Source organism: Hydractinia symbiolongicarpus, chromosome 1, assembly GCF_029227915.1.
Source record: "Hydractinia symbiolongicarpus strain clone_291-10 chromosome 1, HSymV2.1, whole genome shotgun sequence".
Taxonomy (NCBI): domain Eukaryota; kingdom Metazoa; phylum Cnidaria; class Hydrozoa; order Anthoathecata; family Hydractiniidae; genus Hydractinia; species Hydractinia symbiolongicarpus.
Genome location: NC_079875.1, coordinates 14,249,361 through 14,393,539, shown reverse-complemented (window position 1 = coordinate 14,393,539; position 144,179 = coordinate 14,249,361). Strand labels below are relative to the sequence as shown.

The 144,179-nt window shown below is 35.2% G+C and overlaps 9 protein-coding genes across 12 annotated transcripts in view; 4 read left to right on the top strand and 5 right to left on the bottom strand.

The window, feature by feature from the left end:
* Positions 1–26,708: 26,708 nt before the first annotated feature.
* Positions 26,709–28,910, bottom strand: LOC130654274 (uncharacterized). Its single transcript, XM_057456860.1, has 4 exons — positions 28,677–28,910; positions 27,088–28,575; positions 26,947–27,025; positions 26,709–26,806 (listed from the first exon to the last, which is right to left on the bottom strand). The coding sequence occupies exons 1-4, from the start codon at positions 28,908–28,910 to the stop codon at positions 26,709–26,711; spliced, it is 1,899 nt and encodes a 632-aa protein (XP_057312843.1).
* A 9,722-nt stretch (positions 28,911–38,632) lies between these two features.
* On the bottom strand, positions 38,633–50,443 carry LOC130641565 (phenylalanine--tRNA ligase, mitochondrial-like). Its single transcript, XM_057448418.1, has 5 exons — positions 50,280–50,443; positions 42,200–42,854; positions 41,568–41,844; positions 40,612–40,880; positions 38,633–39,411 (listed from the first exon to the last, which is right to left on the bottom strand). Exons 2-5 carry the CDS (start codon positions 42,794–42,796, stop codon positions 39,244–39,246), a joined length of 1,311 nt encoding a protein of 436 aa, XP_057304401.1. The 5' UTR covers positions 42,797–42,854; positions 50,280–50,443; the 3' UTR covers positions 38,633–39,243.
* Positions 50,444–54,499: 4,056 nt separating this feature from the next.
* Positions 54,500–54,994, bottom strand: LOC130654179 (uncharacterized). Its single transcript, XM_057456752.1, has one exon. The coding sequence runs from the start codon at positions 54,992–54,994 to the stop codon at positions 54,500–54,502; it is 495 nt and encodes a 164-aa protein (XP_057312735.1).
* Positions 54,995–60,806: 5,812 nt separating this feature from the next.
* LOC130641556 (T-complex protein 1 subunit gamma-like) lies at positions 60,807–68,075 on the bottom strand. The gene is made up of 10 exons (XM_057448407.1): positions 67,914–68,075; positions 64,809–64,870; positions 63,844–64,256; positions 63,015–63,403; positions 62,818–62,899; positions 62,642–62,740; positions 62,134–62,320; positions 61,738–61,878; positions 61,214–61,345; positions 60,807–61,025 (listed from the first exon to the last, which is right to left on the bottom strand). The coding sequence occupies exons 1-10, from the start codon at positions 67,939–67,941 to the stop codon at positions 60,918–60,920; spliced, it is 1,641 nt and encodes a 546-aa protein (XP_057304390.1). The 5' UTR covers positions 67,942–68,075; the 3' UTR covers positions 60,807–60,917.
* A 4,288-nt stretch (positions 68,076–72,363) lies between these two features.
* LOC130641551 (importin-11-like) lies at positions 72,364–87,509 on the top strand. Its single transcript, XM_057448397.1, has 11 exons — positions 72,364–72,536; positions 76,726–76,826; positions 78,543–78,615; positions 80,304–80,390; positions 80,485–81,975; positions 82,167–82,241; positions 83,137–83,334; positions 83,604–84,013; positions 84,541–84,645; positions 85,177–85,261; positions 85,985–87,509. Exons 1-11 carry the CDS (start codon positions 72,411–72,413, stop codon positions 86,141–86,143), a joined length of 2,910 nt encoding a protein of 969 aa, XP_057304380.1. The 5' UTR covers positions 72,364–72,410; the 3' UTR covers positions 86,144–87,509.
* Positions 87,510–89,156: 1,647 nt separating this feature from the next.
* Positions 89,157–90,992, top strand: LOC130631862 (uncharacterized). Its single transcript, XM_057444434.1, has 3 exons — positions 89,157–89,255; positions 89,814–89,967; positions 90,481–90,992. Exons 2-3 carry the CDS (start codon positions 89,830–89,832, stop codon positions 90,676–90,678), a joined length of 336 nt encoding a protein of 111 aa, XP_057300417.1. The 5' UTR covers positions 89,157–89,255; positions 89,814–89,829; the 3' UTR covers positions 90,679–90,992.
* Positions 90,993–100,049: 9,057 nt separating this feature from the next.
* LOC130641541 (E3 ubiquitin-protein ligase Midline-1-like) lies at positions 100,050–105,430 on the bottom strand. Its single transcript, XM_057448383.1, has 5 exons — positions 105,001–105,430; positions 103,792–104,717; positions 103,648–103,702; positions 103,518–103,570; positions 100,050–101,380 (listed from the first exon to the last, which is right to left on the bottom strand). Exons 1-5 carry the CDS (start codon positions 105,255–105,257, stop codon positions 100,908–100,910), a joined length of 1,764 nt encoding a protein of 587 aa, XP_057304366.1. The 5' UTR covers positions 105,258–105,430; the 3' UTR covers positions 100,050–100,907.
* Positions 105,431–116,449: 11,019 nt separating this feature from the next.
* On the top strand, positions 116,450–117,046 carry LOC130654088 (uncharacterized). Its single transcript, XM_057456653.1, has one exon. The coding sequence runs from the start codon at positions 116,450–116,452 to the stop codon at positions 117,044–117,046; it is 597 nt and encodes a 198-aa protein (XP_057312636.1).
* Positions 117,047–124,851: 7,805 nt separating this feature from the next.
* LOC130641518 (E3 ubiquitin-protein ligase Midline-1-like) overlaps positions 124,852–144,179 on the top strand; it is a 21,702-nt gene continuing 2,374 nt past the window's right edge. The window contains exons 1-7 of one of the 4 annotated variants that reach the window (XM_057448347.1): positions 124,853–125,043; positions 125,444–125,864; positions 135,062–135,987; positions 136,375–136,417; positions 141,640–141,668; positions 142,432–142,474; positions 143,990–144,042. In XM_057448347.1, coding sequence (XP_057304330.1) covers positions 125,590–125,864; positions 135,062–135,987; positions 136,375–136,417; positions 141,640–141,668; positions 142,432–142,474; positions 143,990–144,042 — 1,369 coding nt within the window. In that variant the 5' untranslated portion in view covers positions 124,853–125,043; positions 125,444–125,589. Of the gene's footprint in view, positions 125,044–125,443; positions 125,865–130,323; positions 132,815–135,061; positions 135,988–136,374; positions 136,418–141,639; positions 141,669–142,431; positions 142,475–143,989; positions 144,043–144,179 lie in introns of those variants that run through there. The other 3 variants (XM_057448373.1, XM_057448365.1, XM_057448356.1) reach the window with 3 other exon arrangements.

The window sequence follows — 144,179 nt, the reverse complement described above, 5'->3', positions numbered from 1 at the left end:
CTGGATATTAACCAATGTCATAAAAAAACCCTTTACAGTCTGGATGTTTATCTATGTCATGGAAATCTGTTAAAGTCTGGATATTAATCTGTGTCATTGAAAAATTTGTTACAGTCTGGATATTTATTTATGTCATGGAAAATCTGTTAAAGTCTCGATCTCAGTGTTTGTCATGTAAAGCCTATCAAAGTGTGGATATTACTCGTATGGTGGAAAACCTGTTAAGGTCTGGAAATTTATCTGTCAGGGAAATCCTCTACCGTCTGGATATTATTCTTTAGAATACCTCTTAAAGTCCGGATATTTATCTATGTCATGAAAAATCTGCTAAAGTCTGGATATTTCTCTCTGTCATGAAAAAACACTTTACAGTCTGGATGTTTATCTATGTCATGGAAATCTGTTAAAGTCTGGATATTAATCTATGTTATGCAAAACCCCGTTAAATTTAGATATTAATCTACCAGGTGAGAAATCATTTAACGTCTGAATATTAATCTCTGGAAAAACCTGTTAAAGTCTGAATGTTCATCTATGTCATGGAAAAACCTGTTACAGTCAGGATGTTAATCTATGTCATGGAAAAATCTGTTAAAGTCAGGACATCAATCTGTGTCGTTGAAAAATTTGTTGCAGTCTGGATATTTATCTATGTCATGGTAAATCTGTTAAGGTCTGGATCTCAGTGTTTGTCATGTAAAGCCTATCGAAGTGTGGATATTAATCGTATGGTGGAAAATCTGTTAAGGTCTGGAAATTTATCTGTCAGGGAAATCCTCTACCGTCTGGATATTATTCTTTGGAATACCTCTTAAAGTCCGGATATTTATCTATGTCGTGAAAAATCTGCTAAAGTCTGGATATTTCTCTATGTCATGAAAAACCTGTCAAAGTCTGGATATTTATCTATGTCATGGGAAATCTGTTAAAGTCTGGATATTTATCTATGTCATGGGAAATCTGTTAAAGTTTGGATATTAATCTATTTCATGGAAAAATCTGTTAAAGTCAGGACATCAATCTGTGTCATTGAAAAATTTGTTGCAGTCTGGATATTTATCTATGTCATGGAAAATCTGTTAAGGTCTGGATCTCAGTGTTTGTCATGTAAAGCCTATCAAAGTGTGGATATTAATCGTATGGTGGAAAATCTGTTAAGGTCTGAAAATTTATCTGTCAGGGAAATCCTCTAACGTCTGGATATTATTCTTTGGAATACCTCTTAAAGTCCGGATATTTATCTATGTCGTGAAAAATCTGCTAAAGTCTGGATATTTCTCTATCTCATGAAAAACCTGTCAAAGTCTGGATATTTATCTATGTCATGGGAAATCTGTTAAAGTCTGGATATTTATCTATGTCATAGGAAATCTGTTAAAGTTTGGATATTAATCTATTTCATGGAAATCTGTTAAAGTCTGCATATTAATCTGTGTCATTGAAAAATTTGTTACAGTCTGGATATTTATTTATGTCATGGAAAATCTGTTAAAGTCTCGATCTCAGTGTTTGTCATGTAAAGCCTATCAAAGTGTGGATATTACTCGTATGGTGGAAAACCTGTTAAGGTCTGGAAATTTATCTGTCAGGGAAATCCTCTACCGTCTGGATATTATTCTTTGGAATACCTCTTAAAGTCCGGATATTTATCTATGTCATGAAAAATCTGCTAAAGTCTGGATATTTCTCTCTGTCATGAAAAAACACTTTACAGTCTGGATGTTTATCTATGTCATGGAAATCTGTTAAAGTCTGGATATTAATCTATGTTATGCAAAACCCCGTTAAATTTAGATATTAATCTACCGGGTGAGAAATCATTTAACGTCTGAATATTAATCTCTGGAAAAACCTGTTAAAGTCTGAATGTTCATCTATGTCATGGAAAAACCTGTTACAGTCAGGATGTTAATCTATGTCATGGAAAAATCTGTTAAAGTCAGGACATCAATCTGTGTCGTTGAAAAATTTGTTGCAGTCTGGATATTTATCTATGTCATGGTAAATCTGTTAAGGTCTGGATCTCAGTGTTTGTCATGTAAAGCCTATCAAAGTGTGGATATTAATCGTATGGTGGAAAATCTGTTAAGGTCTGGAAATTTATCTGTCAGGGAAATCCTCTACCGTCTGGATATTATTCTTTGGAATACCTCTTAAAGTCCGGATATTTATCTATGTCGTGAAAAATCTGCTAAAGTCTGGATATTTCTCTATGTCATGAAAAACCTGTCAAAGTCTGGATATTTATCTATGTCATGGGAAATCTGTTAAAGTCTGGATATTTATCTATGTCATGGGAAATCTGTTAAAGTTTGGATATTAATCTATTTCATGGAAAAATCTGTTAAAGTCAGGACATCAATCTGTGTCATTGAAAAATTTGTTGCAGTCTGGATATTTATCTATGTCATGGAAAATCTGTTAAGGTCTGGATCTCAGTGTTTGTCATGTAAAGCCTATCAAAGTGTGGATATTAATCGTATGGTGGAAAATCTGTTAAGGTCTGGAAATTTATCTGTCAGGGAAATCCTCTAACGTCTGGATATTATTCTTTGGAATACCTCTTAAAGTCCGGATATTTATCTATGTCGTGAAAAATCTGCTAAAGTCTGGATATTTCTCTATCTCATGAAAAACCTGTCAAAGTCTGGATATTTATCTATGTCATGGGAAATCTGTTAAAGTCTGGATATTTATCTATGTCATAGGAAATCTGTTAAAGTTTGGATATTAATCTATGTCATGGAAATCTGTTAAAGTTTGTATATCAATTTGTGTCACGGAAAACGTATCAAAGTATGAATATTAATCTATGGAAAAACCTGTTAAAGTCTGGATGTTCATCTATGTCATGGAAAAACCTGTTACAGTCTGGATGTTAATCTATGTCATGGAAAAATCTGTTAAAGTCACGACATCAATCTGTGTCATTGAAAAATTTGTTGCAGTCTGGATATTTATTTATGTCATGGAAAATCTGTTAAAGTCTGGATCTCAGTGTTTGTCATGTAAAGCCTATCAAAGTGTGGATATTAATCGTGTGGTGGAAAATCTATTAAGGTCTGGAAATTTATCTGTCAGGGAAATCCTCTACCGTCTGGATATTATTCTTTGGAATACCTCTTAAAGTCCGGATATTTATCTATGTCGTGAAAAATCTGCTAAAGTCTGGATATTTCTCTATCTCATGAAAAACCTGTCAAAGTCTGGATATTTATCTATGTCATGGGAAATCTGTTAAAGTCTGGATATTTATCTATGTCATAGGAAATCTGTTAAAGTTTGGATATTAATCTATGTCATGGAAATCTGTTAAAGTTTGTATATCAATTTGTGTCACGGAAAACGTATCAAAGTATGAATATTAATCTATGGAAAAACCTGTTAAAGTCTGGATGTTCATCTATGTCATGGAAAAACCTGTTACAGTCTGGATGTTAATCTATGTCATGGAAAAATCTGTTAAAGTCAGGACAACAATCTGTGTCATTGAAAAATTTGTTGCAGTCTGGATATTTATTTATGTCATGGAAAATCTGTTAAAGTCTGGATCTCAGTGTTTGTCATGTAAAGCCTATCAAAGTGTGGATATTAATCGTGTGGTGGAAAATCCATTAAGGTCTGGAAATTTATCTGTCAGGGAAATCCTCTACCGTCTGGATATTATTCTTTGGAATACCTCTTAAAGTCCGGACATTTATCTATGTCATGAAAAATCTGCTAAAGTCTGGATATTTATCTATGTCATGGGAAATCTGTTAAAGTTTGCATATCTATCTGTGTCACGGAAATCTGTTAAAGTTTGTATATCAATTTGTGTCACGGAAAACATATCGAAGTGTGAATATTAATCTCTGGAAAAACCTGTTAAAATCTGAATATTAATCAATGTCATGGCAAAACCTGTTACAGTCTGGATGTTTATCTATGTCATGGAAATCTGTTAAAGTCTGGATATTAATCTGTGTCATTGAAAAATTTGTTGCAGTCTGGATATTTATTTATGTCATGGAAAATCTGTTAAAGTCTGGATCTCAGTGTTTGTCATGTAAAGCCTATCAAAGTGTGGATATTAATCGTATGGTGGAAAACCTGTTAAGGTCTGGAAATTTATCTGTCAGGGAAATCCTCTACCGTCTGGATATTATTCTTTGGAATACCTCTTAAAGTCCGGATATTTATCTATGTCATGAAAAATCTGCTAAAGTCTGGATATTTCTCTCTGTCATGAAAAAACACTTTACAGTCTGGATGTTTATCTATGTCATGGAAATCTGTTAAAGTCTGGATATTAATCTATGTTTTGCAAAACCCCGTTAAATTTAGATATTAATCTACCAGGTGAGAAATCATTTAACGTCTGAATATTAATCTCTGGAAAAACCTGTTAAAGTCTGGATATTTATCTATGTCATGGGAAATCTGTTAAAGTTTGGATATTAATCTATTTCATGGAAAAATCTGTTAAAGTCAGGACATCAATCTGTGTCATTGAAAAATTTGTTGCAGTCTGGATATTTATCTATGTCATGGAAAATCTGTTAAGGTCTGGATCTCAGTGTTTGTCATGTAAAGCCTATCAAAGTGTGGATATTAATCGTATGGTGGAAAATCTGTTAAGGTCTGGAAATTTATCTGTCAGGGAAATCCTCTACCGTCTGGATATTATTCTTTGGAATACCTCTTAAAGTCCGGATATTTATCTATGTCGTGAAAAATCTGCTAAAATCTGGATATTTCTCTATCTCATGAAAAACCTGTCAAAGTCTGGATATTTATCTATGTCATGGGAAATCTGTTAAAGTCTGGATATTTATCTATGTCATAGGAAATCTGTTAAAGTTTGGATATTAATCTATGTCATGGAAATCTGTTAAAGTTTGTATATCAATTTGTGTCACGGAAAACGTATCAAAGTATGAATATTAATCTATGGAAAAACCTGTTAAAGTCTGGATGTTCATCTATGTCATGGAAAAACCTGTTACAGTCTGGATGTTAATCTATGTCATGGAAAAATATTTTAAAGTCAGGACATCAATCTGTGTCATTGAAAAATTTGTTGCAGTCTGGATATTTATTTATGTCATGGAAAATCTGTTAAAGTCTGGATCTCAGTGTTTGTCATGTAAAGCCTATCAAAGTGTGGATATTAATCGTGTGGTGGAAAATCTATTAAGGTCTGGAAATTTATCTGTCAGGGAAATCCTCTACCGTCTGGATATTATTCTTTGGAATACCTCTTAAAGTCCGGATATTTATCTATGTCGTGAAAAATCTGCTAAAGTCTGGATATTTCTCTATCTCATGAAAAACCTGTCAAAGTCTGGATATTTATCTATGTCATGGGAAATCTGTTAAAGTCTGGATATTTATCTATGTCATAGGAAATCTGTTAAAGTTTGGATATTAATCTATGTCATTGAAAAATTTGTTGCAGTCTGGATATTTATTTATGTCATGGAAAATCTGTTAAAGTCTGGATCTCAGTGTTTGTCATGTAAAGCCTATCAAAGTGTGGATATTAATCGTATGGTGGAAAATCTGTTAAGGTCTGGAAATTTATCTGTCAGGGAAATCCTCTACCGTCTGGATATTATTCTTTGGAATACCTCTTAAAGTCCGGATATTTATCTATGTCGTGAAAAATCTGCTAAAGTCTGGATATTTCTCTATCTCATGAAAAACCTGTCAAATTCTGGATATTTATCTATGTCATGGGAAATCTGTTAAAGTCTGGATATTTATCTATGTCATAGGAAATCTGTTAAAGTTTGGATATTAATCTATGTCATGGAAATCTGTTAAAGTTTGTATATCAATTTGTGTCACGGAAAACCTATCAAAGTATGAATATTAATCTCTGGAAAAACCTGTTAAAACCTGGATATTAACCAATGTCATGGAAAAACCTGTTACAGTCTGGGTGTTTATCTATGTCATGGAAATCTGTTAAAGTCTGGATATTAATCTATGTTATGCAAAACTCCGTTAAATTTAGATATTAATCTACCCGGTGGGAAATCCTTTAACGTCTGAATATTAATCTATGGAAAAACCTGTTAAAGTCTGGATGTTCATCTATGTCATGGAAAAACCTGTTACAGTCTGGATGTTAATCTATCTCATGGAAAAATCTGTTAAAGTCAGGACATCAATCTGTGTCATTGAAAAATTTGTTGCAGTCTGGATATTTATTTATGTCATGGAAAATCTGTTAAAGTCTGGATCTCAGTGTTTGTCATGTAAAGCCTATCAAAGTGTGGATATTAATCGTGTGGTGGAAAATCTATTAAGGTCTGGAAATTTATCTGTCAGGGAAATCCTCTACCGTCTGGATATTATTCTTTGGAATACCTCTTAAAGTCCGGACATTTATCTATGTCATGAAAAATCTGCTAAAGTCTGGATATTTATCTATGTCATGGGAAATCTGTTAAAGTTTGCATATCAATCTGTGTCACGGAAATCTGTTAAAGTTTGTATATCAATTTGTGTCACGGAAAACATATCGAAGTGTGAATATTAATCTCTGGAAAAACCTGTTAAAATCTGAATATTAAACAATGTCATGGAAAAACCTGTTACAGTCTGGATGTTTATCTATGTCATGGAAATCTGTTAAAGTCTGGATATTAATCTATGTCATTGAAAAATTTGTTGCAGTCTGGATATTTATTTATGTCATGGAAAATCTGTTAAAGTCTGGATCTCAGTGTTTGTCATGTAAAGCCTATCAAAGTGTGGATATTAATCGTGTGGTGGAAAATCTATTAAGGTCTGGAAATTTATCTGTCAGGGAAATCCTCTACCGTCTGGATATTATTCTTTGGAATACCTCTTAAAGTCCGGATATTTATCTATGTCGTGAAAAATCTGCTAAAGTCTGGATATTTCTCTATCTCATGAAAAACCTGTCAAAGTCTGGATATTTATCTATGTCATGGGAAATCTGTTAAAGTCTGGATATTTATCTATGTCATAGGAAATCTGTTAAAGTTTGGATATTAATCTATGTCATTGAAAAATTTGTTGCAGTCTGGATATTTATTTATGTCATGGAAAATCTGTTAAAGTCTGGATCTCAGTGTTTGTCATGTAAAGCCTATCAAAGTGTGGATATTAATCGTATGGTGGAAAATCTGTTAAGGTCTGGAAATTTATCTGTCAGGGAAATCCTCTACCGTCTGGATATTATTCTTTGGAATACCTCTTAAAGTCCGGATATTTATCTATGTCGTGAAAAATCTGCTAAAGTCTGGATATTTCTCTATCTCATGAAAAACCTGTCAAATTCTGGATATTTATCTATGTCATGGGAAATCTGTTAAAGTCTGGATATTTATCTATGTCATAGGAAATCTGTTAAAGTTTGGATATTAATCTATGTCATGGAAATCTGTTAAAGTTTGTATATCAATTTGTGTCACGGAAAACCTATCAAAGTATGAATATTAATCTCTGGAAAAACCTGTTAAAATCTGGATATTAACCAATGTCATGGAAAAACCTGTTACAGTCTGGGTGTTTATCTATGTCATGGAAATCTGTTAAAGTCTGGATATTAATCTATGTTATGCAAAACTCCGTTAAATTTAGATATTAATCTACCCGGTGGGAAATCCTTTAACGTCTGAATATTAATCTATGGAAAAACCTGTTAAAGTCTGGATGTTCATCTATGTCATGGAAAAACCTGTTACAGTCTGGATGTTAATCTATCTCATGGAAAAATCTGTTAAAGTCAGGACATCAATCTGTGTCATTGAAAAATTTGTTGCAGTCTGGATATTTATTTATGTCATGGAAAATCTGTTAAAGTCTGGATCTCAGTGTTTGTCATGTAAAGCCTATCAAAGTGTGGATATTAATCGTGTGGTGGAAAATCTATTAAGGTCTGGAAATTTATCTGTCAGGGAAATCCTCTACCGTCTGGATATTATTCTTTGGAATACCTCTTAAAGTCCGGACATTTATCTATGTCATGAAAAATCTGCTAAAGTCTGGATATTTATCTATGTCATGGGAAATCTGTTAAAGTTTGCATATCAATCTGTGTCACGGAAATCTGTTAAAGTTTGTATATCAATTTGTGTCACGGAAAACATATCGAAGTGTGAATATTAATCTCTGGAAAAACCTGTTAAAATCTGAATATTAAACAATGTCATGGAAAAACCTGTTACAGTCTGGATGTTTATCTATGTCATGGAAATCTGTTAAAGTCTGGATATTAATCTATGTCATTGAAAAATTTGTTACAGTCTGGATATTTATTTATGTCATGGAAAATCTGTTAAAGTCTCGATCTCAGTGTTTGTCATGTAAAGCCTATCAAAGTGTGGATATTAATCGTATGGTGGAAAACCTGTTAAGGTCTGGAAATTTATCTGTCAGGGAAATCCTCTACCGTCTGGATATTATTCTTTGGAATACCTCTTAAAGTCCGGATATTTATCTATGTCATGAAAAATCTGCTAAAGTCTGGATATTTCTCTCTGTCATGAAAAAACACTTTACAATCTGGATGTTTATCTATGTCATGGAAATCTGTTAAAGTCTGGATATTAATCTATGTTATGCAAAACCCCGTTAAATTTAGATATTAATCTACCAGGTGAGAAATCATTTAACGTCTGAATATTAATCTCTGGAAAAACCTGTTAAAGTCTGAATGTTCATCTATGTCATGGAAAAACCTGTTACAGTCAGGATGTTAATCTATGTCATGGAAAAATCTGTTAAAGTCAGGACATCAATCTGTGTCGTTGAAAAATTTGTTGCAGTCTGGATATTTATCTATGTCATGGAAAATCTGTTAAGGTCTGGATCTCAGTGTTTGTCATGTAAAGCCTATCAAAGTGTGGATATTAATCGTATGGTGAAAAACCTGTTAAGGTCTGGAAATTTATCTGTCAGGGAAATCCTCTACCGTCTGGATATTATTCTTTGGAATACCTCTTAAAGTCCGGATATTTATCTATGTCATGAAAAATCTGCTAAAGTCCGGATATTTATCTATGTCATGGAAAAATCTGTTAAAGTCTGAATGTTCATCTATGTCATGGAAAAACCTGTTACAGTCTGGATGTTAATCTATGTCATGGAAAAATCTGTTAAAGTCAGGACGTCAATCTGTGTCATTGAAAAATTTGTTGCAGTCTGGATATTTATTTATGTCATGGAAAATCTGTTAAAGTCTGTATATCAATTTGTGTCACCGCAAACGTATCAAAGTGTGAATATTAATCTCTGGAAAAACCTGTTAAGATCTGGATATTAACCAATGTCATGGAAAAACCCTTTACAGTCTGGATGTTTATCTATGTCATGGAAATCTGTTAAAGTCTGGATATTAATCTATGTTATGCAAAACCCCGTTAACTTTAGATATTAATCCACGTCGTGGGAAATCCTTTACCGTCTGGACATTATTCTCTGGAATGCCTGGTAAAGTCTGTTAAATACCTGTTATTTCTCTATGTCACCGAAAAACCTGTTACAGTCTGGATGTTAATCTATGTCATGAAAAAATCTGTTAAGTCAGGACATCAATCTGTGTCATGGAAAATTTGTTTGAGTGTGGATATTAATCTACATCGTAGGAAATCCTTTACCATCTGGATATTATTCTCTGGGATACCTTTTAAAGTTGGGATATTTCTGTATGTCATGGAAAACCTGTTACAGTCTGGATATTTATCAATGTCATGGAAAAACCTGTTACAGTCTGGATATTATTCTATGTGATGGAAAACCTGGTAAATTTTGATATTAATCTATGTCATCGGAAACCCTGTTAAATGAAAGATTGGATATGTATCTATTCCATGGGAAAATATGTAAAGTCTGGATATTTATGTATGTTGTGGAGAAACCATGAACTATTATCCTTTGTTATTAAGAAAAGCAAAACGTCTGAATGCTTGCTATTCCAAGGAAAATGAGAAGATAGAGAATGTGGACCTATGTCATGTTAAAAACGAAAGGACTGGAGAGTTACCCATGTCGCGGGATAGCATATAAAAATCGGTGCCTTTTATAAAAGCAAGTCACTATAATATAATTGTGTTGTATTTTAAGATTAGACTGCAAGACTACATAGTTAAACGGCAACAGAAAAAGTTTTATTATTTAAAAGATTAAGTAAAGCATTAAAAATAAAGTAGATTTTGCAAAACCTCATATTAAGGTTCAGCTATTTTTTAAGAAGAACTTCATATATTTGGATCAAAACCCACAGTTTTTAGTACGGTAAATGACTGAATAAGTGTTCGAGGATTCTTGTTAGAAATTCCAACTGTAATGTGGCAGGCAGGCCATTTATTTGTCAAAGATTAAAACAATACAAATTAATGAAATAAACGACGAATGTGTGTTTTGCGATGGAAACGACGAACTTGTGTTTTGCGATGAAAACGATGAACGTGTGTTTTGCGATGGAAACGACGAATGTTTGTTTTTCCGATGGAAACGACAAATATGTTTGTCGTTTGTGATGGAATTACTAGGGAACTGATTGTTATAGCAAATAGAACACTTATTCACTCATCTAATACGCGACAAGCATTTTCTCTTTTTATTGAACTCTATCGTACTTTAATGTTGGATGCTTTTGTGCAAAAAAGAAAATTCTAAGCTTTGTGCGTTACGAGAAATCTTAAAATTGTAAATGAGGTAAAACTGTAGCTGCGAAACTTTGCAAATATCTGTGGTTTCTTGTTTGTTGTTGTTGTTGTTGATTATTTTGTTGCCTTTCTGTCTTTGTTGTGTCAACCAAACTCTGATTTTGTAAATAGAAACATTCCGTCAAATAAATTAGTTTTCTAACATTAAAGTACTATTTATTTAAAGAAGCTGAATACACAATATATTTTTGTCATAGTGTACAAAAGGCAAATGTTAGTTATATTTGAGGAAAGTTCGAATTATGTTCGTTAAAGATTAAAATGCTAATGGTCGTCAGAATGTGCTAAACCGCTGAGATTTGTTCCCATGAGACAATTAGCAGAAGGTCAGGTTTCAAACTTTCTCCTATTTAGTGTCTCACTTAACGTCAGCATCTTACTTAAGCTTTTTATTTTTATTCTTTTTGTTAATTATTTGTCTAGTTAGATTTAGTTTTTTATTATTGTTTTGTAAAGCAATGGTAACCTAGTGGGGAATAGGGAAGAGTTCGCATCACACAGGTTGGCTAGAGGAATGCAATTTTAAACATAGGAAAACATCATAGGTAAGTATCTAAGGTAAGTATATAGCCATTTTGTATCTCTCCATGAGAAAGGTAATGCCAGCTGTTGCTTGGTTAAGGCCTTTAAATAACTGTGCATGCCAGGGATGGATGTGAGTGTACATACAGTTAGGTTAGGACGAAGATTAACTGGCGATAGTTAAACTGATAGGTGCTCAATAGTTGCACCTATTTTTAGGCCTTCATCTTTAAACTGTCTCTTGAAATTGCAATAGCAAATCCAGGGCCTGGGCTGGAATAGACTTCATAATGCTAACTAATGAAGGTGGCAGTAACCTTTTTTCACTCTTCAAGCAGATGAAATTTTTACTCAGTGTATTATCAATTCGAACTTTCTTTATTATTTCCTGAAAATATTCAGGCTTTTTTAGAAGAAATCTCATTACCATATCATGCTGCATCTAGTCATTGTCAAAGGAAAAATTTATATATATTTATATATATTTATAAACAATAAACCACACACCTTTTCAAAGCTGTATGATTTACAAAGCTTGTGTTAAAATTTTAAAGAGAAACGAAAATGCTAAAAGGTAAAGCTCTTGGGTGAGACGCTATGGAGGTTGAAGTCGTACTAGCAACATATCAGAAATAAATGTTGCCTTTCTGTTTTTAATATACCTATAATATAAACTTTGCAAAACTCTTTCAATATTCTTGAATGCGCCTTTTGTCTGTAAACTTGTAAAGTGGTGAAACCTTTTTTTTTTAATGTCTAAATATGCATAATAAATGTCTTTCTTTACATTGTGTTTAAAACTAAAAATTCGTTTAATTCTCGTTTATGATTATTTCCTATCTTTAAGGCGCCTTTAGATACGAAAAGGCTTCTTGTCGATGATTCCTGTCTTTAAATATGCAAATATTTCCTCTCCTTGCATCGTCTTTAAATTCAAAAATTCTTCTTGTTAGTGATCCCGTCTTTAAAGATGCAAATGTTTCCTGTCGTTGCATCGTCTTTAACTACATAAATTCTTTTTGTCTGTGTTTCCTTTCTATATATATGAAAATTGTTCTGCCGTTGCGTCGTCTTAAATTGCAGAAATTCTTTTTGTCTGTGTTTTCTTTCTATATGTATGAAAGTTTTTTTGCCGTTGCGTCGTCTTAAATTGCAGAAATTCTTTTTGTCTGTGTTTCCTTTCTATATATATGAAAATTTTTCTGCCGTTGCGTCGTCTTAAATTGCAGAAATTCTTTTTGTCTGTGTTTTCTTTCTATATATATGAAAATTTTTCTGCCGTTGCGTCGTCTTAAATTGCAGAAATTCTTTTTGTCTGTGTTTCCTTTCTATATATATGAAAATTTTTCTGCCGTTGCGTCGTCTTAAATTGCAGAAATTCTTTTTGTCTGTGTTTCCTTTCTATATATATGAAAATTTTTCTGCCGTTGCGTCGTCTTAAATTGCAGAAATTCTTTTTGTCTGTGTTTTCTTTCTATATATATGAAAATTTTTCTGCCGTTGCGTCGTCTTAAATTGCAGAAATTCTTTTTGTCTGTGTTTCCTTTCTATATATATGAAAAATTTTCCTGTCGTTGCGTCGTCTCTAACTACAGAAATTCTTTTTGTCAGTGATTCCTTTCTATATATATGAAAATTTTTCTGCCGTTGCGGCGTCTTAAACAGCAGAAATTCTTTTTGTCAGTGATTCCTTTCTATATATATAAACAATTTTCCTGTCGTTGCGTCGTCTTAAATTGCAGAAATTCTTTTTATCTGTGTTGCCTTTCTATATATATGAAAAATTTTCCTGTCGTTGCGTCGTCTCTAACTACAGAAATATTTTTCTGCCGTTGCGGCGTCTTAAACAGCAGAAATTCTTCTTGTCAGTGATTCCTTTCTATATATATATGAGAAAATTTTTTGCCGTTGCGTCGTCTTAAACTGCAGAAATTCTTTTTGTCAGTGATTCCTTTCTATATATATAAACAATTTTCCTGTCGTTGCATCGTCTCTAACTACAGAAATTTTTCTTGTCAGTGATTCTTTTCTGTCGTTGCATCGTGTTGAAATTCAAACAATCTTTTTTTAGTGATTCCTCTTTAAAAATACCAATAATTTCAATTGTTTTACAGCCTTCGTATTGAATTCTTCTTGTGAGTGATTCCTCTCGTTAAATATGTAAATATGTCTGGGTTTGTACCGTCTTGAATATGCAAAAGTTTCGTTGGTAATTATGGCAGACTTGTTATTAGCGATATTGTGTAAAAAAAGCATGTGAGCCTTGTTTTATCGAAAAGCTTGTTTATATAATATTGATTTTTTCATCTAACAATGTGGCATTTTTTGAACATGGATAAGGATGCCAGATAAAGTTAGGTAAGGTTTTCAAATACCATGTTGAGCTAAGTTTTAGAACATAAATACTTAAAGCGCTAACCGGTTAGACCACATTTTTAAAGCTATATCAAGACACGTATTTTTTTATATTTTTTGGTCTATTGTTGTATTAATATCGCTTGTTGCGTACAAGTTGTGTTTCGATATATATTGTTGTATTATTTTTACGTACAACTTTTTGTTTGATGAAGCTTTTTACTTCTATTTTTTTATACGTCTCTTTTTCTACATTTTACTGGCATGTCATCAGACTGGACCTTTTGACAACAAAATTTGCTTTGTTCGTTTGGAGATGGTACTCGCCGTAAATGCTTGAGTGAACGTTGTTGAGAAGGTTGAACATTAAGTTCCACTTTCTCCTCGTGTGTTTACGGAAAGTCTTATAATATAGCTTATTGAACATTTCTTAATGCCGTAAAGCTTTTTTATTGTACATTATTTATGCCGTAAAAGTTTGAGCAAACACCGTAAGTTTTTATTTGTATGTCCATGGGACGAAAACTATAAGCAATGGTGTTTGTTCGAACTTTTACGTTATGATAACGAAAAGTCTTTTTTTATTGTACATTGTTAATGCCGTAAAAGTTCGAGCAAACACCGTAAGTTTTTATTTGTGTGTCCATGGGACAAAAACTTTAAGCATTGGTGTTTGTTCGAATTTTTACGGCATTATAACGAAAAAAGTCTGTCTTTTTTTATTGTACATTGTTAATGCCGTAAAAGTTTGAGCAAACACCGTAAGTTTTTATTTGTATGTCCATGGGATGAAAACTATAAGCAATGGTGTTTGTTCGAATTTTTACGGTATTAATGTATTTATAAATACACGTTTGTAAATATTGTAAATATTCTTTCTTGATACGCATACTATGTTCTACTCCTTTGTATCCCGAATCCTAGTCCTGATAATTTTTCTTTGTTAAACTGTTTAACAGCTCACATCTTTTCCTGTTATGCGGAATCGAGGGCGAAAATATGCTGATATCAGCAGCAAAAATCTGTGAATCATAACGCAGAACCAGATTTTTTCGAAATTAACCAGGGCTTGGGGATGTTTTCCATAGTATTTGGTAGCGCTGAAACTTGTGAAAGCGACAAGAGATAGAAGAACACTGTTTAAAAACCCAATACCGTCAGCAAAAAAGAAAGCCAAGAAAATTGATGATCGAGTAACCTTGGTGTAACTGAAGCTTTTTAGATTTTTTCATTTCATCTCTGTTTGAAACTATATCTATCATTTTCTGTGGTCTGACTCCTTTTCGGTTAGGTAGCTATTCACAAGCTTTGGCTGTACATGATGGATTTGTCAGCCCACGTGTTACTGCAGCATCTACTCGAAACAAAAGTGCAGCAACATGGTTGCACGTCTCGGACATTCCTCCCATGCAGGTGCAGTCTGCTGACATAATCCGATTACTGTCTCCTTTCAGAACGCATACCCATAGTTTATGAGGTGGATCATTTAATCGTTCTGAAGGCCTACAATCTCCTTTTGAAAAGCAGTACTTTGAATCTTCGTCAATTTGATGGTACATTATTGTACGTTATCCTAGACAACCATTGTAAAATAGATTTATGCTTTGCTTGTTTTGTTATTGTTTAGGTCGTCACTCCCCAGTGTGCTATTATATACGAACTTACCAGGTGTTATAGAACAAGCAAGCACAATCATGATTTTAAGTATACAATAGCCACAGTACGTGCTTATTTAGAAAAAGAGACTTTCGATGAAGAATTTCGATAGGAATATTATTAGTTAACGAGGTTCTTCTTGTGTTTCCTTATTTTATTATATGTATCTCCTTGTAAAAATGAATTTGTTTTTCTGGTTTTCCCAACATCAGTTCACCATCCACGAGTTTACAAAAACATGCGCCGAAATAAGTCCCCAACAAATGTATATAATGTGTTGGTTCTAGGTCGTTGTAGATGGTTGTAGACGGTTTTTAGATCGTTGTAGATCGCTGTAGGTCCTTTTAGATCGTTGTAGATCGTTGTAGGTGGTAAGTATGAAAATAAAATATGCATGTGTTTTATTTCAAAGGACTTTTTATTTGAGACACAAGTTGTGCATGATTTTTATTTCGAAGGACTTTTATTTGAGACGCCGGTTGTGAGAGTTACTCATTATTCAGCATGTCACACATTTGTGTATGGTTTTTGTTTCAAAATGATGTATTTTGAAAGGCAAATAAAATATCAAGGTGTGACTATAAGCCCATAAAAAGTTATGGAAAAACGTTAAAGAAGGGAGAGGGTGCTGCATGGGTGATTCAGCACCCCTCCAGCACGAATAGGATTAAGGGCGGTAACAACCCTTGTAATTTGATACGGATTGATCAGAATTTGTCGAGGTAATTACCGACATATTTTCAAAACAAGTACCTTCACGTTGGCAATTATTTGACGTGGTAAAATCGCACATAAAAAGTCCCCTGCAATTGTACGATTGGACGTGTAAAAAATAGCCGAAGATATAACAGCGGAAAAAAGTATTTGTTTTTCCAGAGCATAGTTCAGTTGCCTCCTACTGTAATGCACGAACAACAAACTTAGCAAAAATACAGTTAGTTTATGCGATTCAACTGCATCATTAAAAACAGTTTGTCACCAATGTAGTTTGATTAAATCATTGCAGAAAACGCTAAAATATATTTAATAAAATGTCGTTTTTTCTGCGTTGAACATTAATATTTACGCAATTAACCATTATTTTATTTCTTATTTTTCTTTGCTTTTCTCCGGCAAAAATAATATTCTTTATTTAGGAGCTAGCTAAAACATTTTTTGTGTTTTGTTAAGTTTAAAAATGTATGTTTTTTTTTTAATATGTTTTTGTGTTTTATGGATCATTTAATATTTTCACATTAGAGATAGGAAAATGTTCGTTCTAGCGCATTCGACGACGACGACAAGGGAAATTCCCCGAAATCCCAATTCCGACAAATCCGAAAACAAATCCGATTCCAATAAAATCCAACGCATGCGCAATAGCGACTAGCGGGAGTAATGCTGACATCAAAAAAAATAGAGATTGCGCAATTGAGTAGGGGAAAGTCCATAGAGTTGTGACTGCTAGTTGAGGCCGGGATATAATATAAATATGAGTCGACATCATAAGAATCCCTTCAGGACCCAAGAAATGTGTATCGGGGTAGTTCAAGAATACCCCTGGCTGCAGTATATTCCAGACCATTACATTACCAGGAAATGTGTACCAGGGCAGTCGGAGTAAATCCTGTACTGCTCGAGTATATTCCGGACCATTTCAAGACCGAGGAAATGTGTACCAGGGTGGTTCAAGATAATCCCTTCCTGTTAAAATATGTTCCGGACCATTTCAAAACACAAGAAATGTGCATCGTGGCAATTGACATATATTCCCGGCTGCTCAAGCATGTCCCGGAGCATTTCAGATCCTAGGACGTGTTTCCCCGGGGATCCTCGTAAGAGTTAGTATAAGGTATGGAGATCATTGACTATCTTACAACCCAGGGTTGTAAGATAAATGGAACAATGCGATGGGTGTGAACGAGTACTCGACACCTATGACAGATGCTCCTGTGGACGGAGATTCTTCATAAAAGGTAAACTGCTTTGCTGGTACTGCTACCAGGAGTATATCACGTATAATGGTGGTAGCTGTTCATGTGATGCTAGTTGAGGTTTTTTTTTTCTCTAATAAAATAGACATGTCTGACAAAATGAACAAAACACTAAACTTTTCCGGAATCGAAGTACCAACCACGAACATCTTGTTCAATGTGGACTCGAAAATCATGAAACCTTCCGAAGTCGATGTGAACAAGGTCGTGATCTCGTCGATGGTCGACTTTTCAGTCAAGTTCAAGCGCATCTATGTGGGATATAGGGTGTCGGAAGACAAGATCACATCCCTCTGCATCCAGGCTCCTAAGCAGAACAGCTATGGTATCCAAAAATATAACGAGACCGCCAAGTGGAAAGTGTGCTTTATCATCGACCCAGAAAATACGAAGCAGGCCGCTCATATCAAGTGCATGCAAATGATCGACGCCCGGATCTGTGAGCTCGCCAAGAACTACAAGCACCCAATGATCAAGCACATCTAGGATAACGCCCCGATCAAGGAGAGATCAATTCCCACCTTTTGTCTGCAGAGCACAAAGTACGAGGATGGCAAACCCATCAGGAAGATAACCACGCCATTTTTCAACAGGCACCGACAGCAAGTAAATCCGGCGAATTATGAAGAAAAGAGGCTTTCCATGGTGGCAGCCATAACATACAGAGATGTGTACCTTTCGTCCAACACCATCCCAGAAAGGAGCTTTGAGATTCGACAAGCGATAATCACTGGGGCTCACGACATACCAAAGCAATCGCTGATGATTGATGTGGATGAAAGAGATTTTTCGGACGATGAAGCCGACAACTTTGACTCTCTACCATCCGATAACTCTGTAGACCTCGAGTAAGAAACGACAGTCAATCAGGTGAACCTTCGGGTTTACCTGATCAGCGCTCAGAGCCTCACTGAGTTGTAGTGGATGCAAAGGTTTATATGGTTGGTATTCAGCCATAGAAACAAACATGAGCGACGTTAAGGCACTGAAAAAGGAAGCGAAAGCATTAAAGATCCGTCAGTATTCAACTATGAAAAAAGCTGAACTCCTCGAAGCAATCCGTAAGGTCAAGTACAAGGACGCTTCTACACGGACAGACGGTCCCTATTGCGAACCTTGGTGTACTATCGCTTGGCAGAAAAATCTCTCGAGACAGCTCTCCGAAAAGCAGCGACGTGTTGCATATGATGCTGAGTTGGTGATCGATCGAGACACCGGAGAAGTGCTCGAGATCGAGTAAGCGGTGTGTTGTTCAACACATTAGACCTATGAATAAGCTGGTGGCTCCTCTAAGTACCGCTGACATACTGTACAGACTGAAAGTTTTTTATCAACTCCTGTTTACCCTCTTTACGCCCTTGTGCGATCAGCTGCTGTCGCTCCCGTTCATTATTAGAATCCACGTTTTTGCGTGTTTGTTGTCGGGCTTGTTCCTTCAGCGTCATGTAATTTTGCTTCTCTTGTATAATTAATCTGAACTCGTGATCGCTAATCACACCATCCTCCACGGCTTTCGAGATCAAGGGCGCGATAGAGTTCAACTTGGTCTCCGCCAGTAGTGTGATGCTCTCATGCTTCTTACTCTTGACATCTAGCCTCTTCCCAGCGTTCTGCAGACCAGACCCTACGGGAATCGTAATTCCACCCATAGCCACGGCTAATGGTACACCAATCCCGGATAGCATGCTGCCAACGCCAACGCCGGAAGTTATCACAATTACCGATAGTAACCCGTGATCCGTGTATCTAACCCACGTACCATGCGTCTTGAATTTTTTAGCGAGCTTGTCCCGCTCTTTAATCTCAGCCCGTAAATATTGTTTCACTTCTTCGATCTAATTAAGTCTGCGGACTTGTGAACTATCCTCCTCCATACCCTCCGGGGGTGCACTCGGTAAGCTCGGATAAAGCTTAGCAATGTCATTTATTCTATTCTATCAGTAGGTGCATAGTTATTCCCACGAACGAAACATTCTTATCGTGGTGATGCTCATCCGTGAGCATAAACTCCAGCCTGTCTGTTAAATCTTTAAGAGAGCAGGCAATCATCCTCATCTAACTGAGGGCAAACAAGTCTCAGCCGCTGGTATACGTCAGTCCTATAGAATGAATCGTAGTCACCCTTCTTATAGTATTTTTTACTGGGATCGTAGGGTAGGCCCAAGAGCTCTTGCAGTTGTCGATGAATCACCACCGTGTACCCGTCATTGACACGGAGCCTGCAGAGTCCGTTCCCGAGTACGAGAAGCTCAATCTTACATTCCGCCTGCTTGTTGACGATACTTGCTAAATCCTCGATCTTGCACAACCCATTCATGATCTCAGTTCGGGTAACCGTCTGATCGGGTCCTGCCTTGCGGATGGCAAACTCGTTGTTACTGAAGAGGTTCAGCCACGTAGGTCGAATGCTGATCGACTTCAGAGCTATCCTCGTGTCCTGGCCTAGGTAGTCCTCAAATATCGTAGGGTTCTCTATATCTGTGACATACAGCTGCTTCATGTTTCTTTAAGAAAAGATGAGCATTTACTCGTATAACCCTAGAGCAAAGTATGTCCCTACACATGGGCGCTATCTCGAGAGACTCAAGGGTGATGATCTCTCAATGCAAGATATCGTTATTGATGCGAAGGGGTCCTCGTTCAAGGTGAAATTCCCCAACATCTTTGTCGACTACGAGTTCCACTCTGGTGCGGTGTTAAATACCTGGCAAAGCCACCCCTTCAGTCTCTGGTCCACTCAGCTAAATTTTGCTACTACCTCTTGTTCGCTCCGTTTGCCGTTTCCACGTGTACTTCCAGATTCGTAAAATACTTCAAGATCTCGAAGTGTCTCTACCGGGTTTCGATAGGTTTCGACGCCTCAACAACCCATTCAATAGGCAGAAGTTCTTGCAATTAGCACGTGAATTTGGGGTAAGTAGTAGCGAGCAAAAGTGGAGGAACGAGACTCTCTTCAGTAGCTGGCAAGCTATTCGTAAAGACTATCCCGGCAGCGGGTCTAGTTATTTCGATGAAGATTCTTGGAGTCGATGGATCATTGAGAAAAGTCAAGGCCTTACTCGTATAGGTATTGAACGCCTATCCCAAAGCGCAAGATTTTATGCTTACCTCATACTTCAGAGCCAAGCTAACGCGAGTTCCAACATCATTGGCAATCAAGGTAGTTCGATCGATGTGCAGCGTCTATACTTGACAAAATTTGAGGACTTGATCACAAGGCCTAGTGATACATGTGAGGAAATAAGGCGATTCCAAAATGTGCTAAAGTACGCGCGCAGCAAGGTCGATTTCTCGGTTGCTCATGGAGTCTACATGATTCCGAGCAACATGGGCCTTGATATCGGGAGTGTCGTGAATTTCACGAATAAAATTCTCATCAGCAAGGAGTACTTCTTGATTGGTGTTAACCCGCAGATTAACGCTGCCAGACCACAGAGTTCCAAACATCAAGCACCAAGGGAAGAAATTAAAGGGGAGGGTGCCACCCTCCCCCGATTAGAGTCGCACACTGCGTCAGGAGTCGATGCAACTCAGAATACCAAGAATGAGAATACCAAGGCCACAGTTATCACGTTGGGAGTAGGGCTAATCCTCGCTTTCATCTGGATGAAGAAATAGGTCCAATGTGTTGATCAACATACTAGACTCTCATCGATCCTTACCACCCCTCTTGCTCCTGTTACCCACATACGCAACAACAATACCCAAAACACCTGCGATGGCCAGGTAGAGCTGCTTTGCTACATATTCGACGACTCTTGCAGCAACTCTGAAGAATAACAAGACCACGCTGCCAATGATACCAGGAAGAGCTGCACCTGCTTTGCCTGCCAGGTACTTCAAAAATCTCCCGAGTCTTTCAAGCTGTTTCCGTACAAAACCTTTCCCGCCTGTACTTCCACCAGCAGCTACCCCTGGTGATATTGATATCTAGCCGGGTTTTATTCAGAGGTCCCAGGTCTTGATTATTTATATGTGTGTAGAAAGCACTTACCTCTTCCTCCAGTACAGATTTCGTTATTCTGTCAAGTGTATCCCCTGCTGTTCCGTCGTGGTATCTCCCGCTGGGCTGGATCCCTGCACGTCTTCGAGCCCACGGAACCCCTGCGGCACAAGGAGTTCACTAGGGACATTCTGGGGCCCGAGATCATCCATCTGAATACCTTTAAAGTCTCCTTCGTATCTTGAAATATCAGCCATTTATTCAAGCTTTATAACTCTACTAATAAATGCACGGAACGAAGTTAGATCCTAACAAGGAATTAAAGACAATGCGGGCCATGAAAGGCAAGAAACAGCGTGTCAAGGTCTCACATAACCCTAACACGATCAACCAAAGATTTGTACGTGGATATTCCTAATTTAGGTAAAGATGATGTAATTTTCCCGGGCTCTCTCAAGCTCCTATTTGACCTGGAGCTTACTGGCACCAACACAAAACGCACCATTATCAGCAACACGGCAAAGGCCTGGTTCGAAACCTTCGCATAAGCCTGAACGGCCATGAAGTGCAAAACATCAGCGATTACAATGTCTTCGCCCTGTATAGGGACTTGTGGCTCCCAAAATTTGAGTGTGAGAACAATCTAATTCTAGAAGGCATCAATCCCAATGACGGCACCATCAGAGCTCTGCAAGTCAAAGCCAGTAACCATGTTGGAAATGATGAAGAAAAAGTGATCGTGGCAGCCTATGGGAACACTTTCGCCATCCCTATAGGTAAGATGTTCGAACTTACCAGAAACTTGCCTTTCTATCAAGCAAGCGTACATGACAGGTTATGGTTTGTACTGCACTTCGCACCATCTGACCAAGTCATCAAAGATGAAGGTACGGCAGCTTCTGGAAGCACGGCAGCTAAGCTCGCTGATGGCACTTATAAAATTACCAACATCTGCTTGATAAGGTAACGAACGAGGAGCTCGCGAGTGCTATTACGTCAAGATACAGACAGTTTGCGATGCCTTATGAACGAGTACTTCGAAGCAAAGTTATAACAATGAAAAAAGCTGATACCAGCTATAATCTTCAAATCGACACTCCTGCCAAGTCTCTGAAGGGCGTTTTACTGTTGTTCGTAGACCCTGGAAAAGTGAAGGCGTACAGTGGAGCCAACGAGACCTTCTACAACCCAAAGATAGAGAAAATCGCGATCACGGTGGAAGGTGAGCCCAATGAGCTCTACTCGCATGCTATGCTCCCCAAAGATCATCTCGAGCAAATTGTTGAACTCTTCGGATCCCACGATAGCAAAGTGACCATCGGTCAGTTCTTCACTGAACGCTACGCCCTTTTCATTGATTTCCGCAGTAGTCCAGATCACAGTCTCCATGGTTCTGGCAGACCCTTTCAAATGCTTAGCGATGGCATCACTCTTCACATGACCAAGAAAGATACCAAGAAATCTGACGATACAAGTGAGGATATCCGCTGCTATGTGTACTTGCTCCAGGATGCGCGATTGAAGATCTTGAATGGGCGCTTCCACTCTGTAGAATATTAGAATAAAGATGGCAACTATTGGTGTACTCGTAGCGGGCGCAGCGATTAACGCAATCGCGTTTAGCGGGTCTAATTTCCTTTTTAGCAAGCTATCTTGGCATGGTGAAAAGGAGCGCAAACAACACGATAAATCTATCGAACAATTACAAGAAGCTCAAGCAGCTTGGGTACGTGAGAGGAAAGCGAAGATCGATGTATATAACAAGAGACGTGAGGAACAGCGTGCTGCGGGGCAGAGTCTGAAGGAGTTTGATGAGGGGATGCGGGACTACTACATAGCGACGATCGAAAAAGCCCCGAAGTTATCCGACTTTTATACCCCCAGCAAGCAGCAACAAGACGGCGAGCTTACGTTCATCGTAGGATCCTTGGCTCTTTTGGGTTTCGCAGTGTACAAGTACATGTAAGGGACGTTTTTGACATTTAATAAATGTCTAAAGCACATATCGTTACCCCTGAAGAGGAGGAAAAACTAAGCAGTATCTACTACTCTCCAGAACATCTCTGGACTGGTCGAAAAGCGATCAAATTACTCGCTGGCCTTTTTAAAGAGTTATTCACTGGCTCTCTCGCCAACTGCTCCGGCTCAGGAATATTCGAGAGCCCAAGCGTATCAATTACCCTCATTTCACAATTACAAAGCCGAATGAAATGCACCAATTTGACTTGCTCTACATGCCCCATGACAAAGTCTATGGAAACACCTATAAATACATCCTCATAGGTATAAGGTGGCTAGACCCTGAGAACGAAAAAGGCTAGTGAGGTCGCCGACATGCTCAAGGATATTTACAAGGCAGGACCTCTCCGATATCCAAAGATTTTTCAGTGCGACAATGGTTCGGAATTCAAGTCGGACGTGACAAATCTGTTAGAGGCTAAGGCTGTCGAGATAAAGAGTATGAAACCTTCGAAAGCGATCAAACTTGAGGAGGTGCCGCAAGGTGAGGAAAAGCATGAAGAAAAGCCTCTACCTGATGACGGTCTCTATCTTTACCTCCTCCGGTCAGGGGAAGAGCACGGTGATTCGAAAAGACGTGCAACGGACGCTTGGTGGAGTAAAAAGACGTATAGACTCGATCGTATTGTGACGGGTACACGTCTCCTGTACTATCTAGCAGATGGGCCTGATCGAAGCTTTGTGTCAGAGGAGTTGATGCTAATACCAGAGCATGTTAAAGAATGGTAAATTTCTCGAGCCAGATGGCCATTTAACCGGTTCACCCGCCGCGGGCGAACCGCTCAGTTTATAGCGTCGCCAAGCCACATTTTATACTTCCCCAATATCATGAGTGTCTCTGCCCCTTTTCCAACAGGTCGTTATTAACGACCTCTATTTTATGACTTAAAACGGTCTTAATATTTCATCATATAGTGGATCATGGTAAGAGCCAGCGACGAGACGCAGGCGATTAAAGCGATCCGATCGTCGTGTTTATCCCTCTTCCACATCTTATACAGCGACTGATCGATTTCCTCATGTCTCACTTCCAAGTCCTCGATTGTTTCCTCCAGGTCCTCGATTGTTTCCTCCAATTTCCGGATCTCCCCTTCAAACTCATCCCGTAATTTTTCGACACAAGACATATTTATTTAGTTGAAGTCAAGGCAAAAAAATGCTCCTATTTCAGTTGTACCCGGCGGGTACAACTGATGTCCGCGTGACTCCAAAATTTTCCAGGCCCGGGGCTGTTCCAATCACATACAAGCAGGCATGCTTGGACTTTTTGAGCTGAGCCTTAATAATGGAAATTTCTTCCCTACTCGAAATTACATCGTTCTCTTCATGAATGAGCTCGAGCTCCTTTCGATTCTTCAGATACCAAACAAAAAACTGTTTCATTTGGTCTCTTACCGTTATTGGGATCTTCTTATATCTTTGTGTTAGCAGCCACAAGCTATGCCCTCGATGCCTGCCCGAAACAGCTAGTTCCAGCAATACCCACGAGTTTTATCGAGAGATTCATCGGCCATCATATCATCAACGATAAACAGAGTGTCATTCCCTGCTAGGAGCTTTGGTAATTTGATTATCCGGTCGAACAACTGGTCTTCGGGGTCTATCAAAAACACGTAATCATCTTCTCACAGCGAGGCTCTCTCCAAGTATGTCTTCTTCCACCAGATCGTTGGACAGAGTATGATGATATTGTGGAAATGGTGCCTGTACTCGTTCTCCAGTAGGTCGAGCACTCGTTGGTTCTTGCCGCACGAGGTAGGTCCTGTAAAAATCGCGGTATAAAGGTGAAGAGCAATATACAGAGTCATTTATTTGTGTTTGCCCATTAGGCAGTCACAAACCTTGCATGCCTTATTTGGGTTTTGGTACTATGGATGCGGGAATCCAGCCTTTGCTCACAGCCATCTCTCTTGAACCTCTACCTGCTGAAAAATAAGCGATCATCTTCATCACATCGCTGGTATCAAGCTTGGCACTGGGGCTCGAGATCCCAAGGAACCTCTTGCCAACCATGGCATATACAAATGTGAACCCAAGGTCCACGACTGTCTCATACAGAACGTCAATTATCTCTTTTGCAGGGGCGTAACATGAGAACTCATGTTTATATTATAGATTATCTCATACGAAAAATGTCGTCAATATCGGGCTGTGCTGTGGGCTCTTGCTGGGGCGCACGTGCCCCTCCAGAACCGCCAGGCGATGGCTCTGCACCAACAGGTTGCTCTTTTCCATCCTGCAGCTTACGGAAGATATAGACCCCAACTGCCGCCACGCAAGCAAGTACAACAAGACCTCCAGCGCTATAGAGATATACGTCGTTTGACTTGTGTGGGACTTGACCACTTGATGCAGGAACCTGGCCACTTGATGCAGGAATCTGGCCACCACTTGATGAAGAACTTTCTAATTTTCTAAGCTTGTCCTTGCGGTTCCATTCAGCAAGTTTCTTGCCATCAGCAACACGACCTTCATTCTTCTTGGTTATTACTTGAGTAGTAGACTCCCCACTCATTTGTTATAAGCTGCAAAACTTGTAACAAATCACTTTAGCTAGCCTTCAAACCTTCTCTGCCAGCGTATCTTATCGCATTCATTCATGGAACCCTCACTAAATTAAATGCCGCGGTGAGAAATCTATCAGCCGCTGGTGTCAAAATCATTAGACCGCGTGCGTAGCAGTCTCCGTAAACACTACACCAGTCCGTATACCGCGCTCGTATTCTGCGTTTGCACAGGACCTCATTGTTTGATGTATCGACTATTTCACGATTGCCCATGTGTATCTTCGATAAACTATTGTTCATTGTTTTCTTGATCCTCATCAACCTCCCTCTCGACTACCTTGGACGTTGAGAGCTGTGTATGATTAATGGTATGTGCAGCAATAAGCAGAGGTGTTAAAAGCTTTCCGAAAGCTGAGTACAAAAGGATGCCTAAGTCGGCCATAGAGTCTTTGATGATGGGGCAGTTTCGATATCTTGTCTCAGACCCTCAGTGCTATCGAGAGGTACCACGTTGCCTATAGCCTTCGTGTGCATGGTGATAGCATGACAGGAGAAGGCTTTGGCAGTTTTTTCACCTTTATCTTGGATTTCACGTTGGGTGTAGTCAGCATGCATCTTCTCGACTGCTTCATCTGATGTCTTGTCGATGAAGGCCTCGGTACATTTTTTCGGCAAACGATGGGCCTTGCCTTTACGTATGGCATCTTTCAGGACTTGGCGTTTGTCTATAAGTTTTTCACGTTGATCAAGGGCTTCTGCTGGTGTATCGACTACATCCAATATCACTGCAATATCTTGAAACATGTTTATTAGATGTCGATAACGAAAGAAGCAAGCTAGGATCAAGACATATAGCAGTAATATAGCAATAAGTAACACAACGTCCATTTGTCTTGTGTACTCGATCAAATAACTAGGCTATATATCGATGGCACTTTTTTTGATTTTCGCTTACCCATATGGGCTTAATCCTGGCCTTAATGTGGTTATACTGACAACCGGGGAAATCGCATATGTCCCATATGCGATTTTCCCGGTTGTCGTTTTACTTTTTGATGTTGGCATTTTGTTCGTTCATAAGACGCCTTCTGAGTATCGATGCATTTGATACACCTTTTCGTCCATTGTCCGTCCTCCTTAATGCTAAAATTATATTATTAGGGTGTTTACATTTCATTGCTTAAACTCCATTTTGTTGTTGCTTTTGTGAAGCACTACTTCACAAAACTTTGGAAATGGAAACCTCAGTCATCATGTTTCCTTAGCCGCTAAGCGATAATGACCCCTGGCAAGTGTTGTGATATGATCAGGCTGCACTATCCATTTGTCATCTGCCCTATTGAGTTTCGGCTTGTTCACTTCCTGCGTAAGAATTTGATGCCCCTTGTTCTGGATACAGACCCAGGTTTTGTATATGTCAACACCATCCTCCAAGCAGCGCTGATAGTCTTCAAAGCCACTTTAGCTTTGCGATCACCGCCCTCTTTCGTGAGACTCTTGTATGCATACAGCTTAGCTCTCAGTGTAATGAAGTCTGTCATGATCTTACCATTAAGCTCATCTGTCATGAGACCTACCACCTTCTTGTTTTTGCCAATGGAGAGAGGTCTGTTATCATCCTTGCTATAGGCACTGGTATCGAAACGTGTCTCTAAATCATCGGAAATGTCACGATAAAAATCCTCTGTTCTGATGTGGTACACGAAGGAATCGGTGGCCATATAGCAGATCCGCAACTTTCTACCGTATTTGGGCTGCATATAGTCATAGTGAAAGTCGTGCATTACGATTTTCGAGTTGTCTAAAATAGCTTGACCAATATACACCGGCTTGTTCATCTTTACCTCTGTTTTACACATTTCCACGCCCATGAGGCGGCTGCTGAAGTAGTTCCCGCCCTTGAAGTTTGGCTTCATGACAAGTTTCGTATACTTCTCTTCGTTGGTAACCAACTGGATGTTGTGATGGTTCCTCAGGTTCTCCATAGTTTTACCAAACACCGGGAGGTTCATAAGCTTATAGAAGTCCTTCTCGAACTCGTTTTTGGCGGCCGTTCTCAGACTCGTGTTGTGGTCGATATAACCTCTCAGCCAGGGCTTCTGGCTAAACTGGATGACTCTATATACCTTCTTGAGCTCAAGCCCATGCTTTAAAGCTTGATGAAGGGCTCTGATGTGCACCACGTACTTCCGCTTGTGCTCGAGATTTGGTATTAGTTTCTCGACCTTGTGAATCACCTTGCGCTCCGGTAGGAAGGGCAGCTCGTTGTGCTTGTCGTGCAGGCTCTTTGGATAATTTATATCAACCTCCAAGATATAACCATGCTTGTTGTCAGCAACGAGCTTCCCGATCCTCTTCTCTGTAAAGGTCTCAACCTTCGACAGCCATTTGAACCCATGCGTGGGCAGATCTTGACATATGGCCAAGCCGTACAAATTGTTGGCATCAAGGTACTGCAAGTATGACGACTCAACCTCCGGATCGTATTGCTCCCCCATGTACTGGTTGTTGGCTTTGACATATCTGTGTACAGCTTGAGTGATACCATCCCGGATACCTTTTTCAAACATCAGGAGCATGTCGGGATCCGTAAGGAGCTCCAGCTTGATCCCCGTGTACTTCAATGCTGCTTTCCAAGCGAGACCAGGTGCACTGTAGAAAGGGGTGGGATCGAGCTTGTAGTTCTCCTGACACACTCCTCGAAAGCCCTGGAAGATGTCGGTTAGTAGCAAGACGTCTGCGACGAGATACACATTGTGATAGTCACCGATGTTGACCTCAGCACCCTCTGGAGTGATGCACTTCCATACTTTTTGACCATGCTTGTAGTCGTTGTCGCTAATCTTCTTCATATTCAGTTTGCTATAGAAAGCCTCCTTTGGGGTAGTTCCGTTTCCTTGAATCGCTGTCAGCTATCCATGTACTCATAGGGATAGACTCCCTTTCGAAGCATCAGCCTGAAGATATTATCTTTGTCAATGAATTTGGCCATGGATGGTCCGTTTGTCTTTACCTGCTCCTTGTCTAGCTGCTTCGTGGTATTCGACTCGCAATTTTTACACCAAACGCTTGCCACATACTTGGCGTCAATGCTCTGAAAATCCGCGCATTGCTGACATTTCATACCTGCCGTGTTTAAACCAATGAGGTTGCTTGCCAATTTGTCCAACGAGGATGCCATAAAGCGACAGCTGTCGATGAATCTGATCTCTATGGTCTTGTACATATCACCATCATCGTGCCCCATGCCTGCAATTGGCACCCTGATTTTAACGTTGAAGGAGATGTACTTTTCCGGGTTTTCAGCGATGCAACCAATATCCTGGGTATCATACTTCTTCCCAAGTTCAGAGAGGTTGTGGAAGATAACGGGTACGTGGCTAGGTATCTTGTATCTAAGGTTGCAAATCGCGTGCGCTGCACCTCTATACAACCCCGTGTGGTGACAATGGTCTCGAACTTTACGACTATACTCGTCGTTGTCAAATGGTTTCATGCAGATGTGACAAATCGTGGCGGAGTCGTGCTCCCTCTTTAGTACCTCCGTTAGTGGTAACATGTCTTGTTGAGGGTAGGTGCCATAGAGTCGCTTTACCTCATCCTCTAGGTGGTCGACGAACCTCTTCACACAGTGCTCACCCCTGTAGACTGCTAGTGGGTCTGGCACTGACTCGTAGGCGAAGGTACTCTACGTGCACTAGCCACATGGTACGTGCTTGTTCAGCTTTTTCGTCTTGGTCTCCCTCTTATCTTACGTCATGGGAACGAGCAGGGATTCGAAATCCGCATAGATGGCGAAGGGTGCTTTGAACTGCTGCTGACCATCCTTGTAGTATAGCCTCTTTTCCTTTTCGGTTGACATCATGATCTTGACCGCTTCGTTATCCTTGCAATAGGTATAGTGCTTGTCTCTCGATTCGATTGTTGGAAAGGCTTGCAAGCAGTTCATACAGAAGTGTATCTTTGCATGATTCTTTGATGTCTCGGTACTCAGGAGCCGTGAGAGATTCTTGATGGCTATATAATGACTCTTTTTATCGTCCGTGAGGAGTAGCAGATTAACCTGTTTCTTGCGTCCGTTGTGTGCAGATCGACGCAGGATATTGAAAGTCTTCCTAGTCACGTACAAGAGTTCACCGCGATGTTAGGGTTGTTCTTTTCGAACTTGGAGATATCCTTGATGCTCGTGGGAAACTTCTGTCCTGCCAGTTATAGCGCTCTGCATAAGGTCTCAGCTTGCTGATTCTCTGTGGATCTCTAGCTATCTCTTCATGATGCAGAGCAGCGATGATGCTCCATTTGAAGCACTCCTCATCCTTGTTCGCGGGGTTAATGATAGCTTTTTTGGTGGCTATCCACTTGGGTGCTTTGATATATGAGGAACCCCTTGTTAGCCGTAGCTTATGGAAATCTATGTCAAGATGCATGATTCGACTAATTGTAAAGCCACTTTTGGGTAACGCTGGGTTCTCCACATACGTTCTGACTTGGGCAAACATCGTATCCAACAGCTCGTCCACGACTGTACCCTGGAATACTGATGTCATGTTGCTATGGAAGACGTTATCGACTTCGATAAACTTGCTAGTGCCCTGCACTGGCTTCTTCCATAAAATCCAGAGGGAGCACTGCACCTTGGCAGACCCCATGTCTTTAGCCTGCTTCTCGACCAGGGTTTTCACGTGTGATCGCACCATCTCCAAGTACCCATCTACATCCGTACCGTCTATGCCAGGGATGCGGAAACTCCTGAAGGTCCTATGATGAGCATACTTATGTTCCTGGGGTGTGAAATCTTGGTTCGGTTGCTCGTCTTCAGCATGATCCTCCCTTGCCTCTTCTTCAACTTCACCCATCAGGGTCTTTCTTGCCCCATCATAAAGAGCAAGGATGCGATTTTTTACCGATGTTAATATGTCTTGCACAGGCTTTCTAATAACCTCTGGTACATAGTTCACAAGCCAGTGAGACCACGCTCGCAGTTTACTCTTGACTACTGGATGAGTCCTCGCCATTTTTTGGCGTTCAAAACATTCATAGCTTCGGGTGTGGGGAGTCGAGGCTCGATCTTACTCTTAATAGGACGGGTTTTTGCCATTTCTTGACGCTCGAATATATCTAAGACATCTGGTGTAAATCCTTGTGGCCTTGATTCTGGAGCAGAAACAGGTCTTGCATGTGCCTCTAATAAAGCAACAATGTCGGCTTTGCGTAGCTTGGAATAGCCCGTAAGCCCATGGGATTTCGCTATAGCGTGTAACTGTTTCAAAGTATATGTATTCATCTTTATTGTATAGATTTTTGATGTCAATCAATAAAATTTCTAGTGCGGTCGTACTTTGAGTAAGGGACATTCCCCTACTCAATTGCGCAATCTCTATTTTTGTTGATGTCAGCGTTATTCCCGCTAGTCGCTATTGCGCATGCGTTGGATTTTATCGGAATCGGATTTGTTTTCGGATTTGTTGGAATTGGAATTTTGGATTTCGGGGAATTTCCCTTGTCGTCGTCGTCGACTGCGCTAGAACGAACATTTTCCTATCTAATAAAAAGAAACATCGGTTAGCATATTAAGGCCACCAGGACGCCCTTGACTTTTTCCTAGTACGCCTTCAAATGGGCTACAATAGAAATGATCACGCATGAGGTCTCGCCAAAATATAAAATTAAATCAGTAGCCGTTATATTAAATGTATAATATTTCAAAAGCCGGCTTTTAGGCACCGTTTATACTCAACGCTAGGTCAGACCGCGTATATAGCTAGAGTTACACTAGATCGAGCGGTGAATAATAAAAAAGTGACTCTTGACTTAAATCCGAAATTCAAATACCTGCTGATTTGCACCAGATAAACAGTAATATTTTAACGGTTGAAAGTTCTCTTAGCACATATTCAAACACTAGATGCACAAACATAACCATTAACTACTTTGGAGTCGTTTCTAGAAGTAATTTCTTATGTAACACGAATAAAAAATAATAATTTTGATGAAATATTAGTGTTTTGCTAATAAGCAACCATTATGGTTTTGCTCCTCCAAACATTGTTCACTCGTGCGCTCGTGTTCACTGGGGAGGGCCAAGTCCTAAGACAAATTTTGTAACCATTAAGCTCCTCAAACGAACACTACCAATAAAATAACAAAAAAAGTATATTTAGTATAAAAAATAATTAAAGCAAAAATGCTCACAAAGAGTTAGTTTTCTTTAAAACTAACTCTTTTGTTCTTTTCCGCCACCCCTATTAAAATGTCTGCAACATGTGATTTCTTAGATCTTCTTCTGAAACCACTTTTCTTTTTCGTTAACATCTTTCAGTCCACACAAGCCATTGTATATAAACACATTCATGTTGGATCTCTGCTGTTGAAATATCACGTCATTATTATCTATATTATAATACACGTCTGTCTGTCTGTCTGTCTGTCTGTCTGTTTGTCTGTCTGTCTGTCTGTCTGTCTGTCTGTCTGTCTGTCTGTCTGTCTGTCTGTCTGTCTGTCTGTCTGTCTGTCTGTCTGTCTGTCTGTCTGTCTGTCTGTCTGTCTGTCTGTCTGTCTGTCTGTCTGTCTGCCTGTCTGTCAAAATGGTAGGTTAGCTGTGCAGTAGTGAGAAGCACGTAATGCGGTATAAAAAGGACGGGCAAATTCGTGGATTTTCCACGGGCTAATGACTAGTTATCATTATTATTCCAAATATTTATACAGGATTAGCCACTACAGTATGTGGTTCCTGTGTTCGGAATGTATACAAGTATACACTGGTAATACCTATCCAATTTCCCTTGCATGGCATGGGTTGACCCGTAGCTGTGGTAAATGCACTTGCTAAACATGCCGCGCTGTGGACCGAACCAGGGCCCTTATGATTGCGAAGCGAACTTCATAACCACAAGGCCACGCGTCGTTGAGACGACTTTTGATTACGTTCAATCTTTCTCTGCCATTCTTTAGCAAGCATAAAAAACGTGATTTTTAACTTTTTAGATTTCACTACCAGTTCGTTGTTGATATTCGCACATTCTTGTTTGCAAGAGAATCCTCCACTACCAATCTTTTACTCCATCAATGCAAATATCATCCTCGAATCTTCCGTCGTGGAAATCTCTACCAGATAATCCTTGCGTCACTTTACCCTTTATCTCTTTCAAACTGACATCCAGAACTCTTTCTGCTGATTCACCAGTTATCATATCATCTAGCTTGTTACATGATATCCTGGAGCTCTGTTTTGTTACATTAGACGAACCTGCTTTCCAATCTCTTGTTTGAGTCAGCAAGTTTATCCTTAAGTTAAACAATTTCTTTCTCCCAAATTTTTTTTGATGCTTAGTGCTGAAACATTGGAAGCAGTAAGAACTAGATCTTCGTTTTTCGCCTTTTTCTCTTCATTTTTCATTAAGCGGCAAACGTTCTCCTGGAGAGTTCTTTAAAGCAGCATTTACCAGATTGCTAGCTATTTGAGAAATAATATTCTCTTGCGCTTCCTCGATCATTAAATCAAGGTTAGCACATTTTGTTTCTAATTTTCTCACTTTTTCCACTTATCTCTGTCAGTATCCTTAGATTGAAGTTTTTCTTCTAATTCCTCTATCTTTGGATCTCTTTCTTTTACTTCTACGACCATGTCATCAATTCTTCGATTTGTTCTCTTCAATTTGTCATCTTTCTTATGATTATCGCTCAGACAACTCACCTGGTTTTTAAGCTTTTGTTCTCTCTTTTGTGATTCAAGGAATCTCCAAAGCGAATTATTTTTTTTAGTATTTAATGCAGCTAACATTGTACATAAAAGTCAATTCATAATATTCAGTCATTAATAGTAAAGGTCAAAAGAGAAATTGTTGTGAAACTAGATATTATACTCGAAGAAGTTGATATGCTTGGCTACTTGGGTGGTTGGTTAACTTTTTAAAAAAATCACGAATACATATATGACGGAGATGCTGAATAGCTGAACGTCAGACTATTCAACATCTCCGTCATCACAACCAGACATAGAGTAAAAACCCGTTTATTACGCGTACGGTCAAGAATGAATGGTATGTCTTCGTATGTCATTCTAAACGTTAGATGTTTCAAGCACTCTCAAAGGTTCTCGCTTAACAGACATCAAAATAGAATTGATTCAAGTGGCTTCTGAAGTGTGTTTTGAATGTCTTTCAGGTGCATTTTCAAACTTTAGCAGCAAGAGAAGAGTGGAAATAATAATTTTCCCTGACTAAATTTATACCAGATTAAAAATCTTTCTGAGAACGTTACTGGTCCTATTTATCATTGAAATGTTTCATTTTTGTTTTTTCTGCAAGGAAGTCAACTATTTTTCATTAACGGAATTCGATTTTCATATGATTGAGAAAGATAAGAGAATTTGCTGCAATATTTTTGTTATAAACAAGTGGATATTTTTCTTTAACTGAAGCCCAACTTTAATCAGGGAAAGCGACTAATTCTTTATATTGGTTCATTATAGTTTTCCCCGACTAAACTCTGTCTTCCCCGAAGACATATTTCCGAAGTAACTTTCAGAATTTGTAGAATATGAAAATGAACTAAAGAGCTACACTTGCATGGGAAACTACAACTGCATTTCAAGGATTCTGAGGATTGATGCTGAAGCAAAATAAACTGGGAACAAGGTTTAATATCTACTTTGTTTTTTTTACGCGCCAAACGACATTTTTTGTATTCATTTATCTAATGATACTTTTGAAGTTATTGATATTGGCAACATAGAAAGCTGACTTCGATTTAACGATTCTAATATATTTACAAAGGGGTTATTTTCGGAATTTTTTTAGACTACCAACTCAAGATATCCTTTAATAGATTAGCTTGCTACTGCACGATTTTTGTCAGGCGGTCATGTGATTAGCAGAAAGTTTTACATGCTGAATAAATCTATATACTGTATCGTTTGTTCACAGATGCGACATGTGAGTTCTAAATGAATTCTTCCTGACAAAGTTTCTTTTGATCATAAGTGCCTTAATTTAATTCAACGCAAATTTGATAATGTGAAATACATTTTACGAAGGTAAAATATAAGTTACTTAAAGCCTGTTAAGCTTGGATTTCCAATTTCTTGAAAAGACATGTTACGTGGGATTTCCAATTTTTTTATAGCTGATTTCTTTTAGTTTTTCTTTGTAATTAAGAGTGATGCTACCCATTCTTCGTTTAAGTTAGCGTAGAATAGAAACTAGATCGCAGATATGTTAAAAAAAGTCTCCACAAAGAAACAAACAAACAAAAAAACAAACATATTTCCAAATATTTCAAGGCAATGGTATGACGTCATGCATGTCTGCTGGTAAAAAACAACTGAAATAAAAAACACAGAATTTAAAACGGAAACAATACGCTCTATAAAAACAACATTCTTGTACACAAGAAAAAACATGATCTAAAAACACACAACAACATTGTAATTAAGACACCATTACAAATTTCTTAAACAAAAATTTGGCTCGCCGTGGACGATAAAACCACAGGGGTCTGGAGCATAATCCACCCCACTGAATATATAATATGAGTTGTGAATAACATGATGTAAGTATTTGAATTAGGCGATTAAAAAGTACAGATACTATTATAAACATGAGGACTTCGTGTGCTCTGCTTTTGTATATTTTGTTAGTTGCCTTACCGCATCTTCATGCCTTTTGGGACACTTATGTGAACGAATGCAAGACTGATAAAGATTGTAGTAGCATGCTTTCAGGGTAAGTTCGAAATTATACGTAAAGCGTTTTCTTCATTAATAAACGCTCAACAAGGTTTATGGATAATTCTTTACAAGATATTCAGCTGACCTCAAATGGAGACTGATGAAGATAAAGTTTGTAGAAAACCATTTTTACAGGATTGTGCGTTATTTGAATACATTAAGTTTATACTTGCAATACAAGTAGGTTATAGGTTATTAAGCAGAAATCTGAAACGAACAATGAAACAATGAACATTGATCCCATAGTATCGATTAATTACTACCAAAAATCCCTTAAAATCCTAGCCACGCTTTGCAATTTTATGGCTACCATAATTATGCAAAAAATTCAGCAAAAAAGGGTCGGTAAATATATATTGGTAACTTGAACACAATTTTACTGGCCGGGACAGTTTTTGGAATAACTAATGGAAAGTAAAATAGATACAAAATAATTTTCCAAATTCTTCTTGTCTGTATTATAAATGTAGCCACCTTATTCGTACAAATTTATTTATCTATAATATTTATTCATTTGTACAGAAAATTTTCTTAGCACGCAAATTTACTAATTTAACTTAATCTCGCACAGATAATAACGCACCAAATATTTTGCACGAAAGAATTACGCGCAGCAAAAATATCCTGTTTTTTCGAAGAAAGACGTGTTAAACACCTCCATCTTTTTGTCCATAGTTATGAATTTGTCTTTCTATTTTCTTGTGTGTGTGTGGAATTTAAATTTGCGCGAAAATTAACACGCGCGAAATACGTTCATATTGCCATCGCGCGATAAATAATATGCGTCAGCAGAAATTAAAGTTGGTACAAAATTTTAGTCGGTCTTTAAAGCTTAAGTTGGTCCTTTTTACGGACTTCGGTAGAGCAGACCATGACTTCAGAAATCAAAACTCTCCGTCGTTAAAACAACAAAAAGACACATGATGTATGAAGGGTTGTAAAAGCTAGCCAGAAAAAAATGCCACACAGAGTTTTGGAATGTTTCTTCTTTCAACATAACTGTTTTATTTACATGGATCAGTTACATCCATCTTGTTTTGTGTAATTGTGAGAAAGCAAACACATTTAAAAATAAGTTATATTTTCGGACATTCTTGCTGTCAGTTCTTAAGAGTAAAAAGATTTCATTTTCAATTTTTCATTCAGCAAGAGAGTTATAAAAATTATACAACGCATTTTTCCCGTACATCAACTAGTTAATAAATCATATACTTGAACATTGTTTGAACATTGAACGAACCAAGAACTCGTGGACGTAAAAGGTCCTAAGGATAAGGTTGCTAAACACAATGTGTAGTTTATTTGTTTGTTATATTTGTTTGTTGTCTATTTTTTTCGCCGTACATAATCTGGTCCTTAAATTATACATATCCCGTACATCACTATTTCGTGCAACTACAAAGTAGTGATTCGGCCCACCCTTGCCTTCTTGATAAGAGAGATGAAGGCGAAAAATATATTCTCTCATATCAAAGAGGCGAAAAAGCCTGGGGACGAGGGTGCGATTCAGTCATTATTGTAAACAGAATGAGGGTGTTATTATTGTAACTGCTCGTTAGGCCGTAGAAAGACCCCTATAATTGAATTACTCTGTGGCAGGAGCGAGTCCCAAACAAAGCTGCACGAAACCATTTTAAACAGACAGATTCAACTTGTAGCATAACATAATAAATATTATAGGTGGTATCCTTAAGGGATTAACTTTCCCTAATAGTTTGACGATTGAGAAAAAAATAACTTTTTAAGACACAAAATAAATCCGGGAATTCAACGAGATGTAGCATATTTGGTCGAAGTATGCTTCAACGTTGCATTTTTGCTACTTTTGTGACCAATTGTTAAATTTACTGAATAGAAACGTCCACAGCATACGTTTTAACGTTTTTAAGTAGCTGTCCAGCTACTGTTCTGCATTTAACATATTCCAATCCAGACGGCGTTTTAAGGACTCCTCGACGTAAGATTATACAGTCAGCAATCAAACTGAAAGTTAAACTTGTAAGCTTTAAAAGCTTAAATCTCTGAAGCTTCAGTACAGAGATGCTGCTGAAGAAACATTTATTCAAAACTCGTCAAACCTAAAATTTCTCGGTTTACTAACTAACAATGCGCAGAAAAGGAAGAAGCAAAATTTCACAAATGCCCAAAGCTTTTTGAGAGCTTTGAAGGCAAGAATGATCACCCTTTTTCTCACATTTCAATGCACCACCTTATTTTTCCAATGATTACCAATTAAGCAGGTCTTTACGGAGATATGATCGGAAGAAATGTTACTCTACTGTACTATATTTTACAGCAAAAGGGTCATTATGATTGCTCGTTTCATAACATTTTTTAAAAAATTTCCACTCTATATACCCTTATTATTGAAATTGTCGGCCCAGTACAGCCTCTTTAGTTCCTATTGGTACTGCTATCAACGAGGGTCGTGCTAACGGGGCCCTGCTCATTTAAGGCTCCCATTTGAGCTACGAAAGCCGCGCAAGCACATGAATCGCTCAACTAGACAACTGCCTAAGATATTAATCTTATTCTTATGCCGAACGCTAAGCAGAAAGGATAAATTCACACTTTTATAGTCTCTGGCATGATTTGGCCAGGGGTTTGCACTAAAGACCTCCCACACTGGAAACGAACGCTCTACCACAAGGCTAACAGTCTTTCGACATCACTCGCCCCACCCACACAAAAGTATAGTAAAGAGGTTCAGATTTGCTAGCGAAAAATGATAACGTATAATTTTTTTCCAGGGTGACATACGAGCATTGCATGGATTTATTCAACGCAAACACCGCTGAAGATAAAATCGATAACTTCAGCATAACGTGTTCACTGGATTGTCGATCATACTTACAAAACCTTGAAGTAAAATCTGCTGATTTCAACAAACTAATGACGACTGATTGTGGTGAAAACACGGATTGTCCAACGTATAAACATCGTATACGTCGCTGTTTGCGTGGAGACATACGAGAGTTTTCTACTCCAAATTTACTCAAAAATGGCTGCACCAGAGCTTATCAACGATGTCAACGAAACAAGCGATGCAAAAAAATGCATGATGACATGACAAACATTCACTGTAACTTGTTGATACCTGGTATTGAATGTACACAAGAATGCGAAACCGCACTAATGGCGTTGACTCGCACGAGGAAAACGAAAAAATATTTACGATGTCATTGCGACAGTAGTTTTCACTACGAAGGAGTGTGTCATAACATTCGAAACAACGCTCTTACTCTGTGTAAATCGAAAGAATTTCGTTCGTTCTTAAAACGTAAAAATATTTATCTTGACAATTACAACTAAAACGAAAACACTTCTCACACAATCTAGCACACGATACACATTTATAAACACTTTTTTAGTTCAGCTACCTGCAATGCAACACAGGTTTTCAGTTGGAGAAGGAAGATTGTAAATTGTATAAAAAAGAAAATATACCAATAAATCCAGTGTAAAACAAGCGTGTTTATAAAAAGGTGGACCTTCATCGTGTCTAGATCGCTGCCAGCTCAAATGTTGATCCGCTGATACAGGCGTGTAGCAGCAAGGGAGCAGATTTTGAAAAAAATCCATGCTTCAAACTGAAACTGCGGTTATTAATTACCATTAACGCAAAACTTTAAAGATTTGAACTTGGTGACAAATTAAAAGCGTGCATTCAAAATTGTTTTTAACTTTGTTTATATCTCCCGCAATTTACATCAATATTTAAGAGAATCGAGAGTCGAAAATAACAATCAGTGTAATCAAATATCTCTCTCGTTGCATGGACTGTTTCTCTTTTTCATTTGTGGAACGGAGCAGTCATCACCCCAATGCAAGCTATATCCATCAACAGAAATTTTCACCTCAAACTAACGTTCAATGTCCTTTCCACGCTGTTGCGAATTTCATCTTGAAGTTCGTTCACTTCTTCGTCGCGTAGCGTTCTATCCATCGCGCGATAAGTGATGCGATAACACACACTGCTTTTACGTGTCTTTGGGTGAATAAATTGATCCACTAAAGTCATCTAAAGGAAAATAATTATGTGAAAAAAACGTTTAGCTAGGAAACGATAAAGCGAGTCATGCACACAAATGTAGTTCGTGGAACGTAATTACAGGCCCTTTATTGTCTAGGGAAATGGCAGTAAGATATGCACTTATTTTTTAAAAAATTAAGACAAGTGTACCTAATAAGCTTTCGCTTAGTACGATCATCAGTACGATCATCAGTACGATCATCAGTACGATCATCAGTACGATCATCAGTACGATCATCAGTACGATCATCAGTACGATCGTCAGTACGATTATCAGTACGATCATCAGTACGATCATCAGTACGATCATCAGTACGATTATCAGTAGGATTGGTTTTGCTTTCGAGTAAACCAGTAAAAAATGTATAAAAACTAAGTACACCGTCACGTACGCACATAACTAGCAATTTCGCCGGAACATTTTCAGAACTAGTGGTCCTCATCGCGAATTCGGCAAGAAAAAATACTTTAACCGCCTAGGCTAATAGAAACCTAAATAACCTTCGTGAAGCCGTAGCAGAATAAAGGGACGATCTCTAGTTCCGCTAAGTAGCATGACTGGGTAGTCATGATAAAATATGACTGATCTGAAAGCTATGTGGAAATTTTCTACTACAGTTAACATGAATGTTAAAGGGCAATAGAGGTCAAATTTTCTGTTATTGATACTTTCGGTAAAATGAAAGAGGTATAATGACACGATATCAGAAAAGTGTTTTTATTATCCATTTTTACTCTAATGTTAAATAAGAGCAATTTTAAAGCCTACCCTTGATTTAGCAACAATTAGCAAATTTTAAAAGTTTGGATCTAATTAACTAAACAGGATCCGAAGTCCGCAGTGAACATTGAGAAGTTCATATTGTGAAAAATCTGGTAGAGAAATAAATGATCGACATAATTACTTGTAGAAACGAAATTTGTCGTCTCCTCTCAATATATTTTGTAAAGGATTGCAGCTTGTTGTATCAAAACATGTTTGAGATTAAAGATTCTTCGAGGAATTTTCACGGTGACTTTACATTTGTTGGGAGTATGGAGTTTTTTGAATTGCAGAGATTTGGATTGTGTTAATTGTACATTACTGCCAAATGATATTTTGGAAAACTTAAAAAAAATTATTATAATAAAGTAATATAAAAAATTACTTGTTATAGGTCTTCAAAAGTAAATAAAAATATAAAATACCTCTTCGACAACATCTCCAGCCACCGATCGAACGATTTCAAACAGATCATTTGCCGCAAAATCTTCATTCAACCAAAATGAAATGTCTTTGTAAGATGGCGGGTATTTGCTAAATGGTTTAAAAACAGCATTTTCTTTACCTTCGAATTGCGACAAGAATCTCGAATCTGTACTCCAAAATAATCGAATATCTGGAATATGGAACAATTTCATAGCGAATCGTTCTAGTCCAAGACCGAAGGCCCATCCAATTCTATCACCTGCACCAGCTAAAAATAACATAGATAAAAGCAAACAAACCGAAATTAGATTCACGTTTTATAAGTGGAAAACTTCACCAGAGTTTCTTTCTAAAACGTATCCAGCTTTAAACAACGACCTTGGTAAATTTGATAATTTTGAAGATGTAGTTGTGAAGTAAAATGTTACTTCTTAGAGCTTATAACGAGAAGTTTTTCTTGACTTCTAGCTGGCCTTTAATTTATCTCAATTGGGAAATACCATTTGCCTACTTCACGTCGGCAAACTTGTGTTTCACGTCGGCAAATTTGTTTTTCACATCGGCCATGGACGAACAACATTTAAGTAAGATAAAAGTGAGAGCGAAACTTTAAGCTCAATTTACATCCACTTTAAAAACCCCGGTCAGCAAAAAAGTTTGCCAAATGTCTGGCAAAGAGCGATGGACCATAAGTTAAAAAAATATAAGCTGAATTTCTGTAAAAAAATTTCCTGACATCCAGTCAACCTTACATACTTATATTAAGGTTAACATCTAGTCAACTCTAATATAATTTTTATAATTACTTATTTACCTGGCTTCTTTCTGTTCTAACACAAAAAAAACGAAAGTATAACACAAAATACTACTACATCTAAGACTAAAATATTAGACAAAGAAAAGTAAAACATTTTACAAAGCAAATGTATACAAAACTAAGAAAGTATTTACATACCATTTTGCATAATACCATGCTCCAGAATGCCACACCCCAGCATTTCCATCCACTCACCATTCAATTTGATTTCTAGTTCCCACGATGGATGTGTGAAGGGAAAGTACGCATCTACCCATCGCATTTCAATATCGTCTCCGAACAAATACTCCGCAAGTTGCATTAAGGTGTACTTAAGATTATACTCAGTCACTGCTGTAGCATCGGAAGTGTACCAGCCCTGTTTCTGTGAGGTACGCTCCATATTGTGTGATTCTAAAATCTTCAAAGTGTCATCCTAAAAAATCATGCCATTATTTATAAAACTAGAACCAGATACAATATTTTTTACGATCTGGTTATATCTTCCTCCATATAACGGCTGTAAAAATACAAATTGGTGAAATAACTAAAAACTCCTGCTTTTAAATTCTTTTTAAAAAAAATCAACTCTAAAAAAGACCAAATTTTTTTAGCACAACAAAAATGACGGGCAAGGCCAACGAAAGCACTACAACTGTCTAATAACAAACACACTTTTCTGATGACCCAAGAAGTGCACACAATTCAGCACTTTATTTTGTATACATGTGGTTGTAATACTAACTGAGAAAATAGAAAAAAAACGTTTTGAAGGTTGTAATTCACCATACCTTGGTGCCAAGAAATAGCTCATGTTGGTCAAATAACCGCACACCTTCCATCTGATGAAACACTGGATAATGGCTGCTGTCAATTTCGTCTCTTCTATAGCAATCTCCACAATTCAGAAACGCATTCCAACCACTTTTTAAAAGTTCAACCTCATGAGCTGTCGTGTGAGATCGTAAAACGTAATCTTTATTTACATAATAATTATCATTTTTTGCGCGACTTACGTGATCTTTTGGAACTAAAAGGCTGTCAAAATTTTGTTTTATGTTTACGATCGGATTAAGATTATCAATGGAGGCAAAAACACAACCACCAAAACGTGATCGGTAATTAGCATGAAAATGATCTCTGATTTTGCGTTTTATTATTTCAAGAGGATGATCTTTTAATAAATGAAGTTTTCGACCCAACTTATTCACAATGTTTTCGCCGATATTTGTCATTTCATCCTTCTGATATTTCCTTCCCAATAGTTCTAATTGTTGTACATTATAATGGTTTGTAGAAGCTTGCGAGTAATGTACGCAAAAACACAGCTGTCTTGGTAATTTTAATAAAGTTTGTGGTGCACGATAATAATTCTTGAAAACATTCATGGTGGGTATATAGTAACTCTTCTTTTAAAATATGCATGCATATACGGCAAATTTTTAGCTGCAAAATATAATATATAAATATTATAAATTGTAGTTATAAAAGAATATAATTATGTTTCAATCTTTGAGTTTCAAATTATTTGCAAACGTTAAATACTTCTTTTGTTTATACATGTGACCACCTACTTTGAGACAAAAAAAATGAAATTTTCCCAAATTGCTTGTGAGCAAAAGTAAAACACGAGAGCAACAACATCAGCAACAATTCCAGACAAAAAATATTGAAAAGAAAGAAGGGGTTACCCGTAAACACAAGCAATTGACACACTTTGAACTTGTCAACGTCTGCTGTGAACATTTGCCAATGTTCTTAGGACATAAGACTTAAAATCTTAAAGAGTTCCTGTGGCAGTTTTTGCTTGAAGACATTTTGAGCACAATAAAATATGGAGCAATTTGATAGATGCCTTTAAAAAACTATTTTTTATTTATTAAACTATGCAACAAAAACACCTTTTTTCAAGAAAGGTGATTATAGACACTTTTTAATATTTTTCAAATTTTTCCAATCTATACTTTATGACCTGTTTAAAAATGTTTTCACCTATCAGAATGTGTGCATACGCCCATTTTCCTCAACTCGAAATAAAAATAATAGTGGTAGCGATTACAATTGTTACATATACTATTAAACAATATTTATATGTATTTTAAATTTCTGAGCGCTGAACAGCTAATGATGGATGGATCATGAAAATTATTAATTAACATAACATTTTGTTATTGTCAAAAAATTTTTTTATCTTTTGCTTATTTTATTTCTCTCAAAAAGATGACCATACCAACACTTCAAAAAACGTTTTCAGACCTGACGATTGTAAGATTGTTAATTTCAAGATCCTAGTGATTATACTTTCCTGAAAAATGTAATGAGCACCACCAGGGAATAAATTTTCTTGTTCTATTGTGAAAAAACTAAACAATAAAAGTCTATTTAAAGCCAACCTGTACATTCTAGCTAATCCACCGACTCCTCAGTCAGATAAAGAATTACTTAGTAACTAAGATATCATCACACCCACGTTTATAGTTAGTAACTGAAAATTACAGCTGATAGCTATGCGATCATTCACTGGAACGCCGATCAGAAATGATGAAACAAATCCGCATAAGTACACTTACTGTACAAGCAGAACAGGCGGGTCGTTTCCAAGAAGTTTCCCCAGATTTAAAAAAAAAGTGTCCCATGCCTCTATATTTTAGCAAACAGCTTCAATTCTCATTAAATGTGGGTTTTTGTTCTATTGAGTCCATCACAGTTTTGAAAAAAAAAAACAATTATTGGTGAAAATATTTACAGCTAAATACCCTAAAATGTCCCATACGTAACGTGTCCCATTGCAAATCACATTCAAACATTTCTTATTTTCTCTTTTCAGGTATTTTTAATAAATCAAAAGTTAGTGTTTCCAGTTGTATTAGTTGTTAAGGAAGATTTCTTGCCTTTTGAAAAAAACAACATTAAGTCTTCCTCCCTGTTAATTTGACAATATCAAGATTTTTTTTTTTGCTTACACTCTGTAAGAAATCCATAAATGTCCCATACGTAACACCTACTATATTTGTATTATTTTTTTGAAAAGTGAAAGCCAGAAAGAGTAAAATTTCACGTGTTATTTATTGTCCCCCATGGTATGAAACAATAAGAACCTAAATAAATTAAGTTATTCTTAACTGAGATAACAGAACCTTGACTTGACAAATATGTAAGTCTTTCAGTCATAAAGTATCTCTGATGTGTGATATTCAGTTAGAAAATTTATATTTTCTGTAGGCCCTCTGTTTTGTTTTTAAGTGCAGGAGCACCTTGCGGTAAAAATTGCCATACGTAACATAAAACTGTGTTTTTTTTTTATCATTGATTTTCTTGTAAATAAAATTCTTTTACAAAATGTGCCCTAGAATCCCTGAAAGTTTTTTTTAATTAGGTTTATTAATGAAAACATTTGTTTAGAGTGACAAACTTCCAAAGTAAGAGCTGTTACATATGGGACAAAATATTACTACTTGATAGGACTAGAATAACAATATATTGATTTCTAGAATAGATCAAGGTGGAAGTCATTTAAATATTGAAAACTTCATATCTGTAGAAAGTTTTACCATAGAAATGATGATTAAAAAAAAAACACTTTTTTTAAATTTCTTTTTGAAAAATTTGGCCAAAATTCTTGGAAACAACCCAGGCAATATACAGGTAGGTAGATACACCACAGAAATGGTACTGCACAATACCAGTGTTTGCTTATGAAGTGCAGAAGTTTCAAAAATGCCCCAGAAAATGCTATTTATGTACATTTATAACCTTGCATATAGAACATGACCATTCTAACAAAACTAGCATTTCTTCTTAATTTTAATTTCTCATGGAAATATTTTTTTTAAAAATATGTTTTATTTGTTAAGGTCCGTTCTATTTTGAATGCACTTGAATATAAGTTTTCAATGCAGGGTGATTTTCATTGCTCAGTCATATAACCATAAGCAAAAAATAAGTTGGATACAAAAACAAAACATCTTTTGGAGAAATATTTGTTGAAAAAGGACCACTGGTATTTTGAAGTACCCAAATTTAAAACTTTTTTAACATACTAGATATACATTCACAATTATGGTGAAAAATAAGAAAATAGTGTCTTATTAAGTCTCCTAACAATGTTTTTTGTATACGTAAAGTTTTCTCAATACTTCCAATGCATTTCTCACTTCAGTATGTTTTGGAACATTAGAAGGTTTTTGGGAGCGACTGTGGGAGGTCTAGAAACTGGTCCATTTAACTAAAAAACTCATTAGGTGGAAGATCAACAGGTGTATCTTCCATAATACAATAAAAACAATAAAAAAGACTGAACTAGTCTAATCCACAAATCTTTGAATGGTTGTTTCTCAAGTTAACAGCACTCAACAAAAAAACAATCTGATAATTTTATTTTACGTGAGCTTCTATAAAATATGCAAAATTCTTAAAACAGTCAAAACACGGAGACTCATGGAACACTATTTTAGATGCTTCCATTTAAAAAGACTTTAGTGTTTTAATCTTTTAAAATATATATATACACGTATTTTATATATACACACCATTTCAAGTTCTCATTTTCTCCTTTGTGATCTGCCAGAAAAAAATTTAATATGATCAAGTAACTCATATGTCTTCAGGACAAGAACAGTTTTAAACGATTCAGAGAAACAAAAATGTTTTGTTGTTGAAGTGCTAGAAAAAATGTTAAGAAGTAAAATTTTCTTAGTAACTTTGGACAAAATTTAGTATAGTGTTAGCAAAATTTAGTATAGTATATATATAGTATACTAGATTAGTATATAGTACACAAAATTAATTTAAAAACATTTTACACATATATCTTTTTTATATATATATAATATATATAAATGCAAAAGTTATACTATTTAAGAAGAAAGAAAATTGATTCCTAAAAGGCATATTATCCATCAAATTCTACAGTTCACATAAGAGGAAATTATTTATAATAACAGGTATTTTGTATTTGGGCATCTAAATTCATTCTAACTGAAATATATTTGGACTAGAAAAACTATTCCGTACTAGTTGAGTTTTAAAATTGTCCACAAAATGTAAAAAGTAACGGTTAACAACAAAATTTTTTTTTAGAATGATGATCCCTATTGATCTCCACCAACCATTTTAAACCAACATATCAAAAAAGCAATAAGGACAGAGTAAATTTTGAATCCACAAAGATTATTATTTTGGAAACATTTATATGATCCGTCCCCACAAAAGTGTACACAAAATGTAAGACAGATCATTTTTTGGGGAGCACATCCAAACCAAAAAAAAAATCAGTTCATTCAGCATGTTGTATATTGCCTTTACCCACAAATCTTCCACAAAAAGGTTATGAAACACATCAAATTATAGAAATTTCATTCATTTCAGTGTATACAGTCATCCCCAATTAGATTACAAAATATAAAAAACAAAAAAATTTCAGTCAGAACATTTAGTAATTTTTTTTCCATCAACAAACATCTATTCCCACAAAATTTTGTAAAATTCTTAACACACACAAAAACGTGAAACAGTTTATTCCAGCAAAAATGACATCACATGCAGTTAGTTCTTCTTAACAAAAGTTTATAATACGAACTATAAAAAGATAACAGCTTACACAACAGCTCATAGTGGAGTCCAATTCTACAAAAAATTGTTCTTTTAGTATATTGCATGTGATCTGTTTCCAGCAAAAGTTTCCACAAAATTGCAAAAAACAGTAGTTTGCAACAGAAACAATATAAACAGACAAAAATACTATCCTCTCTATGAAATTTTGAACCAAAAAAAAAATTCCCCCTAAAAATATCAACAACCTTTGTAATAATTATCAATAATTGATAATTATTAATAATAATTATCTGGCTTGGCTTGCTGGCTCACAAAATTTTAACTGGATGTCAAAAACAAAATAGTAAAAATAAACCCAATTAACGTACACACTTAATTTTACAAAAATCCTTCTTTTTGTCATATTGCATTTGACCCCCTTGTAATGTACAGCTAAGGTGAGAAAATTGTATGCTATAGGCATAAAAATGTCCTCACCCTAACCTAAAAGTTCAAAAAGTCTTTAAAAGTTTTTTTTCATAATCCAGGCCTAAAAACGATCCCTAAGCTTGAAGCTAACATTAGCTAGGACACCAAGCTAAATATAGTTAAACTGGGGAGACGTATATAGCTAGGTAGCTATTTATGCTTAGTAACATGGTTTTTAGACGAGACAAATGTAAACAAAACAAAAAAACTCAAAAAACTTGCGTATTCGGGTGGCAAAAAATATTGACTTTACAAAAGTGACAGACAGACACATGGAAGCTCTGTATTATTATGGAGATTGAAACCCCGAACTGAATTTAAGGTTCGTTTCATATTTAATTCTTCCACAGATCAGATTTTCTACAATGGTATTTGGAGGTTTTCTGTGTAGTTTCAAAGTAGCAAAAAAAAATTTGTAACATAATGAAAAAGTATTGAAGCATACCAGGCAAGATTTATACCACACAAAACTACAATGTAAAAGAATATTGATAGGTCTGATAAGGCCCATTAAGCAGGAGGACAATGGAAAAGAAAACATCACCCAAATTTTGATGACTACAGCAAGGACTTGTCAATACACAAAAAATTGTTTTTGAAATTTGTTTACCTGTTCCTTACGCGTAGAGTTTAAACACTGATCAAAATAATGTATATAAAAGGATCATGTTTTTTGACAAACTGCTAAAGAGATATTGGAGTTTAAAGGTTTGTTGATAACATTAGCAACCTGTCTGTTCTGAAAAGGGTAGGTTACCCAGGGCAGAGAAATTAGTCTGATTTTGGTCCCAGGAGGTCCTCAGTTACGCACACAGGACGTGATGTCAATTATATCCACCTGTTTCCAAGTTTTAAAGCCTTAAACATAAAAGTGCAATGCAATGGTTTTAGGGACCGTCTCCACGATCGTTTCACATTTTATACGAATTGAAACGATTATGATTGTTTCGAGATCGTATCATCATTTTTTAAAATCGTTTACAGATCGTTTCATGAAATGAAGGTGAAAAGATTTAAAACGATTGTGAAACGATTGAATTTTATTTTAAACTGTAAGCTTAAAAATGATACGAAGTGGAAACGAATGGGATACGAATGGGAAACGATTCTGAAACTATTTTGAAACAAATGCAGAAAAAACTTTTGAATTTTGAAACGAATTCTGAAGCAAATTTTTCTCCCAAACAATTAAAAAACAATTAAAAACGTGATAAATCAATGACTTGAAACTATTTTTAGACATTCTATCTCACTTTGACAGCCGTCACAAAAGTATGCACAAAACTTTCGTTGAATAAGGTAATAAAACTAAGTAGTTTTGAAACCAAATATGACTATATTAGATCCCGTTTTAATAGTTTTTAAAAAAACTACGGCGACTTTCATAGTTCTCTAGTTACGAATTACGTCAACCTTTTAACTATCTACGATCCATTTTTGATGGGTTTTAAAACGATCTAGGTCAATGTTTTAGCTTCTTACGGTCGTGTTTTGCTGGTTTTTAAACGATCTACTGCGATGTTTTCACTTCTTCTGATCGCGTATTGATAATTTTTAAACAATCTATGGTGATATTATCGCTTCCTACGAGAGTGTTTTAATAAATTTTAAATGATTTATGGTGATGTTTTCACTTCTTATGATCGCGTTTTGACACTTTTAAGGGGTCGTCTACAAATTTCGTATGATATTTTATACGAATATATACGAATTTAATTGCTTTTAATTCGTATAAAAATCGTATACAATTTGTATAGTGTTAAATAGTTATACGATTTTTAAAAAATCTAATACGAATTTTATACGATTTTCATACGAATTGTCATACGAATTATATTCTCTTTTATACGATTTTCATACGAATTGTCATACGAATTATATTCTCTTTCATACGAATTGTCATTCGAATTATATTCTCTTTTATACGAATTTTCATACGAATTATATTTCGTTTTTACACTTTTAAAATGCGATCTAACAAAAACACTTCTATCGCCGTTTTTCGTTTTTCAACTTTTAACATGCGATCTAAAAAAAACATTTCTATCGCCGTTTTTCGTTTTAAAACTTTTAAAATGCGATCTAAAAAAACATTTCTATCGCCGTTTTTCGTTTTTAAACTTTTAAAATGCGATCTAAAAAATATTTTATTTTGAAACTCATATACGAATTTAATACAATGTCAAACGATTTTCTTTTTTTTAAAACCATACGCATCTAATTAAAATCTCATACGAATTTTTTGTTAAACTCGTACGAATTTAACTCATACGAATTTAATTTAAAACTCATACGAATTTAATTTAAAACTCATACGAATTTAATTTAAAACTCATACGAATTTAATTTAAAACTCATACGAATTTTATACGAATTTAAAAAAATTTCATACGAATTTAATTACTGTATGGCAAAAGAAAATTCGTATAGCATATACGAATTTTTTTTATACGAATTGCTACGAATTTTGTAGATGACCCCTAAACAATCTACGGCGATGTGTTTTATCTGGATCATTGGCATTATTTGATTAAAATTATATTTAATTTCGTAACTAAAATATGTCTCATGTTAATCTAAGTAAAAAAAACCGAATTATTAAAAAAAAAAAATTTATAGTATGCATCTTTCTGCCTACCGCGCAGGAAAATGTAAACATTCAAAAGGGTCTATATATACCATATATGAACATGATCAAAAGCATGCTAATCCCAATCCGAGACTAGTTCTGCAACCACTGAAGAACTGTTATAATAAAAAAATATGGATATCTAGCTTTAGCTATAGCTTGAAAATAACTTTTTTAGTAACCATATATAATTACGTTAACAAATTCAGATCAATTCTTACCTGGCTTTGATGTCCTAGTAATAAGAAAAACTACGCCTTGGCTAAAGCAGAGGTCAAATAAAAACTTTTTCTCCTTTGGGAATTTATTAAAACAATGATAAAGAATTAATAGATTTTCAGTTCCTGTGCTGCAAATCTTCAACCAAGCTAGGGATCAAACTGTTTGCGGACCGTTGAGAGACAGGCAGATATACAGTTTATGGAAAACAGTTACGCCCAACTCAAAACACTTTGCGGCGTAACTTTTATGGCGTAAAGCAACCTCTACTCTCGTTCCCAGGTTTTTTTGCCTTTTTCACGCTCATTCAACATAGTCCGCGGCAGCGAACTTCAGAAACGCGCATACTACGCATAAAATTTGAAAAATAAATCGTAAAAATCATAAGTGGCGATGACGTCATCAAATTTAAAGTAGTGCACTAACAGCCCAAAGTAAAAATGTGAAAATTTCATTCTACTTACATATTTTTCAGCTAGATAACTGGAAAAACGTAGAGCCCATATTTCAATGCAAGTTTTTTTGCGTAATCGAGACATGGTTTCAATGCACGCAATTCGTGTTATGCAACATGTGGTAAAAGAAAAAAATCTTGTGAAACAAGAAGCAACATCAATTCCGTCTTTCTATAAAAATATGAATGCAATTAGGTTTACCGCGTCTAGCCCATTTAGCTCGGTTAGTTCAACTCGTTATATACTCATACTCGTCATGTACTCTATTCATAAGTACCCAGATCGCCTTCAAAACCAACTTTTCGTGGCTAATGGTCCTGTAAGTATAGAAAACGTAAAAGAGTCCTGTGACTAACCTCGTCCCCAGGGGGCTCTTGAATTTTTAACATTGAGGCCAGCGGCGAAGTAATCGCTAGCGGCTTTGGCATAAGGAAACAAACCCTGCGGACGAAAACGTGACTAAAAATCGTGTTGTATTTTTTCAGTAGCTTTTTTTGAAAATTCTCAGCAAAACTCTTTAAATCTTCTCAACTAAAAATGGCAAACCTGTTGTTGTATGTTGTTGTTGTTTTTGTTGTTGTTTTGTTGTTTTTCAGTAGCTTATTGAAACTAAACATAAGAACGTATAGTCAGTAAATTTTTCCAAGCACAAAGAAATGCACATCAATAAAGACTAAAGAATTTTTTAAACAGGCTGACAATAGCAACATCTTTAGTTCAAACATGTTTTTTTATGTGAATACATAAAAAAACATACATAAAAAAGCCGCTATATTATATTTCCAACTGGTGATGCAACCTCGCTCCTTTACGGCTTGTTAAGTCTTCGTATTGAAAATAAAATTAAATGCAAAAATCTAACCAGCCCTTTATACGAGGTTGTAGTAGGTGAGGATTAAGGGCTAGGGCAGTTTCAATTTTAACAAAAATGGTTGAATCGATCAAAAAATCATCGATTGAAAAGATAGAAGGTCCTCTTTATATTGATCATTAAAGATCAACCTCTATAAAATCGACTGAAAGCGAACAAAATATATAACCTAGGCCAATCCATTCATTAGGTTATTTTTTTTAAGTCATCATATAAACTCGTTCCCAAGTTTTCTTGTCTCTTTTCGGTTCTGCGCTTATTGATAGGTCTGATGAAATAAGTTCATTTCGCCGTCCGATATGCAAATAGGGACAACAGCTCCTGGGACCGAGACAATTAGAGCCAGTTTATTAGTTTATACTTTTGTTAGTTTACTTTTTAATTAGTTTATACTTTATTGGGACAAAATTTTTCCCGATAAAGTATAAATTGTCATTAATCATTTTCGAATATAAGTAATAATTTGATTCTTCCACTGCCTTGGTCTGTCTAATTTACAAGATCATTGATCAAGTAAGCTTTTTAGTTCTTATTACAACGCTGCTAACGATTTGAATTCTTTGCTTGAAAAACATGTGCAGTATCCGAACCAGATTTTGCTCTTCTGGATAAGTCTGGATTACAATTACGGCTTTTCTTTTTTATGACTATCACGTGTGATATTTGCAGTGTTTGTATGATAGGGCACCGTGTAGTGCAGGATTTAAATCATAGAAAAAGTTCTTCGCGCAGGATCTTTGCGCACTCACCTTATTCGTATCAATTTTTGTGTCTTGGTGCAAAGACGTTCGATAGCGAAACTTTTAGTTGAATATAAAGGCGCGAAAACGAAGAAAGAAAGGTAACGCATTCGTATCTTTTGTGAATCTCTGTTGTGAATTACTGTTTTTTTTTCTTGCTATTTGTTGAGTAATTTTAATTTACGCAATGATTGATACGCCGAAAGACGTTATGCGAAATACACTTGAAAAAAAATTGTTTTTCGGTTGCTTTAAACTTAATACCCGCGACGAATACAATATACACCATCACTTGTGAGTACTCTGATATATAAATGCTAATTAAATTCCAAGTGTTTCTAAGCTTGGCTCTAAATTCACGTGAACATGTTAGATAAGGTCATCCGTATCTTATAGACTTGTAGACAACCGTAGACTTTATCTTCAAACTTTCAGTGCTTGTTGCTTTGCTTTCTAATATTCTAATATTGTATTGCTGTAGCTTGCTGTATCGCGCTTTGACTTCGTTGTTTAGATTTTTTTATAATATAATTCTTTCTACACATGCGAAGGTGATTGACTGATCGAACCTCCTACCTTAAAAACATCTTTTATATCTTCTTTTATCAAGTAGGAGAATGCACCAGTTATTGGATAACTGAACCATGACAGCAAAAACCTCTTAATTTGTAATAAACACATCAAAAGGAGGAATTCAAACTTACGTAGCTTATAGGGAAGACTCAATTATAGTCCCCAGACCTCTTTCAGATAAACTGTATCTCAAAGAGATTTTAAAGACGGTTCTGGAAATAATTTTGCATAAGATTTCGCTGCTATATCGAGTTTCTCTTTTATTGTTTTTAAACTGATACAAAGACCCTCCTCCGTGGGGTGGCTAACATTAACTGAGCGGGAAAGTGCTGATTACACCTGCTTGTAATTTCAGTTCTAAGAAAATATTTAAAAATGTTTTTAGGGACAAAGTGAACGAGTAAGTAAGAAACTTAGTGACAATGGATGCCATTAAATTAATGGCATTTTTAGTCATTAATGTCTTAGCATATTTGAAAATACTGTAAACTATCTATTTTTAGTTGAGTTTATTTTTATGATCAAGACAGTATTTGTAGTTGCATTGGTGGATGTGATAATCAATTAAGTTAGAGACATCACTAACTTGATTAATTGTCCTAACAACTATGTTAAAAATCTCCCAGCTTGCTAATTTTTTGTGATAAGGTCAAAGGTTCAGAGACAATGATATAACTTTCCACCTTTATTCGATGACGAAGCAAATGTCGTCATAAAAATCGTCGTTTATCTATTTCATGTTGACTAACATTTATTTGTTAGGCACCTTATTAAGAACCTTGCATTACTTTATTGAATTATCCCGAACACATTTAGGCCCACAAATAATGAACAACCCTCCAGAAGATACTTTTGAATGAGCGTAATTTAGAAAATGAAAGAAGTGGCGTATGGCTTTTTGATTATGGTGTTCGTTTCGTAATCACGAAGTCCATGGTTCGGTCCACAGCGCAGGCATGCTAAGCAAGTGTCTTCATCACAGCTACGGGTCGGGCCATGCCATGTGAGAGAAATTGTAATGTTAAATTGGGTAGGCAATGCCGGTGTACACCTAATGTATACATTCAGAACACAGGACTTACGTTATTAAGATTGTTTCCAACACTGAAGTGACTATATCCTGGATAAATATGCCAAATAATAATAACAAAGAATATATATAAGAGAATAATAAATATGAAATCATTCAAGTGCTATTTTAGGTTGCATTTTCTCCCAGTTTTCTATTCGAAATTCGCTTCTAACGAACGACTTCTTGGTCTATAGCGCTTTGATAAAATACAAGAACCATAAAGGGACAATGAAAACGATGAAAACCAATTTTCATAACTATCTGTTTAGAATCACTCAAAATAATTCAGCTAAAAATTACCTTCATATCACAAAATTGGAACCATAAAATATCACGAAAATACTAAATAAACAGATCATGTAAGAGATGAAATCAGATATCAAAAATTATTTAGTTGAGCTTGTGATACTCAACGAGGCATTGGCCCAGTTGAATATCATCAACGTTTGGTAAAGTTTGCTTTACTTAACAACAAAGTTTTTATTTATATTTTTTTCGCTTAGATTTCACACTATGTGCGGAAGTTTTTGTGTTTTAAGAACGAACGAAATTCTTTCGATTTACACAGAGTAAGAGCGTTATTTCGAATGTTATGACACACTCCTTCGTAGTGAAAACTACTGTCGCAACGACAGTGTAAATATTTTTTCGCTTTCCTCGTGTGAGTCAACGCCATTAATGCTTTTTCGCATTCTTGTGTGCATTCAATACCAGGTATCAACAAGTTACAGCGAATGTTTGTCATGTCATCATGCATTTTTTTGCATCGCTTGTTTCGTTGACATCGTTGATAAGCTCTGGTGCAGCCATTTTTGAGTAAATTTGAAGTAGAAAACTCTCGTATTTCTCCACGCAAACAGCGACGTATACGATGTTTATACGTTGGACAATCCGTGTTATCACCACAATCAGTGGTCATTAGTTTGTTGAAATCAGCAGATTTTACTTCAAGTTCTTGTAAATGTGACCGACATTGCAGTGAGCATGTGATGTTGATGTTATCCATTTTATCTTTGATATTTCTTGTATTGAATAAATCGCTACAGTGTTCATATACCACACTGAAAAATGCATAGTGAAATATCTTTTAAAACAACAACACCACCACCAACACCACCAACAGCAAAAACAATAACAACAACAACAGAAACAATAACAACAACAATAACAACAACAATAACAACAACAAAAACAACAACATCATCAAATAAAAACTCTCAATCTGTAGTACTTATATTGATTAGTATTTTAGCAATGTATTTCAAAAGTTTCAACTAGCTGTAAGTCACAGCAATGTTGCTCAGAAGGTGGATATGAATGGTGTTGGTATTATAGTTGTCTAGTACTTCCTAATATGCTGTTTTTTTATTGTTTAAAATTGTTTCTAAGAAAAAAAATGTTTGTGTTTAATCTCTCAGACAAAGCTGTCAGTTGAGTCAAATGTTCAGAACGATTTCAGAACATTTTAGGCTTGACATATCTTTTCACTTAAATCATTATTCCATATTAGTCAAGAATCTGATTAATGGTTTTGCTCTTTTCAAGAAATTATGAAAAACCCAAAGTAGTTATTCTCTCCTCCAACGCAATCAATCATTACAACAAAACATATTTTAATTTCCGGTTATGTTGTTTACATCTGACATTGTGCATGTACAACTACATGTTTGTGTGTGGTTTTGCAATTATTACTTACTAGCGGCAAGAAAGGAAGTCATAGCTACTCCGGTAATATCTGACGCACAAACAGACAAATAAGGGTATTATTATTTGCGATATTGAATTGTTTTTTTTTGTTGGAACAATTTCCAGAAGATTTGTGCTCTTAGGTACTGAAAATGTTTAATTTTGCGCCCTAGAAGAGCAATAAACCGTATGAGATAAAACTTTGAGCTCTGGGGGTCGAGAATGAACAGAAAGTAATTCTAAAAAACCTTTCATTAAGACTGTTTGGCAAAAGATTGTTATGTGTGAAGTAGTCTATTTATGGACACTCGGAAAACTTGAATCTTTGAATCTTTCTCTAGCTTGTAGAAACAAGGAGGTGGACTTGTAGTCTGAGTGCAACAGCAACAAATGTAATTTACAGTGTCGGAAGTATAACAATGTATCTGCTTTAGAAGAGGGTGCGCTTTAATATAACGGAAGGTACAAATGGAATTTCCAATGAGAATTCAAGTATAATATTTCGAAATAACATTTACATTGGCACGTAGATGTATTAACAGCAAAAAAAAAACAATTTTCTCATACAAGCATAAATTGCAGAGAAGTTAAGAAAGAACGTTTAAGCCGTGTAGTTATTGATAAGAAAAAAATGAAAAAAACAAGGCTCAGATTCCACTGTATTTTATCTCACCAATCGAAAGGTATTTTTAGTGAATAGAGAATATTCCAAAAATTACAAAACAAAACAGTGGAACCTCCTTAAAGCAAACACTTAAAGTGTCCTCCTTGAAAAGGTTTTCCCTTTTTTGGCAAGAAAAAAATCTACTGTGAAGCCAAAAATCCATTAGGCCTGTCAATATTACAATTTTCCCTTTCCCCAGTTAGGCGAATAAACATTTTTAAAAGAAAATATGCCCTAAAGAAATAAAATTTTGATCAACAGAGACGTTTTTGGATATTTTAGGCAGTAGAGGATAGAAAAATATGAAAAACTGGTAAGACTGAAAATGGTTGCAAAGTTATACAGCTAGTCAAAAAGAGTTAAAATTCTGGGAGAAAGTACGTAACCTGAAAACAATGTCCGATTTAAGGAGGTTTCTGCTTTAGACTGTCCACTTCGAATTTTTTTTTCACCTGTTCCACTGCATTTCTAGACATTTATTATTTTAAAGCTGTATATAAGTCGCCTGATATATACGGGTACTTATGTACTACTTGCCGTATTTACATGAGAGATACAATCATAGAAGACTTCTTATAGTTTTTTATATCTGCTGTGGTTTATCGAGTTCTTACAGTTCAGGATTCAACTCAGAACCATCGGATGTATCCAAACACGTTTACTGCCGGAGCAAGAGTTGGGACTAAGGCATTCAGTTTCTACCTCACTAACTTATCAACGTCATCTTAATAAACACTAAATTCAAAGACACTTACCCTGTTACTAACTTTTGACAAGACTCTTTAGCCAAGCACTGTTGTAGTGAGTTCTGCCAGATTGTGTGTGCACATGGCAAGAACGTGATACTGATGAAGAACAGCAATGCCAACGCCATTCTTGTACTGTATAATTCACAGTGTCTGCCTTGCTCTCCCAATTTTTACTCATAAACTAAAGCATGCTGTGCAGCTTACTTATTTATACTTTGTTAAAGTAATTCGCTCCCAGGCTTCTGCGGTTTTTATAAATCTAGACTGTAATGCTTAATGACATACGAAAAGACTGGTGCGGTTTTGCCGGACAAATTTGGCACAAAGTGTATGTTTAAATGCATTGTTAGATCTTATGCTTATACCTCTATTAGTTTTCGGGATATTTTTACAGACAATTCTTTCATTGTTTTTAATTGATTATTTTATAATCAAGCCAATTAGGATTTTCATTTGAGTGACATATGTGCCACTCTAAGGATGACTCTCTAATTGTCATAGCTGAAATAGAGGAGATGAAACTAGTTTATGGTCTCAATGAAAGCATCATGCAGACCACAATGATTTTAGCATCTTTTACACACTTGAGAAGGTAGAATTGCGCAGTCAACAAAAATTATGTATATATATATTTTGTATTTTGTATGACATTTTGTATAGCAAATTTCATTTAGATGCCGAAAGATGGCAATCAGCGAGTTTTAGTTTAGAGTTGATTTGTGGAAGAAGTACACAAGAAAGGTAAAACCTCACAAAAAAGCTCGTTGTCTTCTTATAACGGGATTAAGTGTTTTCTCTTCACCTCTATCCACTGAAGGAAAGAAGCTTAGCGATTACACAGAAAACTTACTTCGTTCTTATTTTGAATACGTTAATACCTGTACAAATTTTTTCTTAGCCGATGCAAAAATCTTCCCACGTCGGCATCTCGTGCATCCTTGGTTGCCTATTAGCACAAAGTATGAATTACTATGCATCGGGAAGTCCGAAAAAAAGCTGTGAAGCAGCTATTTTGCGTAGAGACAGACGGTGGCTCTCATTATAAAGCTAATCATTTATCAGTTGGAAAAATTAAAGGCTTTGTTTTTGTACATGCTCTGGGAATTAATTTTCAACTTAAAGTTTAATCCCCTTACTTGTCATCCATCAAATTTGCCAAATCTTCTAATTTATCTCAGCTCTTCAGGCTTTTAGTCTCTTAACAAAGTTGCTCTTCTACATCGCAGAAAGATCAAAGTTGCATTTTAGATTAACCTTCACCCTCAGGTCGTCGCAGTATAAAAAAGACACAGAGAATCCCTGGGTTGAGGTTGTGTTTTAGGCATGGCAAAGCTTGGTAGTAAACATGACAAAGCTTGTTAATTATCGTGAATTCACGAAAAGAGGTGTTGCAGACATTGACGTCGAAGATGATGACGAAATTCATCATAATTATATTTATTTGCAGATATTGACATTCTTTCTTTACATTCAATTCTAAGTACCCTAGGGTTAGTCCCTATCCCACTTATCAAATGCGCATGTATTTTTGTGAGACATTTTACGACACCTTTCCACGGCACTTAGAGGTTGTTAAATGACCAATGTTTGCACAACACTTTTTACAATGCTATTGTAGAAAAAAATCTTTATGTGAAACAGTAAATCTTTAAAAAAAGCAAGAAAAGTTGATTATACATACTGGATATAGTTCACAAGGAAGTTACTTTCGGGGTTACTGATGGCATGAACTAGGAATGTTAGAGTCTCTCTCTTTCATTCTCCTTACTACGATATTTGTTGTGAATGTAAAATGCTTTTCCATTCGCTTCTACAAACACTTCAAAAGTTTGCCAAATTTTGTACAATACAAGGGAGCGGGGGAGGTGAAGTATTTTCCGGCTAAAGGTATGTTTTTTAGAATTTTGAATCAAGAGTTTTTTGTTTGTTTTTTTCGGTTTATTTAATTCACGTGGTTAGCAGGGGTTAAAAAGATGATGCGGTCTATAGTGGTCATGCCATACAGCGGAAACTTCGTATTAGCATTTTTTTTTTCAGGTGGGGTGCTGGTGATACTCGACACAATATCTTGGAACAATCCTTTCAATATATATTTAAGTATACATGCCATATTTTAATACGTTTTGCACTTTTTTGATACATTTGCCTATTTTGACATGCTGTCTGGATGTATCGGTCAAGCTTCTTGATGATATTTTGAGCCATGTTATGACTCTACTGTCTCCATGAAAACAGACGATTTTATTTCCCGTCAAGCAGCACGCCACTCAAACACAGCGCATGTATTTTCAGACCGCGTTTTGAAAAAAATATAACAACAGCAAGGAATTTACCAAAAAGTAATAAATCAATAAATAAAAAAATTGATGTTTCCTTAAAAGTGTTGGCAACAGTGACAAAATTCTTCATCAAAAGCAAATAAGAGATGTCCATTTAAAGTTTGATGAAAATGTTTTTCATTTTAAATTTTTAAAATACGAGATTTTTTGAACTTTTGCCAAAGCTTTTGCTAAATGCAGGGTGAAAATATCTACAACATGCGGTTAAATAACTTTACGCAAAACTCAAAACAAGCGGCGCCATCTTTGTTTATATATATTTTTTGCTAAAAAAACAAGAGATCTGTCATTTCCCAAAATCGAGATCATGTAATAAACTGCGCTAACTTGATTATTTTCATTGTGTAATTTACGCGCTTGACTGCGGAGCGTAAACAAAGTCCGAGAACAGCGTTGAAATTTATTACATAAAACATAAAAAGCCGCGTTTGTTTACATTTTGTGGTAATTTATTTTCACACGTTACGTTATTTAAACGTTTTCCAAAATCCTGTTTTGAAATAACCAAATTTCTTTGCGAATGTTTTTCTTGGACGATATTTAAAATTTCTACTATTTCTACTATAAACTTACTAGCACTTACAGAATGACAGCGGAATTAAAAAACAAGATCCTAGAATGTTTCTCACAGTAATTTGTCTTCTTTCAACCTCGTTCCCAGGGTATCTTGTATCTTCTCTGACCCTGGGACGGCGATACGAACATGTTCGTATGAGGTTGGTCTCCTTTAGCTTGTTGTTCTCACAGAACTGTATTCCAATTAATTTTATATACCATTAGACGCTGAAGATCTCTGGAAAGATATCCAAATATCTTTTTGCCAAGAAGCTGGCCAACTTCAGCTTTAGGTGTCAGTGGAGTATGAAAAAAACCTCAAAAACGATTTTATCCGACCCCAGATGGGTTATGCAGTCAAACTGGTTGGTAAACTTGAAAATGTTTCTAACTTCAAATAAACCCTTACACGCGCATCATTCTTATTTAGAAAACGCTACAAGCCCTAGAAACATGGTCGCCTAACCACGCCAGATGAAAAACTCAGATTTTTTTCACTGAACACAAATTCTTATCACCTGTCAACTCAACATTAACGTTTCCTTCGCAGAAACAGTATTAAAACACAAAGGTTTTTCTACAAAACACCTTCCAGCTGCTCAATTTGGCTAAAGTTCATTTCTCTAAAATTCTCTCAAAGGAATTTACCGCGAAAGTCAATTCCCGAAATTTCACAATGATTTTACCGCGGAGGTTTCTTCCATAAAGTAGACTTTTTGATATATTAAAATTGAGTGGTCACGAGTTATGGCTAATAAATTGCATGCCGTTGTTTCAGTCCTACTCAAACAAACATTCTCTCTTTGACAAAAACAAAAACAAAAATCAAACGATCGCTAATTTTGCTTTGTGAACGAAAAATATACAGATGGAATTTTTTCATGTGTGAACAGAAACGTCGGTGAAAGATACTCCGTCATGAAGTGCAGCGCGTGTTTAAGTCACCATCGGGGGAGCGTCATCAGGAGCGGGTGCATTTGCTTCTCCAGAAGATTTCTTTGTGCCAGACACAATATCATCAATTCGTAGCAACAGCATGGCGGTCTAGAGAAAAAATAAATAGACGGTGAATACTACTCAGATGTCTACACAAAGTTTCTAAGAAGACGTCTACAAAAAGTAAATGAAGAAATTTCGTTCGCGAATCTTGAAATACTAGTTGGTGGCTAATTCTAATGCTATTCTTTCCATAACATGGAGCTAGAGTTACAGCAACGGGTGCTAAAAATTACCTCGATGGCGGTCTTGTATGTTTGAGCTTTCACTGAATAGCAATCCCACACACCCACATCCTTCATATCAGCAATAACGCCCGTCTCACCGTCTATGCCCCAAGAACTGTTTCCTCCTTCAGCATGCTTCGCCTGAAATTATAAGAACGCAAGGTTGAGCATTTGAACACTCCCTGAACGTAACATCAGCATGATATCCTAACAAGTATTTAATTCTCACAAATTATATTGTAACGTGATGTTTTCCTTTTTAATTTTCAGTTCTAAACAATTTCGCTGGGAAAAAAGTTGAAATCAAAAGTTTCGACGAGCAGTTGGAAGGAAAAAATTCCGTAATTCCAATTTCTAGATACTACAATTGTTGAGGACAGGTGACACACATTACATTTATACGTGATGACGGCATCGTCAAGTCGTCCACTAAACTGTTCAAAATTAACGTATAGTGATATTCTTAAGAAACGAAAAAGTACGTATTTAAAACAAATGCACGTGTGTGAATGACTGATATATGAAAGACTTACTCTCAGCGCAGTTAATGTTCGAATGACATTAGTTCCACAGTTTTGGATTAAAGTTTTCGGTATTACTTCCAGAGCACGTGCGACAGCTTTATAAGGCCACTGGATTACACCAGTTACACTTTTTGATTTCTGCTCTAAAGCCTACAAAAAAAAACGAAATATCCGAATTAGACTAAATGCATACAGTTAAGTGCTTAAAATACAAAGAAGATTTCGATTCTACGACTATAGGGATAAAAATTTCCATCCAAAAACTTATCTTAATAAAATCTAACACAGAGCAGTGTAAGAATAGAGAGTCCAACTATAACAAATCTAAGAGGTAACTAATACTATGAAACATACTGCACCGGACGAGCTGTTTTACAGATATATAACGTAAATGAAAGTTCTTACATGAGACAGAGCCATCTCTGCTGCACCACCTCCCGGTACTAGACGTGGATCTACCATAACGTTTCTTGCTACATGCATGGCGTCGTGAAGGTTACGGTCTACCTCGTTTAGAATATCTTTGCTAGCGCCACGCAAAAGAATCGTGCAAGCTTTTGGATTCTCACATTTTGTCAGGAAAGTGAAATATCTAAACGTTAATAGATACCTCAGTTGATACCAACTTCGAAGTAATTTAACCCTATTCGTGCTGCGCCTCTATAAACTTATTTTTGAAACAATTTTTTAAAAAATCTTTTAAAGCTTTAGGTTTTGTGACACTATTTTTTGTTTGACATATTAGTGTGATTAAAATTTAAACCACTTTTGCATATTCTTTTTAAGTATCTTAAATTTAAGGTTATTTCTTTTTCTTTTTTCTCTGACGTTGACGATATGGCAATTGCCAAAATGATAATTTTTTTAGAGGTGCTAAAAATAAATTCGAGCAGGTAAAATATTATCAACATACTCATCGCCAATTTTCTTGACTTCAAATAATCCACATTTCAAACCCATGTCTTCTTCTTTGATCTCTTCTGGTCGATTGACGATAGTTGCCCCTACAGCCCTATAATAAAAGAAAGATAATATAAATGCTATGGAAATGCTAGGTATAGTTTTATTTCCTATGCCAAATCTTATTACCTAGCGATTCTGTTGTTGTCTGTTTTCTTCAGCCGACGAAGAACAGTTATTCCAGCCTTGACTAAGTAATGCTGTGCTAAATCTAAAAAGAGAAATGTGGAAAAAAAATACGAGTTATGTCTCATCCTTACAATTTGATATCAAAAAGAGGAGCATGCTAAGTTGTCAAAATAAATAAAATTTAATTCAGCACAAACCTGAAACACCCTTTTCTGTAAACACCAAGGTTGGTTTTTTCTCGATAATATGGTCGCACATTTTTTTTATAAACTCCTCTTCTAACTGAAGAATGCGATTGAAGTCTGCGTCTTGACTTAACTCTATATTGGTTTGACTCTCTCCTTTTTTATATTCTAAATTACAATCCAGTAACAATATGCGTGGATTTTCGATCCTTCTTTTCATTCTGGGGTGAGTAACATCTTTGTTGATCATTATACCATCAAGGACACAGGAGTCTTCTAGTGTGCCTCCTGGGACCTTCTCTACCTTCGCATAGCGTTTAATGTCAATTTCAGTACGACCACCTTGTTCGTTTATACACGTGCGAGTTGCTTTTAGTGCCATGTTACATGCAAGTTCCGACCTATGAATTTTAAAAATATAAATTTTGTATTTTAAAAGACAGACGTCCCATTGATAGCATACAAAAACATACTCAGAGTAGTAAAAGAAAAAGAGAACACCAGTATTTTTTTTAAAAGAATGAAACATCATCATAAAACTGGTATGGGTATGAGTGAAACTGGTAGAGTGACTGCGCAACAAAACACTTTTTCCACAATATTTTCATTTAAGTAGAAGTTTTATAAATGTATGTTTATAGTCACCACAGTTATCACTTCCCAGAACATAACGCACTACAAAATCTAAATAAAGATTTGCATTTTTTATTATTTTTTTCAGTCCCGCTTATTTTTCAATGTTACTTTAAATGCACATAATGTAAGGGAAATGCGTTTAACTGGACCAGCTAATATGATTTCCAATACTTTTTAGGTTGGGGTAAAAGGAAAAGGGAAATACCATTGGTTCATAAATTTAGTTCCCAAGCAACTTTTTAAAATTTTCAGCATTTCCTCATCATTGTTAATGTCAACTGGAATACTGATCTGTTCTTTAAGGATTTCAAGCATGTCGTCAAGCGCTTTACGATACCCCAAAATAATAAGCGTAGGGTGGATTTTGTCTTCGATAAATTGGCTGGCTACTGAAAGAACCTCTCCTGCCAAAATAACAACAGAAGTTGTTCCATCACCAACTTCTTCATCTTGTGTTCGGCTAATCTCTAGCATGCTTTTAGCTGCCGGGTGTTGCACTTGGATTTCACGCAAAATGGCGTTGCCATCGTTGGTCATCACAATGCCGCCCATAGGATCCATTAGCATTTTTAACATAGCTTTCGGCCCAAGACATGTTCTAATAATATCAGCAACAGTCTAAACAATATTTTCAAAATATACAAGAACTTCCAACCTGTTTTAAAAACAACTAATTTGAGGACAGTAAATGGTGTTAGTAAAGGCCGACTTTTCATTGTGTTTTGTTGTGCACACATGTAGTAGAATTCATATTATTTCAACAGGTCTTAAAACTGATTGGGGAGATTCAAGGCAAAAGTTTATTTTTGTAACAATAGCTGTATTTTGTCTGTTAAAAACGGTTGCACAAAGCTTTTTTTCTGACCTTCTGCAAAGTAATTCACTTATGTTGATGGCCGAACACGTGGAAAAATCCATGGGTTAATGATTTGTCTATTAATAAAATACTTGTTGTAACCTGTGCGAAAATCTATGGGGTTGTCAGTCTTTAAATTACACGCTTTTCGTGTTCCTGTTGCACAAAACTTTTCTTGCAGACACATTATAGAGACTAGTCGTTAGCCTGTCTTTTAAATTTACACATCGCAACAAAGTGCAGTAAATTAATTAACACCTGTTTAGAAATAAATGAAACAATTAACACAAGTAACCCAAACAAGCAAGGCATACCTTTGCTGCTTCAATGTTACTTATTTGCACTTTCTTTCCACTCTCCCTCTTAGTGTTGGTATCTAGAAAAAAAAAGTTGATATGATGCCGCAAATAAAATAAATAGGTTAAACAAAAAAACAAACAAACAGGATTTAGTACTTTAATGATATTAGGCAGTTCAAATAGAAGCCAGTAAACAACCTCATGCACAAAGTCACATGAATTATAAATTCCCAAAATGCAACTCACTACTTTCATAACCTGGTCACACAAAAAACAACCTTCAACCCAGGAGTCAGTTTTTTTTTGTTCTTCTTTAACGGTTCTAAAGTCATATTTAAGCATTTTTATGCTTCTATCAAGCAATTCTACCTATTTAAATCATTTGCAACTGCTTTTTATTATCTCAAAGTCAATGCTCTACCGTTTTAACCTTCTTTCAGGTTTGAAAAAATAAAAAGACGCTATCATGGACTGAATGACATCATCTAAATTTTGTTATTCCAATTTTAATACAATGTGCTAAATGCTCGTACACTTTAGCCATACAGAGCCCTTATACAGCCTAGCCTTAATAAGGTAAATATGTGCCGACATTGGGCCTATCAATCAGGGGAGAGTGATCGCTATTGCTCACGCAAAGACTTGTCCAATTGTGAGAAATGCGAAACTATAGTTGAGCCATTAATTGCGCACAATTCATATTTTAAAAATATATTAGAAGCTTGCATCTGCATCTTTTTTGCCCTGATCATGTCGGGTGACTAGATTATGAACGCTGATATAATAGCTGGCCAGGCAGCCATTATATCAGACAACATTGATGTATTTTTGTCACATCATTGAAAATTAGGTATGGCTAAAGAAAAAAAGTCTCAACGTAATTTTACTCTGCAAGAACACCATTGAAAACTAGGCAATTTGCGTTTCATTTGAGAACAACAACTTTGGCACTAGGGTTATTTGCTTGTCAGAAGTGATGATGAAAGATATAAAAGCTGGTCAGCCCTGATTATGTTTGTTCTATAAGTGCCAAATAATATTTTAACTGTTGTACATATAGGTGCCAAATAATATAAAAATGTGCCGTACATAAGCCAAGTTGCAATGACAAAGAGGGTTTTTTCGACCGTTTTTACAAAGGCCTTTGACTAGTCATGTCACAACGATGCCTTGAAATCTTTTTTCCGTGCAACTGGAATATTGCCTTTTAACAGATTAAATAAAGATCACGACCTTTTTAGACCTGCAAATGTCTATTTGGAACCGGAGAACCAGATTTTGAATCACCAAGGGAAAAATGATGCTACTTTGCTGTCTGAGCCAAGTTTTCGTGGTGCATGCAGGATAGATAATCCGTCAAAGGTGAGAAATATGGCTCAGGTTAGTAGCAAATTTAGTGGAGTCAAGACGAACCAGCTACCGCAAAGTAGCACAACTCTTCCTGGTGGATTAAGTGCTACTTTACTAGCAACACAGGCTAGTAAAAACATATTTTTCTAAAACGTTTCATGGAAGACTTTGACATCTCTGACGATAGCCTTTACCAAGATATTACGTTACCCGGAGATTGAAAGATAACAAAAAACAATAAACAAAGAAGGACTTTCTAAAACATATGACCAGTGATGAAGCCATTAAAAAAATCGACTAGAGTTAATTAAGGAGGCTAACTGACAAAAGAGATTTGCAAAAGCAAAAAACAAAGCCGCTACAAAGTTACCCAATCTATAGTAGTGACACAAAAATCAAGTCGCCTGCTTAAAAAGAAAAGGTTTTTAATGGAGTGGACAATGAGTTGGAGGAAGAAGAGACGAGTTGGAGGATGTTGATTATATCTGTGGGGAATGCGAAAAAATTATTTGTGGAAGGGGAGGTTTGGATTCAATGCGACCAGTGTTTGGCCTGGTTTCATGTGGCATGTACTGACCAGAAGAAAAAGAAAAAGAATGAAATTGATGCACTTTCACAATGGAAGTGCAAAAATAGTTCATAATTTCTAGTTTCTTTTTATTTCACGACGAAAAATAAAAATTGGAATGACACAGATACTTTATTTTTGTCTTAGTTTGCCATAAGCGCGTAATTGGTTGAGTAAAAAACATGTATAATGACGTCAGACTAGTTTAATAGTATCTCAAAAGTGTTATTTATTAACAGCGATTATTCCTAAAAAACCATAAATAATGCTATTGGTGACCAATGAAGATGCATATTAAGCATAATATTGGGTGGTCGAAATAGGGCAATTTTGACAATATTATTATTTTTGCTGTATACCCAGTGTCTATTTATGCCACACTTTTGAAAGCTGTTCGTGAGTTTCAGTAATAAAGTAAACACTGGGCGTATATGGGCGAACCCACTGTAGTTAGCTGGCTATGTTTCTGTAAAATGTGTGAAAGAAAATTGGTCATCAATATCATGAGTTTGCTGACTTGTTTTGTTAGGTTCAAAAAATTATGTCACATATGATGCAGTGTTCTAACAAGTGCAGAAACTGTGATAGCAATTATTTGCAGATGCTTATAAAAAGATGAATACACCTTTAAGATAATTTTAGAAAACCAACACAACCATCGCAGCTTATTTTGCGATCGGAGGAGGCAAAACATCACACTTTTATAAGAGTTTATTAAGGAGAAAACAAGTTTTTTTGTGATAACTTTTCTTGCCGCGTTTTGTTTTTAATGAAAAGTACATTAATGTTTCCTGAAAATTTGAAAGAAGTTGATACGACTGAAGTTAAAAAACTGGAGAAAACATGCTTTCGTCTCTAAACAAACTCTCATAAAAACACGATTTTTACCTCTTTTTTTACGATATTGTAAAACGATGGAGAGCCGTAGGAACGCATGTACAATTGAATTATCGTAAAGGTGTATTGCAAGGGTTGACCTGACTGGGGTTGTATGCGATTGTTTTATGGCTTATGATGAGCTTGTACACATAAAAAAGTATTAATGGTGGCCTAAGTATTGTAGTTATACAGCATACTAGTAAAAAGCTTGACCTGGTGGCTGTTGTGCGCATTATTCTTTAGCTACAATAAAATTATTATCCCCTCCTTCTGAAAGTATTAGTCACGAGCATGAAACTTTAACTTTTTACAGTGATACTTACTTAAAACCATGACTGGTGCACGCATCATCTTTGCAATATCTTTTTATTTATGCTTCCACTGTAATATTTTAAATAAATATGACCTGTTTGCAGCAGTATGTTGTCTTTAGTTGCCCAACACCGAACCGACGCTCCTTCACAAACCCAGAACATTCGGAAGACATATGGCCATAATTTACGCTGGCGTCAGCAAATCTTAATTTGTGCTAATATGTGGAATGGTTTTATGTCTTTCCAATACACCCATAACAGACGGAAAATAACCATTCCGTAAAATTGTGCTTCTGATGTTTTTACCAAAGTGTAATGGCGGCGTAAGCACTTGCAAGTTAGTATTTCAAGCGTTCTTGAATCTTTGATGAGATAATGATAAGCTAGATTAATGAATGTACAATATTTTCGTCACACTTCGCGCAATTTTCCAGCGAAGGAGGTTTGGGTCTTTTGGTGACGAATTGTTTTTAATTTGACAAATCAATGTCAACAAACACGTAGCTACCGACCAAATTCCGTGAACGTCTTCACCTTTCTCGTCTAACTTTCTCCTTTCACTGACCACAATGGCTGGCTATGCCATGGATTGATTATCAGGGCGTCATGCGTGTTCATCGCGTAAGTAGGTAGCTACAAGTTGTTTGTTTTAAATGACTAGATGTGTGTGTATATATTTTACATGCCTCTAGCCTCCACAAATATTGGGGATAATACCCTGTCTATTATTTCCAGGAGAAGCCATGGCTTAGATGGGGAGTTCTAGAGTAATTAATGCTTGTTTTGACAGACAACTTTCTGCAACATCCAACGGTCCACACAGTGTGTCATCTCCCAAATTTCCCTCACATGGCTTGGGTTAACCCCCGGAGAGGGCTATGGTGTAACATTCACTCTCCCATATAGACCATTTTGGAGATTATGCGCCATTATGGATTTTCAAAGCCCGGTGGTGCAAGCTGAACTTTGAACACTAGCTATATGATGTAGTAGAAAACTCTCTTAAACACACACAAAAAGAAACAAGTTTTGTATACACTCTTGCGTGTTGAGGTCTTCCTAATGTTTTTATCTAAGTAATTTATTAATGAATTATAAATAGCAATTAAAAATACATGTGTAGGACGAAGGGATACTGAGTGTGTTTTATTATTATTTTTGACTCCTATTTAATACATTTAAAATTTAATGCTGAAGTGGATATTTAATCAACTTTAAAAATATTTTTACGATCGAATTATGCCTCTTACAACGTATGAGGATTTTTTAGAACTTAGTGTGAGGCAACTGACTGACTTCTTGTCAGCTCTTACAACGTATGAGGATTTTTTAGAACTTAGTGTGAGGCAGCTGACTCACTTCTTGTGGACTGAGTAATAGTTGAGTTAATCGCCAGAGCTTTTTCTGCAATGGAACTTATTATGCCAATAATTCAAACAAGCTTCACAGAGTAATTTATTTATTTATCATCAATATTTACACTTTAGTAATAAATTACGGCTATAATTGCATGTCCTGATAAAAAACCAATGAAGACATTCGTATATATAACAAAAGATCATGTAAAATATACATTGTGACTGAAACAAATGACAAACAAAAAATCGTCTAATAGTCTAGTAAACCAAACTTATCATTTTTCCCTTTTTTGCCAAAACTCTTTATTTGAGAGACAGAAAGAGTTCAGATGAGCCAAGAAGCAGGCTGAGTCTCCGTAGAATTAAAGATGTTATCCAGATAAGAAGATTGAATTGGCTGGGGCACTTGGAAAGAATGGAGGAGGATAATTGGGTAAGAAAGTGTAGAGACTTGATAGTTCCTGGGGCAAAGCCCAGAGGCAGACAGAGAAAGACTTGGCAGGAGTTTATAAGGACAGACTTGATACAGAGGAAGTTGAGTTTAGATCTAACTCTAGATCAGATTGGAAGAGGGTCATTAATATACCACGTCCAACCCATGCTACCATGGAAAACGGACGTTAAGCCGAGAATGATGATGAATGATGATAATATTTTTCCATAAGTGAAGCGTACAAAAAAATTATAGGACAAAAGCGAAAGCAAGGAAAAAAGACAGGTACTCTTTCTAATACCACTCTTGAAAGACTCAAAGATAGGAGTGTTTAAGTAGACGGATCAAGATCAAGGGACAAACATACAGATTAGTAAATTATCACTGAAAAACAAAATTATAAAAATATCAAAATATTAAAAAAAATATATTTTTTTTCAATTAAAATGACTAGTGACTCTATTCCTAAAATCTGCGACTGAACCTGTTACTGTTATCTCTTAGGCAGTGTATTGAAAAATTTTACATCCATTATAGAGAAGAAGCCGGATTATTTTGCGAGCTCAAGTTTCACTTTGGAATAGATAACATTGTAGAGTTTTGACAAGTATTTTGACAATGGATTATAACTCTCTAGATCTTCACAAATATTACAACCTAAACATTTTTTACAAATCCAAAAACAAAGTTCAAGTCCAAATCCAGTAAAGTATTTCCAAAATCAAAAATTTCTCTCTAAAGTAAGTATAATCCAAGTTTAAAATCCAATGCTAATATCTTTATAATGCACGAAGCAGGTACACAATTTTAAATATCTAAATATAAAATGAAATTACCTTTAACCAAGCATTAATTACTAATTACAGCCTTATAGCTAGCTACAGTACAGTGTTCTAAAAGCATTTGGGAGACCTCTAGCTAGCTAGCTAGCTAGTTTAAAGATTTTTAGGATATATTAAGTTGCCTTTATTGCACAAAAAGAAATTAAAAGTACAAATATGTGCCTAATAAAAGTATTTTTCAAAATATTTATAAAAAAATTGGTATCACAAAGTTAAAAACAGATAAAAAGCAAAACTGTCCTGCCCGCAAGCACGTCCATAAGGCAAAAGACTGAATAAAACGTGAAGTCCAAAGTTCAACTTGCAAATTCATTATGAAGCATAAATTCCAAAATGGTCTATTAAATCGCTGTTAGGAGAATCAAACCCTGGTCTCCTGCACAATGTGCGAGGGGTATATCCACTAAACTACTACACAAGACATTCACTTTTTTGGTACTGTCAGTGCTATAGCGGAATTTGTTTTCTCTGTCACTAAATTGACGCGTAAGTCTCTGCTGCCGTTTTTGCTGTGTTGAGATGTCCTTTAGTGTTTCTTTGTAAGAACAAGAAGTAGTGACAGTACTTATTGACCCAAAATTATTTCTTGTTTCATTTCTTACCTAGTTTTGAGGCACTCTCTTCTGTAAAAGATTCCTCTGTAATTATTTTTTGAGGCATTGAGACACCTCTGTTTAGTCAGATCATTGCTAGAGCTGTTTTTTAGATAATCACGTAATTAGGATTGTATACGTTATATACTTTTAATGGTAGCCTTTAAAGTTAGTACAGTCATGGGCACCCTGGTAATTCCTGTTAGTCTTTCCAGAGATCAGGAAACTTTTTAAACTGTCTCCCCATACTCCATGTGTTTTGCCAATTTAGAATGAGGAGACCATTTAGGATAACAAATAATAATTAAATTAAATATTAAAAAGAAAACAGATATTTATATATATTATGTATATAATATTCTATATATTCGACCCAGTAGAAAAATTCCATTTATTTCATGTAATATTTCTATTTTACCACACAAGGTAAAGAATAACCAACATAGTTTGATTAAAAGAGTTAAAATTATATATTCATAAATGAATTTCTTGAATAATCAATCCATATAAATTGCTACAAGTTTGTAATGCATGTTAAAAATCGATTAAAAGCCATTAAAAAACAGTCAGTACCCAGGTGAAGTAATACACAATAGAACAAGCTCTAAAAAGAGAGTAAAAACAATACGCATCAAGTAACATGTGTGTTGCTTAATTCTTGTGTCTCAAATGTTAAGTATTCTGACGTTACAGCATGACATCAATAACTTTAATTTAACGTCAATAGCTTATTTTAAATTAATGAAGCCATTACAATGCATTTAAAACTTTGAGGCCAAGTAAATTGGAAATGAGGTGGTTTCGTCAGTCTTTTTTTACCGCATGGGTAACTAAGGACTGGCTGAGACCAATTTGGGTAAGTTTTTCAAACCTGGGTCCCCTAATCCGTTTCGGAATGGATGAGTTAATGACGTCATCAAAAAGCCTTAACACCTCAATATCTATGGAACCGTTTGTTGAAGATACATGATCCTATACATTTTCTTGATCAACATTTCAAGTTCTATACAATGAAGGTAACAGGTATACAGATTTCTAAAATAAGGTTTTTGTGAATATTTTGACAGGTCTTTACTATCATATATTAAAAAAGTTGGTATAAACTTTGTTTACATTTTTTATTTTAAACGAAGCACTTTGTATGACATTCGTTTAACAAAACGAAGTACTTCGTAGCGTTCGTATAATTATACGGAAAAAATATACGAACATTTTGAGACGATCCCTTATATAATGTCAAAACATTGAATTCTCTTTTGCAGATCACAATATAAAACACAATGAGTAATGAAGATATTCTAGCTGTACTTGAAGGTGCTGCCAGTCAGGATGTTCACATCATTAAACAAGCAGAAGAACAACTGAAAATGTGGGAAACAAATACAGGATTTTATTCTGCCCTACTGGTAAGTGTGTTGTGGAGACTGTATACATGCTCATGTATCATTTTTGTAAAGTCATAGATGGCACAAATAATACAAGATTAGACGTGTTTTTGTTTAGTGGTGTTTCTCCTATAGAGTTAGTCTTCTCCCAACAGTAAAAACCCATTGGAAGCCCAGCATACATTTCCTTATTGACAATAAACTTTATGGAGCAGAGATCAGGTGATAAATCTAAGCACCTCAAAAAAAGGTGATAACATCAGACTTTAAAAAACTAAGATTTGTTATTATACACTAAATTTTTAGTCTGCCATAGCTGATTTGGAATTTCGGTTTCAGAATAAGGATACTATCTTTAATTTTATATTGCAGTTGGGCAAGTTTTATTTTGAACCTTCCGTTCTCGGTAGCAAAGCTTACAAAAAAGTGCCATAATGTGTAGGCTCTTAAGAGAGATTTACTGCTTAGGATGTCTTTGCTTATGTTTATGTTTCAGCATCATTTTTTAGGGTCTCAGGTCTTGTTTTTTAGCAAACATGTTAAACATTAATAGTAGTGGCCAATTGTAAACAAAAAACGTGCCGGGATAGGATTAAAAGTGGTATTCTAATTCTGAAATCGCAGTAAGTTGAGAAAAACTTTTAAGTATATTATATAGTAAGTAACCTCAAAAATGTGAAAATTTTTTTTCGACTATGTATTTTTATTTGAACTTATAAAATCAGAAAAATAACACATAAACACAATAATTTTTTTCTAAATACCTATATTCCTTGTTCACATCTCTGTAAAAACTTCGTTTTTGAAAAAAAGCGTGTCAAAATAAAAAAGGCTGGGTTCTAATTTTAATATGACGTTTTATAATTCAAAACATTGTGCTAGCTAGACAAGGCCCTATGTTGGTGCTTATAATGCAACAGACTTTCGAATAAGAAACAAAAAAAATGCATCATAGTTTCTTGTCCAGTGACGAAGAAAAACACTGTTCCAGACATTTGGGCTCTAAAGCCATTTAGTTTTGAGCCTGAAATGTTGTTGGAAGAGCAAGATAAATTTTTAAGTTCAAACCACGAAGACGAAGTTATACAAAAAGAAGGCAATTAAATTGAAAATAATAATTGGTTTAAGTGAGGTGGTCACTGTAGACCGATGAGTTTATTCTCTGGAAAGTTTGTGCTGCAAAGATAATAATAAATTTACTGACGACTACTTCGAAAGTACAAATAATTTTGCCAAATGTAAAGTCCTACATATTTATAATCAAGACTGAAGTGATATCCATTTTTATATCTTTAATATCCTTCTGTCTTCAATTAATTGAAATTGCTAAACTTAATTGTGTTAAAAATAAAAAGTCCGATAAAAAAGGAAATACATTTTCCATACGCACAACATGATAAAAATTTTCTCATCAAGCTCTTTACAATAAACTTTTCAACACAATCTTTCGTGAAAAAAAATCATCTTGCTCTCCATCTGAAATTTTTTATGCAACTGCATCTTTAAAATTCAATGAAGAAGGCCTGCAACACTGATGAAGGGATTAAAAAAATAGAATACCGAAGATGCGTTCTAATGAAGAAATACAATAGTGAGATGTGCTCTTAATGAGTGTACGTGAACAGGGGGTAAATTTTAAACTCTTTATTTTGGGAAAAACATGTATTACAGATTTGATGGGAAAATAATCGATTAGAAAAAGATGTTCAGAAAGACATACCATTGTGTGCTTTATGGGCAATCCGCAACAAATACTCTAAAGTTGATAGATATTTCCGAATTGTTGTCATTACCCCCGTCTGTCAAGACATGGATGCGACAAAGAAAACATTTACTTGTTGTGAGGTGCATAATTTTTAAACTTGAAAGTCAAAGTAAGTTTGAAAAAAGTGAATCAACAAAACGAAGTTATTAGGAAATCGTTAATGTTAAAAGAAAAAATTATCATAGTGTAAAATATCATTTTTGTTGACTTGGTATGTAATTTTTGGTTACGAACAGGAAAGTTTATACCGAGCTTGTATCTTTTTATTTTGATAAACAAATACGAAAGAAGCATGTGTTTGTTTGATACATACAAAAACAAATGATTTACGTAAATCAGGTAATTGCCTGAAAATCTCTTTCAAAGCAGTCTGGCTCAAAGTGCGTGGAACATATATAAAATCTTGAATCCTTAGGCAAGGGACCAGTTTTTCTAATGTTATGTGACCATCTTTTTTGAAGCTCGTTTTTTTTTTTCTGCACTGGGAATTTTGAAAAAAACTACAACATTGTCAACATTTTTTTTTGATTTAATATTACCAGTTCTGCAGTTGATGGTGGCGCAATTTGGCATGTTTTCAAGCAGTTAAATTCGAATGTTTAAGTAAATTAACAACTAATACTACTACCACCACCAACACACTACATTTTCTGAACTAAAAAACGTCATAATTTCAACTTGACCCAATCCTTTTAAAATCGCAATGGGGTCAGATTAACGAAGCGATTTTACACGTAGTAAACACAACTTTCTACTAAGTTATTAAAACTTTTATATGAGAAGAAGTAGATATTTCAAGTTCTTTTTGTTGCAGCTACTGTTTTTTTAAATAAAAAATTAGAGCTTACTTCCCCTTTATTCTAAAGAGGGATTGGAAACTTTGTTGCAGCAATTTGACCAAAAATGTGATGATAAAAGGACAAGATGTATATATGTAGATAGAGCTTTAATAAAGATTGGGAAATTAAAATCTTGGTATCTTGTGTGTCTTGTCTTTAATAAAAATAAGCATGAATTATTTCAACTACTGATCCTTGACACCTTAGTTTGTGCCATTTGACATACGGATTTAGAAATGTTGTTGTGCTTGTCCAAAAATATTATCTAAAATTTCCGGAACATGTTTGATCTTTCTTTGCACAAATAATTTGCTAAACTTGCAAGTGGTGACAGTAATTTGCTTGAATTAAAGGCTTTTAATAATACAAAAAAAAGCATCTTTTTGGGAATTATTTTGCATTTTCATTTGCAAGACATCGCTACAGGTATGGTACCTTTGAATTAAAGGTATATAGTAAGCATTATAATAAAGGTACAATACTGTGAAAAGGTTTGTTGTTCGTGTAACGAGCGTGGTGCACACGAACCACGATAAAATTGTGGTCTTTATGTGTAACAAGCATTCAAACATTCTATCGTGGCCACCATGCTAATATTATTATTTCCACGAAGGATCATGTGTCCCACGATTATTTTCGCGAGCTCCACGATTTTTATAGCCAGTATAATTTAATTTTTTTTCTTTTCAAAAAAGTTAATTTGTTTGTTTCAGGTTTTATTAAGTTAAAAAAGCATATTCGTAGTTTTTGCTTGGTGTATACTTTTTCGTCATGGACGTGATCGTATATTTACGAAATAGAAATGTGTTTTAAGATTGCATGTTAAAAGTTTATAAACGAAAAGTGGCGATAGAAATGTTTTTTAAGATCGCATTTTAAAAGTTTATAAACAAAAATCGGCGATAGAAATGCTCTTTTAGATCGCATTTTCAAAGTTTATAAGCGAAAAGCGATGATAGAAATGTTTTTTAAGATCGCATTTTAAAAGTTTAGAGACGAAAAGCAGCGATAGAAATGTTTTTTTACATCGCATTTTGATTCACAAATGATTAAAATCTATTATGTAGCTAGCTTTATGACAACGAATTAAAACAACAAGTGTTAATTTATTTTTTTCCCGTCGGTTTTTGATTTAATTGATAAACTAACGGTCTTTGTTGTTTTACAATAGAAGTTATCTATCGTGGAAGCCACGATTTAATTTAATTTTCGTTCGTGTAGTCCACGAAACATGATCATGAGGTCCACGATTGTTAAAAAAATATGCATCGTGGGCTATCGTGGTTCGTGCGTAACATGAAATAAACACGAACCATGGTGTTAACAAACCTTTTCACTGTACTGTATTTCTTCATTTTGAAAGATGTTTTGAAACGAAGACAAAACTGTAACAATTTTACAACCTCTTCCCCAAACCTTACAACCTGTTTTCATGTCTGATTCTCCTTGCTGTTCCAAGAATTACTAAAATTCTGGCTACATTCCCAATTATTTTCTGTTAATGAACAAATCCGTTCACACAATAATAAATGATCTGCTCTTTAATACATGTATTAAAAAACAACTTCTTTTATCTTGCAAATACAGTAAAATCCTTGTATTTTAGGATGTCTTTAAAACAAAATCTTTGAATGTTAATGTACGATGGATGGCAGTCTTGTACCTAAAAAATGGTATCATGAAGTATTGGAAAAGACCTGGGATAACGTATGTGTTTTTTTTTAATTTTTGTTTTTAGGAAAAGTTTTTCATTTTAGGCTGAAGTTATTGGCTTGTTCATCCTCCTCATTTCTAATATAAAAAAACACAATAACACCTGTGTCATGAAAGCGAAAAAAGGGAAATAAAATATAAAAAAAATAATTCAACTCCTGCCTTCTGATTCCATTTTTCTTTTAACCAGCTGAAGAAATTGCTCTACATCTTTCTCTTTAGTGTATTATATTATTTAGGGAATACACCTTAAAATGCATGTCCATGAATGATATTGTTACCAAAAGTGAGCATTGTGTTTATTTGTGAATTCTGATGTCTGTAGAATATGAGATCTTACAGTCCTTATGTTGGTATGGACAATAAACATACAAATAATAGATAATATAGATAAAAAAGTGTTATTAAAGACATCAAAAAAAAACTCTTAACCAAAGTTTGACAGTATTTACAGCAAATAAATGAAATTAGGTGTCTATGCAGTGTAACAAGTGTTTGGGTTTCACTGCTCATAAAGATTGCTTTTAAACATCCCCCACCTCAATGAGATAATTTGGTGAAATGCATCAGTAATTAAATGTTTTAACTATTTGCGTGGTAAATAACATTGAAACTGGCATGACACAACCAAATTGGGGAAACGCAGAGTTAACAACCCTAAGTTCTGTAGGCGTGTGTGTGTGTTTCTGTAGACCTTATATCATTACACTTTAGTTTCCCACACTGCTGCCAACATATAAGGTTTTGTTTCAATTTTTTGGAACATTTTATTTTTTCGACTAAATGCTATTATGAGGAATTAACAACTAAAATTAATATATATAACTAACACTTATTTGTTACCATATAACTTGTTTTTTTTAAAAAAAAGAATATCCAAATCATTCCTTGAGACGAGTGCGATCGCACACGCACTCACTCGCGCACTCGTAAAATTTGTGAATTATATTTCTTTATCTAAAATATTAGCTATAGAGTGATAAAAAGAGCTTTTGTGATATTTAAACGATCTACAGCGATATTTTGGCTTTCTATGATAGTGTTTTTATGATTTTTACACAATCTACGGTGATCTTTTCGCTGTCTACGATCCGGTTTTCATGCTGTTTAAATGATCTGCATCAACCTCTTCGCTTTCTACGATGTGGTTTTTATGATTTTTAAACGATCTATGGCAATCTTGTTGCTGTCTACAATCCCGTTTTCATGATTTTTAAACGATCTACATCGATCTCTTCGCTTTCTACGATTCAGTTTTTCTGATTTTTAAACAGTCTACGGCGATATTTTTGCTTTCTATGATGTCGTTTTTATGATTTTGAAATTATCCACATTGGTATTTTCACTTCCTAAAATCGTATAGAGATCAATTCAAATAAAATATACGAATTGAATCAATCATGGAGACGATTCCTTAGTATTCAAACATCATTTCTATACAGTTTAAATAACATATAATGTTATGGAAAACAAAAAATAGTTAAGTGTGAAACACACTTGCAAATATTCACATTGCCTTTGAAATTTCGTGCGATTTTTCGCGCACAATAGCACTCATAATTTTTTTAGTGGGTGCTTTTTGTAGTTTTATTTAAGAAATGGCCTGCCAAATTGGGTGCCATTAGGAGCCATATATGTAACTTTGTTAAAAATGATGTTTATCTTCTTTGGTGTAAGGTGTGTACATTTCAATTTTTTTGTACGGTTTAGAGGATTATCAGAGGAAGAAAAGACTATAATTAGACGCAAACTGATTGAATCATTTGATGAAGAAATTTCTCAGGTATGTAACACGTTTTTTTCATCACAGGTTTTGTTACATGTTTTTTTTGAATTTGTTTTTGTTTTCAATCTTCCTAAAGTTTCCCCAGGTCAATAATGTATCAATCAAACTTATCACAACCTTTTCTTTTTTGTTTTGATTTGTAAAAATTCAAAAGTTGTTGCTAGCTAGTTACTTTACTCTTATTCCTTCCACTTAAAGGGGAAATTCGGTCTAAAAAAATTATTTTATTTTATAATTCCACGTGTTTATACTTATAAAAACAGAAAAACTTTGCTTCATTAAACTCAGAGTTTTGGAAATGTCTCTAATGTTGACACACCTTTCTTGAAAATGCTCCGTTTTTGAAAAAGCGTGTCAGAAAAAAAAAGCTGGGTTCTAACTCAAGTATGATGTTTCATAGTTCAAAACATTGCATCGCGTGAAAGTCACAACACAGGCTAAGCAGTTTGCTAAAAGAATCTACTTTTTTCTAGCTACATTTTTTCAAATCTGTAACAAATTACTTCTTTGAGAATACAGTGTCAATTTGTAAGCAATGGATCCAATTCACTGCGATTTAAGATCTAAAATGATGACATACCTGATTTATCTACTCTTAATCCCTTAAATTTCGAACCAGAACTATCTTTGGAAGAACTGAATAAATTACGAACATGTAGTTTCGAGAGTGATGAGGTAGAAGAAGAAGTTTCTAGGATTGGTAACAATACCTGGTGCCAATGCGGTGGTCACTGTAAAGCGATGGAGTCATACAGTGAAAGGCTTGTGTTGCAGGGATACAAATGAAATTCCTGACAATCCTTTCGAAGGTGAAATAAACAAAAAAATAGCCAAGCATTATATTCTTTTTCGTGTTTAAAACCATAACAAAACTATACACATTCCCTTTAAATATTAGTCTTCGCGTTGATAAAAAAATATGCGTATGAGCATGACAACTGACTCAAAACTTCTCTCAAAATATTTTGCCTAACATGAGTTTCTCTCCTTCACATATATTTTATTCGGAATTATTCCTTAATGCCAAAACAACATCACAAAAAAACACAACAGTGGTTGTTTTATTCTATTCAGCTTTACAAATCGAATAAGAAAGTGTGCTCAGAAATCAAAACTTGAGCTGAAATATTTGGGATATTTTGGGTTTGTAAACCAGTACTAACCACTGCACTGTCTGCCCTCAATAATTTAAGGGCCAATGCAATGCACTCGGTAGAAGAGAAGACCAAAATTTTTACCCCCGTCTTATGAAAGCACTTGTTCTTAAAAGCATTCAGGTTCAAAATGTCAAGAACAAATACAAAATCCAGAGTTTTTCGGCAAGGTACCACTTCTTTTTATATTATGTAGCCATTTTTTTCGAAGCTCTTTATTTTTTTTCGCACTGGGAATCTGATAAGAGACTACCCAATATTTTCTTTCATTATTATCTTCGTCTTTCATCGTCAGCTTTTCGTTCTCTACCTCCTTAGTTTTCTCGCTCCCCTTATCTTTTATGTCTTTTAATTTGATTTGTACCGCTGATGGCGTCACAGTTTGGCATGTTAAAGTAATAAAAATGTATAGACAAAATACTTCTTCATGTGATTACATCTAACCCCAACACCGAACTTCGCATCATGAAAGCTATTACCTATGTGATAGAGTTTGTAAGTGCCTGTAGTTGTATTTTTTGTGCTATCTAGCTTGCTGTACAACTAGCTGTAATTATTGGTAAAGTTTCAAGAATGGATATAAAGTTGTGGCCAGACGTAATAATGCACACCCTACAGGTATGTCTGCTGAAAAGTTTTCATTACCTTTCTTGACTTTGTGGCTATTTTTACCCTTTATCCAGTCTTTTGTTTTTATTTTGTTTTGTTTTAGGCTGTTAGATCAGAGAACATGTTGTTCCGTCATAGAGCTCTATTGACATTGAATCAAATTGTTAAAGAACTAGCATCGAAACGACTAATATCAGATAGAAAAGTGTTCCAAGAAATTTCGAAAAACATATTTGAATTTTTAGCTCAACTTAGTTTTGATTCCTTTAACAAACTAATTTGTCCTGGTAACGTCGCTAACTCGTATGAAATTATAGAAATGTGCATTTTGCTGACCAAAGTTCTGAGAAAACTGTTGATTTATGGGGCCACTGGCTATTCTGCAGAATCAATTCAAATAAAGTACACACAAAATTGCCTGCAACAAGTACAGTCATTGTTGACTATAAAAAAAGAATGTCGTGATATTCAACTCAAAGATAAATGCGATAAATATTTAATATTGTTAATGAAAATCTTAAGTGAGTTACAGGAAAATCATAGTTCGTCATTTTTACCAATTCTCGAACCTGCCCTCCAGCTGTGCCTGCAACAAATTCTCTCATCATCGAGCAACACAGAGTTTAAACCAATGATAATACATTGCGGCAATCTTTTACGTTCTATCACACGAAGCTACAAAAAGCCTAAAAAACAAATAGTAGACTTATCTGAGGAGGATCACATTGTGCACAGTGCAAATTTGACAAAAGATAAAATTATAACTCGGGAATGTCTAGAGAATTTGTGCCACCATATTATGACGTGTTACTTCCCACTAACTGAAACTGATTTGGAAGAGTGGCAAAGTGACCCAGAGGGATTTATGTTGGTGGAGGCAGGGGAGTCACATAAGTTTTTGTTGGGCCCGTGCATGGAAACTTTGTTTGTTGGTTTATTTTATGAATATAAAAATGACATTGTACAGTTCTTAGTTAGATATGTTGAGAAAATAAACAGCTTTGATTTCACTACTATGTCACAAGCTGACATTTTAAATGTGTCGGCAGTTTATAAAGCTGTTGGTCTGGCCTCCTATGAACTTTTTGGTGACTTGGACTTTGATATCTGGTTTGAAAGTAAACTTGTTCATTTACTGAGACAGCAGAGCAGTGGAAATGCTTTATTAAAACATCATATTGTCTGGATGATTGGTGAATGGATTAATGTCAAATTTTCTAAATCAAATCGTGTTGAGTTGTATGATGTGCTGCGTGCCATCTTGCAAGATGATAGTGTTGATTTAGTTTTACGCTTGACAGCTTGCAAAACACTGCGTTGTGCTATTGATGACTTCGATTTTATTGTGAATGATTTTAACCCCTTTGTTAGTAGTATCTTTATGGCTTTGAGTAAATTATTAGTGTCGGTCCAGCTTTGCGATACCAAAATGGTTGTATTGAATGTGTTATCTATTATGATTGAGCGAATTGGTAGGAAAGTTAAGACTAATGCAGAAGTACTGTTGCAGTACCTTCCACAATTGTGGGAGCTGTCTGAAGCACATAATTTATTGAGAGGTGCTGTTGTTAATGTTTTGGTTCACCTCGTAAAGGTATGTTATTTTCTTTCTTTCAGGTACAAAAAGTCTAGCACGTTGACCTGGGTTTTGTTTGTTTGTTTGTTTGTTTGTTTGTTTGTGTACAACAACAAAATAGTCACTCCTGAGTTTTTTAGGACGCGGACGGCATTAAAACTTTCATAGTCATTCCCATGTATATTTAATTTATTTATTTTTTGCTTTAGGGTCTTGGTGCTGACAGCCATAGATTGTATCATATTACGTTACCTGTAATTCATTTAAGTACGTCCGTAGAACAGGTTAGTCATCCTGCTATAGTATTGCTACTATTATTATTTTTACAAGGGTTGTTTTACAATACATGTGTTGAATTCAACATCATTACTGCGGTCATTTTGTTGGTTTGTCACCTTCTGTAGTAAGAAAATGTGACATCATGAAACCCATCCTAAAACTTGGTAACCATGTTCGAGTAAGCTTTAAAAAATTTATTTTAAGCTTGACATATTTCGAAAAACATATTTTTTTGAACATATAATAATAATGATAACAACACAAAAGAAAAAAAGTGTTGCACATTTTATTAATGTGTGCTCCAGCGTTTTGCTTCATTAGCAGAATCTTCTGGGAGGAAAAAAACTTTTGCAAATTTTGCGATTAAAGAAAAATGCATTTTCAGGTTTTTAGATTTTTATTGATGGATTGCAAAAACAAGTCAATCATTTCTTTCAGTAACATCTTCCTACTTATCGCTCTTTTTATCCATTTCAATGAATGTTAATACAGTAATCCAAACACGCGGTTGTGAGAGATAGAAGACAGATGTGCTTCGACAAAAACATACGCGAGTTGAAGAATTATCTGTAATTTCGCGGGGAAAGATTAAAAAAATCTCGAAACTTTCCACCCTTTAAGTCCTTGATATATAAACCAGTAAGCCTGTGGAAAAGTCCACGGAAATCCACCTGTCAAAAAAAACAAGAAACAGTGGAATTTCTTCGTCGATACACGTAGCTATCTATAATCTTAATATGCCGATAAGCATTTCTGGCTGGGGAAAAAAACTTGTATGCAGGAAAATTGGAACAATGACATGGTGACAGGCTTGCTTTTAGTGACAATTATTTTGTCAATATGTCTAACGCAACAACAGTGATAATTTAGTAGTACTATATGACGATGATATTTTTATAGCCAGCGCATGTATATTTGTTGGAAGACGGCTTAGAATTGTGGCTAACGATGTTACGATACAGCAAAGAACTAACCATCGACATGCTGCATTTGTATAAAAACTTGCAAGTCTTGTTTGAACGTGCATCTGAAACCCTTGATAGTTGCTTGGCGATCACTAAATCGTATCTTTTGCTTGACGCTGGGATGTTGTTCAAGGTTTGTGTTATTTTTGTGTTTGTTCGTTTGACGAAAGTCAGTAGAGGTCAAAAAATTTGGCAAACATGTCAAAACTTCAGTGGAAAAATCCGGACCGATCAAAAATAACAACGTGTACATGTAGCTCCCAAATCTCAAAAAATTGCCATTCCTTCCTACCGTTGTCCAATGTTTTACGTTGTATTTTAAACCCTGCTACTTCTGTACTGGAATTGTTAGATATATGTTGACTTTATTTGCTACTATTTACGTCCAATAACTTTTTTTAGGAATACGGTCATGGATTGTCTACAGTATTTTCCGAGCTACTTGATTACGTGAAAGAAGACCATGCATCGAAAATTGTGAAAATCCTCATTTTATCCTTCCAATTGTTACCCAGCGAATTTTTGGTCATGTATCAAAACACAGTTTTAAAGGTTTTAAAGTATACTTTAAAGGACGAAAACTATCCACCGCTGATGGTGAATTACGTCACACTTTTAGCGCACATTGCGTTTCGAACGCCTCAAGCTTTTTTGCAGCTTTGTGAAGTATATTGTAAAATGAACTGTTGCTCTTATGATGATGTTATGGGAAGGTTATTTGACTTGTGGCTCGACAAAGTCGATTGCATGATGCTGCAGGAAAAGAAAATGTCGGCTTTGTCTCTGTCGAGCTTGCTCCCGCTTAAAGTGAAGTGAGTATCAAGTTGGGTTTTCTTTTTTGTTTGTTTTTGCTCGTTTGAGAAAATTCACTAGGATATCTAAATTCTCTCAACTTCTTATCCGAAAAATAGCACCCTCCTAAAACTGCGGGGCGTACTAGATTTGTGATGTCTTCTTCATGGTAAGGAATCAGAATTTAAGAAATCGAAATTAATAACATAAAATAGGAACGTACAATTTCTCCAAAATATAAAGCGTAATTTTACCGACAAACAAGTAATGTATTCACGACAAGTGAGCACCCATATCGCTAAATTTAACAAAAAATGAGAAATAATCATTTGCTAAAAGTTTGAACCGAATCTGCACGAAATGTTTCAATTCTCTAACTCGCGAAAGTTTGTCCGGGAAAATTTCTCTCACAAATTAGCAAAGTTATGTAAAATACTATCCTCCTTCGCTTTTTTTTCTTTTTTGACATCTGATCAGAAGGTGTACGAATAAATCTTCTGACATGCATAACGGCATCCTGCATGTATGTGATTAACTTTATGTGCAGGTTCGTTCATGAACGAATTGGTTTAATTTTGGACTTGTGCGTCAACGTCATGTACGATTTGCAGAGGTCTGGTGCAGACAGTGTTTCCGATCATTGTGCAGTTGAGTGAGTAATTACTCTTTGTTTACTAACCTATCATCCGCGTTTTGTTCTACCCCAGTATGTCATTTATAAGAAATGTTACCTATTTTTCCTTTTTTTCGAATAGTCCGAGTTCTTTTCGTAAAGGCTTTGTATTATGCTTATATCCCATTGATAGCGTTATAATGTGCATTCGCCTCCAGTGCGGGATGTCTTGGGCGCAGAATCCGGCAGGGTCATGTAAGAGACTATAAAAGTGTGAATCTATCCTTTATGCTTAGTGTTAAACACGGGAGTAATATTGCTATCTTTGTTGGTGTCTATTTGATCAATTGCTGTGTTTGCAGGGCTGTCGTAGCTCAAATGGGAGATTTACGTGCACTGGGACCTCTTTGTATGAACCGCGTTGATAGAGGAAGTGAAGAGACTATCCTAATTTCTAATACTTCAAATAATAATAGATTATAAATTTTGAAAGCCGTAAAAACCTTGACCATCATGATTGGGTTTTACTATCTCATATGTTGTTTATATTTTTGTGTGCTCAACATTCAGTTCATTAATTGTGGATGAAGCTAACACGCGGATCGGCGAAGAGAATGAAGAAGAAGATAGCATGGAAGATGCAAAAGAAAGATGGGTGAGATAAATTATAAATTCTGTAATCTTATCCACTCAAGCTAGCACCATTTCAATCATCACCATCTCTATCTTCATATTCAGCAAATTAAAAACGACTTATTTATTGTTTTTCAAACGTTTCGAAAAGTCTTTTCTTTTGTACTAAGGGTTATTACGGACGGACGATATTATTGTTTCCTTAATTTCTGTCACAACTATATGAATATGAATAACGGATACAAGTAGGTATAAAATGAGCTAGAATCCCTGAGATATCAATAACACCAACTTCAAGGTGACATTTTTGTCCGTCCATCACGGTCCGTCAGTCACACACGCTTAACTAATAAGACGTCGCCCTACAAGAAAATTTCCCTGAAATCCTACAAAAAATTAGTGAAAAAGGCAGCTACAATATATATATTCTCAATAAAATGCATCAACTATATAATGCTTCTAATGTTTCACCACTAAACCATATATTTATATAGAATTAAATTCTGAATTTAAAAGTGGTAAAGTTCTTTTTTTATCCCTGTCCGTCCGTCACGCCCGGTTGTTTCGTCCTATCAAGTTTTACTTTTGGTGTTATAGTGTAAAATTATTTTAGTACAGGTTATCAACTTAAATCATTATCAGAATGTAACTATTTTTCTTTTAATTTTTCTTGGTACTCAAGGTATTTTTGTCTGTCACGATCACTAAATTAAAGCCCCACTAATAAAGGTACATTTCTTCATAGCTGCTGTCACAAGATCCTATCCACACTATCGTCTTGCTGCACTACGTACGTGACAAATTAAACGAAACGAAACAATCGTACGGCGACGAACATTTTGCGGACGCAATAAGTACTATGGATCCGGTTGTTGCTAAACAGTTGATGACGTTGATCAGTTAACGTCGCTGATAATTTATTGACGCTGATTGAAACTCAAACTTGATAAGATCTGTTACAGGCTGTCCACTTTTTTAGAAATGCTAGGATACATTAGAAACGGAATTTTCGGACGGAAAAACTTTCGATTTTTTTTTGTCTAAAAATTTTTGTCTGCCGAAAGTTTTTTTGTCCGAAAATTTTGGTTTTCTAATTTTTTTAAAAAAGGACCAGTGCATAGAAATTGTATAAAGGGTAATCAGTGTTTGTAAATTATATATAGGGTAATCAGAAAATCAATAAAAACTGCAGTTTTTGAACTTATTGTTTTCGTCATTTTCACATTTGGCTGAAGCTCTATCTATAAAGTTGGATCTTAAAGACCTTTTTTTAGATCTTCTTTTTGTGTCATTTTCCGTAATCATTACTTTTGATATTGTTTAAAATTCGTTTAAAAGACTTTATAAATCTTGTCCGAAAGTTTTTCCGCCGAAAATTTTAGTTCTTAATGTAGTCATGAATAGACACAAAATATTTTCACGATGCCAGGAAAAAAGCAGGATTATTTTCTTTGATACGTCATGAAAATCAGAAATGAATGTTGTGATAACACACTTGGAATTACACTTTGTTAGCTATTAGCCGTTTAAGGATTTAACAGGTTTGATTTTTTTATAATTTGTATGTAACTGCAAATCAGGATACCTTTCGCGGATTTTTGCGAAAATAAGTTTCTGTGAAAATTCGAAATCGGCCTGATCCGCAAAGATAAAATTCCACGAATTTTTTTTTATTTCCTGATATTTTTAAAGAAAACTTAAATTTACACTAAATCCGGGTAAATTTTAATACAAAAGACAACGATATATATTCTTTATAATCTATCTATCCATTATAAGTTTATTTATTTAGTATGTTGGAAGATGATTTGAATGATGTATAAACTAATGTACCTACAATTTATATACAATATCATTCATTTTTTCTTTTATTGTTACTTTATATTTACCTGAAAATTGTGAGCCGCGAAAATAAATTCTTGCGAAATTCTAAATTTGCCTTATCAGCGAAAATAAGTTCAACGCTAAATCCACGAAAATAAATTTCCTTCTTCCCCGCGAAAGTCCAGAAAGAAAAACCCGCGTAAAAAAGTCTTCGTGAGAATTAATTTCCTTGGGTATACGTTCTAAAGATAAAAACAACTAAAATGGCTAAAACCTTTTTTCTGCAAGCTTTTGACCTTTAACATATTTTAGTACAAATATTGTAAATTGCATTGCTCTTTAGTTTATTATAAAAGTGGTTTAGTGTATTATAAAATTTAGAAAATTAATATCAAAAATCATTTTAATATTCCACTGATAATGAGAATATATTGGTACGGCTGCCATTATAAATTGTTTTTACTGCGTTTGCCTTTGTACAAAGGATTCATCAAGTCTTTCTGTAAATAACATTTTGCCAAGTTCTTTTTATAAATAAGGAAAAAAATTGTTCTTTGGCCCAAATTGTGCAGCGAACTCAATTTGTCTGCGAAAGCGCGAAACATCTGTCTTCAGAGAGCATCAAAAGGTGAATACCATACTTTGATTAAAGAAATTTAATTTTTTTAAACGTTACATAATATCCAGAACAATTTTAGAAATTTATAGCTCCTGGTGTTAACTGACGAAACATAAAATTATTTATTTTTTTGGAAAACGCTCATTAACGAGCAGTTTGTTTACATTTTTGTGCATTCTGATTGTCTAATAATAAACCAGATTCGACATTTTCTGTCAAAAATTTTTGCAATTTCTACTCTTGCGCATGTCCTGCTGCGATAAACTATATCACCGCGACACTATTCGTCTCGTAGACATTCGACGCTTAAGGGGGATTTTCACGAAACGAATTGAACGGCGAATTCGCTTTTTAATTTTCACGACAAAATAAATAAGACGCGAAATTCATTGTTTACATTGGTTAACCGCGTTCTGATTGGTCTAAAACTAGCGGTGAAACCTTTAGCCGCGAAAAAGTAGGAACTGTTTCTACTTTTCAGCGAAGCGTATATTTCGATGCAAAATCATAACAAACAAAACTGCGCATGCTCAGATACAATTTGCCGTCGAATTCGCTGTTCAATTCGCTTCGTGAAAATCCCCCTTTACGCTGATGATTATACTCGAAATTCAAATAATTGACTAATTCCGAACGCGAAAGTAACCTCCATGATTTCAGTTTGTGCGCGTTTTTGAATTTGTACTAACGCGTGCGTTATATAGTTCGAATAATTATTTTTGTTTCCAAAAGACTTCAGACAAAGTAAATTATATCTTCTTCTGTCCCGCAAAATATAAATATTTTTCTCTTTTTTATTCTTTCTGAAAAAAATTTCTGAGGAATTTAAAGCTTTTTTCGTCCAATATATTAACTCCAATTTGCAGGAAGCTGTGGAAAACGAGTTGAAAACATTCTGTTGAAATTAAACCAAAGTTGTTACACACGGTGAAATGTTGTATAAAAGCAAATATCAGCTTTCCCCTAACAATGTTTTACAACTTTCCTCTATATATTTTATTTTATATATATTTTTTATTGTTTCTGTCCTCCGATATCTTCTAAAAGATCTAGAACTTTGATTTTTGTTTTGCTTTTAAAGACGCACAGCTAGCTTCACGATAAAATAATACACATTGTTTAATAAATTTCTCCACAGCCAGTTTAGATCAAAATAAATCGATTTCTTCCCGCCTAAATGTTTTGTTTAAATTATGGATTTATCCGTGCATATCTAATCTCAATGTTTTGGTAACCATCTGCCATCTTGTATTGTTTCTTGTTCTGTCTTTTATTATCTTCCCCCACTCCCCCGTAGCCTGAATCGCTGGATTTTTTACAAGTACAAGTATTTATGTTTATTTTTGATGAATCTGATAAATTCCAAAAAAATATATACTTACCCAGAACTCATGGCGCTTTTTGTAATAAAACGTCTCAGATATTTTTTATGTTCCAATCACATTTTAAACCACAAGTACGAACGTCTGTGGAAGAGATCAAAATAAATGATTTATTTCCTTCCCCACAATCGTTGGATAAGCGTAGTTAAAAAAATGCTTTATTTGGATGGAGGGAAAAGCAATAACTCGTGGTAAGACATTTTAGGTAGTATTTCGGACTCTAGTTTATTTCTCTCAACTTATTTGCTAGCCAGGTAAATATCCCTGAAATCATCCACGTTTGGATACTTTTAATCTTAAAAATAATATTTGAACTTTTGTCAAATGGGTAAAGCCTTTCTGTGTTCAGCAGAAGTGACTCCCACTCATCAAAAAATATCGAACTAGTGTTTTTTGTGACGTAGTAAACTGTGTAGAAATACGCAGTTACACACTTTTCAAGATTGTGCCTCGAATATTCAGATTCAGCGGAATTACTTGCATTCTAACTACCCGTTGTTTTATAAGAACGTCAAGTTTTAGCCAAAGCTAGATATTGTTAAAAAAAAAGAAAAATTAAAAATTTCGTTACAATCCCCAATAAAAGTTATTAGAAGACAAAAAATTCAACACTTATTTGGTGCTGAGCAATTAGATGCTAAATCAACAACCACCCACCCATCAACCCACCCACCCACCTCATGATAGAAAACAAAACAAATATGTTGTTAAATTATCGTGTTTTTCTGGTATTTTAATTTCTCGTGCAGATTTGGTGAGGTCACGATGGAGAAACTGTCAAGAAATGCTGGTTATCTATTTAACAAAACTGTTCTAAATAACCATAAATATCGCGCATATGTTACGACGCCTACAGATTCCACCGTTTCCCATCCATTAATGGCTCGAAAGAATTTCCTTATGGTAAATATCTAATTCTTTTTGATGGATACAAATTAATGCGTAAAGATAAAACTTAAACTTTAAATACAAAATACTTGCGAAAAATCTTACATAAGCAAGTTACGACGGGTAGAAAAACTTCCATAGTCTGTCTAACTTATTAGGATCGTGTTATAACACCTGGAATTTGAAAATAATATTTTGTTAAGATTATACCTACCCAGGTTTTCCTAATCACGCATTTGTCTTAGAAATACTGCAGAAACCACGTTAGATGTTCTAATTTACAACTCGAAAGGATTTATTCATAAAGCCTTATCAAAGAATATCAACTTTTTGGCACAGTACGGACGTATATTTCATGCTTCATTTTTGGCAGAATTTTACTGAATTTGCACATTCCTATAACCCTCCATGATTGATTCTGTGAAAATTTAAAAGTATTTTGTTGAAAAGTTATTTGAGGTTAAAAGAAAGACTGTCTGTGTTAAAGTCAGTGTTTAAGTTATTTCTTAACACCTATTTCCAACTCAGATTGGTGGATTTCTGCTATCAGCTATCTGTGCCATTGGTATTTTATTCATGCTCGTCACACATTTTCTCAGCAAACGTTCATGGCGACGACAAAAAGCCAAATATCGCGCACGTGGTTTGGAGTTGCCGCGCATGCTCGGAAAAGAAGTAACCTTGCCGCTGTATCAAACAAAAAGATTCCGAAAGACGAAGCTTTGACGGACGTTTCATAGCATGCAAATGCGGGACTTATTTGTTGAATACAAGTGAAAAAGGAAGTCCTCAAAAGGAAGAATGAAGACACAATATTTATAGAGTCAAGTTAAGTAACAAGACTAACATGTGACGTGATACAATCATGGTTATAACGTCATTTAACAATATCCCCAATATAACTTTCAGATTTGGGTGTACATTTTATTTTGTGGAAAGTATAATTTATATCTGAGGGTGAATGTGCTCGTTTAAAATCTTTCAAAAAATGTTTCTATAAGTGTTTTTATATGTGGTCGAATATATATGATCATAATGAATATTCAGTGTTGTTTTCTTATTGTGAAACTTTGCTTGCATTCGTAAAACCTGTGCAGACATAATTTTTTATTTAGTCTTAGGTTTTAGGCTTAAGTGACTATGTGAATTCAGGTGTACCTGGGGACAGCTTATGGTTTTTACACCGCTAGCTAGAACTTTCAGCAACAATATAGCTACAATACATCAAGTTGAGACAAATAAGAACTTAGTCGATAAAACCTTTTAAACTACGTGATTGGTATGTTTATTCTTTCTCAGATACTTGGGTTTTGTGACTGTGATCGAAGTCATAATTTTTTTTGAGAATTATAATTTACATTCGTCTAATTATAATTAAACAAGAAGCCCTGTGGCTTGAAGATTTCCGCCTTAAGCAAACATTAAAATCTCCGAGTATAATATCAACAGTTTCATTTCCCAAAAAATACTGAATAAGGTATACTGATTCATCTCTATTGAGGGAATTTTTTGGATATAGAAGCAAAACATTAATAGCGTTTTTGTGAAACGTTCTTTTTGTCATTCTAAAAAATATTGCACCAGGAATTTTTATAATATCAAGCAAATTTATAGTTTCATTATGACCAACTAATAAACTAGAAAACCTATCCACATTGTTGTTTGGAATTAAAGTAAAGTAATCTAGTTTTGAGTCGCAATGTGAGTTCAATGGTATCTGAGTTTTCGTTAGGCATAATAAACCACTTCCCATGAGAACGCGGTCGGATTTAATATCGTTTTTATGCTTGTTGTAGGATCTTGTATTAAGCAAAGTGACCATAATAGAATTTTCGCTAATTACACCAGTTTCTTTCTGTGCCAATTTTGAATGTTCTCGCATGTAATTGTATTGCTCTGTTGCTCGTGTGTCTGACTTAATGGTTGACTTAGCAAATGTACCCGTTAGGTATAAGCCGTCTAAACTTGTGACTCGACTTAATGCAACATAGATTTGTCCTGACTGAAAGGATCGTTGTTTTAATAAATCAAAACAGACAACAATTTTATCAAACGTTGTACCTTGAACCTTGTGAACATTGCAGGCCCATGACAGCATTAGTGGGAATTGCAGTCGTTTCATAGAAGGTGAAGATGGATTATGTTTGTTAAATTTGATTTCTTTCTCTACTCTGTTAATTGGAACAACATTTTCTTGAATAGCATATGGATCTGTTCTCACAGCTTTAAGTCCAGTATACATGTCTTCCATTTTCAAATATATTCTTGTTACATTTCCTGAGCTATCGGTTTTCAACCGATGAACAGTACCTATCTGTCCGTTAATGAGTTTATCAGATACATCAAAATTTGACGTCAACATGACTTTTGCATGAAGTTGTAACAGAAGGTTTCGCGCAAGTCCACCTGTTTCCATTTGAGTGCGAGAACTAAGATTTTGGGCATGGGTATATTTTCTGAAATTTTGTCAATAGCTTCGATATTTATTTCGTCCGATGTTATGCTATTAAGCATTTTGTTGTTATGCTCAGAGGCGGGTTGATTTTCAGCAAATATATGAATTTTATATTTGGGGTCATTTGGTGAAATAAATTTAGATTTTAGTAAATCTTTGTGTCGCCTTTCTAATTTTCCCACTCTGATATTGTTTAATAATTCAATCAAACGTTGGTCACCACGCTGTCTCATAACTTCTGTTAGTTCAGCAATCTTAAAATGCTTCCAGAAATATGAAAGCTTTAATAATGCATCTTTGTATTCTGCGTAAACTGGGATTGCTTGAATTGGTGGAAGTTCCTGCAAATGGAATGTCATCTGCGCATCCAAATATTTCGGTTAGCCGTTGATGAATATGTAAAAGTAGCTTGCTTGAAACCATTGAGATTTCATCTACTACAATAAAGCTTAGTTCTGAAAGCTTGTTTCGCAGCATACATTTCTTTTTATCACTTAACTTAGAAATGTTTTTACTGAAACTTCTATCAACTGGTATACCCAAGGCTGAATGTATTTTATTTCCCTCTATATTAATAGCAGTAACACCGGTTGGTGCTAAAATAAGAATTTTATCCTTTTCTAAGTTTCCTGCACGATAGAAAAGTGCTTTATCTAGCATGTCAGAAATTGTTGTTATAAAATGGGAGTTTCCACAACCTTGCACTTCCTGTTGGAAAAATGTGAATTGGCTTAATTTTATGGTGTGCGTTACATGCCAAACCTTTTACGTAAGTTCTAACCCAATCATTTACCACTTCAAAAATTTACCTTTGAGTTTTATTTAATGTTTGCATCTTTTCATGGAGTTCGTCTTCGGAAATTCCAGGCTCAGTAATAGATGAATAAGTGTTTCCAAAAACTGGGATGTTTTCGGTTTCACTTCGAATTTTGTCAGTGTCATGGATGTTTATATTACTAATCTCATCAGTAACATCGTCGTTTTCCTGTTCGGCGAAAGAATCAAGATTATTTACATTTGCGTGAAAATTTAACAAGTTCATTAAATGGTTCGCATATTCTTTTATTTGTATTTATAATTTCTAATACACCGTTTTCCAATAATTTGCTCTGTGTAAGTACCCGTGTTTTCACTTAACAATTCTGCTTTCGGCGAAAAGGATAAAACATAAAGAGCAAATGATGTGCATAACCTTCTGGATTTTTGTCTCGACTAGGTACATGGTATCTTAGAACACATTTTTCTTTTTGCAAGTTCAACATTTCTTTTGAGTACTTCTGGTTGACTGTCATTTTCATCTTCTGGTTTCGGTTTTATTTTCATAGAATAGCTTGACAAGAACTCAGCATAACACATTTGTTCCAACATGGTGTATCTGCCTATTTTAAATTCTAAATTTGTTCTATCCATGTATCTATCCAACATATTTCGTTTAAAAATATCCGTACTGTCTGCTCGTAAACTTAAAATTTCTTCTTCGTTACGATAAACCCTGTATCGCTTCTCAGGAATGTTACTATTTGCAAAAACTACAGCTGGAAATGTCTTTCGTAACCCTATTCCTGGAATTATGGTAGCTACTGCTTCTTGAACTGACACGATGATTTCGATACGCATTTGCAATTGACTTCATCTGTTCAAATAATAAATCACCAGTTTCTAGTGCCTGCGATGCAGCTTTTTTCATTGCCTCTGAAGATTCGTTTCAAACTTTCGACAAATAAGCACACATGTAAGAAACTGCTTTATAAAAATCAAGAACAGGTTGAATGTCTATGTTAGCTTCCCATGCCTTCAAACCCTTAGTAAAATAATTATTGATAAAACAAGAATCTGGAAGCCTTCGCAAGTGAATTTGAAATCCAGTATCAGGTGAGATACTTAGTGCGTTTTCATATTCTTTTTTTGTTATGGCTAAACTTTGAAGGATTTGTTCAATTGTAGCTGGTTGGTTATAATTCGGTTCATCTGGATGAAGAAAATTGTTGAATTTTGGATTCAAATTTGAATCTATGTAAGTTTTTACTTTTTCTAGTATAGCCTTTCTTTCTTTTAACTGTGTTTCTCTTTCTTTCTTTGAGAGGTTATCAGGTAAAGGCTCAGCAACAATTGTACGGACTGTAAAAAACGTGCCGAAAGAGTATCGACAATTCTTGTTTTTATATTTACGACAAGATTTAGAATGAGAATGTGTTTGATATGTCTAGTTTAACTAGTAACTAGTTTGTAGAGATCTGGGTTGCTGTCTTTATTAGGAATCTGACATTTAACTATGTTATCCACAAAGGCAATATATTCTTTTTTGTTATCGCTACGTAAAATTGGTGCATTGACAACCCATAATAAAGAGTGGATGTGTGGGCTACTTCTAACCTGAAATTCAACTCTAATCGCGTAGTAGTTTACTTTACCTAATGGCCCGTTGACAACTATGGTTTTAAAAAACGTCTCAACTCTGTATTGGAAATGTCTTACTAGAAAAACTGGATTACTGTCTGTACTGTTTTCGATTTCTTCTTCAGATATGCCATTACCTTTTAATTTAGTAATGATTTTAACCAGTTCATTCCATCTTAAGTCTGCACAGGACAAAGTCATAAAAAATGTTGGAAGTCCTAGCTGTTTTACCATAGCTAAAACTTTAAAGAGAAATCGTTTCCAATATGCAGGAGTTCCTTTCAACGTGTTCATAAACGTGAAAGCGTCGTCACTGGCTATAAACGATTTAACTCTTTCTTTAAAATTCGCAGACATCATTCCTGCTGTAAGACCATCTGCTTTAATTTTTTGCATAGCGATGTTTATACGACTATTTAAATTAAGATGTTGAGTCACTGCATGAGCAAAGAATATATAGTCAGCATCAGAGGCAAACTTCTGTCTATAATTCAGTAATCTTTGGTTGAAATACTTGGTCGGGGAAAGTGATACTTCTCTTTTCGTGTGATATTCGAATTTACCTGTGGAAACAGATAAGGGTGGGAAAGTTCTTCACAATGCTCATCAGAAATTATTGGTATGGGAAATTTATTCTCGCCTGAAGCAATAACAATATTTCCGTCGTGAATTTGTTCATGTGGAATAGTTGGAACAAAAGATGTTTCTTGGCAAGGCAAGCGATGTTCGTTTAACAGATTTTCATTCTCTTCATTCTTGGTTTTTACATCACCAACATTATTATTTGATGTCGATTTTATTGCAAAATCAACGTTCATTTTATTTTAACTTTCTCCAGTTTCATGTTCAGATGTTAAATTAATCCAGGAAGGTGGTATGTTTGTGAGATTAGTTTCAATATTTGAATAAAGAGGGTTAACCAGTTTCACATAACAAAGAACTTCCCGAATAAAATCAGGCCTTACGGATTCTAAATAAACGTTAGATTTGAAATTCAGTTTTTTCTTTAACGCAACTTTCACTACACCATTATTATCCATTCCTCTTGGTAAGACATTGCTTATTTCATCGGGTTTTATTGGAACATTACATATTGCACCTTTTATTTTAGGACACTGGCCTTTAAGCATTATTGCAATTCGTTTAAATAAAATTCTTTTAGATATAATAATTTTTTCTAATCGTCGTAATGTGCTTATTGATTCTGGGAGATCAAACATTTGGAGATTATTAGATACAGCCTGGGAAGGAATTTTTCCTTTTGTAAGTTTGAATGGCATGTTGCACATATGTATTCTTTGCCATCAAATCTTTGTACTCTGAAGCGAAAATGCTCTTCTGGAATGGCAGGATAATCGACGTGGCGATAAAATTTAATTGACCGCTTATATAAAAAACGATTACATATGACACATATATAAAATGGCCCATTCCCAATGCATTTTTTAAATTGGTTTATTTTTTCATGAATCAAAAGAATCAAATTTTAAAACGACTGACGTACCCTGTTCAGTTATTTGTCCTAAACTAGTTCGGCTATGAGGATCAAATAAATAAATTTGTGGGTGGTCCCAAACTATAGCAAAACTAACACCGCTAATAATGCCCAGCATTTCTTGCCCTTTATCGGAATCAGATGAATTATGAAAAGTGCGTAATGAAGTGCTATCGTCTGTAATAATATGAGAAACATTTTCTAAACTTTGTATTTGTATGACCTCATTTTCAAGAACCAAACTATTTGGGAGCTCACTTCCGCTTAAGTACTGGTTTGTGCCTCCTAGGTTTGTGTACCACTTTGTTCCTTTGTAAAGAATATGATTAAGATCACCTGGATTCCAAAAAGAAACTTTTTTAAGAGCCGACCAAACGATCGACAACAGGGAATTTCACATGCATTGTGTACCAGCAAAAGTTCCAAGCCTAACATCCCCTTGATGAAAAGATCCCTGTACCGACTTTAGAATAGTGCAAGGCCCCGGATTAGTTTCAACATCACCAGAAAGTAAAAGTACCATACGGCGACAGCTTTTATATGCGGGGTTCATATTAGCGGTGGTAACGTATCGAGAAAAAAAATCTTAAAAGCTAGAGAAATCTCTGTCATTTTGTAATTTCACCAATAAATTTACTACTAAATTCACCGATAAGTTCACTATCAAGTCCACCAATAATTTCACTATTAATGCACTATTAAGTTCACCGATAAGTAAATTCAAGTTCAAGGTTCAGTAAGTTCAATTAATTCTGAATATCTGAATGTACTGAATAACTAGCTTTTATACTCTGTCGAGTTTCTTCTCTTTTATACTCTGTCGAGTTTCTTCTCTTTTATACTCTGCCGAGTCACGCTTGTCGAATCTAAAAAAAGAAAAGAAATTCATTGTAATTTTTGTTTCAATAGCACAGTATAAAAATTAACAAACTTATGTCTGCTAAGATACCAATACCTCAGAAAATCAAGTTAAAAAGTATGTGACGCTAACTTTAATTGAAACATGCACTTAAAACAGCTTACATCCCACTCCTAAATAAATTATAACCTGAAAATCTATACTATCTGTTAACCTGTTGTAATCCACAAGTTTGCTAGATTAGCTGGTTGTATACACGTTTTTTTTCCTATTTTTGACCTGCTTTAATTTTACTAGCAAAATGCTTCTAGGCTGAAACTTTCTTACTTTTTATTCTTCTCTTTTCTTTGTTTTAAAACACTATTTTCGTTGAGAAAAAAAGACTTATTTTTAGAACAAATTTTTCAGGATGTAACTTCAGTAAAAAAATTGTGTTGTTTCTTGACCTGTAATTGAAAATACGCAGGGTTTTTTTAATATAAGAAACTTTTAAAATCTTAAAATTTTTAAGAAATGCCCAGCCTGAGTATGACAGGATTTAATTCCTGGAGACCTTCATATTTACAATTTTATACAGTTATTTAATCACATAATTTCAAAACAACATATATCATGCAATATCGTTTATGTGTGGAAAAATTTATGGGGTCACCTGTCCTTTATATATTACACTTCATTTCGCTTGTGGTTTTACACAAGTCCCTTTTAGTCGACAAACAGACAAAATACGGCCAGTATCAATATAAAAACTAATCGTTTAACCCTGAAAAGTTCATGGGGTCGCCTGTCCTTTATATATCACATTTCATTTTGTGCGTGATTTTACACAAGATGCTTTTGGCAGACAAACAGACAAAATACGAACTGACAAACAAACAAAATATGGCTAACTAATAGTTTACCCATGGAGAAATCCATAGGGTCACCCTACTTTTATATATCGCATTTCATTGTATAAAAACCATACGTTTACGTTAGGTATATACGTTAAGGGGCTTTGATAATCTTTTGGGCACCGTTAGCAGTTAGCAGTATATTGCAGTTAGGATTCGTACGACCTCCCTCCCCTCTTTAGAAGATTTCCGTCCATGAAGTACACCACGAAATCCCACAAACAGGGCCTGAACATTTTTTCAGCAGCCCCTTAACCAACGAGGGTGTCAATAAGCTGCATATGCCGTAAAAAGTGCAGGTGTTTTCGAGTCGACGTGTTTTTGCCCGACAAAAACCTATATAGACCCAATAATGCTCCAAACGCAAAGAAAAACAGACACTAATAATGATTCAAAAAGTAAAAAATAAACTTATATAATATAATGGTAGTGAAGTTCTTAAAAAAACTGTTTTCGATAGTTTTTAATAAAATTTACTTGATAAAAAATTTATATATTAACTTTATTAACTTCTTTATCTTCAAGTGCCTTCTTCCAACTATCGACTGCATTAACGAGGTTGCCGACTTGCCGGAAACGCCGCAAAAACGACGGGACTGTCGGTCGAGTTCTGGCAATTTAATAAAAACTTGAAATTTCGCCTGGAGAAACCCGAAATCAACCCGAAACAACATTTTTTAAACATTTATTACCATGTATAATTTATTCTTTTAATGTTGAGGAATGGTAGTGGCAGACTGTTTTCCATATCACTTATTTCATAAATAGCAGTAATAAAATCCCACAAATAATAAACTGTAAGTACGACGACAAAATAGCACCTCTCTTCTTCTCGTAAGAATTTAAATGAGCACCAAGGAGCTTGTCCCCGTAGCATTTCGGGCGGTTTCAGACAGACCCAGGCTTTTTAGGCCGGTTACAGACGAAAACCCTGAAAAAAACGCCTGTGGCCGCCCTGACATACACAGCGTTTTCGGCGAGTCGGCACCCTCGTCTGCATGTTACAAGAAATTGCACTTCAGGAATGCTCCGGGAGAGGTCGTGAAAGTGCGGGCGGTTTTGGGCCAATTTAATTGGAAAAATTCCCAAATTTGCCTCTACATATGCGGGCGTTTGCGGCTTATCGGCAACCTCTTCTAAACTCAGCAAAATATTTCTTAGGATCTAGAGAGAGGCTCAAAATCTTAAATTTTTTCCCTTATCACTAACTATGGCAGCACCTCACAGAAACTCTAAACTAAGTTCACCCAATCTCCCATTTTACAGGATTCCCAGGGTTGGAAGGTATGTAATTAGCAAAAGTGGTACATATATAGCTAGCTATACTTTATTTTTTTCCAGTCAGCATACATCATGATGGCATGGCATAACTTTGTAAATATTTCAAGATTTATATATCTAGCCTGTTAAGTTATAAGAATACTGTAGCTACAGGGAAGTTGTAAATTAAAATATTAATTACATATAATTCAGTTCAACACCACCAAAATTTAAAATATTTCTTCAATGTTAGCTAGCTAGCTAGCTAGCTAGATAGCTATTTGGAATGCTCTAGGTGATACCTAGCTCAACTTTTCGGTATGTTCGGTTGGTGCTGGAACGTTTAACAGACAGGAATTCAATATTAATACGTATTTTTTCGTCGTTTTTCATTATGCAGGTATAGCAGTTCTAGTTTTTCACCAGCAAGAAAATTGGCTTTCTGGCTACCTAAAAAATTGCGACTTTGGGACGGGTCGTAAATGTTAATACTGTATTGTCACTGGTTGAAAACTATTAGCCTGTAAAAATATATATATATAGATATATAAATATATATATATATATATATATATATATATATATATATATATATATATATATATATATATATATATATATATATATATATATATATATATATATATATATATATATATATATATATATATATATATATATATATATATATATATATATATATATATATATATATATATATATATATATATATATATATATATATATAAATATATATTAAATCTTCACCTAATCTACAATTCCAGACAAAAATACGGAGACAAATTAAAATGTTGAACATATCTCAGCCTAGGTGTTCTCCTAATATACTAGAGCAGATCTCATTCTTTCAGTTATACAACAATTCTAGACACAAACACTGAGACAATTTTGATTGTTGGGCATATCTCAGTCTAAATCTTCGCCTAATCTACAATTCTAGACAAAAATGAGATACAAAGTTAATTGTAGGGTATATCTTAGCATCAATACTCTAGATGACGAAGTCAAAATAGATAAAGATCGTTTGAGTAATGTGAATATAGTGCATATGGAATAATCTTTATTGGTATCAATTAATTTTTTACAGTACAGAAAACACGTGTAATAAGTAGTAGTAGTTATCGCACAGTGCGGAAACAAATATCGCAAAATATTTTTTTTGAGTTTTTTTATGTCGTTTAGGCGAAATATACGGGACTAAAAAACGAAAAAAACATATGACGAGAACAAGTGCGATAACTTGTTTACGATATAAACCGAGCATATTCATGTTAATTCAATAGAAATTAGTTCAAGTAAAAGCAGTGATTTATGTTATAACTCTTAATATTTGCTTCGCTTGTAGTGGAGAATCGTTCCATATAAACACAAAACTCCTTTAACGCGCTACAGATATAACCTAAAGTTACAGTATATCTCAAAAGATTGATTTTTTTTCTATTTTATAATTTCGCAAAAGATCTGGACACAAATGGCTTCTCTAACAAATGTATATAAAAATCTCGATTCTTGTATAAAACAATGTGTAATACGACTTTTAAAATTGCGTAAGAAAATAAAAAAGTAATTTATTAATTAGTTATTATTCATTCGATGTTCTTGCAATAAACGTTTGATAGTGTCATTACGAGTAACATCATAAGCTGTTTCATTCCGATAGTTTCGTATATTTACATCGATATGTGGTACAGAAAACAACAACTTCACACATTCAATATGATCATTGCTAGATGCATAATGTAAGGGTGTGGAATTATATTTGCTTACGTTGTTTATATTTGTCACGTCATGATTAATTAAAACATTTAAAACTTCATGATGAGCAAAATATGCACTGTAGTGATATGCATTATGTTTATATTTATTCGCAGCATACACATCACTACCAGCATCAATCAAAGATTTCACTATTGATGGTTTATTGTGCAATGCAGCTTCCATCAATAGTGTTGCTTCCATATTATCTCTCATTTCAACGATAGTTGGATCATCAATAAGAATTGTTTGCAACATCTTGACATCACTATTTTGTATTATCACCATAACATCTAAAAAACAATGTCCAAGAAAATTACATTATTAAAAAAACTTTTGAGAAATGTAAAAATCTCAAAGCTGAATGGCACAGAACGAAAATAATATTTAATTTCATTGGTTTTTTTAATTATACTTTTTGGTTTCTATAATTTTTTCGTTATTGCACGCAAGGAAATTTTTAATAAGAAAAGATTTCAGAAAATGTATGTTTTATGTTATATGACTGGCTCTTAAGGAAATATTTCATGTTGAAACGAAGAGAAAAAAACGATAAAGTGCTATTTGCTGAGTTAACATATTTTTAAATCACGAGACACATTAACACATCAATTTTAAAATTAGATTTTAAAGGGTTTTATTATAAGAGTCATCGTATAACACAGCAAAAAAAAGAAAATTTTAGATTGTTTAACTTTCTATGGAGTCTGATGTCTAGAGCCTTAGCTTTATTCTAAAACTAGGCAATATTCTCCTGTTCTGCCCAGATTGCGAAAGCAGCATGTTTAGAAAGAGGACGGTCGTATTATGTACGCATGGCCCGATTATGTGTTTTTATATATTATATTTATATATATATATATATATATATATATATATATATATATATATATATATATATATATATATATATATATATATATATATATATATATATATATATATATATATATATATATATATATATATATATATATATATATATATATATATATATATATATATATATATATATATATATATATATATATATATATATATATATATATATATATATATATATATATATATATATATATATATATATATATATATATATATATATATATATATATATATATATATATATATATATATATATATATATATATATATATATATATATATATATATATATATATATATAACCTTTAATTTTAACCTTTAATTTATTTTTTTAGATTTGATTGTGTATTTAAACCAACAGGTTTTCTTGATGTAATTTGATATACTTAGCAAATGGTTGTAACATTATAGTGGGAAATCGGCTGCGTTAATATCGCTAAAATATTTACGTCTCCGTAATAATAGCTGGACATTGTCTGTCTATCCCGAGAAAAGTGATGCACAATGGGCACACAAAATAGCGTGTAATTTAAAGACAGGCAACCCCGTGGATATTTTCACAGGTTAATGACTAGTATGCTTAATAAGTACCGCTGATGTTTAATAAGTTACTAACAATCAAATTATAAACAAATCTCCTTTATGCGCTATACATATAACGTCAGTAACCTGAAGTGACATTTACACTCAAAATCTCTACGGTGGGGCGCACTTGTACTTCTTTTCAATGACAATGCTGGAACAAAAGAATAATTGAACTGTGAATATTTATTTAATAATTGTTAGTTTGTTTCGTAAAAGTTGATGTTTTTTATGAGAAGAAAATTATAAAACAAATTTACCGACAGGTTTTAGTTTTCAAGAAAACAATAACTTTGGTCACCAAGATATTAACCAATGAGGAAAAAATATCAGCTTTTTACAGGCTATTTCAGCCAATAAGAGAAAAATATACGTTTTTTTTACTGTAAAATTGAAAATAACAAAAAAATTCCACTCGTTTCTCGGCAGAAAATAAAAATATAGCATATATTTTGTGTAGAGTAGCGAAACACAGTGCGAGAAAAACTATACCATTTGATAAGAATAATTATTGAGACTAGTCTTTAGCCTGTGGAAAAATCCACGGGTTCGCCCGTCCTTTTTATATCGCATTGCGTGAGTCTCGCTACCTGCGCAGCTAAGCTACCATTTTGCGTGACAGACGGACGGACGGACGGACGGACGGACGGACGTATACGGGCATTATAATATAGATTATTAAGATTTGTCGCCCAAGTGTTAAAATTGATGACGTCAGCAGAAAATGACGATGTCATCAAAGTTTATTTGATGTGGGATTGTAAAATAATAAAAGAACTGTGGAGCTGCAGAATTTCATTGTAATGCCGATGCCAAATAACTATCTTTGCCACACTGTTTTTATCACAAACCGTACATTATATTCACACAAAGCATAAAGCAGAAATACATGTTAATAATAATTTTCCAGAACACAATAGAGAGATGAAAAAGGGAAAATCAAAAAGAAAAAAACATTCATACCGTCAAATGTGTATTTCTTTTCAGCCTTCTGCGTATCTTTTCGCTTTACACCGCTTAAAAGCAAGACATCCAGTTGTTAAAACTTATCTCGCTTTGCGAAACAAGTGCAAACACAGAATAAGATCATTACCCGACTAATTGCTTCCTACTACCAATGTTAGCTTTAGCCAGTGGTTTTTCATACTCTATAAAGACAGGCGCACACAATTTACATCAATGTTATCACTTTGTCACTAACTTCTAGTAGAAGAATAAAAGTTTTACTACAAAATACCTTTCAGATATTCAACTAATTTCATTAAATCTGTTGATAATTGTGAATGGTCCAGTTCTGCTTTACTTTCATCAATCACATTTTTATAAACAGAAAATTCACTAGAAGCTAAACCAACAGTGGTGATGTTATCAATGCAAAAAAAAATTTTCATTTCACCCAATGGATGTACCAAAAAGTCTTCTTTGTTCATTTCATAAAGATATGACTTAAAAGCTGGGATAATTTTTGGAAAAGAGGATAGTCTGCGCAGTTGTCGTTCGATTTCTATCTTCTCAGCAACTAACTCGAAATGGGATTTTAAATTAAAACTTTGAATGTAATCTCTAAATTCTTTTACGTTGGTATTGTCAACAAAACCAGCAGAAATCAATTTTGCTTTAAATTCTTTAGATTTCTCATCAAATGATTTCAATAGATCTTCTTCTTCTTTATTTAGCATTTTAAGAAACTGTTCTAGTCGTTTCAACTTTCTTTCTTTCAACTTAAGAGCAAGTGCTTCTCTTTCTTTCTCAATTTTTTTTAGAGCGTCACCGTATTTCCTTGTTAACTTTTCCAACACCACTTTTGTTTCATCGAATGAGTTGATAAACGATTGAAACCAGTTTTTGGCTTCCACACCAAATTCATCTATCGATTTGATTCTGTGATTCTTATGTTGCCTGTGTGTGCAATACACACAGGTAAACAGATTTTCACAGTCAATACAGACAAATTTTGCAATTGAGTTGTGTTGTTTACACAATGGTTGGAGTTCTTTCAATTTTTCGTTAAAACTGACATTGGTAAAAGATTTGTTGGTACAAGAATGTGGGCTTTGACATCTGTCACAGATCTTTACACTGCATTTTGTACAGAAGCAGGAGATGTTACGATGGCATAGCTCACTTTGTTGGCACAAAGGACTATTTATTTTACCAACTGGCCTGAAAATTAAAAAATAAGTTGTGATGTATTTATTTTCATTCCCCGACATTTTCTTATTAAATATAGCAGGTTTTTGTTAAGATATTAAAACTATTTCTAATGTTGCATAATATTGCCTTTTTAATTTTTTTAATATTTTTCATCAAAAATTACAAGTAAAAGGGTTAATTAATGATGTACCAAAGCATCATATTCAACAAGGTTTACTAAAAGCAAAACAGGAATGGTCTCATTCCTGTTTTCAATATTTTATTGACAAAACTATTCACAAAAATGACTTACATCTGATCCAAAAGGTCATTTAATGTATATGCAGTAACTAAAGAAGCCGTTGTTTCATGTTGATTTACCAATGTCTTTCCATTACATCTTAATGGACAAGGAAGTTCAGCACTTCCATCATTGTTAAAAACAAGAATACTGTCTAAACAATCTTGACAATAAGAATGGCCACAAGTAAGCTGTTTTGGTTTATGATAGGTGTCCAAACAAATCTTGCATTCCAATATGTGAGTCAGATCGACTTTTGATGCAGCCATTTTTGCTTTATTTGTCAACAATATAACGAGAAATATGTTTTAGTGAAGCAGGTTACAGTGATAATTTTAGTAACACGCTTTTTTGATAAAGAGAACCTTATTAGAACACGAATTTTGCAAAGCTGGTGCTCGAATCAACCAACCTGTCTTGGCATCAACTGGTTGCTGATGTTAGCAAAAGTCTAAAACTCTGATACGCTATCAAAACAAGCTTTGTTATCATAAATCTTGTAATTACAGTTGTTTTAATTTCAAACCTTATTAAAATTTCTTAATGCTTGATTGATTACATATTGAATATGTCAATAAATACTTGCATTAATTGTTATTTGAAAGGTTTTATGAGTCAGCCTTTTTTTATTGACAGACGTTAATTCTATTCAGAGATTTTCAAAACTTTTATAAACGGGAATAAATAGTCGATAAGCCCTTGAAAATACATATTGAATATGTCAATAAATACTTGCATTAATTGTTATTTAAAAGGTTTTATGAGTCAGCCTTTTTTTATTGACAGACGTTAATTCTATTCAGAGATTTTCAAAACTTTTATAAACGGGAATAAATAGTCAATAAGCCCTTGGAAATATCAAACTACGCAGACGTCAACAATGACCCGTGGATGCACAAAGAAATTAATTTTTCAATTTATTTGCATAGAGCTTAAAATGCTGATCAAGGAAAGAGATAGGAAAATGCCGATGTTAGTGCAATCATGTCAAATAAGCAGGCATATCCGTTAAATCAACGTAAAAAGGTCCATAAAATCCCTTAGCACTTTACCATTTTACGTCAGAAGAATAGATCATGCCCGTTAAATCAACAATAGAAGAGTCCCCCAACCCCCCAATCCCCCCCAGGCCCCACCCCCCAATCCCCGCCGTGTCCCCCCATTACAGTGATAGGATTCAACTGTGTCTATAATGGCCTCTAGCGTACGTGGTAATACCATCAATGATTCAATGATAATAAAACATAAATAACAACACGCAAGCAGTTTTTGTTATCTTGTAAAACCATCTGTCAATCAAACGCTTATAACAATAGGATTTTACATACCAGAAAGTTGTTTACATAAGAAAAAGTCAAAACGAAAGTAGCCGTTGCTAAGGATATTTGGTATGTAAGGAATGCATTGTTCTCTATTGTTATTCCGGTTTGATTGACATTTAATTGACGTCATTCTTTATCTAAACAAATACCATATGAAATAACCTGTTGTCATGGCCATCACAAGAGCGATCTTCTCATCTTCGTGTGTAGGAGTATCTTTGTGGTAAGGTGCAGTAATGTGTTTATCAGTAGTACTGGTAGTAATAGTACTACGGATAGGAATATGTCTATCGGGGGTCTTTTTATCGGTAATAGGACTGGATGTCCTATCAGGAATCTTTTTATGTGATTCAGTTGTTTTTTCAATCACATTGACTTTTCGATTAATCCCAATCGTCAGATCTTCACCCGATATCAAAATCTTGTTGTTGTAACCTACCACCCCTGTTTTAATTTTGAGATTCATGTCACTAGGTAACATATAAATACCTTTTCCAACAGAATAATCAACCTTACTTGAAGCGTAGTTTAACGTATTCTGATAACGTTTAATGTCCTCCTGAATATCAACTCTACGGTTAACAATGTCCTCAAGGTTGTTCATAAAAACTCTTTGAGCCGTCAAAGCGCTTAAAACATCATTACCCAAGATAGAAGAACGGGATGAGGCTTGCGAACTAAGAACAAGATAAGCATACGCCCTAACACTGCTTGAAATCTTTACAAGACCTGTGTTTGTAAAGCCATTAGATTTTTCCACAATCCATCGTGTCATGGAGTCATTCGTGAAATAACTCAAGCCCGGAGTTGGATAGTTTTTACGTCTTTTTTGATATGAGCTGAAAAAGTATTGACCTCTGTATTTCATAGGATTATAATCGACGTCATATTCACCACATATTTTTAGAAATTCTTCGTTTGAATAAGGATTGTCATATTGATTAAAACTATCTTCAAAAGGTAGAGGTGTCTGCAAGCGCTTAATGATTCGTCTAATGTGATAATAGACATGAAAACGATATACCGATCTGATCATAGATCTACCTTCTTTCAGGTGTTCGGAACTGACTCCACAAGCACTTGAAGCACACCAAGTGGCAAAATTGAGTTGGGTTTGCCATAATTTAAACGGTTGTTCATTCCAAATTTTCATACGTTGTTCGTTTTGATTCAATTCGTAATTAGTAAAAATATTAGGAAAGACAGCAGGAAAAGAGCCATTTTCAGAGACAATAATGGTCTGTTTGTATAGATCCTTCCCATCCAATATCTGAAGGTCCCGTCCTCCATTTGGCTTATAGGCCGCATTGGGATTGTATTTGAAAATGCTATCCATTCTTTTTGATTTAAATAATTCCACTCTCTATAAGAATGTATATCACAATAAATGACGTAAATAGTGAAAAGACAATCTATTTGTATCACCCGATCACCAACCCACATGGCACAAAAGAAGTTGCGATCATAGAGACGTTTTCGGACAATGTTACATATGAAATCACAGCTCCACTAAAAGTGACCATTGGAAAAGACGAAAAGTTGCTACCGAAAGGAAAATACACCGGCAGGGAGTTGAACGCATCTTTAGCGGGTGATGTCACATCCACACCATTAATCAAAGACCCTCGAGTAATCAAAACAAATAAGCTAACCAACATAACAGAATTACATTTCAATCTGAATGAATTGGATAATACATTAAATCTTAAAAATGGTAGATATAGCGATAACCTGCTAACATATCATATATCTGAGTATGGTGATGTTACACATATTGAGCCAAAAAACCCACAATATAAGAAACTAAAGGGTGGTTACCTTCAATCACTTACTTTGAAAATAACCGATCAAAATGGAGATCCGGTAAAAGATAGTCTGGGAACAACAGTTGTCCTTCACATAAGAGAGATGGCAGACAATAGGTTTGAATAAAAGGTCATAGGTCTAATGAAGTATACGCTAACTGAGATAAAAGTAAAAATAAAATAAAAGTAATAACAGACATGGAATACGGAAAAAGGTTAAATCCTGAACGTTCTCTTAGAACTGCTCATGGTGTAAAAGGATCACACCAAAAAGTAATTGTGACACACAATCCAAGTGAGATTGATCAACACCAGTTACTTTTGATTAGGTTTCCTAATTTAGGTAGCGATGATGTTATTGTTCCAGGGACTTCAAAAATAAGTTTCGACGTTGAACTCGAGTCAAAAGCCGACACGAAAAGAACATTAGTCTCTAATATTGGAAGAGCTATTGTTAAAAAGTTAGCAATTAAGTTTGAGGGTACCGAGATTTTGAGCATTGATGACTTTGATCTTTTAGGATGCTACAGAGATTTATGGCTAACCAAGTATGAAAAGAGAAATGCAATCAGACAAGGCATCATATCCAATGATGGGTGTACGGAAAACTGTATGAAATTGAGGGTAAGCGCTTCGGATAAAGACGCATCCGATGTCTCAGACAAAGCCATTGCTGATGCATACAAAAACAAGTTCACCATACCACTAGATTTTGAAATGTTAGATAGCACGATTCCATATTATCAAGCTGGATTAGGTAATAGGTTATGTTATGAGATCACATTCAATAATTACGACAGGGTTGTATTATCAACTCCGGCCAAACCTTCCGGTTCTGCCACGGCACCGGCACCGGATGCTAAATACAAAATAACTAACATATCTCTCGAATATGAGATTGTGACACACCCAACCTTAGCCAGATTCATTTCAAATGAATATGAAAACATGGCTTTACTATACGACAGGTTTTTGAGACATAGACAAATTAGAGTGGATAAGTCGGACACAACGTGGTATTGGTCATTCAGTACACCTTGTAAATCTTTGAAGGGTATATTAGTTTTGTTTGAAGACGAACAAGCCTACAAACGAGATACCGGTAAGTTCTACAATTCGAAAATTAAAAAGGTATCCGCCATAGTTGAGGGTAAGCCTAACCAACTTTTTGCTCAAGGGATGCAGCCGTTTGAACATTATAATGAAATTTGTAAGTATTTTGCCGAGGGTAAACCAAAGGATGGCAATGCCAGCGAAATCAAAAAACATCTGCAATTACATGATTTAAAAGTCTCCGATTACTTAACTAACAAATATGCTCTATGGTTAGATTTCAGAACCATAGATGAAAACTCCCTGCATGGGACCGGTCGACGGATTGAAAATGCAAGTGAGGGGATCACCCTACAAATTGAAAAGACCGCCGAAACCGCAGGATCCTTAAACGCCTATATATATCTAATCATGGACGCTCAACTAAACATTCTAAACGGTGAAATTATTGATGTACTTTATTAAGATAGAATGGCGAAAAACACACTTTACATGAAAGAGCCCCACACAGCATTATTCGTTGGTCCCACGGGATGCGGAAAATCCAAACGTGTTGTAAAATTATTAGAGAATGAATACTTTTATCACTTCGATTTCATCGTGATTATATGCCCAACATTAAGATGGAATAAGACATATAGGGACCGAAAATCGTTTTGGAACGACATATATGTGGTTCTAATTGAGCCGGGAGGTATGTTATATGATTATATTCGAAAGATGACGGATTTCTGTGCCGGATACAAAACCTTATTCCTGATCGACGATATCATCGCAGATGAGAAACTAGACAAAAAGAGACAGCATTGCTAGAGTTGGCCATTAGCGGACGACATCAAAACCACACTATGTGGCTACTCACACAATCATACACCGCTATACCAAAAAATTTACGAAGGCAAGCTAAAATGTCATATGTGTGGTATCCAAAAGACAGACAAGATCTCGCAACTATTCATGAAGAGAATGATGTCATTGAATCACGATCAGAGATCCAGACGGTTAAGGAAAGGCTAAAAGATGGTAAATACACACATTTAGTCATGAGAATGGAACATCCAAGAACTTACGTGATTTGCTAGATTGGACGTTTTTTGTTACAAGACTCTTGTAACAAAAGTATAAGACTCCTATAGATTTCTTGAAATCTCCTATAGATTTCTTGAAATCTCCTATAAGACTCTCCTATAAGACTCCTATAAGACTCCTATAAGACTATTATAGGACTGCAACAAAATGATAGAATATATCAATTTAATAATACTAGTACTAGTACTAGTAGTACTTAGTTTTTGCTATTTTTGTGTTAAAAAATACCTATCGCTATTGAAAATGGCTGAAACGGCAATTGATAACTTAATTGCTCTTCCGGGTCCTCCATCCGAGGATGGCAAGAGGCAAAAATTGCTAGAGTGTGTGTTAACCGGAAATAGCAAGCTATACCTGGGTAAAATGTATACGGACGGTCAAATTCAAAAGCTCAAAGATGATGAGGTGAAGAAACTATTTAGTATATACGAAGCTAAACTATCAGGTCAAATGGTGAAGTCCTTGGGGCAATCAATCATTCACATGTATTCCATGGGTGCCTGTACAGTATTAGGGATAAATTCTCAAAATGCATTGAGCAATGACCTGGAAAATGACCCCTTCGTAAATTCCGCCCTTCAAAGGTTCACATGTGACTTATATTATAAATTCGGCACATTGTTAGCACCACTCAGTGTTGGTCTCATTACGGGTAGGCATTATATCGCTGGAAGAAATTTAAACGCAAATAATAATACTACTAGTAGTAATACAACAGATAATAAAGATGTCAGAGGAACAGACTCCCATTCAGGTGACAACGAAAAACCCTAAAAAGGTTGAAGCGGGTAAGAGGTTGGCGCAATACAACCGTAAAATGCGGGAAGAATATAAAAAAGCGGTCATGGCACAAACACAGCAGACGCCTCAGACACAGCAGACGCCTCAGACACAGCAGACGCCTCAGACACAGCCATCTCAAGAAGACAATGCCGTAGAGGTAGAACCTACCATTGTCCCAAATGAAAAGCCCATGAACTACGCTATAGGGGGGATAACAGCCATCGGTTTGGTTGGTGCTTATTTTGTGTATAAACAGAAAGACAATGTACTATTTGCTATAACTGGGCCGAAGGGTACCCCACCACAAAAATCCAAAACACCTGTGAGAATAAGTAAACTTGAAATGGAATAAAGGGATAATATCGCGATATAATAATCTCACAGTATAGAAATAACATGGACAAGAAAAGTATCGTCAACGATTTATATCACGCATCTGTCGTCTGCGTTTTCGCTGTCGGCTATTCGATGCTAGGAAAAAAGGTGTTAAAAATGTCACCACCCTCAATTCAAAAGTTTGACTTGGAAGATACCGGAAAGCTAGTCGCCATCGTCGCCGCTAGTGAAATGTCAAGGGAATACTTAATTAAGCAAAAGATTATACCTGAAACTATAAATATCTAAAGCTATCTCTTTTTAAGCTTATCAAAAGACAGAATTGATAAGGAAAGAAAGCGTCATGATTTGGCCATAGAACAATTACAAAAAGCCCAGGTTTTGTGGCAACGTAAAAGACAAGAGAGAGTAGACTTTATCAATAAGCAGCTCAGACTTGAAAAGAAGGCCGAAGGAAAATTCATAGAGCTAAACAATGCAATGCGTTAATATAAAAAAGTTTTTGGGATAAACTTGAAGGACTGGATGTCCTACCGCGGGAACCTGTATTGAGCGACTTTTATACACCGAGTCAGGATCAACATGAAAGGGAATTGGACTTTATCGCGCTAAGTATGATCGGTGTCGGTGGTGCTGTGTGGTATTTTGAAAGATAGCAAACTATTGCTAGGTAGCACAAAAAGTATGTTACATGATGCGTGTAACATATAAGCTGTAGTATCCCTAACGCTTTGTCACGAGATAGGTGTATATCAGACCTCCGATTCCAACTATCAAAGCCCACAAGTTTTGACTCAACGAACCAACCGTTTCTTTCGCCCGATTGAGTATCCATGATACTATGGATCCTAATATACCCGGTAGAGCCGCAGCGGCCGTCCCCGCCAACCTTCCCAAGAGAGATCCCAACGCATTCAACTTGTTTTTTATCCAGGACCGGAGGTCCTTTGCACCGCCCTTTTTATGATTTTGTGCGTTACCGGTGGATGACCCCCCACCCCCAGGTGACAAAGCTTCTACGAGAAGGCCGATAACCATACCAAATGCCGTTAGTACGCTGACAACAGTGATACCCTGCTCACGGAATAGTGTTCGTATCTTTTCAGACAGTGTGGTATCTTTGTCAAGTACTTTAGCAATCGTCTCCCTGATGCTTTTTATTTGACTGTTAAGTTTACCTTTGAGAATATCGATAATCTCTTGCCGGCCTTTCAACTCATTTTGCAAACCTTTCAACCTTTCTTTCGCTTCATTTTGTTGTTCCTCGGTCATATTTGGTGTGTTTTCCATCTCTTCCAACTTGTTTTTTTCTCTGTCAATATGCTGTTCGAGCTGAACCTTTTTTGCAACTTCATCCTGAAGACTTCCTCGTATGTTTCTCAATGATCTATCCAATCCTAGCAATTCACGCATAGGATATTCAAATAGATCACCGGTCTGGGTTGCTTCATGGTCTACAGATTGTTTGACCAATGAAATTAAATCTTCCGTACTGTTCACCACATCCCCAGATATAGTTTCTAATTCTACATCACTTGCTGTTGTTATTTTAGATGACGAGGGTAGTTCTTCTTGTATTTTGTTTAGCTTAGCAGCTTGTCGGGCTGTAATCTTACCTTTTGGTATGTCAAAGCCTAAATTACGCAGCTTTCTCTTGCCTAATATATCTGATATAGTACCGGTGGCCCTTAGTCTTCCATTGTTTGTCAAAGGTTCGTTTTTACCTCTGTAGTATAATTCACCATCCTTAATTTCAAAAAGGTCTGTATGTAGCACCTCAGGTTTTGACAGGGATCCTTCAGATGATCTATCATACAACACGTCAACAATTTCCCGCAAAACTCTGGTACGTTGAGTGGAACCTCCTCCGAATGATGTTTCTTCCTCACCCGGTGTGTTTATTTGTACTCGCGTACGGTCCCCGGTTGGTATGAGTGGTAAAGTTTCATCGGTACCTTCATCCGGTCTCCCATGGTCTCCAAAAGGGTCAATGTCTGCCATTTTTTATTATTTAGAGGATAGTTTTTCTTTTTAATAAGATAATAACTAAAATGGCCGGGCTTAATATTCATCCAACTCCCGATTATTCGAGTGATCAAGACAAGCTAGTTAATTCTTAACTTGAAGATTTGATAAAATTACGAAATAAATTCGACAGCAAGTTGTATAAATACAACAAAGCACTAGACCGGTTAACGATTGCACTCAGCATCTCGGAAAAAATGGTCGTTACCACCGGTATTGGTATGATAGTCTGGAGCGCTACCAATATTAGAATTCCCATTTATATGGGATTTTCCGGTATAGGGCCATCCAGCTCTGTTTCCCGTGAAATTATCTCGGAATATATTAATAAATATAGAAAGAAACTCAACAAAGTTGAGAAATTATACGATACTGTAGTATCGTATACTGATGAGATTAGAAACTCTTCCTATTTCCGTGCACCGAATGATGATAATATTAGCCACATGGAATTTCAAACTTTGTGTGGTATATACTATGAAGTTTTTGAAAAGATAAGTAAAATAGATGGAGAGTGAAAGGTGGTTTTTTTAATTATTTAGAGGATAGTTTTTCTTTGTAATAACCTAAAATGACCGATCTTAAGATTTATCCAAAGTTACCCACCGCTCCTGAGTATTCGAGTGAGCAAGACAAGTTTAATACAAATACAGTTAATTCCCAACTTGATGAGTTGGTAAAATTACAAAAGAAATTCCGGGACAAGGAGTATAAATATAACAAAGCACTAGACCGATTAGCGATTTCACTATACATCTCAGAAACCTTAGCCATTTCCACCGGTATTGGTACGATAGCAACCAGTGCTACCCTTGTTGGAATTCCCATTTCTATAGGACTTTCCAGTGTATCCATAGGTGGAGCTATATCCTGTACCATTATCTCAGCATCGATTAAGAGATATCAAAATAAACTCAACAAAGTCATGAAATTATGTGATGTTGTAACATCTGCTATTGCTGTGTTTGAAAACTCTTTCTCACGAGCATTGAGTAATGATAATATTAGCCACATGGAATTTCAAACTTTGTGTGGTATTTACTACAAAGCTCTGGAAAAGATGAGCAAAACAGATAGAAAGATGGAGAGTAAAACACGCAATCAGTTTGAAAAAGTTTAATGGCGGAAGTTCAAAGTCTAAAAAAGGCGTTAAATCAGGAACAAAGTTAGTAATGTGTGCCTGTATACCACTCACATGTTTCATGTGCTATTTGAAAAATTGAAAGTAAGGCGGTTTATGACATTATGCGGCCTTACCTGCCGGCCGCCCTGCGCGATCCCCGGCACAATCATCTTTACCAGACAGGTAAAGATATTTTTTGTCATTGTCATGACTTCGTCCCCCTCACCAACCTTGGACATAAACGGGAGGTAAATCTGTATCTTCAGGTATTAACATCAATTCCTCTTTTACAAAAGCTCGTCTGGGTCCGTTTTGAACATAGTACATTACACGGTTACCGGGTTGCCCTATTACCTCACGCAATCTATATGTGTTTTTCGACCATATTCTATCGGTTGCCCGTCTCCGCCCATCATCATGCTCTTCACCGGGTTGCAGTAGATATCTATACAAGCCATCTTTAGGTAATTCTACTTCAGGTGGATAACTCTCTTGATTAACCAAAGGCACCTCTTTCATTATAATAGCATCTTTTGGTTTCATACCAATCATCTGCGTCTTTGTATCGTTTAGCCTATCAATCAGTTTATACAGATGCTTAACCCATGTAGATGATACCTTTTCCGAATCATTCAGTTCTTGGGCATCTTGTATTTCCGCAAGTATCTTGTTCAACGCCTCAACAAAAGCTGTGTGCGTTTGCTTATATTTTGTAGTCGCCCTTTTAATTTCAACCTTATGCTTATCCAACAAATTTGATACATCTGCTTTGAATTCTGAACCGTTATCACATTGGAAAGTTTTCGGATAAGTTAATGGTCCTGCCTTGTAGATGTCCTCAATCATGGCGGCAACCTCTTTGGCTTTCTTACTCCTCAAAGGTCGGGCTACTTTGTATCTGGAGGCAGCATCGATTCCCGACAAAATGTACTTATATTTATTACCATCCCGTATGTCACCGGGCATGTACAATAAATCGAATTGATGTAAATCATTAGGGGTGGTAACTTCATAATGTGGTCTTTCAACATGTTTTGGGGCGGGTAAATGTACTTGCCAAAATGCTTGTTTTGATAGCCATTTCTTAATCTCCTTTGGCTTGAAACCGAATCCTCTTAAATTCTGAACAGCCTTTTGTCCTTTCCATAAATTTTGAGGTTGATAGTAAGTCTCTTGAAGTTTTGACATGTTTTATTTATGCACACCTTTATTTATCTCCTTTTTGTTATTATGTAGCACGATAAAAGTTCTTAAAAGTATTTTTATTGATTATATATAAAGATGTCTGACGTGGCTACTCAAACTGATCTACATTGTGATACCACCGATGGTGGTGTACCCGACTACAAATTAATGAAACTCAAAGAGTTGAGAGAAGTGGCTAAATCCCGTGGGATTAAGTATATTTATGGAATGAATAAAGCTAAATTGCGTGAGGTGATTGCGAGGAATGATATTGATCCATCCTACACCATCGACCTAGAAACCAGACAAGAATGGTATGGATACTGTTCCAACTGGAGGGTAAACAACAGAGAAGCATATCTAAGATCTCAAAAACGTTATAACGATAAGAGATCTTCCAAAAGGTGATTAGATCTAGATCTAGATCTAGATCTAGAACGGATTTTGTTACTCGCTCGGGTAACAAATGTTATGAAGGTGATGCTCTCGCGTCCCGATTTTTTTTTTCAAGGGGGAGTACCCACCCGCATTTCCCCCGGGAAATGATCCATGGTGGTGCGATGTTGGTATCATAAACCGCGGTTTACTACAAACTACCCTGTGGAAAAATCCGGTGACCACCATGGGGCAGCGCAACCTCGGGTGGTGGTTATGTGAACGAAGCCCCTCGCGATCCTCGTCCGATTTCACGATTATAAAACTATCTTAAAGGTTCATAAATCGTATATCACAAACCAACCATGACTTCGGAAATCATATACAGTAGAGAACACATTTTTAGCTATGATCTTTTGAGTGACCGCTCATTAAGAGCCTGGGCGATGTGCCTTGGCATACATGGATACTTGCAGCTCGGAAGGTCCGAGCTTATCGAATTATTGAGACTTAGACCCAGACCCCCCGGACCAACTGGAGAACGCAATATGACTTTGAGAACGGTTTCCGAATTAAGACATCTCGCTAGAGAACGCGGTCTACGCGGCTACTCAAGGCTCATAAAGGATGAGCTGATCGAATTATTGCTATCAACCACTACCGTGTCAGCACCGGTACCCGTGCCGAGACCAAATGGATCAGCACCGATACCCATGGATCCAATCGATGAGGATAATGTTGAGCCGCATCAGCCGGCTATCCTGGACTATGACATTGATACCTTGGATGAATCGGAAAAATGCATAATTTGCTATTCGAAACGAAAGGAAGCAACTATTGTTCATGGGAACACCGGGCATTTTTGCTGCTGTTTATCGTGCGCATCTATATTGAAATCGGGGGGAGATAATTGCCCAATATGTCGCGCATCCATCGATCTTGTCATTAGACAATATAATTGATTTGTTGGGGGTCAGATTGTTTTTTTGTTACTCACGCGAGTAACAAATGTTATGAATCTTTTTTTTTGTTTCACGATTGTATAAAACCATATTAAAGGTCCACATATAGTATATCACAAACCAATATGAATTCGAGAAATACAGTTTCCGAATTAAGGGATCTCGCTAGAGAACGCGGTCTACGCGGCTACTCAAGGCTCACAAAGGCTGAGCTGATCGAATTATTGACAACCACTACCGTTTCAGCACCGATACCCGTGCCGAGACCCACCAGACCCGTACCAGCACCGAGACCCTCGAGATCCGGTACTAGCCAACAAGACATGGATTTGTTTGAGCTGCAAGAAATGATTAAAACCAGACCTATTGTGAAAAGTAAGTTGAATGAATGGAGGGAATGGTTGATAAATCATGTACCTAAGGTTATTAAGGATAAAACAACAAAAGCTTTCAAAACCATGAAGGATAAGATCATGAGTTTGTATAAAAAGGGTAGTGGAGAGAAAGAAGAGGAAGAGGTGAAAGAGAAAAACCCCTATACTCCTATTGAAGAAGCGTTTGTAGGTTCATACAAACGCTTCAAGATAAACTCGGATGGTGAGAAGAATGTCAGGGTATTTTTGAAAAAGGTTCATCCTATCGTCAAGAGGTTGATGAAGGACTTGCTCGAACAGAAGAAGTCTTTGAAGACTCAGGCGACCTTGTGGGTGAGGTGGGTAAGGGATGATTTATCCAATGAGGATTTATCTAATCCCGAATCAATAGTAATGCATGTCGATAAAGCGTTCAATAGCTATATGGAGATACTGCACGCCCACGATGACATTTCCGATGTTTTCGATCGGATGTGTAATAAGATATTCGAGCAGATTGAAAACCCTGCTCTACCCGCCAGCGGGTTCACAATCGAAAGGATCCTACATATGCATGTGGACTTTCATAAGCTAAAATTAACGAGAGGTAGCTCTTATTTGCCGTTACCTAAAAATTTCAGTGGAAAGCGATCTGTTATTAATCCTAAAAATGAAGATGATGATGAATGTTTCAGATGGGCTATTATCGCCGCGCTTAACCACAATCTGATCAAAAGTAATCCTGAGCGTATCTAAATTCTTAAGAAGCATGATAAGTATAACTGGGATGCTCTAACTTTCCCAATGGCGCTAAATAAAATAGATTTGTTTGAGAGAAGGAACCCCGATGTCGCTGTGCATGTTTTGACAAAGGATGGGAGAGAAGGTATCTACATGTGTCGCAAGTCGAAGCATCTGGATCGTAAGGAGACGGTTGTTTTGTTTTTACTGTGTGAGGGGGATAAGAGACATTATATCGCTGTTAAGAACTTGAGCGGTGTCCTGAGCAAGGCCAACTCAAAGCATGAACATAAGGAGTATTATTGCTTGAATTGTCTAAATGGATTCTTAAGCGAACAGAAAAGGGATGAGCACTTTGAGTATTGTAAAGATAACGATGCTGCTAAGATTCAACTCCCTAGGGAGGGTAGCACCTTAACCTTCACTGATGGTAAGTTTCAGCTCAAAGCTCCATTTATCATGTATGCCGATTTCGAAGCTTTTACAAAAGAGTTGCCCGAAGAAAAGAGCAAATGTGGATCATCTACCGAGAAAGTTGGTAAACATGTTCCCATGGGTTTCTGTTGTTATAGCAAATATGCTCATGGTGAAGTGCCGGACCCTCTGAAGCTTTACCGCGGTGAGGACTGTGTTCCGCGCTTTGTAGATCATGTAGTTTCTGAGGTGAAAAGGTTATATAACATGTTTCCTCAGAAAGCAATGCATCCACTGACGGAGGAGGAGGGTGACAGTTTCAAGAGAGCCAGGGTGTGCCACATTTGCATGGAAGAATTTGATGACAAGGATGACATCAAGGTTAGGGATCACTGCCATTTCACCGGTAAGTTTCGCGGGGCTGCCCATCGAGAATGTAATCTCCGACATAAGGTACCCAATTATATTCCGGTTGTCTTCCATAACCTGAGTGGATATGACGCACATCTATTCATCAAAGAGCTTGCTAAACAGCATGGAGAGGAAGGTATAAATGCCGAAAATAAGGAGAAGTATATCGGTTTCTCGACGGATGTTAAGGTTGGTGAATACATTGGCAAAAATAAGGAGACCAAAGACAAAAAGACCAAAGACAAAAAGATACAGCTGAGATTCATCGATTCATTCAGATTTATGGCTAGTAGCCTGGATAAGTTGGTAAACAATCTATCTGATGATCAGTTTAAAAATCTTCGAAAATTCTTCAATGATGATGGGCAATTCAAAATAATAAGAAGAAAGGGTGTATACCCATATGAATATGTTGATTCATTCGATAGGTTTAATGAAACTAAGCTTCCGTTGAAAGATGACTTTTATAGCAAGTTGAACCAACGACTTCTACAAAGATATCGCTGATGATGTGCCAACGAGATTTGACACTTCAGGGTACGATAGGAGAGATGGTAGACCTCTACCATTGGGTTTGAATAAAAAGATCATAGGTCTGATGAAGGATGAGTTAGGTGGTAAGGTAATGACGGAGTTTGTCGCTCTTAGAGCGAAGAATTATGCTTATAAACAGCTGGACGGAAAAGAAGACAAGAAGTGCAAAGGAGTCAAGAAATGTGTGGTGAAGAAGACCATAGGGTTTGATGATTATAAGAGATGCTTGTTCGATGGTGTGAATATTTACAGAGAACAGATTACCTTTCGATCGATTATGCATGATATTCACACGGTAAAAACAAATAAACTCGCACTCAATGCGGATGATGATAAGCGCATAATTGTGGAAGATGGTATTACTACGTACGCTAGAGGCCATTATAGACACAGTTGAATCCTATCACTGTAATGGGGGGACACGGCGGGGATTGGGGGGTGGGGGCCCGGGGGGGATTGGGGGGTTGGGGGACTCTTCTATCGTTGATTTAACGGGCATGATCTATTCTTCTGACGTAAAATGGTAAAGTGCTAAGGGATTTTATGGACCTTTTTACGTTGATTTAACGGATATGCCCGCTTATTTGACATGATTGCACTAACATCGGCATTTTCCTATCTCTAGGAAACGTATAGAATCATGTGCTTTTAACGAACACTAAAGGAGATATAAATTATTTTGAAATTTACTTTCGACGTGAGCAAAGGCCAATGAACAAAACCTTAATTTCAGAAATTCTTTAATCCCTTCTTGTTATTGTGTAGACCTCAAAACGCTGATCATGAAAATGTTTAGGTTCGTGTGGTTTCGACTAATGGTTACAAAGATATTGTGTTTTAAAGGTCTATGGATGACATCATTAACTCGTCCATATTCCGAAATGGATTTGAGGACCCGACAACCTTATTATTAATTACTAATTTATTCCCAGGTTGCCCCTAGTTACCCACGTGGGAAAAATCACTGATGCAACCTCATTTCCAAGTTGTCTTGGCTCAAAGTTTTAGGTGCATTGTAATGACTTTAATTAATTGATATTAAGATTTTGACGTTAAATTAGGGTTAATGACGTCGCGTCAATGAATTTGTAGATTAACATTTGAGACAAAATTTCCGGTTACATTAAAGGACAAAAGTTCATGTTAAAATTGCCCTTTACAAACACACTGACATATCGCATTATTGTAATAGAAGATGATTCACTGCAATGGGATGAAGTTGTGTTGTAAGTTTCATTTTAAAGATGTCATTTCAGTTTATCAATTGCAAGAATTTCATAAAAAAAATTGGTTACTTTCCAGCAATGGCCAATATCTAAGCATCTAAGGAGGGCATCGGATCTAAAGAAATGGGGTCTAGAATCAAAAATGAATTCTGCAAAATATGTCTTAAATATTACGTGAAAAGAAACTTCAAGTAAAACTTGAAGTAGCCGTGCGTAAAAAAGCCAGTGAGTGTTAAAATGTCAACACAAAGTATTCACTTAAATATATAGTTTGTGATTTGATTGAAAAAAATACAAGGAATTGACCGGGACAAGATCCTCACATTGTAAGAACTTGTACACGCTATTGAAACTACTTCAAAAGAGTATGAAACTACTTCAAAAGAGCATTTTTATCCACTCCTTGGCGTGTAAAGTGTTAAGCTTATACTTAAATAATTAATGCAGTAGTTTTCTTGCTGAATAAACCAACATACACCAATGTACTTTTAAAAATTATTATGTTTCTACGCGATCTCTCAAGCATAACTAAAAAAGTCAATAGGGCGCGTTGTACCCTTCTTCTATTCACGGAAAGTGTCTCACTGCCACATTTTTGGTCCAAATTTTACGTGAGAGGAAGATGCTGTAAATAAGAAACGATATTTGCCATGTTGAACACATGTATAGAAATTTTATTAATTAAATAAATTAAATTAAATATATATATATATATATATATATATATATATATGTGAGATATATTAGTTGTAAAACCTTGTTCCTCTTTCTTGTAGCTGGATACCATTTTGTTTTGGGTTAAGTCTACACCAGTTGAGTCTGGTACCCAGCTTTCCCCAGTTCCTATCAAGTGCATTTTAGCATACTGTGCCTAATTGAGCTCACATCAGGGAGGCTAGGCCCAAGTAAGGAAACCTATAAGGAGAGGCACAGTAGGCAGTGAAGGCTGGTTGGTTGTAACAAAGAAATGTGTGCTAAGAAAGTATAGATGACAAGAAAGTAGTCTTTTATATGGACACACTCTCTAACATATACTTAAACCTAAGATTAGCTAATGTAAGCATGCATATGCTAAAGTTAACTCTTGATTTCATATATATCTTATTCTTCGTTCTGTTAATGAACATTTTGTATATCTACAAGATCAAACTACATTTTTCTCCTTAAATTTCGCGGTATAATTTCCTTTTGAAAAGAAATGATTTGTCTTAGTGAGATAAATATTCTCCCAAGGAGAAAATTTTGGAGGACAAAAATGTTATGTTTTACTGTTATACAGTAAATGAAAATCTCTACTTATTAACAATAGAGCGTATCCGCAATTAATTAAACAGTACAGACTCAACATTTCACCTACATCAACATTTGATTACGTTTTCTAGTCGTCAGCGTGTTCCGGTTCTCGCTCAAAATTCATTTTTCTGGCCGATATAAACTGGCTACGTAGCTAGCTACCCAGACAGCACATCGTGAATAAGAAAATTAGTGCAATCACAGCATAATGGACAACGTGGGATGGCCGTAAATCTAATCTCTTAGCAGACAGCTGAGACACGTAGGTAAGATTTTGTCAGAAGTCAGAATGTAAAAATAGTTAGCTTTATCTACCTATTTAACCATTTTAGTCATGAAATGCAGTAAATGACTGATCATCAGCAAATAAACAAAGTAACTAGCCGGCTAAATCATGCGTTACGGATTATAAGCAGGTAATTAACTTTCTGTCTTATCTCACAGAATAGAGAAAGACAAATTAATAAAAACTATTTACAGTTAAAGTTGATTTTACTGTCCGGTTAACGCCAGGAATTATAAATTTTATGCCTCACTCCTAATTTGAAGTAGTTCGCTAATTCTAAAAAAAAAAAAGATTTCTAAAGAAATATTACTAAAAGTTGCCGGTGCAACTGACTAAGCATGAAACAAAAAAGCTAATGTCTAAAATATTTGCAGATTGGGATAAATGCCCACAGGCGCTTTTCATATCTCTTTCTCACATTAAATTTTGATATTCAGTCTACCGTATCAGGGTTAAAGTATAAAACTTGCGAATTTGGAAATATGTTAGTTGCATTATATCTACACAATGTTGTTCAATCAATCAATTATTTTCAGAAATAGTGGAAAAACGACATTAGTTGCTCTAATCCAAACTCTAAAGAGTTAAGGTAACAACTGTTAAAAACACAACTATTTTGTTTTCTTTTGTCTTTGCTATTTTTATTATGGCGAATGTAACCCACTGTCATAAAAACACACGTTGCTACTCCTTCATTTCGTAAGCACAATGTGGAACTACTTTAACGAGCGAAAACTAGATGCTCTATTAGGCAACATTTTCAACCAAAGTTAAAACCACATTTTCAATCAGAATTCAACCAAAGTTCAACCAAAGTTCAACTAAAGTTCAACAAATTTGGACATTTGATTCACTGGGACGATATCAGTGTATATCATATGTATGTCTGGTCACATTTCTGGCAAAATTCCTACGATATTTGCAATTGAGCCTTCACCACTATATTAGTTCAAATTTCTTTGAGAAAACATGGAAATTCAGCAGTATTTTGTTAATAAGTCATTTGTTATCATTGTTAAACATATTTCTTTATGCCAAAATTTTTAGTCAGATTGGTGGATTTCTGCTGTCAGCCATCTGTGCTGTTGATACTCTATTCATGCTCGTCACACATTTTCTCAGCAAACATCCATGGCGACTACAAAAAGCGAAATACCGCGCAAGTGGTTTGGAGTTACCTTTTCTTTCAGCTGTGTAATGGCTTATTACATCTGCCTTTATGCTCGTTAGCAAAATAGCTACTTATCTAGCTGCATGTTTTTTCTCAAGTAGCTAAATTGCTAAAAGTTATTTTATTTAAAAAGCTTTAAAAAGACCCTTTATTTTTATTTATGTTAACAATGACAATCTGCAAAAATAATATATTTCATAGAAATATTTACTGTTTAGCTCGCCATTAGTGAATCTTTTTTAACGTTTCTGATAGGTATCCTCTCATATTTCAATGTTTGTCTGATGTGAATTAATCGCATTACAGGACTCACACCATCATACACCAGGGGTTCCTTCGTCGCCGGCCTCAATGTCAAAAAAGCAAGAACCCCTGAGGATGAGGTTGGTGAAGTGCAGCTATTTTTCAATCAGCTCCGACAAAAATCTCAGTGAACCACATTTCTGTTTTGGTAACAGGAGTAAACTAACTTATCGTGGTAGAAAAAGAAGTAAAAGTCCTAAAATCTGTAAACTACAGCGTGGTTAAAACAAACAATTGTAGAAATTGCTAAAAAAACGTAGTGAAAATGATTTCTGGATACAAGAACTTAATGTTCATTTTTTATTAAAGAATTACTCGGCCTTGCGTTAGCTTGCTGATTTCAAGTAATTATGACTTGTTTTATGATGGTAATCAATCGCCTAAGGGGCTTCGCCATCACTCGGTTATGGCGCAAAATGTTCCCCAATATTATTTGTTTTTTTTTTGTTGAGAGTTAAATTTTAGTGCCCAGCTTCGGTGCCATTTTTTATTTTGTTTTAGAAAGGCAAAAACAATGGTTTGCTTTGGATACAGGACATTTTTTTTCCTTATTTGCTGTCTCCATCAGTTACTACGTAGGGACGGGTTTTTGACAGTGCTGGCTGGTTTGTATCGGCAAAAGCAACAAGCGCAGCAGATCCACCCACGTCGGTCGGTTGCTATTGGTTTGACATATTCACTTATTTAAAATTTTTACCTCCTTTAAAAATTAGTCTCGGAGCCGCTAACTTTCACCCTATGTCCCAACGGATTCGATATCCAGGATGCAAAACTGCACATAAAATCTCATTGTTTTAAACTTATATTAGGTCGTTTAAGCCTGGTTCCCACCAATGTGTTTGTTGATAAACATATGTTTATTTTAAAAGTTTTAGAGTTAACTTACAGATGGGAATGGTAAAAATTAACACATGACAATTTTGCATGCAATAAACATATGTTTATGAATGCGTTTAACATCAAAAAGTTTTGATATTAAAATCATGCGTTTACCATAAGTTTATTCAACATCAAAGAAATCTTTTGTTTTTACCGCTAATGTTCAAAGTAAGAGTGGCTATCATGAGAGCATTGCACAAGAAGTGAAAGAACGAAAGTGACAAAAATTGAAAATAATAATATATACGTAATGAATCTAAAATAGGAATAGTATCAGAGAAAGCACTATCTGAGCTGACGAGATTCTACACCTGTCTGTATGATAAAGCTAAAAATGGATATAAGGAAAAAGACAAGGTTTGGAGAGTGATAAATGAAAAATTATGGTAAGAACAAGGTTTGGTCTTTAATTTTTTCTGAAATGAATTAGTATTTATCATACTTAAGTAAAGATAACCTAATTCTAAAATTTCCTCGCTGTCCACATGCATACTTACTAGTCACTTGTTCAAAAATTAAGTTTAGTGGGAACGCATAATCTTACCGCATAATTTATTAGATGAAAAACAAACGCATCCATGAGTTTAGTAATAATCATATGTTTAATAATAAACGCGTTGGTGGGAACTAGGCTTTAATACTTAAACCAACAAAAAATTTGACGGAAAAAGACGTGGCACAACAAAGTCATTAAAGACACAAAGGAGGAGTGCACTCACAACCCAACGGTAAAGTGTGGCTACCATAGCAATACATAATGTCTATTATTTAAAAGTTTATTTCTAGAATAAACACAGCCGTAAAGAGGGTTATAATGTTGTTTCACGAAAAATCTATTCCAGACACGTATTACGTTGAAAGCTTTATAATTACGTTACGTTAGAAGGAAAACTTTACGTCTAAAGGAAAACTTTAAATTATTATTTTATACAATGGCTATGTTCAAAGATCAGCTTTCTGCTTTGCTAGAATGTAAGATTTGCATGGACACATATGATAACCCTAAATTACTTAGTTGTGGACACACGTACTGCAAGAATTGCTTGGATGACATTCTGGTTTTTCAGAAAAACGGCAGTGCAGAAATTCGTTGCCCTTTGAAATGTAAAAGCGTCGTGACAATAGCTGAAAAGGACACAACATCACTTTTATCAACTAATTATTCGCTTTCAGACATCATAGATCAGTTTGGAAGTGAGAGTCAAGGGTAAGTCCACTGTTTCTTTTAAGATCTGAAACACGAAGTATGAAATTCTTTTGACTCGCGACTCGTGGAAAGAAATTAATTTTGAGAAGTGAGCTAAAAGCGTGAAACTTCCCACAGTTATTAATAATACTAAACTAAAAATCTTGAACAACTAAAGATCTGCCACAGGCGACTTCCGAAAGTAGTTATTTGGATATCCACATTACATGGTTCTTCATCCTAAATAATAACAAACTAGTCGTTACCCCGCCGTTGAAAAATCCACGGGTTCGCACGCCGCAGCTAAGCTACCATTTTGCGTGACGGACGGACGGACGGACGGACAGACGGACGTATACGGGCATTATCTATATATTAATAAGCCAGTTCCGTGTGTCTGTAACAGGCAAAGTTGATATCGTCATTTTCCTTTGATGTCGCCGAAAAAAATCTTTGATGTTGCCGAAAAAAATATGTCTTCTTTGTCGTGAAAAGCCGCGAGTTTTGTGTGGTTTGTTAAATGAAGTTCTAGCACAAAGTAACGGAAATTGTGTTTGCAAAAAAGATGGCTGTCCTTTTTAAGCATTTGTCTTCCCTTGCCTTCAAAATAAATCTTTACAAAAGCATTTAAAAAGGGGCATGGTATATAAATGAAGTATAGAAAGGTTTCTGTAAGGTTTGTTTATGTTTTTTGAAGTTTTGATGATATTATTGATGCGAGACATGTTTGTTAGCTAGCATCAACCACACCAACAACAACTAGCTAGGTAGCTAGGAATTTATAAATATGTAGCCATGTTCTTTATACCTAGCTAAGTCTCCAGTTTATATTTAAGTGACCAGCTATTACCTGCTGTAGCTACCTTATGTTAGCTTCAGTTTTATGTTGCTTTTTACATGTAAGCTAATCTTAGTCGTCTTTGCGTAACTTATTTTAATTGACATTTTAAGCTTAAATTAACAAGCCACAACAACTTTTAAAAAAGTATTACATAATATTTAAGAAGAGTTTAAGGACTGTTTTTAAGCAAATAATGTATTTTTCACAATTTGTGTATGCAAATAATGTATTTTTCACATTTTGTGTAACTAAACTTATATACATCGGTTACATGCAATATGACGAAACGATTTTTATTTAACATGTAGTAATTCAGGTACCTTAAGTGTAGTGATTTTTGTTGTTCTAGATGTTCTGACTAAAATGTTTTTGTTTATGGCATTTTGTCTCAATTAAGAAAAGTTTCAACTTTTTTGAGGGAGTACAACACCGAAAAAACTTGTGTTTTTTTTATATTTTGTATAAATTCTTACCGGGCAGGACTCTGTACAACATACCGAAATGACTGATCCCTCTCTATTTATAAATTTGATGCGTTCCAAATCACAGTTTTTTGAAATTTTGGGTAATATTTAATGAGAACAAGATGCAAATACTGATTTTTGTTGAATCAGAAGTATATTTCCTACAACCATTCTTTTTTTACACTTTTGTGGAGAAAAAGTGTATGCAATATCATCAGAATAACTGATTTTGTTGCAAACTGTTTTTCTTTTTCACATTTTGGATTGAAATATTGTTATAAAGGGCATATATCAATAGACATATATATACCAAAATAATTAAATTCTGCAAACTTTGATTTTGTCGTTCACCTCTCATCATTTATATTTTGATTAAACTTTGAGGAAAACCATAGGAATAATTTAGAATTTGTATTTTGTGTTGCTATTTTAGTGCAAAAATTTAACTGTTGTGAGGGAGGACCATATGCAATTATATATACTAAAAATAATAATTTGATATTCTACAAGTTGTATTTTTGTATGCACTTAAATGACTGCTTTTTCTGAGTTGAATTTGATGGGTTTCATATCAATTTTGTGGAAGATTTTATGGCTGAAGACAATATAGAACATGCCAATTGAACTGATTTTTGTTCATATTTTGATTTGCTCCTCATAAACCTTTGTGTTCTACATTTATTGTAAACTTTTGTGAGGAAGGACCATATATATATACCATGTTTTCAAAATAATGATTTTTGTTGATTTGAAATTTAGGATGGTATGCAACTGAATAAATGATTTTTCAATGTTCAACTTTTTGTTTTTAGGTGTTTTGTGTTTGTTTAAGTTTGGCTTTTTGATATTGTTCAGGTTGTATTGTTGTAGCATTTAGGGAAAAGACAATGTTTAAAATGCTTAAAGAACTTATTTCATAGATCTGTGCTTACTGTTGCAAGCCTTTCTTTTTGACACTTCAGATTAAAATATTGAAGGTTTTCAACATAATCACATAATAAGATGTATACATATTTGAGATATGTGTTATTTCTGACATTATTATTATTGTTGTCGTAACTGTCTGGGTTGTGACTGTCAATGTTGTAACTTTCTACTAACTAGATTTCACACCTTGCACGCCGTTGTTTTTTTATATTTTGTCTGAAGTTTTGTTGGGAGGATTTCATGCGATTTGACATTTGATATTTTGTGTTAGATTTTAAGAATCTTATATATTAATAAGCCAGTTCCGTGTGTCTGTAACAGGCAAAGTGGATATGTTTCTTTTCCTTTGATGTTGCCGAAAAATGCATGTCTAATATGTTAAATTTTCTGACGTTACGACGCGACGAAAATAACACTACTTTAACGTCAATATCCTATATTAAATTAATGAAGCCATTACAGTGCACCTAAAACTTTGAGGCCAAATAACTTGGAAACGAGGTGGTGACGTCAATGATTTTTCACCGCGTGGGTAACTAGGGACCACCTAGGACCAATTTGGGTAATTTTCCCAAACCTGGGTCCCTGAATCCATTTCGGAATGGACGGGTTGATGACGTCATCACAAAACCTTCAAACCCCAATATCTCTGCAACTGTTTGTCAAAAGTTCATGTTTCTATACATTTTCTTGATCAGCATTTTCAGATCTATACGATGAATGCAACGGGTGTACGAATTTGTGAAGAAAGTTTTTTTGGAACTTTTGGTAGGGACTTCGCTGACGTCAGCAAAGTTTTTAAGCCCTTATATCTTCTTAGGCGTTTGTCAAAAACATACGATACTATGCATTATTTTGACCAGCGTTTCAACTCTACACATTACAGACAACGAATGACTAAATTTCACTAATTTTCCTTCTGTATATGCACTGCTGATGTCAGCAAAAAATCTAAAGCAACCTATTTTTCCATTGTTCTTCTGCCTTAGTGGATTTTTCCACGGGCTTTATCGACTAGTCTATATAATAATACGCCAGTTCCGTGTCTCTGTGACAAGCAAAGTGGATGTCTTCATTTTCCTTTGATATTGCCGAAAAATGCATGTCTAATATGGTAAATATTCAGACATTACGGCGCGACGTCAATAACACCACTTTAACGTCAATATCCTATATTAAATTAATGAAGCCATTACAGTGCACCTAAAACTTTGAGGCTAAATAACTTGGAAACGAGTTGGTGACGTCAATAATTTTTCACTGAGTGGGTAACTAGGGACCACCTTGGACCAATTTGGGTAAGTTTCCCAAACCTGGGTCCCCGAATCCGTTTTGGAATGGACGGGTTGATGACGTCATCAAAAAATCTTTAAACCCTAATATCTCTGCAACCGTTTGTCAAAGATATATGATCCTATACATTTTCTTGATCATCGTTTCAAGGTCTATACGATGAAGGTAACAGGGATATAAATTTCTGAAAATTTTTTTTTGCGTTTTAACAGGCCATTGCTGACGTCAGCAAAATTTTAAAACCCTTTTATGTCTTTTGTTGTTCGTAGAAAAGTTATGATCCTATATTATTTTGATCAGCGTTTCAACCTCTACACGTTACAGGCAACGAATAAACTAAATTTCGCCAATTTTTTTTTTTTTTTGGATTTGCAATGCTGACGACAGCAAACCAACATTTTCAATGTCCTATTGCCGAAGTGGATTTCTCCACGGGTCTTTATCGACTAGTCTCTTATAATAATACAGAGCTTCTGTCTGTGACTTTTGCAAATACGACTTTTTTTAACAACCGAGTGCGCGAGTTTGCCGAGTTTTTTTGTTTTGTTTACATTTGTCTCGCAACCGTTAGAAACCACGTGATAGAAAATAAGCAGTATGATTCGCTGAAATGCGTACTTTCGAACGGGACGGCATTCGAATAAAAAGTTCCGTTAGCGTAAAAACAAACAAACATAAAAATTTCTCGACAAAGTTCTCGACACAAAAGGCGAACTGAAGAAGCGGTTAAAAAATGTCTTATTTTCGACGATCCCTTAGTCACATAAAAGTGCAGATATTAAAAGCAAGAAAAGTCAAAGTGGAGAAGTAGAAGTACAAAAGTAAAGTTAGAAGCCACGAGAAGTTGCTTCGAAAGTGAAGAGTGCAGCTAGAAGTAGTAAAGAAAAGTTAGAAGTAGAAAATACAAGCTTGGGCTTAAAGTCGATTTGGATTCACATATAGTAAGAACTTTGATATTTTTAGATGTTATGTTTTTATGTCGCTAGAGTTAAGTGTCCGGCAGACTCGCATATGTAAAAAGAAAAAAGTCCAAGTGAAGAAGTAGAAAAAGTGAAGTTGGAAGTGAAAGTGGAGCTACGTGGAGCTAGAAATAAAGTAAATTTAGAAGTAGAAAATAAAGGCCACCAAAAAAAAGCACAGAAGAACGATCCCTTTATCTTGAAAAAAAGGAAAAAAAGTGGTTTAAAAAAGCATAGCTATATATTTAAAAAGAAAAGAGACCAAGTGAAGAAGTAGAAAAGTGAAGTGAGAAGTGGAGCTAGATGTGAAGTAAAGTTAGAAGTAGAAAACAAAGGCTAGAGTTTAAAGTGGATTTGAAATCACAAATAGTAAGAACTTTGATATTTTTATTCGTTTGGTTTTTATGTTGGTGGAGCAAGCAGACTCGCATTTCCCAGGAAAAGCTACAGTTTCATATTTTACCGCGTATGTAGCCATATTTGTTTACGTTTTGTATGTTGCATAATTCATGAGCCCTGGCGCGTAACTAATGTATTGTCCTAAAATTCAAAATGCTACATAAAGCTGTTGGCTGACTAAAAAACGGAAAACTTTGGTTAAGTTGAACTGTAATGTTATTAATTTTACATTACTATTGCTTCCCCCTATATGTGTTTTACTAAGCATAAATAGCTAGCTTTAGTTTTAGGTAAGTGTTCCCAGTTTAAGTATATTTAACTGGGTGTCTTAGCTCTACTGTTAGCTAGCTAATGTTAGCCTCCAAGTCCAGCTCCCCATCCCATGGTTAGCTCTCTAACCTATGACTTCTGTTGTTATTCCTCTTTTTTAATTATATATAGCTAACTAATATAGTTTCCAAATTTCTCTTCTTTTATGAGCACGAATTATGATGTTACAAGCTAGCTAGCTACCTACAAAATCTTTCAAAGACTTGAACTTTTGCAGGATAGTAGGATGTATTTTTATGCCCATAGAGAGTATAGATGAATTCCGTTGCTTACATTTTCAGTGGTAAGCTCTTTCAGCTTTGTCATTTGCGTGGCAGGGAAAAAGATTGGGGTGCTAGGTGAAGCAAAGTAATTTTCACTTCATTTCTTCAAACAAACAAAGGCATTCTTATGACTTTAATGAATTCAAATAAAACAAGGCATCAACCTACACTCGATAATAGTTTATAACCCCAACGATGTCCCCGTTAGAAGAAATCCACAGTAAAAGACCTTTCTTTACCAAATCCTAGCATCTTTTTTCCTGCCACGCAAAAGCCAGAGCCAAGGAGCTTACCGCTAAAAAGTAAACAAATCACGTTACGCTGGATTCATCTATAATTTTTTTCACATTACCTGTGCACTTTACCACATGCAATATGACAAGTGGAACGAATTTTATAGAATTTAAAGTGTGTGTGTTAAGTTATTTATTATTGTTTTGTTTCTGATTTTGTAATCTAATGGGCGATGACTGTATGCACTCTGTTGTTATTCCTCTTTTTTAATTATATATAGCTAACTAATATAGTTTCCAAATGTCTCTTCTTTTATGAGCACGAATTATGATGTTACAAGCTAGCTAGCTACCTACAAAATCTTTCAAAGACTTGAACTTTTGCAGGATAGTAGGATGTATTTTTATGCCCATAGAGAGTATAGATGAATTCCGTTGCTTACATTTTCAGTGGTAAGCTCTTTCAGCTTTGTCATTTGCGTGGCAGGGAAAAAGATTGGGGTGCTAGGTGAAGCAAAGTAATTTTCACTTCATTTCTTCAAACAAACAAAGGCATTCTTATGACTTTAATGAATTCAAATAAAACAAGGCATCAACCTACACTCGATAATAGTTTATAACCCCAACGATGTCCCCGTTAGAAGAAATCCACAGTAAAAGACCTTTCTTTACCAAATCCTAGCATCTTTTTTCCTGCCACGCAAAAGCCAGAGCCAAGGAGCTTACCGCTAAAAAGTAAACAAATCACGTTACGCTGGATTCATCTATAATTTTTTTCACATTACCTGTGCACTTTACCACATGCAATATGACAAGTGGAACGAATTTTATAGAATTTAAAGTGTGTGTGTTAAGTTATTTATTATTGTTTTGTTTCTGATTTTGTAATCTAATGGGCGATGACTGTATGCACTGAAATGACTGATTTTTCTAAATTTTGATGTGTTTCGTAACCTTTTTGGTGGAAGATTGATGCAATATACGACATGCTGAATGAAATTATTTTTGTTGATTTAGATGTGTTTCTCAAAAACCAATCTGTTTTACATTTTGTGTAAACTTTTGTTTACGAACCGTATACAATGTTTCCAAATAATGATCTTTTTTAATTCAAGTTTATTCTTTGCTTATTGATTTTTTGACATTTAGGTTCAGAATTGTTGGTAAAGGGCAGTACGGATCATCATACTAAAAAAGAAAAATTTTTGTGTTCTTAACTGGTTGATTTTTACACTGTGTGTAAATTTTTGTGGGAGAGAATGGTATGCAACTGAAATGACTGATTTTTGTAGATTTACGTTTAATGTTTTCTAAACTATGGCTTTTTCATATATTTGTATAAGCTTTTAAGGGAAAGACAATATTTAAAATGTGTAAAGAACTTATTTTTGTTGATTTGTGCTAACTCTTGCAGGCCAACTTTTTGACATTTCAGAATAAAATACTGAGGGTTTTCAACATAATCACTTATAAGATGTACATATTTGAGATGCGTTATTTCTGACATTGTTATTATCCGTGTTGTGACTGTTGATGTTCTTACTGTCGGTTTTGTGAGTATTGGTGTTGTGAGTGTCGATGTTGTGAGTGTCGTTGTTGTAACTTTTTATCAACTAGATTTTGCACCTTGCAAGCTGTTCTTTTTTTATTTTGTGTAAGATTTGACATTTGACATTTTGTGTAAGATTTTAAGAACATTTTTTTTCTATATGCATTTCTTACGTCAGCAAAAAACATCTAAAGCAACTTATTTTTTTAATGGCCTTTTGCCTAAGTGGATTTTTCCACGGGCCTTATCGACTAGTCTTCTATATAATAATACGGAGCTTCTGTCTGTGAGTTTTGCGAAGTGGATAAAATTTCTTTGATAAAGTCTATAAAAATCGCCTATAAATTTGTTCTGTAAATTAGCAAACTTTGACGTTAAAGCAATATCGACGTCAAAGGAAAGTATATTAAGATTAGTGAAGCCAATGCATTGCACTTTTAAAATTAAGGCTTAATAACTTGGAAACGGGTGGAAATAACTGACGTCATCTTCTGCGTGGGTAACTAGGGACTACATGGGACCAAGTTGGGTAAGTTTTCCAAACCTGGGTCACCAAATCCGTTTCGGAATGGACGGGTAAATGACGTCATAAAAAAACCTTTAAACCCTAATATCTCTGCATCCGTTTGTCTCAAGTACACGATCCTATACATTTTCTTGATCAGCGTTTCAAGATCTATACGATGAAGGCAATAGGTACACAAATTTCTTGAAAATAAATTTTTGGGTTTGACAGGCCATTGCTGACGTCAACAATATTTTTAACACCTTATATCTCCTTTAGGCTTTTGTCGAATACATATGATCCTATACATTATTGTGATCAGCGTTTTAACCTTTACACGTTATAGGCAACGAATAAACTAAACTTGGCCAATTTTTTTTGTACCTGCACTGTTGACGTCAGCAAAAAATCTAAAACAACCTATTTTTCCATTGTCCTTCTGCCTAAGTGGATTTCTCCACGGGCTTTATCGACTAGTAATATAGATAATAAGTAACCGCATTATAAAATTAATACTCAAAATAAGTGGTACTAAGGTTTCAGATATGTGATAAGTCCTAAAAATACGGGCAAAACAAGGAATGGAATTGGAGTCAAAAAGAAGGAAAGATAAGCCAAGAAAGTAAAAAACACATGAAAAATCGAAAAATTTATTTAAAAATTGGGTGATTTTTTATGAATTTTTTATATATTTTAAAGCATTTGGAGTGCTTTGAATTGTTCATTTTATAGGCGTTTACAGACTAAATTTCTTATTGCTTGTAGCTCAGTAATTTTAATTTTCCCTTAACGTTTCTTCTGAGAAGATTCTCAGAAAAAATTGTTAACCAATCCAGAAGATTGCTGAAACTTTAAAACCTTGTAGCTCTGCACCAATTTGTTTTCGTTATATGATTTAATAGTATCTTCTACTATTATTTGCTTTTGAAGAAGAAAAAAATTGCTGCAAACGGACTGAGTTGCTATCAGAACCCTGAGCCTGAGTTTCAAGTTCTGTTCTTTTAGTATAAAGGCACAAAAATAGTCTTTTTTGTCACCATTTTACCCCATTATCAGCAAACAAAGAACCTGCTGTAACTGCTTATTTTTTAAATGTGTACTAATTGGCCTTCCAAAAAAACGACGTATATTTGCATAAGTCGGATTAAATAAAGTTTTGAATTAAATTCCCCTTTAATTGTGGCAATAACACTTTTCATGTCAAATTCAATTAAAATGCTTTGATTTCAAAGTTAATAAATTAACATTCTCATATTAACAAAAAACTGAAAAATGTGCATTGTTGCCATATAAAACGAGACAAAACAAGTCCGTGTTCCGTTTCTGCTGTGAAACAAAAAGACTACTTTAGATGTCTTCAGTACTTGATAAAATTAGAATTTTCAGTCCGGCAAAGTGTTGTTACATTTAGAAATTTACATCGTCCTGCTTCTGCAAGTACCGCTTTGTATTTAGATCGTTAGGTCATCAGCGTGCACTATGTCAACAAACAGATCATTGCAAGCATGACATTGCTTTGATGTGTACAACATGTGGTCTACAGAGCTGTGACCAATGCAAGGAACTGCATACTTGCCAACCAAAATTATTCACAACCGTAACCTTTGATAAAAAATTAGAAGAAATTCGACCATTATGCAACCAACATAACACTCTTGCAAAGCAGGTCTGCCTAGAATGTGAAAATATGTTCACTTGCAGATACTGTATAAATAGAGATCATTTGAGCCATAGGAGAAAATCTATTGCTGAATTTAGCGTTGAAGCGAAGACGTGGTTTCAGTCTTTTATAGAAACCTTTAAGGATACGAAAGTCTTGTTGGAGAGGTTAACAGGAAAATATAATGAAGCCTTTATGAACTTGGAAAGTGAAAGGGAAAAATTAGTTTGTGAATTGGAAGCAAGAAAATTAAAACGAGTGGAGCAATATATTGAACGGTTAAATAACGAGAACCAAAACCTGTTGAGAAAATTTGATAAAAAAGTTTCAGAATTTAGAAAAAACGTTACTGCTGCGGGTTATACGGATGATGCCAAAATAAAACAAGCTTCGGACTATATTGACGCATTTAATTCAAAAGCTGATTTTGAGTTAGTTGCTCAGAAAGTGGAAATTGAAAGACAACTACGCGGCATTGCATCGGCTCCATCGACTGTTCCGAGTCTAAATTCTAATCTAGAAGATTTTGATGATTTATTTGATGATTTGATGTTATTCAATCCATTGGGCGTGTTGACAGTTTCCATTATTGATATAAGTACTGCTGGTGTAGATGCTGGCAAAAAATCTGTTTGCGTAAGTCACGTTGGGGAAACTGAAATAAAATGTAATCAATTAGATTTAAAGCAAAGTTTGATGGATTTAGTGGAATGTTTAAATAGTAAGTATTTGTCTGATAATGTTGATTATTTAATATCACTATGTCACGTAATTTTTCTTAAAGCTTATCAACTCACTCGTTGCATTAAATGCGTTTCTTAATTTAACAACTGTATAATTATATTTTATTTTAATAATCAGCTTTACTGGCAGGACTTCTCGTTAATATTCTCCATGACATTCCTTCGTTGTACAGTTTTGTCTATTCTAACATTTCTTAACTATTTTCACATGTTTCTTCTTTCATTAATTTAAGTACCGTGCACGTTTCACCCCCTTTGAAATGCTTCCAGTTCGTCACTTATTTACTTGTAACTACGAAGATGCTTGTAGGCATATTGTTTTTCTGAATCTAAAGAGGTTAAATATAGTTTTAATATTTATTTAGAGAATGAAAAACCTGCTGATAATGTTCGAGCTGTGATAAAAAGGTAGAAATAATTTAGTTCTTTGATCATAATCAATGTGGGAAGACAACGGGTATAAAATATGTTATTCTCATTCCGGTTCATCTGTATGTCAAAATTTGTCATAAAAAATAGTATCGGCCGGGTGACTCTAACACCATACTTTGTGATGTCTGCCAAAGCCATCACCTACATTTATTTACAGCTACATTTTATTTTCCAATTGAATGACTAACTACCATCTATTGTTTAATTAAACTATTTCCACTCTATCCTGCTACAAGTTAATACTGTTTCTCCCTGTGTGACAAATATGATTTTAGCAAAACTTGGCCAACTTCACTTTCAGCCATTTTCCCCATCAGTTAAGGTATGCTAAGCTACTTAGCCTAGGTCTCTGTTAGCTAGCTTGCCATCTCAAGCTTTCCATCAGCAAACACCAAGCCTTATGGCTAGTTAGCAAGCTTAACAATCATTATAAGCCCAATGGACTTATAACCTAGTGGTAAAACACTTCGGCTGTTAGCTAACTTAGCAAAACAAAATAAACTGCAACATACAGGGACGTTGTATAAACATACCATATTAGTGAGATATGAGATCTAACTCTGCTTTAACCAACCTCATTGTTCTTAACCGTTTAAATAGCAGGTCAATTGAAATTACTTTCTGTTACGTAAACACGAATGTATGTATATATTAAGTGGCTATAAGGAGCTTGCGCATTTTGAATGAAGATGTTTAGTCAAGTACAACAAATTATACGCATTTTGCAACTGTATACACAACCTATTTATGAACAGATACTTTTGTGGTGAAGAAATTGCTACTTTTCCCCAGTGCCTTTTTAAAAACAGGATCCATTTAGTATTTTTTTGCGTTAAAATGGGCTACAACCTGTAAAATATGTTTATTTTAACAACAAAATCACGAGAAGCCATATTTGGTAACAAAATACTATGTTGCTTGTTTAAGAAGGTAATAAATAGCTCTAAACAGATTTTAGAGTAGTCGTTGTTGGTTAGACTGGTTTTATGTGCAATAGTCTTGTATGTATCTATGGAAAATTTGAAGAGTATAGCTAGCTGGCTAGTTCAAAAACGTTTTTTTTTTTCAGTTATATTTCAATGCCAAATGTGATATTCAAAATGATTCTCTATGTTGTTTTGTCCTCACTTAGTTCGATTTTGGTGTAAACGACTAAAGTCATAAAGCAACAGCCTCTTTTGATACCCCTTTAAAAAAACTACATTTTTCAGCTTCAATTTAAGTACTAGTACGTAAATACTAATACTAGTACGTAAATATAATATCTAACATTAAGCTCACACATAAAAACTCATCATTGTAGAGTACAGTTCTATTGCTGTAGATAGGACAAAAGTTACAAAACATTTATATATAGTAATAGCTGATAATATATACAAGCATGAAATGAAAGTAGAACACATATATAATATAAGCAACAACAAAGCCAAGGTAATAACACATCTCTATATAATATTAATAAGCGGGAACAAAATATATATATACATAGCATAGCTCACAACGTAAAATATGTGAAAACATAGAGGTATATATAATAGCAGCAGGGAGGGAGGAGGAAGAAAAACTGCTAGAACTGAAAAGGAAAACCATGAGGCAACTGCAGCTTAAATACTAGCAAGACTGCTGACCAAAATATATGCTGCTGACCAGAAAAGGCACATAGGTAAATGGTGAACTAACTATGGGCAATACAAACCAGAGTACTGTAGGAAGAAGATCTATATATGTGTGCATTTAAACACTCATAAATATATATTTATGAGTCACTTAAACTCACACATAAAAACTCATCATTGTAGAGTACAGTTCTATTGCTGTAGATAGGACAAAAGTTACAAAACATTTATATATAGTAATAGCCGAAAATATATAAAAGCATGAAATGAAAGTAGAACACATATATAATATAAGCAACAACAAAGCCAAGGTAATAACACATCTCTATATAATATTAATAAGCGTGAACAAAATATATATATACATAGCATAGCTCACAACGTAAAATATGTGAAAACATAGAGTCCAAATCCAAAGTAGTAGTAGAAAATAAAATAAAATAAAATATGTCATGCAAGGTGTGATGCCATAAGTCGTTGGGCAGAAAACCGCTGAGCAAGGGGCATGTGAAGGTAAAGAAACATACTATCAGATTTCCAGTCCCCCAATAAGGATATGACATCCAGGGGAACACCTGCCTCTAAAGCAAAGGTGCCCCCCCCCCCCCCCCCCACGGCGAAACGAGTGGGTACCATATTGGGAGGTAGAACACCCTAACTCTGTCAACACTTTTTTCATAACGGACATGAAAGTCCGATATGTCAATATAGTGTTGGGTAGCATCGAGGATTTGCGCCAAAAAAAGGCTTGAGCATCAGGCAGAACACCTGGAGTGAGAGAAAAAGCATGCAAAATAGCCCGAACTGGACAAGAAGAGAAGAAGGAATAGCCACCAGTGGAACAGTGATTGTGCGCTGTCCCATTTGGATGGTCCTACTCCATCTAACTAGGACGAGAATATGGTCATCATGAAAAGTAAAATCAGACAGAACTAGTTGTTTGAGCGGATTAAATATCGTAGAAGATGCCGGCAATAAATGTGACTTACGGAACAGACCAAAAAATGAAACTAAACAAACAGCCCAAAATGAAGCATGAAAGCTACAATTTGGGTTAAGGCGAGAACGAATACCAAAAAGAAGAGCAGTGGTAATAGGAAGACGTGGCTTGGCCGGAACACCAAGCATATCTATGGATGAACAGGTACTGACCAATATGCATGGCGTAAATCAACCTTGGCCATAAAATATCCCTGTTTGATCATAGCACAGGCATCATCGATAGTTTGAAATTTTTGTTTTTCAATATCAATGTACGTATTGACACCCTTTCCAACTGGCATGGAACAGTCATGTATAATGCGTAACTCGTCAGAGTCAGGTTTGGGGACAGCCCTAAGAGCACTGACAATAGTAGGTTTACATTGAGTAAGAACATAGTTACCAGTTTTAAGTTCATCCAGCAGAGTAGCTTCTACTTTCATATGAGCTGTAGGACTGGTAACAGAAAAGTAGTTATTCATTTCGGCAGGCAATAAATCAGAGTCCTTAGGAAGAAGCTGAAAACCACAGTGAATTCCATTAAGGAGGAAGTCACGATCTGGGTCTTCAGCCAGTTCATTGGTCCATAAGTCAACATTAAGAGGAGTGCGAAATTCTGAGGGTAGTCAATTGTCAGAATTGTGGTTTTGTCCGGAATGAGGTTTGCCACAAGCCTGATTACCAATTTTGCGGTTGCAAACGTGGGTGAATTTACATTCTGTTTTCTGGCAACCTTTTTGGCGGTTAAAATTACGACATATTTCCACACCGGAAGAAGTATGTGTAGGAAACCCTGAAGACGATCCTGAGGCAGGTAAACCTGAATTTCTCTTACTTAAGGTACTGGAAGGATTACAGACAGGAGGGGAGGCCCAACGAGGTATAAGCATCACTTTATGCAAATGGCTATTGTCAAAGCTCCATGGATAGGCATAAGTGTGCTGAAGAATTCGATATTCATCGTCATACTTTAGCACAGACTCCCAGGTGTACTTTCAAACCAACTCTAAGATCTTAATGGAATAAGACAAATAGTCACGTAAATCGGACGAGGTTGGCAATCTGGCAGAAGACAATAATTCATAAAAAATTCTCAAATTAGCTATGTTATATTGTTCCATGGAAAGAGATTCCAGTCTTGGCTTCTTATTTCCAATGGCCAACATTAGCGTAGTTTGCGAACTAGGATCAGTAGAAATAACTTTTTCCTGCTCCACAGGACGAAGCCGAGACACAAAATCGACTATACGAAGTGGCTTACCATTTCCAGTGTTGGAAGAAAGTGCAGGGCGCAGAAACAATTCTGAACTATGGTCTTCTTGCTGGCGAAAAACATCCGATAGGGAGCGTGTTTGTTGTTGTGACAAGACAGTGCGATTGGTCAACAAATTGGCGGACTGTTGCGGAGCAAGCAAGGAAGCAAAACAAGATGGCGGTTGTACGTCAAGAGGTGAAGGGCGGAGATTGTCTTGGACACGATTGGTTGGATTTACAGTTTGCTGCAACGGGGAAGTGCTTAAAATTTGTGCTGGGCAGGCATTTCTGGAAGAAGCTGAGCGAAGCCTAGCTAATTCCGATTGTTGAGCAGCAATCTGATTGAGAAGGTGTTGCTCTTCTGTTTGTAAACTTTCCCTTAGGGATAGCTCTTCCTGTTCTAAGACAGCCAGCTGATTTCGAAGAGCAGCTAGCTGAGACGGTGAAGAAGATTTGTTTGGGTTGTTTAGGTGAGACTGCAGAGGCGAAGATCTTTGGATTGAAGGCATTGGGTTATTAGCGATAGTTGAGGAAAGTGTTGAAGCAGCTGATGTGACAGTGTTGGTAGCGCTAGAACGACGACCTGGATAGTGACGACTGGGAATACCAAAGTCGTGTAGAGCCAGAAGTGCCTTGCAGCCAGGACATTTTGGGATACGTTTCTTTTTGAGTGTGGACGATTCCTCAAGAGCGACAGACATTGCAGCAGATTGAAAGGTTTGAGAAGTTGAATCTTCATCTTCTGAGCCATCTGGCGTTTGAGTAGGTGAGATAAAATATAACAGCATCCATATAGGTGATAAATTCATGTTTAATTAGCCAAAGATTGGTTTGATTGCAAATTGATTGATTAGATATAAGTGGATTAATAAGCAGCAGACATAAGCATAAGAAAAACTGCTAGAACTGAAAAGGAAAACCATGAGGCAACTGCAGCTTAAATACTAGCAAGACTGCTGACCAAAATATATGCTGCTGACCAGAAAAGGTAAATGGTGAACTAACTATGGGCAATACAAACCAGAGTACTGTAGGAAGAAGATCTATATATGTGTGCATTTAAACACTCATTAATATATATTTATGAGTCACTAAATAATCTAAGGTAAAATAATATACATTCTTTTAGTTGTAAATTATAAGGAGTTTTGAAAATATGCTAGTTAATTCGCCCAACACTATGGTTATAAAATGTTCAGCGTAGCAAGGTATTCTTTGTAAAATTTGTTTTCAGTTTACTGATGTAGATAGCGGCTACCTAGCTAGCATAAAACCAGCCACCAAAACAAACCAGAGCATCTCGCCATGAAGTAGAATTCTTTTTTCTAACTTATTATTTCTTTATAGGAATATCAAGCCAAAGGAAATAGAGCCAGGTACGATTGTGTCTGTATATACGAAGAGTGTGTAGATGTTTATTTTTCTTCGAAGTTAGCCGAAAAAGTTATGTGTCAAATGTTAAATTTTCTGAGGTAACGGCACGACCTTAATAACATTAATGTGCCATCAATGACTTCATTTGAAATAATGAAGTCATTGCGTTGTATATACAACTTTGAGGCTAAATAATTGGGAAACGAAGTAGTGACGTCAGTAATTTTTGATCGCGTAAGTAACTAGAGGCAACCTGGGACTAAATTGGGTAAGTTTTTTAAACCTGGGTCCTTAAATTCGTTTCTCAAGGGACGGATTGATGACGTCATCAAAAATCTTTAAACAACCCATTATTTATATATAGTGGAATGTTTAAATAGTAAGTATTTGTCTGATAATGTTGATTATTTAATATCACTATGTCACGTAATTTTTCTTAAAGCTTATCAACTCACTCTTTGCATTCAATGCGTTTCTTAATTTAACAACTGTATAATTATATTTTATTTTAATAATCAGCTTTACTGGCAGGACTTCCCGTTAATATTTTCCATGACATTCCTTCGTTGTACAGTTTTGTCTATTCTAACATTTTTTAACTATTTTCACTGTTTCTTCTTTCATTAATTTAAGTACCGTGCACGTTTCACCCCCTTTGAAATGCTTCCAGTTCGTCACTTATTTACTTGTGACTACGAAGATGCTTGTAGGCATATTGTTTTTCTGAATCTAAAGAGGTTAAATATAGTTTTAATATTTATTTAGAGAATGAAAAACCTGCTGATAATGTTCGAGCTGTGATAAAAAGGTAGAAATAATTTAGTTCTTTGATCATAATCAATGTGGGAAGACAACGGGTATAAAATATGTTATTCTCATTCCGGTTCATCTGTATGTCAAAATTTGTCATAAAAAATAGTATCGGCCGGGTGACTCTAACACCATACTTTGTGATGTCTGCCAAAGCCATCACCTACATTTATTTACAACTACATTTTATTTTCCAATTGAATGACTAACTACCATCTATTGTTTAATTAAACTATTTCCACTCTATCCTGCTACAAGTTAATACTGTTTCTCCCTGTGTGACAAATATGATTTTAGCAAAACTTGGCCAACTTCACTTTCAGCCATTTTCCCCATCAGTTAAGGTATGCTAAGCTACTTAGCCTAGGTCTCTGTTAGCTAGCTTGCCATCTCAAGCTTTCCATCAGCAAACACCAAGCCTTATGGCTAGTTAGCAAGCTTAACAATCATTATAAGCCCAATGGACTTATAACCTAGTGGTAAAACACTTCGGCTGTTAGCTAACTTAGCAAAACAAAATAAACTGCAACATACAGGGACGTTGTATAAACATACCATATTAGTGAGATATGAGATCTAACTCTGCTTTAACCAACCTCATTGTTCTTAACCGTTTAAATAGCAGGTCAATTGAAATTACTTTCTGTTACGTAAACACGAATGTATGTATATATTAAGTGGCTATAAGGAGCTTGCGTATTTTGAATGAAGATGTTTAGTCAAGTACAACAAATTATACGCATTTTGCAACTGTATACACAACCTATTTATGAACAGATACTTTTGTGGTGAAGAAATTGCTACTTTTCCCCAGTGCTTTTTTAAAAACAGGATCCATTTAGTATTCTTTGCGTTAAAATGGGCTACAACCTGTAAAATATGTTTATTTTAACAACGACATCACGAGAAGCCATATTTGGTAAGAAAATACTATGTTGCTTGTTTAAGAAGGTAATAAATACCTCCAAACAGATTTTAGAGTAGTCGTTGTTGGTTAGACTGGTTTTATGTGCAATAGTCTTGTATGTATCTATGGAAAATTTCAAGAGTATAGCTAGCTGGCTAGTTCAGAAACGTTTTTCGCTTTTTCTCAGTTATATTTCAATGCCAATTGTGATATTCAAAATGATTCTCGATGTTGTTTTGTCCTCACTTAGTTCGATTTTGGTGTAAACGACTAAGCCATAAATCAACAGCCTTTTTTGATACCCCTTTAAAAAAAACTACATTTTTCAGCTTCAATTTAAGTACGTAAATATAATATCTAACATAAATAATCTAAGGTAAAATAATATACATTCTTTTAGTTGTAAATTATAAGGAGTTTTGAAAATATGCCCAACACTATGGTTATAAAATGTGCAGCGTAGCAAGGTATTCTTTGTAAAATTTGTTTTCAGTTTACTGATGTAGATAGCGGCTACCTAACTAGCATAAAACCAGCCATCAAAACAAACTAGAGCATCTCGCCAAGACGTAGAATTCTTTTTTCTATTTTATTTCTGCTTTATAGGGACATCAAGGCAAAAGAAACAGAGAAATTTAAAAAATCTTATACATTTGAAGGTACGGGTGTATCTATATTTACAATACACGAACAGTGTGTGGATGTGTTCATTTTGTCTCGAAGTTAGCCAAAAATGATATGTGTCAAATGTTAAATTTTCTCTGGTAAGGGCACGAGGGTAACAACATTAATCTAA

Excerpts from the sequence above, each read along its gene's own strand:
- LOC130641565 (XM_057448418.1), bottom strand. The coding sequence starts at position 42,796 with ATGAATGTTTTCAAGAATTATTATCGTGCACCACAAACTTTATTAAAA. Across the intron at positions 41,845-42,199 it reads AGCTATTTCTTGGCACCAAG|GATGACACTTTGAAGATTTT; the intron begins GTATGGTGAATT and ends ATGATTTTTTAG. Across the intron at positions 39,412-40,611 it reads CTGGAGATGTTGTCGAAGAG|ATGACTTTAGTGGATCAATT; the intron begins GTATTTTATATT and ends ATTTTCCTTTAG.
- LOC130654088 (XM_057456653.1), top strand. The coding sequence starts at position 116,450 with ATGACTTCGGAAATCATATACAGTAGAGAACACATTTTTAGCTATGAT.
- LOC130641541 (XM_057448383.1), bottom strand. The coding sequence starts at position 105,257 with ATGGCTGCATCAAAAGTCGATCTGACTCACATATTGGAATGCAAGATT. Across the intron at positions 104,718-105,000 it reads AATGACCTTTTGGATCAGAT|GCCAGTTGGTAAAATAAATA; the intron begins GTAAGTCATTTT and ends TTTAATTTTCAG. Across the intron at positions 103,571-103,647 it reads AGTAGGAAGCAATTAGTCGG|CGGTGTAAAGCGAAAAGATA; the intron begins GTAATGATCTTA and ends CTTGCTTTTAAG.
- LOC130654274 (XM_057456860.1), bottom strand. The coding sequence starts at position 28,910 with ATGGGGCACGATGATGGTGATATGTACAAGACCATAGAGATCAGATTC. Across the intron at positions 27,026-27,087 it reads TCAGCGCTGCTTGGAGGATG|GAAGTGAACAAGCCGAAACT; the intron begins GTGTTGACATAT and ends ATTCTTACGCAG. Across the intron at positions 26,807-26,946 it reads TATCACAACACTTGCCAGGG|CATTAAGGAGGACGGACAAT; the intron begins GTCATTATCGCT and ends ATATAATTTTAG.
- LOC130641551 (XM_057448397.1), top strand. The coding sequence starts at position 72,411 with ATGAGTAATGAAGATATTCTAGCTGTACTTGAAGGTGCTGCCAGTCAG. Across the intron at positions 81,976-82,166 it reads TTTTGGTTCACCTCGTAAAG|GGTCTTGGTGCTGACAGCCA; the intron begins GTATGTTATTTT and ends TTTTTGCTTTAG. Across the intron at positions 84,014-84,540 it reads TTGCTCCCGCTTAAAGTGAA|GTTCGTTCATGAACGAATTG; the intron begins GTGAGTATCAAG and ends CTTTATGTGCAG.
- LOC130641556 (XM_057448407.1), bottom strand. The coding sequence starts at position 67,941 with ATGATGCGTGCACCAGTCATGGTTTTAA. Across the intron at positions 64,871-67,913 it reads TGCACCAGTCATGGTTTTAA|ATACCAACACTAAGAGGGAG; the intron begins GTAAGTATCACT and ends TTTTTTTTCTAG. Across the intron at positions 62,321-62,641 it reads GTCAAGAAAATTGGCGATGA|ATATTTCACTTTCCTGACAA; the intron begins GTATGTTGATAA and ends ATTAACGTTTAG.
- LOC130654179 (XM_057456752.1), bottom strand. The coding sequence starts at position 54,994 with ATGGATAACATCAACATCACATGCTCACTGCAATGTCGGTCACATTTA.
- LOC130631862 (XM_057444434.1), top strand. The coding sequence starts at position 89,830 with ATGGAGAAACTGTCAAGAAATGCTGGTTATCTATTTAACAAAACTGTT. Across the intron at positions 89,968-90,480 it reads CTCGAAAGAATTTCCTTATG|ATTGGTGGATTTCTGCTATC; the intron begins GTAAATATCTAA and ends TTTCCAACTCAG.